The sequence below is a fragment of the Eleutherodactylus coqui genome, chromosome 4, assembly GCF_035609145.1.
Source record: "Eleutherodactylus coqui strain aEleCoq1 chromosome 4, aEleCoq1.hap1, whole genome shotgun sequence".
Lineage (NCBI taxonomy): Eukaryota > Metazoa > Chordata > Amphibia > Anura > Eleutherodactylidae > Eleutherodactylus > Eleutherodactylus coqui.
In genome coordinates, this window is record NC_089840.1 from 238,503,128 (window position 1) to 238,647,306 (window position 144,179).

Consider the following 144,179-nt stretch of genomic DNA (forward strand, 5'->3'; position numbering starts at 1 on the left):
GACAACTACTCATCATACAATGATAGTCTATCCCACTGTCAGCTCATCAGTTCAAAGCCTAGTTTACAGGCTCCTTTATTTAGTGCACCATTGTCTCATAACAGTACCTTTATAAAAGTTGAATTATTGTTATCCCCATAGTTAAACCTACTCATTTATCTTTGAAGATTGAACCCCAACCATAAATCTGCTCAGTTGAGGGAAAAATAAGAATAATAAGTGTATTAATTTTACCTTCCTCTGTCTAGAAGTCTTAAAAAATTATTTAATCAGGCACATTAAATCCTTCTGTACAGAACTGATTTTGTCCCAGTGGATTTGTCCTGCCCTCTGTAATACTGGCTAGGAAATTTCCCAAGTGTCCCTCATGATGTGTGACAGACAAGGTTGCTATGATCATCAATGTAATTAATGTTCTGTACCATAGAGCATTCCATGCACAACAGTGTGGTATAAAATGTCAGTGCAACCTCCAAATATATCAAGAAGGAAAAAACAGTCAATTTCTCTCTACCTCTTACATGAAATGTTGCAATTCCGAACAATGGTCACATTTATTTGTATGTTAGTGTGTCACGGGGTGGATAGTCAGTAGTGTGGAACAACTCTTGAAATAATCAAGTCGGGAGTGACTAATGCGATTTAAAAAAATAATTGTCAATTGGGCTCCCAATTTCGACTTCCATTAAAATCAATAAGAGTAAAGATCGGGGTCTTTAATTTGGCCTCCTTGAACAACAGTGGGGGTATTTGTGGCCCAGTGGTTAGCAGTGCTACCTTGCAGTGGTGGAGTCTCATGTTCTGATTCTCAGCAAGGTTAGATTTAAAGGGGTTGTCTCGTGAAAGCAAGTGGGGTAAGCACTTCTGTATGGCCATATTAATGCACTTTGTAATATACATCGTGCATTAAATATGAGCCATACAAAAGTTATATACTTACCTTCCCTGCGCTGGCGTCCCCATCTCCATGGCTCCGTCTAACTTCACCGTCTAATCGCCCGATTAGACGCGCTTGCGCAGAAGGGTCTTCTGCCTTCGGGTCTGTCCGGCAGCAGCGGAGTTCTGGCTCCACCCCATCACGTGTGCCGATTCCAGCCTCCTGATTGGCTGGAATCGGCACACGTGACGGGGCGGAGCTACGCGGTGACGCGTAGAAGGGGGCGGAGCCAGAACGCCGCTGCTGCCGGACAGACCCGAAGGCAGAAGACCCTTCTACGCAAGCGCGTCTAATCGGGCGATTAGACGCTGAAGTTAGACGGAGCCATGGAGACGGGGACGCCAGCGCAGGGAAGGTAAGTGTATAACTTCTGTAGGGCTCATATTTAATGCACGATGTATATTACAAAGTGCATTAATATGGCCATACAGAAGTGCTTAACCCCACTTGCTTTCGCGAGACAACCCCTTTAAAGCTAGAGCTAGAGCACTGCAAGGCGGCTGTGCTAAGCTAACACACCTGACCTTTCTGCTCAAAGCAGAGAGCCAAACATTTAGCTATTTTTGCTAAAAATCAGATCAGGATGATCCTATCCATTTTAACAAAAATTGGCCCAATTTCATTGCCTGGCCGATCACAATGAGCAATACTAATAGTTGGTGACACAGGGTCAGGATACGAGACAGACTCGGGGTGTAAAAAAAAATAATTCTTTATCATAACCAATAATGAAAAAAGAATATGCTTAAGAAATAGGTAACGACGAACAATTCAGTAAATGTTACATACTTTAACATTTTGTCAAACAGGTCTGATTACACTAAATATTAACCACAGCACTGAGAATTCACGTTAGGCAATTTACAGATAATGATAACAATTACAATCAAGTAATCTGTGCGACGAGTGAACTGAATTTCTTCAGAAAATACCAATCCAGGGATGGCGTATTACCGCACTGTTTTAACAAAGGAGCCATCTGTGGGTTTTGTTTGTAACAGGCGACCAGATACGTTTTTAATGCACAAGTTGCAACAAAGTTCTGACTTGTCTCTGATTGTGTAACTGCACTCTCAATATGTGTACAAACCAATAGATATGCTAATGTCTGGCTGTATAAAGTGGGGTGTCCCTGTCAATGTCTCTGTCTAGCAGGCCTGTTTACTGTTCGACACTAAAGACCCATGTGTGCACACTTAGTTTTAATTGAAGTCTGTCCTCACTTACGACCTCCGGCATTCTCAGTGCTGTGTCAGTGGTAAACATACTCCCAAAGTCTGTAGGTAGTTTCTGATCTGGAAAGCTGTGGAATAATGTGTCCCTCTCTGTAGTAGTTCTAGCAGTGATGACTATAGCTATAGTTTCTGTGATTCAGCAACATCCTCCCTTATACAGCTCCCACGCTAACTCTCCACTTCTTCTTCCCCAGACCCAGAGTGCCATGCGACCCCTGCTGCCAATGAGAAAGTTTGTAATAAAGGCAACTGCAAAGTCTGCATGCCTCAATATGGCCAAGAGATGGCACCACAGGATTATATATAGAGAACATTCATTTGTTATATTATTCCTTCTGGCTTCATTAAGACATGAACCAAGCATTCCCTCGATCAATCGCAAATAAACATAAACAGCTCATAACAACGTACTACCCCTTCACAAGTCTTTAAGCTTTTATATCTAGTATAGAGCTTTAAATCCACTGAAAGGCAGTATGATACAACTTTGGTTGCCTACAGCCACCACTAGGGGGAGCCTAGGTGCTTATTGCATACTGTTTATACATCCAGCCCAATAAGAAAGCAATATGCAGTAAGCTCCATCTATTTGTGGCTGTAGGCAACCAGAGTTATATCATTTAATGCTAAGAGCAGGCTTAGATGAGCATATTGCACAGAGAATAGAACCCATGGTTTTCAATTGGTTCATTCTCACTTTCGCTTTTGCGCACGCATTTTGCCCAGGCAAAAAAAAGCAACACGCTCTATTTTAGTGTGCAGTTGCACACCAAAGGCACCATAGGAGTCTATGGGGGTGCACAAATGCACACTTGATCTCCGTGCAATTGCACAATGAACCGCTCAATTTCACTGGAAAATTGAAAACACCTAATTAGGCTGCACGGCCTTTTAAATCACAGTGCGGGTGTGTCCTGCACCGATGTGAACGGTCCCCAGCAGAGCAGAAAGTGCAGTAAAAAGCGCAGAAAAATGAGCCTTAGCATGACCTTCATAGTGCAAAAAGGCGTGCTATCGTGAGCGTTTCTGAGCCTACACTCGTCTGAAGGAGTCCTAAATCTGAAGAAAATCCATTGTTCAGTATCTGTAACAAAGAGTGTTATAATGCTAATTGTTAGAGATACAGAGGTTTACATTACCAAATGGCAGAATAGGCAGAAACTAATCTCATCAAGGACTCCACATGGTGATTCTCTGATTACTTCTGTAAATGACAGTGCCACTTTTGCTATATTGCTCTTTTAATGAAAAATTAAACTACTTGTTCATTTTAATAAATATGTTTATTTATATAAGAATATAAGCCAAAGTCAAACTCTTCTCCAGAAGAAAAAGAGAAGCATGTACAAACAGACTGTGATGGGATTGTTGGCCTTCATGTGAGAAGGTGCGCAATGCAGGTTTCATGATGTGATGGAGCCACGGAGTTATCAAAAATATACAAGGTTTTAATTAAGAATACAGAAATGATGATTACACCGGTATGAGTGTAAGGAGCAACAAGAGTAACAGGCAATAAACTAACTATCTGAGGTTCCCTCTATGGTTACTTAACGCCGTGCAGACTAACGCAGTTCTGTGTCTGTTACTTACTACTAGTGATAAATCAAAACATAATAATGACATTTGTAATACAGACTGGTAACAGGGGGACGCAGACATGGGAAGCGGAACACAGTTGTATTTGAACAGGGTTGATACTGGACTATTATGGATGGGCTATAACTAAATCCAGTGCCTGTACTACCAAGACACACAATGGGGTATTGCATTGTCTCTGTTTTTTAACCAGGGAGCACCGTCTCTTAAACTAGCCATTGCTGCCATGGTTCCCTAAGAGAGATGAGCGAGCACCAAAATGCTCGGGTGCTCATTACTTGAGCTGAGCATTTCTTAATGCTCGAGACCTCGATTCGAGTAACGAACCCCATTTAAGTCTTTCTCTCTCTCTCTCTCTCTCTCATGCTCGCTCATCTCTATTCCCTAGACTCCCTGAGTCTATACTAGGATGCACACTTATGACCTGAGTTGGAGTGGAGATCACTTACAGTTTATCACTAAAGAGTACACTTGTGGCGATCCGGATCAGACTTAGAAGGGGGAACAGTAGAGAAGATGATGGTAGTCACGGTGGTGCCGCTGCACCTCTCCAATGGAAAATGTGGCCTGACGCAGTGCTACACAGTGGTAAATGGCAGTTCTTATTTAAGGTGCTACCCATGAATAGGGTAGGGTAAGGTGGTGATTCTCAATAGGGTGCTACCCTCGGAATCAGGTAGGGTAAGATCTTGTTTTGTCATTACGCCAGTCTATGTACGAGTAGGGACCCATTCCGAACAAAATAATAATTATAAAAAGTGGGAGAAATAAATATAACTGGGGGTAGAAGTCCTTACCTCTGGAGAATGTAGTGTGGTACCTCAGTGCAGGTGTTAAGTTGCTGGGAAGGGACTCCAGGATTTATTTTCAGAGAGAAAGAGGGAGACATCAAATTGACTTGCTTCATACAGTTTGCCTTTTGCGACTTTAGAATAGATGCTTACAATTGCATACAATGATCATTTTCAGACATTTCCCAAGAAATAAGTACAAGAGACTACATTTGTATTGCTTGCTTTTTCTTCCAGTTTTTTTCCCTGGCTTTGACTAATAATTGCTGACTTAGTTTCATCTCTTAAATTATTTTCTTCCCCTTTTGCTTAGATCTCCTTCTTATTCTCATTCTGTCCTTTTCCCTTAACTATGCAATTCTTGATTTTGCGTACTCACACTATGCTGTTCCTCCTTCCCACCGCACTGGGTGCTCTGAGAACTTCTGGCAGAGGCTTTCTCCTCTCTCAGACTTGACTCGACCCCACCTCCTCTCTCCTTTTATACCTTCACTCTAGCCCAAAACGTAAAGGGGATTTATTCTATCAATCACAGGCCCTCTTTCCTTCTGAACCTGGCTAACCACTCCCCTTGCTAGGTGACCTGAACTCAATAGGGTCTGGATAACCTTGTCAGTACACATCATACAGTGAGGAGTGTAAAAACACCACAAAAGCATGAAACTTCACATTTATCACATGCAACAATAACCATGATTAAAAAATGAAATTACCACAGAAGTGCTGTAGTGACCCTAATCCAGGTCACTACGCAAGCCTCTATGTTCTGGTATGCCCTTAACCGGTTTCCAATTACACAAGCTGTAGCATGTGGGCTTTATAAAAGCAGCACCAGCAATTGATCTCCCTCTCTGCAGATCATGGCTCTATTGTCCCCTCGGGTGGAGACTATTGTCCCCTGGTGGGTTCAGGGAAGCTCCCAGTGTCTCTCTTTGCAGATACTGTGCTCCCCTTCCACTCAGGCATGTGTTCTACAATGTCGCCTTCTTTTCTCAGGCCTGCCAACTCACACTGTCTCCCTTTTCATGGGGCTTTAACAGTCCCCCACTGTCCTGTATCTGTGTATACTCTTCTATAATACACATGCTTGTATCAACTGCTGAAAGATTTTCTGTATCGACTGATGGGGGGATCACTTCTTTCCAGTATCCGGACAATGATCTGGTCCACTTCTCGCAAGATATTCATGCCTGGGATTACAGGAATGTCTTCTCTGTAGGGTTCACAAACAATAATCATGCTTTTCTTGCAGATGTCTTGGCGACATATTTGCACTTTCTTCCAGGCAACTCCTGAGATGGGAACTGGCAAATGACTTGCTGCCATCAACTTGATGACTGTTTCTGTTTCAGGTTTCATCTTTGGTTGAAGAAAGCTTCAGGCATCGTTGTCAATCACAAACCTGTATCAGCAAGGCAATCGACCCCCTTTCCTTCAAATTCAGCCTGAATCATCAGACGTTCAGCAACGAGGTGTTCAGTGCATTGCTTCATGGGTTCTCTCCACAACTCCTCCATGTTATGCCCTATTATTGCTGGGGCTTTTAATTTAATGGCTCTTCTGGGTGGTGTATCACCCCACTCTGGTGCTCATGGGCAAAGTTGCCTCTCTCCTCACATTGCCAACACTGGAATCTCCTTCTGGCATCACGTCTGCCCGACCCCCAAGTTGGAGGAGTGTTTTGGCTTCCCACAACAGGTGATTATCTGAATGGGTACTATGGTGCTTCATAAAGGGATCTTTCAGCTGGGGTTTGCCCCAGTCAGACCTTCACTTGCATTATCACCTGTTGGATGGAACTCAATGTGGTCTGCAGATCTTATACCTGTCAGGGAGCTGGGATCCGGTAGAGTGAAAGTCCCTGATAACTACCCGCAACCCCTGTCCCTACCTACTTGACCCCACGGGCTAGGCCTCAGGGTGACAAATGGGCGACAGTCCCTAGTCTCACTAGGGATGCGGGGCAGGGTGTCAGACTAACAGACAGATATGAGACACAAACAAACACAAAAGCAGGTCAGGCAATACGGGTCAGCAACGCGGTACAGTGGGTCATGCAAAAGAGAAGTCAGGTCCAAGGAGAAGTCAAAACAGAGCAGCAGATACAGGATACGCGGATGTAGCAGGAAGACTATATATACACTGGCAGGGTCTACAGCAAAGTGAACATTTTAAATGCTGTCAGAACTCCCAGCAGCTGATTGAGGTGGAGAGTCTGACAGCAGCAGGACCTAATCAAAGGGCGCTGGGAGAACCAGCCCCCAGATCCTGCTACAGACAAACGGAGCAGCGTGGCTGGGCGTCATGGCAACGGGGACGCAATGTGGAACAGACCCGCCACGTCCCTAACAACCCAGCTACCTAGGCGCATGCCACCTGGGCACAGGAGCATGCAGCCGGAGTTGGCGGCCAGGGAAAGCCACCAAGACCGGGGTTCCCCTGCGCCATAGCCCCACAGCCTGAGTGATTGAACCGGCGGTGCGGGCACGCAGACCTCGAGATCTGCCAGTCCTGACAATACCATCTTTTCCCAAGTTTTTCTTTTGCAGGGAGCACTGCAGGGTTGGGCAGTTTTGGATTGTATAACTCTTATCATAGCTTTGAGCAATGGCTTCCGTTTCCAACAGGTGGAATCTGAGGTTCGCTCTATAGTTACTTAATGCTCTGTGCACTAACTTAGTTCTGTGTCCGTTACCCACTATAAGCACTAAATCAAATCAATAGCAATGACATTGGCAAGTTTTTGATTGGTAACAGTGGAACGCAGACACAAAAGTGGTTCAAACCAGGTTTCACACCTATTATGAAGAAATAAATGAACTTAAAGGGGTTGTTCAGCTGTAAACTATTGATGGCCTATTCTCAGGATAGGTCATCAATAGATCAGTAGGGTTCTGTCACCTTGGGCCACCACCGATGAGCCGCTCACCAGGCCCATATGCTTGTATACTGAGATGATTCCTGCAGGAGACAGTTTCATTCTCACTGCAATGGCCAGCCTTGGTATTGCAGACACATTTCCTATTCACTGCAATGGGAACTTAGCCTGTAATACCAAGCTTGGCCACTGCAGTGAGAAGAGAGCTGTCTCCTTCCTGCAGATATCAGTTCAGTGTACAGGCACACTACTGGGCGAACAGCTCATTGGTGGGGGGCACTTGCAATGGGCTTCTATTGATGATCTATCCTGAGGACAGACCATCAGTAGTTTACAAATGGACAGGCCCTTTAATGCAGGGGGTAGTTAGACAAAACACTGGTAGTTATTTAATATGCACCACAATTCTTGGGTCCAAAACTCACAGTTTTGATGCACGTACCAAAACTGCATCTTTTGGTGCTGTACACTGCACTCAGCCATTTTTATAAAAAGGGAGCTGGCGTTAGGGGGTGTTGGCATGTGTGGCCTATCATGCTTACTATAATTTACACCAGAAACTGGCGAAGATTACACCAAAAGTCTACTCTAGCTGGAATAGGTTTTTCATCGGACGCACAGATAAAACAAATGTAATAAGAGGCTTGTCACTCATAGATGGGTACAGGCTTTACTTAGAGCGACATGTGAAACACCAGGTTAACTCTTTCCAATCCAATTTATATCCTGGTTTTCCTAGGGGGCTTACTCTTTTTCTGCCGTTATACAACGGCGCTATCTGCTGGCTAAAGCCAGTACTGCATAAAGTGACATGTTGGATAGGCTCCAACAGCAGAGAGGCTGGCAATATACAGTAAGAGAACCCCGACGGACGTCTTCCAACATCGGAGCTGTACAGCCTTAAATCATAATGTCTTCAGAGGTCAGACAGTGAATTGGAAAGGGTTAAGGCCGCCTGCACATGAACGGATTTACATTGTGGATTGGCGGATCCACGGCAAATACCATTTGTTACATGCTATGGAAAAGTGCTTCTTTCTGCACACTTGCGGAATCGAATTGTAATTTCCACGAGCCGGAGGAAAAATCATAGCATGTTCTATTGTAATGCACTTACCGCACGGACAGCTTCTATTGAAGTCATTGGAAGCTGCCCGACCCTTCCTCAATTAACATTGTGAAAAGATCGCAGAATTCTCGTCATCACCTAGCGGCGGCGCAGGAAAAAAAAAAAGATTGAAAAAAATTCTGTACTGCGTATGTCTGACGATGAGGCGTCCAGACCATCTGCAGTAAAGATAAATACAGGTACGCGCAGAGGCCTGCCGGGCACAGGGTCGGAGTCTGCTGCGGGCTCCGGCATGCGGAATCCGATCCATTCATGTGCAGCTGGCCTTTGTAATTAAGCCCCACTGTGCTTTGATATGTTATGTATAACAAAGGCTGCACTCATCCAAAAACCAGTTTAAAAACATACAAGACGATTTATTATTGAAAATCTGCCTAGCTTTTTTTTTAACATAAATTGCTCCAGAAAACATGATTTTCAAGACATTTATCACATTTTAGACACCTTAGCTGTATTTAAAAAGGGGAGTGGCTTCTCTTCGGGGGGGGTGGCTCGGGGAAGCGAGGGGGAGCAGGGAGGAGAGTGAGAGAGATCTCTCTCTCTCTCCCTCCCGATCCCCTCTGCAACCCCCTGCTTACCCCCGCCCCCCCCCCCCCCTGAATCTTCAGGGACGAGCCAGCAGGTACTCGAAAAAGGCGATGTTCTTTCGAGTATATCGCCTTACCCAGTATGCTCGCTCATCTCTACTTTCTACACTAAACATATGCCCAAATTTTGGTCCAAAACTAGCATACGATTAACAATTACTAAGTGGTAGACTAGGCACTCTAAGGCTGCGGTCACACCGGGCGAAAATCCCGCAAAAATCTTGTGGAATGTCTGCAGCGGGACCGCATGGAAATTCTGCGAGATTTTTACAGCTTGAAGTCCCACGGGTTTTGGTACGGCTTTTCAAGTGGTTCATTACGCTTCGGCCAACTCTTCCCCATAGACAGGAGAGATGGCCGCAGCGGAAACGGCAATAAAATTGACATGCTGAGACTTTGAATTCCGCGCGGCTTGGCCACAGCAGACTGTCCGCAGCGTGTGGATGAGATTTTTGCAAATCTCGTTCACTTTACTGCTTTATCCTGGGATAAAAATCCTGGATGGAAATTGCGCAGCATTTCCGCACCGTGTGAACCCAGCCTAAAAATGAGCAAGATTTATCAGCCAGTAGGAGAATTTTGAGAAATCTGATACATTTTAAGACTAGTCTAAATTTGCACGGTCCAATAGGCCAGTTTCACACACGAGCATTCCTGCGTATTTATGCACCCAAAACTGTCCCAGTCCAACCACATAGTACTGATCCGAATTTAGAGAACCATAATTCAGATGATTCGGATGCTATGAGTTCAGGTCAGTAGACCGGCGGTCAGACTAGGACATTGGATCATATTACAGGTGCATAAATGTGCCGTGATACTCTCGTGCGAAACTAGCCCAATGGACAATGTTAGTAATTATGCCCCATTCTGTTTTCTTTGTTTGCCACATATATGAGCGTGTGGCGTTGCATCAGTAACACCTGACCCACATTCCTTTTGCATTACAGCAAAAAATAAATTGTAATATAGGTTTAATAGAACCTGACATGACAGCAAGATCGCAATTATCAGTGCAAAGTTAAAGAGGAAAGCTGGCTCAGCTTTTGGCTGCCCTGACATAACCTTCCCCTTCCTGGCTGGAGGAAGACCCGGTGATATCAGCATATTCCTATTACAACTCTCTATGCATAAATACAGTTGACACACTGGGGGCATAGGTCCTGATATTGAATAATATGTTTATTAAAGTCAAGTGCCTGAGTCAAATAAGTCCTAGGAACATTATAACCGTCTCTGATGGTCTTGAACAAAATACAAAAGAACCAATCAATTGTAACCGTTGTGCTACATAGTAAAAAGTCCTCTCTCTAAAATAATAAAAACATCGCCTGGGATATAAGACCCTCAGATCATGTGTGCAGAATCCTTTAAAGGGGTTTCCTGGATTGGGCATCTGATTTGAATGAGGATAAACTGCAATACCAGACATCGCCAAAGGATGAGAGTGTCGCTGTTTCTGGGGAAAAAAACAATTCTAGTTGTTTCATTCTGTAATGAATTTCCTATAGTATAGTTGCTACAGGGGAAATATGATACATCTGAGCAAGACACAAAACACCTCATCTTGATTGGACGTAATAGTTGTCCAAAGAGGGCGGATATACATACAATTTGAAGATGTGGGGAACAAAAATATTTGTAACGGAACTAAGCAATGAAAATAGGAAAATCTCACCCTATCATATTGATATGAGGAAAACCATACCTAAAAACAGGGCAATTGCCCTGACAAGGGTGCCCCACTTCTGGAATCTGGAGAATACCTAGACTGTCTCTAGATAGTAACAAAGGGGTGACAATTGTCAGATGTAATAAATAATAGTCACAACAGTACTGGGATGCAGATGTTAACACTAGTAAAAGTATAATACAAGGGAGTTATCTGAAGCTAAGACAACACCAAGGGGACATGGACCAAACCAGATCTTCCACCATGCAGAGAAATAACTGATGCCCTCTGAGAGGAGGGGCCAGAATAAATGTCCAGCAATTGCAGTTGATTAGCTGGCTGGGGTGGGGACCACCTCTTTGCCAACCAATCCAGCCCCACACTGGCTGATGATATGAACATGTTGACATCCAGCTCCAAATGACAGGGTGGCTGCGCAGATGCAGCTACCACATGGGCTGATACTGATGCCATGATGTCACCCCGGACCCATGTCTTGGCTGTGGCCAGCATTCCACAACAAAATGTAGTATTTCTTAATTCCCATTCAAATCAGTAGTCAACCATATAATATGTGGACGATCAAAGCAGGGGACTCTTTTACTCTGCTTTGGCTAGGGTAATTCTCATGAGAGGGACCACTCTATGACATCTTCATAATTCAACTTGATTAAGAGAAATTGGGCTCTCATGAACCTTTTCTTTTTGTTTGCTGTATAATAGTGTATAATATAGTAAGGGTCCTGATGATCAGTGAGGTTTAAAAGGGTTATCTATTTTCGAAAATCCATTTTCATATACCATATGTAGGGTATTCTGAATTAATAGATGGTTGTCCTCTTCAGAGTCTTCATCTCTTGCCTGTAGTGGAGAGTGGTTACAAAAGAGCGTCTCTAAGGGTGGACACCCACTGGCGGTTTTTGTCCACTGCGCTGCGAGAGTAAAGGTAAAGTCTCGCAGTGCAGTGCGAGAAAAAAAATGGCATCACGCCGGGATATCGCCAGTCTTTTCAATGGGGCCAGCGGCAGCAGGGCTATGTGTCATTGGCTGAGTGCTCAGCCAATAGCTAAGCACTAGCTGCTATTGGCTGAGCCCTCAGCCAATCAGCACAGCCCTTTCAGGAGGCAGGGATTTTTAAATCCCCGCCTGCTGAAAGAGCTTAACAGCAGTGCAGGGGAGCCAGCCGGAGGACGCGTCTGAGCGCCGGAGAGGTGAGTAATTTTTTTTTTTAACACTTATTGCTGATTATCGGGGAAGGGCTTATATTTCAAGGGGATAAAGGAAACTCCTGCCACAGCTGTCACAGCTGTCACATCTGTGGCAGAAGTCCGCGGCATTCTCCCTATGTTTTCAATGGGGCTAGCGCTGCTGCTGCTGGCCCCATTGATAGCACTAGCGATATGTCGGTTCTTTACCAGCGTCTTTATTGCGCTGCGAGGCAAGAGTTTTCTCGTGCTCTCGCAGCGCAAGAAAGTCAAAAATATCCCTTGTGAGTGTCCACCCTTATTCTGGAGAAGCTGTCCTACCCTATATCACTCAGACAAACCATGTATTTGAATGGGCATTGTGTAATGCCTAATTTCCCCTGTGGTGGCACTATAGAGAAACTGAACACTTACAGCATATAGTCAACCATATAATATGTGGATCATCCGAGGCCATCAATGCAGGTGACTCTTTTACTCCGCTCTGGTAATAGACGGAATTCTCACGAGAGGGACCACTCTATGACGTCTTCATATTACATCTTCTTTGAGAGAAATTGGGCTCTCATTAACCTTTTCTTTTTATCTGCTGTATAAATAGTGTATAGTAAGGGTCCTGATGATCAGTATGGTTTAAAGGGGTTATCCACTTTAGAAAACCCATTTTCATATACCATATTTAGGGTATTCTGAGTTAATAGATGGTAGTCCTCTTCAGGGTCTTCATCTTTTGGCCGGATAGGAAAGCAGTTACAAAATAGTGTCTCTCACTCTGGAGGACCTGTCCTGTATCACTGAGACAAAACATTTATTTGAATGGGTAATGCGTAATGCCTAATTTCCCCTGTGGTGGCACTATAGAGAAACTGAACATTTAATTCATGATATCCCTATAGATTACAACTGATCATTTGGCATCCCAGCAAGGGGACACTTTGTGATTTGCTTTGGGCCTTTTTACATGAATGATTATCATTCAAAAAAATCATTAGATCTTGCAAAACTGAATGATAATTCTTCAGTGTAAACACAGACAACAATTGAATTATGAAAGATAATTCATTCACTTAACATTTGTACCTCATATTATGCAGACATAAAAATCATTGTTCAGTCATTCCCATTCCCTGGCACAGTCGACGAAAGACCAAACGATCAAGTTAGCGAATGATTGACATCTACCGATGTGCAGTGCACATTTCAGGAGAAGGTTGGGCTCATTTATCAAAACAGTAAGACTATCCTTGCTCCTGGTTCCGACCGAAGTGTTTGGAGGTCAGTGGTGGTCACTTCAACATCTTCTGTGACAACTCTGAGCTCACCAAGACCCAAAGTAGGTGTTATTATTCAGTCTTGTGAGATATCATTGTCCTGATTACAGATATGACAAAATTACTGGGTTGCGCTTCCAGTGAAGCATCCTGTATATTTAGCATTGTGAACGCAGTATAAGCTAACGGTGGACAAATTTAGCACCACCACCACACTTATTAGTCAATTAGAGTTGGAGGTCCCTTACAACTCTACCATTCTATGATTCTATTAGTGATGAGTGAATATTTGAACATAGCGGTTAGACCTTTTCACTAGAGATGAGCGAGCACGCTCGGATAAGGCAGTTACTCCAGCGAGCATCGCTCTTCTCAAGTAACTGCATTCTCGTCCGAGCAGGCTCGGGGAGGCCGCAGGGTTGAGCAGGGGGCGGCGGGGGGGGGGGGGGTAGCGGGGAGGGGAGAGAGATCTGTCCAACAAAGAGGCATCTCTTTAAAAAAAACAAACTGTGGCCTAAATTGTTCAAGAATTGCACCAAATTGCGACAAATTGCACAAAATGTTAGCCACAATTATTTGTGTAAATTAAGGCAATTAATATGTGGTCTAAACTAAGACTAGACGGTCTTAAAATTTGACAGATTTATCACTGACCAGAGCTACGGCAATAAATCTGGTGCATTTTAAAACTCTATAGTCTATGTTTGCACTGTCTAACTTTTAGACAGAATTAGTAAGTCTGCCCCATTATGTTACTGTTACGGTATCCTACCCGATGATACACCAGCCCGGGTTGCCCTAGAACTTACCTGCAACCCCTGTCCCTGCCTACTTGTCTCCACTCCTGGCTAACCCCAGGGACCGAGGAGGGACGCTGGCGTACCAAGATGGAACAGGGTGGAATACCAACAGGAAGGGCAGATGAATAAACCAACAGAAAATAAAGCAGACCAAGGCAGATGGATAACCTGGCAGATAAAGCACACAAGCTGAACACAGGAGACCGACAGAGGCAGGAAGCTAGCACACTGAACAGAAACCAATAACTGGCAGTGAATGGACCTCACTGCCAGCCTTATAAACAGAAACCTCCGCCCAGGGGCGGAGAGGGGGAGGCGACGCCTTCTAGCAGAATCTCATAAGAGGGACTCGTGCATAGAGCTGCACTCACCAACCACCAACCACCCGTGGCCCCAGCAGCCGCCGCATGATAACATTACCCCCTGTCTGACGGGGGACCTCCGGGACACCGCCACCATATGCAGGCCTATCTGGAAACAGACGGTGGAAATGCTGCACCAAAACTGGAGCATGAACATCATGTGCGACCACCCAGGAATGATCTTCTGGTCCAAAGCCCTTCCAGGCCACCAAATATTGTAAGGTTCCCCGACACAGGCGAGAATCAAGGATCTCCTGAACCTAGTATTCAACTTCATCCCGGACCAGGGTGGGCGGAGGGGACCGGAGGTGGGCATCACCGAAGGGACAAAAGGTTTCAATAAAGACTTATGGAACACCCTGTGAACCCTCCATGTAGCTGGCAAACCCAGTTCGTAGGCGAGCGGATTCACCACACGTGTGATGACAAAGGGACCCACTTAACACGGCACCAGCTTCAAAGATGGGACCCTTAATTTGAGATTTTTAGAAGACAGGTCAACTTTCTGTCCCACCCTGTAAGGTTCAGATACAGACAGACTCTTCCCACTACGCAACTGCATACGAGCCCCCGCTGCTTCCAGGTTTTTCTGTACTTCTTTCCATACTCCCTGCAGCAGTATCTGTGGCGACATCAGCTGCAGGACAGACAGATGGAGTAGGAATCGCTGTAAGGAAGCGAGGATGCTGACTGTATACACAAAAGAATGGAGATACCCCAGTGGAAGAACAAGTGCGGTTGTTTAGTGCAAACTCTGCCAACGGCAGGAACTCTGCCCACTGATGAGCCTTTTCGCTAGCAAACAACCGTAAATATTGCACTAAATCTTGGTTCTTCCACTCAGTCTGACCATTAGTTTGTTGGTGGAATGCTGAGGAGAAGGAAAGCGACGTTCCCAGGTTTCTGCAGAAGGCATGCCAAAACTGCGACACAAACTGAACCCCGCGATCAGATACAATGTTTTGGGGAACCCCATGTAGGCGAATTATTTCTTTTACGAAAATCTTGGCAAATTCTTTTGCCGACGGTAGCTTCTTTAATGCCACAAAATATGCCATCTTTGAGAACCGGTCGACAACCACTAAGATAGTGGTGCACTTCTGGGATTCCGGTAGATCAGTGATAAAATCTACCGATAACTGCGACCACGGACTAGAAGGTACCGGTAACGGTCTCAGAGGACCCTCCGGAGGACGCCGCTGACTCTTATTGCGTGCACAGACAGAGCATCCCTTAACAAAGTTGCGGATCTCCTGAGACATGCCTGACCACCAGAAGTGTCTAGAACAAAGATCCAGGGTTCCCTGAAACCCCAGATGACCTGTGAGAACCGACGAGTGAGATTCATCCATGACTCTAAGACGTAAGGTCTCTGGCACAAACCATCTGCCCTCTGACACCCCCAAAGGAGCATCCTGCTGAGCATTCTGTAGTTGGGGAACGAAGTTAGATTCTATAGCTGCCACCACCACACCAGGTGCCAAGATATTCTCAGGAGTCATGGTCTTACTTTCCGGCACCCCGAAACTCCGTGACAGGGCGTCCGCGTTTACGTTTTTCTCTCCTGGGATATATGTCACGACGAAATTAAACCTGGCGAAAAACAACGCCCACCTGGTTTGACGAGCTGTGAGTCTTTTAGCATTGGCGAGATATACCAAATTCTTGTGATCAGTATACACGGTAATTGGGTGTCTAGCACCATCAAGATGGTGTCGCCACTCTTCTAAAGCCCATTTGATCGCCAGTAACTCACGGTTGCCCACGTCGCAGTTGCGTTCTGCTGAACTAAAGTTCCATGAAAAGAACGCACATGGGCTATACCCAGATCTCCCACTGACTTCCTGCGACAATACTGCTCCTGTGCCCACATCAGACGCATCTACCTCAATGAAAAAGGGTAGGCACGCGTCCGGCTGTATTAGCAGCGGGGCAGTCGTAAATGCCTTTTTTAGATGACTAAAGGCCTCTAGGGCTGCAGGCGACCATTTTACCAAGTCGGCCCCCTTCTTAGTCAGATCGGTCAAGGGTTGAGCAATAACCGAGTAATTCTTAATGAATTTGCGGTAAAAATTTGCGAAACCCAAGAACCGCTGGAGAGCCTTAAGGTTGTCTGGTCTGACCCATTGGGAGATTGCTGCTACTTTATCAGACTCCATCTGAATATCCGTGAGTGAAATCACATAACCAAGGAAGGATACTTGTTTAGAACCAAATGTACATTTCTCCAACTTGACAAAAAGTTGATACTCACGCAAACGTGTTAGAACCAACCTCAGGTGCCGCACATGTGAATCCCAGTCAGGAGAATACACCAGAATGTCATCAAGATATATGACCAGAAATACTCCCAGGAAGTCGTGAAAGACCGCGTTCATAAAACCCTGAAACACAGCAGGGGCGTTACAGAGTCCGAAAGGCATGACCAGACATTCAAAATGTCCTAACGGGGTGTTGAAAGCCGTCTTCCATTCATCTCCCTCTCGAATGCGAATTAAATTGTAAGCCCCCCTTAAGTCCAGTTTGGAGAACCAGTGGGCCCCTACCACCTGATTCAGCAAGTCTGGAATCAGGGGGCAAGGAGCCCTGGTTCTTCACTGTGATTTTATTCAAGGCCCGATAATCCACACAAGGCCTCAATGTCCCATCTTTCTTCTCAACAAAGAAGAGACTTGCCCCGGCAGGGGACCTGGACGGCCGAATATGTCGTTTGGCCAGAGACTCCGAGATATAGGACTTAAGGGCTTCTTGCTCACGCCCTGACAAATTGAAAATGGCTCCCTTAGGGATGGGACTATCGGGAATGAGATCAATACCACAGTCCCACTCCCTATGGGGAGGCAAGGCCTCAGACAGTCTTTTGGAGAATACGTCCTGAAAATCCGACAAATATTCCGGAATAAGCACAGTATCTGTGGACCACATGGCTATAGTAGTTAGGTGATTATGACAGGATGACTCCCAATGAGTCAATTCCAGGGTGGACCAATCAAATTGGGGATTGTGCAGTGCCAACCAGGGCATACCAAGCACCACATCAACAGACATCTTTTCCATAACCAGAAAAGACAGATTCTCAGAATGGAGAACACCCACAGTGAACTGCAGTATGGGAGTCCTCTATTTAACAACACTTGCGGAGAGAGGGGTCGAATCAATACCAATGAAGCGCATGGGGGGCTTCAGCATGGAAAATTTGGTTATCAGAGGTCTGACAAAATTTTAATTATTCAGATTGACGGCAGCACCCGAATCAATATAGGCTTGACCAGACCGAATGAAATTCCGGAAGCCAACCTGACAAGGCACCAACAACCTAGGGAGTACCTGTGATCCTAGGCGACCCTTTCGAGAATCGCCTAGGATCGGTAGTTTTTCCGCCGCTTCAGACTGATGTTGCCGTTGCTTCTGTGGACAGGTTGCTACTCGATGTCCGGCTTCCCCACAGTAGAGGCAAAGATGGTGAGTCATCCAGAACCGTCGCCGTTCCCCGGGACTTAGCTGGTCCACTTCCATAGGCTTGTCCCCAGGAGCTGGCATGGGAGAAATGGGAATGGATCTACAGGACTCCCTAGTTTTACATGCCTGGCATTCCTTTTCTCTTGATCTCAGTCTCCTGTCAGCCTTTACTGCCAATACCATCGCCTCATTAAGTGTTATGGGAGCGGGATGGGAAATAATTAGATCCTTGACAGCATCAGAAAGACCCAACAAAAACACATCTTTGAGGGCGCCATCATTCCAGGAGGTTTCACCGGCATACTGTCTAAACCTAGAGCAATAGTCTTCAGCACACTGCTGCCCCTGACGCAAAGCCATGAGGTGAGATACGGCTAACCCCACCCGGTCCGGCTTATCAAAAATACCTCCTAGTTCCTGAAAAAATGCATCAACAGACTGCAGGCAAGCAGAACTCTCGGGTAAGGAGTAGGCCCATGTCTGGGGGGACCCCGCAGCAAGGACAGAATCAATCCTACCTTCTGGGACTCAGAGCCAGAGGATCCAGGCTGCATCCGGAAATATAGTCTACATGCCTGCTGAAAAACGAAATACTTGCTTCTCTCCCCAGAAAACACCTCAGGGAGAGGAAACTTGGGCTCAGGAATAGATGGGGCGTCAGGAACCTGCGCCAACATCCGCTGCTCCTGGGCCACCATACGACCGGACAGGTCTTGGATCACGCCCACTAGCTCCTGCAACTGATTAGCTAGAACGCTCAAAGTCTCCATTGGAGAGCAAACCAAAACCCGTAGGTAAATTTTTAGGGCCAGTTATTATGTTACGGTATCCTACCCGATGATATGCCAGCCCGGGTTGCCCTAGAACTTACCCGCAACCCCTGTCCCTGCCTACTTGCCTCCACTCCTGGCTAACCCCAGGCAGGCAACTGGGCGGTGGTCCCTACACTCGCTAGGGACCGAGGAGGGACGCTGGCGTACCAAGATGGAACAGGGTGGAATACCGACAGAAAGGGCAGATGAATAAACCAACATAAAATAAAGCAGACCAAGGCAGATGGATAACCTGGCAGATAAAGCACACAAGCTGAAACACAGGAGACTGACAGAGGCAGGAAGCTAGCACACTGAACAGAAACCAATAACTGGCAGTGAATGGATCTCACTGCCAGCCTTATAAACAGAAATCTCCGCCCAGGGGCAGAGAGGGGGAGGCGATGCCCACTAGCAGAATTTCATAAGAGGGACTCGTGCATAGAGCTGCACTCACAGACGCCTGCGCGCACACCGCCGCCCGAACCCATGAGCAAGCGCACCGCGCCGACCAACCACCCGCGGCCCCAGCAGCCACCGCATGGTAACAGTTACTTTATACTACAGCCTTATCCTAAAATGATTTTTTTTTTATTAATCTATACAGAATTCATCCATCTCAGATTTGCAGAAAAAAAAACAAATTATCAATTTATCTTAGAAGAATTGTCCCACTCCCATGTAAGAAGGCACCAGTATAGTAAATTACATTTTGTATGTTGGGATCAGATTTTCAGTGGGTGTCCAGGAGCTTTAACCCCTTTAGTGGCACACCCAGAAAATCTCCAGGGCTTGCTGCACTGACCATGCTGTTAAACCCCGGAAGATTTCCGTGGACAGTTCTAGTGCTGAAATGTACAGAGCACTGAGCTGTCATCTGAAATCTTCTGGAGTTTTAATTGTATTGTTGACTCATTTAAAAAACCTGCCCTGTGAGGCATGACATGGTAATAATAAACCTGCCACTGAAAGGGGTTAAAGGTAATGAACGCCCTTGGAGGCATTTTTTAATTAAATGTGTCTAATTCTGATGAAAAACATTGTAACAATAGGGCTTTATTTTAAATGTTGTACTGTTTGGCTTCTGCAGCTTCTATAAATCACAGTATACAGCAACCTGTGAAAGGATTTCACTAGCAAATCTGAAAATGGACTCATCTGATGGCTCAGTCTACAGTTCCTTTCTCTCCTTTCCTGAACTAACTTCTAAGCTGATTTATGACCAAAACAAAGTTTATCTGAGAGGATTGGGGTTAAACTCCCCATTTTGTATTTCCTTTTTACGTTTAGTACTATCTGCATTTATACCTTGAGTTTATATTTTCATCCTTTTAGTATGCAACCAATAAGCCCGGGTCGGATGTGATAACTTAAAATGATATTTTGACATAACCATACAATAAAGCGGCTCACATATTAATCATTTTAAGACAAAAACACATTTCAAAATATGTTTATCCAAATATGTGTCCTGTTTTCCAATGTACTGGTCTATTTTTCCTATTAGGATTTATGCACCTTTGGGCTCAGTCACACGGGCGCCGATCCACCCGTGTTTCTGCAAGATAAGACATCCGCACCACGTGCGGACGACTCTGTGCATGACCGGCTCCATTGCCGGCCATGTGTTCTTTCTTCCGGCGGTGCGGAGAGTCGTTCGCCTCTGCAGTGCTGAAACACAGGAGACTGACAGAGGCAGGAAGCTAGCACACTGAACAGAAACCAATAACTGGCAGTGAATGGATCTCACTGCCAGCGTTATAAACAGAAATCTCCGCCCAGGGGCAGAGAGGGGGAGGCGACGCCTACTAGCAGAATTTCATAAGAGGGACTCGTGCATAGAGCTGCACTCACAGACGCCTGCGCGCACACCGCCGCCCGAACCCATGAGCACGCGCATCGCGCCGACCAACCACCCGCGGCCCCAGCAGCCGCCGCATGGTAACAATTACTTTATACTACAGCCTTATCCTAAAATGATTTTTTTTTTTATTAACCTCTACAGAATTCATCCATCTCAGATTTGCAGAAAAAAAACAAATTATCAATTTATCTTAGAAGAATTGTCCCACTCCCATGTAAGAAGGCACCAGTATAGTAAATTACATTTTGTATGTTGGGATCAGATTTTCAGTGGGTGTCCAGGAGCTTTAACCCCTTTAGTGGCACACCCAGAAAATCTCCAGGGCTTGCTGCACTGACCATGCTGTTAAACCCCGGAAGATTTCCGTGGACAGTTCTAGTGCTGAAATGTACAGAGCACTGAGCTGTCATCTGAAATCTTCTGGAGTTTTAATTGTATTGTTGACTCATTTAAAAAACCTGCTCTGTGAGGCATGACATGGTAATAATAAACCTGCCACTGAAAGGGGTTAAAGGTAATGAACGCCCTTGGAGGCATTTTTTTAATTAAATGTGTCTAATTCTGATGAAAAACATTGTAACAATAGGGCTTTATTTTAAATGTTGTACTGTTTGGCTTCTGCAACTTCTATAAATCACAGTATACAGCAACCTGTGAAAGGATTTCACTAGCAAATCTGAAAATGGACTCATCTGATGGCTCAGTCTACAGTTCCTTTCTCTCCTTTCCTGAACTAACTTCTAAGCTGATTTATGACCAAAACAAAGTTTATCTGAGAGGATTGGGGTTAAACTCCCCATTTTGTATTTCCTTTAGTACTATCTGCATTTATACCTTGAGTTTATATTTTCATCCTTTTAGTATGCAACCAATAAGCCCGGGTCGGATGTGATAACTTAAAATGATATTTTGACATAACCATACAATAAAGCGGCTCACATATTAATCATTTTAAGACAAAAACACATTTCAAAATATGTTTATCCAAATATGTGTCCTGTTTTCCAATGTACTGGTCTATTTTTCCTATTAGGATTTATGCACCTTTGGGCTCAGTCACACGGGCGCCGATCCACCCGTGTTTCTGCAGGATAAGACATCCGCACCACGTGCGGACGACTCTATGCATGACCGGCTCCATTGCCGGCCATGTGTTCTTTCTTCCGGCGGTGCGGAGAGTCGTTCGCCTCTGCAGTGCAGCGGTCTTACTCGTACAGAAACACTGGCAGATCGGCGCCCGTGTGACTAAGCCCTTTGTCAGACAAGGAATCTAAGTATTCTGCCTGCGTGCAATGGACAAATATGTGGTGCCATTTGGATCAGTTGGGCCATCAGTCAACCTACTACAACTTCCACATAAAAAAATAGTAGAACTGAGCCCGACATCTGAAAATTTGTGAACACACCCTAAAACACTCAGATAAAACCTACCTTGTTTTGTAAACGTATGTTCAGTGGCCAAGACCATGTCCATACAACTTATTTTTGTTTGTTTTTTTAACCCCTCAGTGATGAGCCCATTTTGCTCCTTAAGGACCAAGGAATTGCAAGAGGTATAACTTGTTGACTCACCCCGATGAGGGCTTGTTTTTTAGGACAAGTTTCATTGTAGAACTTTTCTTCAATTTTTGGAGCTAGAGTTTGAACTCCCACCTCCACCCTCCTAGAAATTCCACTATTGTTTCATGGATTTTTTTTTCAACATTTAGTAAAAATAACATAAAATTTTTTTCTTGTCCGGATCAGTACAATTACTGCAATACATCATTTATATAGATTTTTTATTTCTTTAACACTTTTTTACAATATAAACACATTCTTAAAGAAAAACAATTGACTCGGTATTGCTGCATTCTAAAACCTATAGCATTTTAAATTTTTCTAGCAATGCAGCTATGTGAGGTCTTGTTTTTTAGTGCAAAGAGTTGTAGTTTTTATTGGTACCATTATGTGTGACTTTTGCTTTGCTTTTTATTGTGGTTTTTGGAAGATGAACGATAGAAAAACAGCAATTACGGCGTTACTTTTTAAAATAATTTTTATGGTATTCAGCATGTGAGAGAAATAACCAAATATTTCCATTGTTTGGTTCAGTCTAAACGTGGTAATACCTGAATTCAATGAATGGCTGAGCGCTGCCTCTGATTGGCTTAGCGCTGTGATCAATCTAAGACAGCACTCAGTTGTCATTCAATGAATAACTGAACGCTGCCTATGATTGGCTAAGTGCTTAGCCAATCAGACCCAGCACTTTCAGTAGGCAGGGATTTTTAAATCCTCGGCCAGGAGAAAGTGCTTCAGAACAGTGCCGGGGGGCCAGCGAGAAGATATGCCAGAGCCCCAACAGCGGTGGAGAGGTGATGTGTATAAATATTTTTTTCATTTTTTTTACAGCAGCTAGGGATGATTTTTAGGGAAGGGCTTATATTTCAAGCCCTTCCTCCAAAATCACTGAAGGGTTGCCTGCATCCTATTGCTTTCAATGGGGCGGCAGTAGCTACAGCCCCATTGAAAGCAATGGGCACGGAGCTTCGGTCATGCTCATTTTGAACAAGCGTGAAGAGCATTTTTTATGTGCGCACAAAAAAACGCTCATCTGACTGAGCCCTAAAGATGCTAAAAATTCTGCATCGGGCTTTGGAGAAGAATCTGAAGCAGCATATTAAGCTGCGCCTTTAAGACAGCCTTAGGGCTCCTGCACACTTGTGCATTTTTTTCACGCAATATCGCTGCAGGTTTTTTTACGCGATTGTCAATGGGATTTTCTAATGTTAAAAACGCATCACAAGTTGGTGCTTTGCAATTTTTGTGCGATGCGTTTTTAACATTAGAAAGTCCCATTGACAATCGCATAAAAAAAACGCAGCGATATCGCGCAAAAAAAGCGCAAGAAAAACGCAAGTGTGCAGGAGCCCTCAGACAACCATATGTGCACACGGAAAATATAGAATACAAACCATTGATATCGATAGGTATGTTCCCATGAACATGTTTTTTTTTTTACGTTTTGTGCAGCAAAAGCCCCCATAGAAGTCTATGGGAGGTGTGCAAATACACACTCAATGTGCGCATAAAAGGTGCAATATGCTGCGCAATTTCATGAAAAAGAAAACACATCCAGATCTCATTAGGCTAAATAGCCTTTTAAATCAGGTTGGGGGTGTTTTGCGCATGCATGTGAACATGCCCTGAGTGTACAAAACGTATAGTACTATGCACCAATATGCAAGCTACCTCATTCACTGCGCAAATGCATTGCAGTGTGCACAAATGTGCATATAATCCTCTGAAGGTGTGTCATGTGTGTCTTGCAGAAATATTCAAGATGTGTGAAAGGTACCTCATGAAGAAAGTCCCACCTATACGTCAGTGCACATGAAGACAACACAAAGGCATCCAGTTCGGAAGTAATATTATATTTGTACTATTATGTTGCAAAAATGTATCAAAGAAGCAAAATAAACCATTGCTACAAACGCAGCTACTAAAGTGAGACTTTGTTGCTGATTATGTTGTTGTCTGCTTCCTTTCTGCATACTGTAAGCCCCAGTGAGGATGTTTCAGGTACACACAGTCCTCCAAGCAGTGAATGTAGAGGAACTTTGCTGAAAGAATATAGAAAACACTATTGATCCAGACCAAGCGGTATAAGTATAAGCTGCTTCAGACAAGGATGAAGAAGCAAGCAGTCTGTGTTCCCATATACTGTATAATGCTGTTGTGCTTTTCCTCATTATTTTTTTAACACAACAGCTGGGTATATATATATATATATATATATATATATATATATATATATATATATATTCTCCATTTACCAGTACTACAAAAAAATTACATACAAAGACATATATTAACTATATTTACTTCTAGTTTTACCAGAGGAGTGGCAATATTTTGTTTCGAACTAATACAGTTGAGGCTGATCCAGAGTTGTCAGTCCATGCAAACATCTTCAAAATTCTTTAAAGCTCCTGTTTTTAGCTATATCTGCTTTTCCATGCCAACAAGTCAATTAAAGGAGATGTCTCGAGGAAGCAGTGAATTTTTTTTTTTGCCCAGTCCCCCTAATTAAACATACATTACTAATTACCCCTGTAAATTACTTTCCTAGCTGGTTTCTACTTACCGTTCCAGCGTTTCAGCAACTTATAAAACTTTTTCCCAAGATGGCCGCCAGCTCTTTTCCCGTCGCTTGCTGTAGCCCGACGTGCGCGCTCCCGAGACGCTACCAGCTGTGTCTCCATGGCAACCAGACGCCCCGCAGCCGCCGACCGGACCCCTGGAGTGAACACCGCCGACCTGTCACCCACCGCCAGGCACAAGGTAACCGGCGCAGTCCCCCCCCCCATCACAGCCCCCCCGGCCCAGCGACAGCCCCCCCCCCCCCCCCCCCGGCCCAGCGCTAGTTCCCCCATCACAGCGGCAGCCCCCCCGGCCCAGCGCTAGTTCCCCCGTCGCAGCGGCAGCCCCCCCGGCCTAGCGACAGCCCCCCCCCATCGCAGAGGCAGCCCCCCCCGGCCTAGCGCTAGTTCCCCCGGCGCAGCGGCAGCCCCCCCGGCCTAGCGACAGCCTCCCCCATCGCAGCGGCAGCCCCCCCGGCCTAGCGCTAGTTCCCCCGGCGCAGCGGCAGCCCCCCCGGCCTAGCGACAGCCTCCCCCATTGCAGCGGCAGCCCCCCCGGCCTAGCGCTAGTTCCCCCGGCGCAGCGGCAGCCCCCCTGGCCTAGCGACAGCCTCCCCCATCGCAGCGGCAGCCCCCCCGGCCTAGCGACAGCCTCCACCATCGCAGCGGCAGCCCCCCCGGCCTAGCGACAGCCCCCCCCCCATCACAGCGGCAGCCCCCCCGGCCCAGCGCTAGTTCCCCCGGCGCAGCGGCAGCCCCCCCGGCCTAGCGACAGCCCCCCCCATCGCAGCGGCAGCCCCCCCGGCCTAGCGACAGCCCCCCCCATCGCAGCGGCAGCCCCCCCGGCGCAGCCCGGCGCAGCGGCAGCCCCCCCCGGCCCATCACTTACCAGGACAGCTGGACGGCGGGACAGCTGGGCGGCTTCTCCGGACAGCTCGGCAGCTCTGCACCTTCCTCTAACAGAGGAAGGTACAGAATGGCCGCTCCAGCGCGCTCCCGAGCAGTGACAGCTCGTCTGCGCATGCGCAGAAGAGCTGTAGCGGGGAGCACACTGAAGCGGCTCGTGCTGAATGGAGAAGACCGGACTGCGCAAGCGCGTCTAAAAAAGCAAGCTGCCGGCGAATTTAGACGGAACCATGGAGACGAGGACGCTAGCAACGGAGCAGGTAAGTGGAATAACTTCTGTATGGCTCATATTTAATGCACGATGTATATTACAAAGTGCATTAATATGGCCATACGGAAGTGTATAGACCCACTTGCTGCCGCGAGACAACCCCTTTATATATAAGTTCTCTGTTTGTTGGAGGAGAGTCTTGTTTCCATTTCTGAGCCACCAATTTTCATGCTAAGTATAATAGTCTGGCCACTGCCAATCGTATACATACTGACGAGGGCAAATCTACCACATAGCAAAGTATACATACATAAGGTATTAAAGGGAGAGTTATATTATTAACAGCATTTATGATTAGTTAACAATGAGTTAGCAATGAGTGCCTTCCAGCATCTGCTTAACCCAGGGCATGTCCACATCATATGAAGAGGCATTACAATGACTACAAATAGGTGATTCTCTGAGGCCAAGGTTATATAGGAGGAGTCTTGTACTGTATGCTCGATATATCTATATATATAAAGGTGAAAACCCTCACTCACTGACTTACTGACTCACTGACTGACTCACACTAATTCTCTACCTTCCCGATGTCGTACAAACATGAAATTTGGCAGGAGCTTTCTTTAGGTCCTAAATAGAAAAAGTAAATGGGTCACAACTCAATTATTGAATGCTAAGAGCAAACGTATTGGCACCCCTGTGTAATGTACCTGATCTAATTCTCTAACTTCCCACTGTCGTACAAACATTAAAATTTTGGGATGATCATTCTTTAGGTCCTAAATAGAAAAAGTAAAGGGGTCACAACTTGAAAATTCAATACTAAGTTCAAAAGTATTGGTGCCCCTGTGTAATGTACCTAATCTAATTCTCTAACTTCCCGATGTCCTAGAAACATGAAATTTGGCAGGAGCATTCTTTACGTCCTAAATAGGAAAAGTAAAGGGGTCACAACTCAATTATTGAATGATAAGAGCAAAAGTATTGGCACCCCTGTGTAATGTACCTGATCTAATTCTCTAACTTCCCGCTGAATTACAAACATAAAATTTGGGAGGAACATTCTTTAGGTCCTAACTAGGAAAAGAAATGGGGTCGGTCACAGCTCAAAAAATTCAATGTTAAGTCCAAAAGTATTGGCGGCCCTGTGTAATGTACCAAATCTAATTCTCTAACTCACTGATGTCGTACAAACATGAAATTTGAGATGATCATTCTTTAGGTCCTCAATAGGAAAAGTAAAGGGGTCACAACTCGAAAATTCAATGCTAAGTGCAAAAGTATTGGTGCCCCTGTGTAATGTACCTAATCTAATTCTCTAACTTGCCAACATCATACAAACATTACATTTTAGATAATCATTCTTTAGGTCCTAAATAAAAAAAGTAAAGGGGTCACAACTTGAAAATTCAATACTAAGTGCAAAAGTATTGGGGCCCCTGTGTAATGTATCTAATTTAATTCTCTAACTTCCTGATGTCATAGAAACATGAAATTTGACAGGAGCATTCTTTACGCCCTAAATAGGAAAAGTAAAGGGGTGACAACTCGAAAATTCAATGCTAAGTGCAAAAGTATTAGCACCCCTGTGTAATGTACCAAATCTAATTTTCTAACTTACTGATGTCGTACAAACATGAAATTTGGGATGATCATTCTTTAGGTCCTAAAGAGGAAAAGTATAGATGTCACAACTAGAAAATTCTATGCTAAGTGTAAAAGTATTGGCGTCTCTGTGTAATGAACTAAATTTAATTCTCTAACTTCCCGATGACATACAAACATGAAATTTGGCAGGAGCATTCTTTAAGGTCCTATATAGGAAAAGTAAAGGAGTCACAACTCAATTATTGAATGCTAAGAGCAAAAGTATTGGCGTACCTGTAATGTACCAAATATAATTCTCTAACTTCCCAATGTGGCACAGACATACATTTTGGCAGAAGTAAGGGGTCACAACTCGAAAATTCAATACTAAGTGCGAATGTATTGGTGCCCCTGTGTAATGTACCTAATCTAATTCTCTAACTTCCTGATGTCATAAAAGCATGAAATTTGGCAGGAGCATTCTTTAAGTCCTAACTAGGAAAAGTAAAGGGGTCACAACTCAATAGTTCACTGCTAAGTGCAAAAGTATTAGCACCCCTCTGTAATGTATCTAATCTAATTCTCTAACTTGTCGTACAAGCATGAAATTTGGCAGAAGCATTCTTTAGGTCCTTTATAGGAAAAGTAATGGGGTCACAACTTGAAAATTCAATGCTAAGTGCAAAAGTGTTGGTGCCCCTGTGTAAGGTACCTAATCTAATTCTCTAACTTCCAGGTGTCATACAAACATAAAATTTGGCAGGAGCATTCTTTAGGTCCAAAATAGGAAAAGTAAAGGGGTTACAACTCGAAAATACAATGCTAAGTGTAAAAGTATTGGCAACCCTGGTGTAATGTACCAAATCTAATTCTCTAACTTCCAGGTGTCGCACAAACATGAATTTTGGCAGGAGCAATCTTTAGGTCCTAAACAGAAAAATCAAAGGAGTCACAACTCGATTATTCAATGCTAATTGCAAAAGTATGTGCACCCCTATGTAATGTAACTTCTCTGTGTCGTACAAACATGAAATTTGGCACAACCATTGTTTAGGTCTTAAGTAGGAAAAGTAAAGGGGTCACAATTTGATTTTTCCATGCTAAGTGCAAAAGTATTAGCGCCCCTGTGTAATGTAGCTAATCTAATTTTCTAACTTCCCAATGTCATACAAACCTGAAATTTGGCATGACCATTCTTTAGGTCCTAAATAGGAAAATCACAACTCGATTATTCAGAGCTAATTGCAATAGTGCACCCCTCTGTAATGTAACTTCTCGGTGTCGTACAAGCGTGAAATTTGGCACGAGCATTCTTTAGTTCCTAAATGAGGAGGGTGGGAGGGGTGGCACATTCAGGAGAGGGACATCGGTACATGCAGCCTAAGAAGAATCTAATGCTCATCTATGTGTATACATACTTTATTGCTCGATAACTCTAAAGTAGCCTTGACTTCATAAGATTATCCGTGCAAATAAAACGTACACACCTGTATCAAATTAACTCGAACAAGGCCGGGCATATCAGCTAGTCAAATATAAGTGTGAAATCCTACAAGCTTCACTGTATGAAAGCTGAGGAAATCATTACAGTATCTCCCACCATTGCTCATCTTCCAATGAATAAAGTTATTTTTCCCGTTTTGCTTTGACCCCCAAAGTTACTGCACCATGGAACTCAGACAGCTAGTATTGGTATATTCTTGATATAAGACCCTTTGATCTTTCTGCCTCTCCCACTGTAGCTATAATTTGATAATTGGTCGCTCGCAATGATCCCTCAGCATTAAGCACATTAAGAAGCTGCGGATACTTATAAAATTGGGTGTGTGGTAAATCAAACTCTTCCCATAAAGCTGAGAATGGTTTAAGATGACCTTCTATCAATATTAGTCATAAATGTCTTATACCCTTATATTCCCATCTGTGAAAACCTTCTAATTTTGATAACCATGGTGTGTCCCGAATTGATGTTACCTGTGTACAGCATTGGATACCAAATATGGCCGGCTTCACACGAGCGTGACGGGCTCCGCCGCGGAATATTCCGCGCCGAAGCCCGTCACGGCGCCCCCCAGAGACCCCATACTTACCTCAAGATAGCGTGAAGATGCTTCTCCGCCCACCGCCGCCGCGTCAAGTGACACGGCCGTCCGCATCATATGACGCGGCGGCGGTAGGCGGGGAAGCGTTTTCACGCTATCTTCCGCTGTGTTACAGCGGGAGATAGCGTGAACGAACGGCTTTCATTGACTGCAATGGAAGCCGTCAGCGCGTACACCCGCGGCAAATAGAGCATGCCGCGGGTGAGGACGGGAGATTTCACGGTGCGGAATTCCGCGGTGGAATTCCGCATCGTGAGCATTGTGCTATTAGATTCAATAGAACCTAATAGCAGCGGGCAACGCAGCGGATTTTTGCCGCGAATTACGCGGCGTAAATCCGTTCGTGGGAAGGAGGCCTATATCTCTTACTTTCCACCATATCTTATGTATCACATCCAGTGTAGGTAGTCTTTTGGAGTGTATCTTACATTTATTTGCTTCTAAAGCTTTATAAAACAGCTCTGTAGACAGAAAGTGTTCCATTATAGCCTTAGAGATAAATCCCATCCTCGTAAATGTTGTAGTTGGCCTGCCATATAAGACATTTTTGGATGTGGTACTGCCAACTCCCTTTCCGGTTTATTCCATTGCAGGGTCTACAATTTAATCTTTGTGCTATTGTTACATCATATCAAATCATGAAACACACAATCAAACTTGATATAAAATACCTTGTTGCATCCATACAGGAGAGTTGTGTAATACATATAACAATTGGGGCATCCAGACTATTTTGATAAGATGAACACACTTCACCACTGAGATTGGAAGTTTACACCAGGCTACTCATTTTTTCTTAAATTTAAGTAAGAGTAGTTCTATATTTAATGGCTGATAGTCAAACAAGGTTGTGGACATATGCCTAAGTATTTGATAATATCAGTGCATCTCAATGGGATATTCCATTGATCTTGTTCTGTATCCTCTTTCTCTACCGCTAACAATTCTGACTTTGTGATTTTAGACGAAACGATTATCGTTCACTCACTCTATTCGCTTATACAGCGAATGTGAAAGACTGAATGATTCTGAACGATTTCTCATTTGAACAAGCCAACGATGTATGCACCTGTCTAAACAGGTGAATGAGCTAGAGATAACATCACCCACTCATTCGCTTGTTTGAACAATTAATTGGCTCGCTTAAAAGAACCCTATGACCAATTCATAGACAACCCGAAATATTGCCCAACTTCTGCATATATTCAATAAAATTGTTGAGACAAGATTGTGTATCCACCAAAAACAAAAGTATATCAACAGCATACAGAGCAATTCTATCCTCCACAACACCACAACAGAAGTCCCTAATGCCACATTATGCCTGTATGTATACCGCTAGAGACTCTATGGCAATCACGAAAAGCAGGGGAGACAGGGGACTTCTGTTGTGGTGTTGTGGAGGGGCAACCTGTTGTGGAGGGGCTTAACGTGAATACTTCCGACAGTTCATTATTATTCCATATTCTAGCCATCGGTCTAGCATATAATAATCTTACATGTAACATTTCCATGATAATTTAATACTAGAAAACCTTTAATATGAAGCAATGCTAACAGATTTCAGTTATGGCCTTAAATTAAAAATATTCTACAATGTCCATTAGTGTGCAATACATATTATATATACCTTATACTGGGTGTTGTCAAAAAAGACAGGTCCAGCGCTACATCTCAATACTGATAGAAAGGCATGGATGTGTTACACAATGGTATGGTACACAGGTCCCTGGGGGTCCGAAATAACAGTAATGTATAGAAAGGCATTGGTTGCTATGTGTGCTATGGCATATGGGCCCCTAGAGTCTCTGGAACATGGATTTCAATTTAGTGCTGTGGCCCCTGTAAGAGATCGAGAGTAAAATCCAAGTAAAACGTTAAAGAGTAGCATGGGAAAAACAGAAATCTGCTTTCTGCATCTCTCTAACTCCCGCGAGACCGCTGCTTTGATGGAAGTACGGAAGTGTACTTGAAGTAGCCTCCTTTTGCTATGATAGGGGCAGATCATCCAGAAAGTCATCCGCCATCATCTGCGGGAGATTCAGGTACCAATCCAAGTTGAGATTCCCTGGAATGAACACAGATCCAACGAGGCGAATGCACCAAATCCCAACCCACAAGTTCATGCTGAAATTTGCATTGTCTTTTGATTGGGTTGTGCTCTTACTAGTAATTAGCATTGCATTTGCCCTGAAGTAGCATCTTGCTGTCCAATAACAAGGTCCCACAATGATAGCTTCGGCCCTGGACTGGACTGTTGAACTTCTCCATGCATGTATCATAGCAGAGAGAGGCCACTTTGAATATGCTTTACTTACTTCAGTCATTACACGGGACTTAGAAAGATGTAGAAAGCGAATTTCTGCTACTTTTCAACTGGATTTTAAGCTCTATCTTTTACAAGGGCCATAACATAAAATCGAAATCCATGTTCCAGAGACCCTAGCGGCCCATATGCCATAGCATACATAGCAACCCATGCCTTCCTATTCAAGTCCATTCAAGTGCATTACTGTTATTTCAATATAGGACACCAGTATTGAGATATAGTGCTGGGTCAGTCTTTTTGGCCACACCATACTCAAGTGTGACTGTAAAGATGAAGATGTGAGTTTCTGTTGACTAGAATAGTATACAATACCAAAAAAAAAAATAGTATATTTTAGAGATAAGCCCATTAGTGTAATAATACTCTTTATTAGTTTATGTCTCCTTTTGTGTGTCTCTATATATATGTGTAGCTTTTCTTGATTTACAGATCTGACCTAAATTCTCCAGATATTTTGTGCAATATGGAGATTGCAAGGCTGATGATAATAATAACTTGACTACTCCTACTGTGACAAATCTGTCCAATTCCGATGAATCAGCAACTGCAGCATGTCTGGGGGGAGACATATTTTTAAGCAATTAGTCCCCACCAGTGTCTTGTTATACAATACAGATAGTACCACAACACAGTATAAATATTTACATATAAAAGGATGCCTTTTGATTTATACTAGCAGATGCAACAGTGACATCACCTAACCCTAACATCTGCTTTAATACGCCAACCATATCGGTCCATGATGTCACCTTTAAGAGAGTGTTGGTAAAAAGGGGGGCCCTGAATATGCAGTAGGGCTGAGTGATTGGATGTGTAGGGAAGGGATATAGAGATGTAATGTGATGTGATCATTTCCAGCCCCATCCAGAACAGAGAAGAGAACTCCCCTTCCAGCAGGGACTCATGCATCAAACTTCAATTTTCCGGACGATTGAATTAGTGATTTTTTTTCTCCTGAACTAAAATACACTTAAGTCTTTGGGATTAATTACTACGTTCTGGTCCCTCAGACTGTAGTATTACTTATCGTTGCCACGTTTGACATCCTCCCTGACACCTCATAAAATAAGGAACTGAATCCCAGTGACTCAACCTGCAGTTGGATCACTCAGGGGACCCTACTTTTTGGCAGGGTTTAAGTCACCCTAACCAGGTGGTCCATCCTTCCAGGTATAAGGAGCAGCATATATCCTTTAAGGTGTAGGAAAGATACAAGAATCCATACTTCAGTTTTTCCATAAGGGTATATTCACGATTGATGTTTCTGTCCTATTTTCTGTCCATAGAAATCAGGCAGAAATAAAGCCTATTATTATATATAGTTATATTCACATGCGCAGTTCTTTTAATCGGATGAACAGTCTGAGCCAAAAAAAATTGTAGCATGTACTATTTTGGTGCAAATTTGTTGCAATTTGTGGACAAAAATCACCCATTCAAGTCTATGGGTGCACTAAAAAAAAAAATTGCACTTATTTGATGCGATTGCAATCCATTTTTATCACATGTAACCATGGTAACCTTAGGGGGAAAAAAGTGTGCAGAGCCCACCATGCGTTTTTTTAATGCAGTAAAAATTGGTTGCAAATCGGCTGAAAATTGCGCGTAAAAATTGCAAACACACATATAAATCGTGAGAAACGCACCAAAAATTCAGTCCATTTTTTGCAAACATGGCGGAGCGTAAAAGAGCAAAATGAGCAAGTATCAGCAGAGATGGTACCTGGAATGACTTCTAGGGTTTCAACACAAGAGCATTTGTGTTTGAGGTATGATGCCATCAACACCAAAGAGGAGACTTGGCAACGCTCTTCAGACATCCTGGAAAAATCTTATATACATTTATGAGTCTCAAATCCCAATGCAAATGCTGAACATGCTACGCACCAGGGATGAGTTAAGATGTGAAACAGAGATCTATTCACATCACTGAGCTAAACACCTGCTTGTTACATACGCTGCACGTTTATCTGTGCGCTAAAACTTATAGTCCCTGCCCACAGCCCCATAGACCTCCGTTACTGCACCAGACAGGCAGAAATTTAATTACTAGTGCACTCTTGGGTCGTCCACATGGGTAGACATTATGATCCACAAGAATAAATGCATGCTTGGCGCATTAACCGTACTGACATTGCAATCTGATCGATACCAGGAAATCTTCAGATGTCTGGACACTCCGCTTTCGTTCTTCCATCTTGATCTTTTCAACAGCAATCGATAGGATATCAAGTGAAGAGAGTTGTACCTGGAACATTATGTGCATCCTGCATCCACTGTATGCTCAAATCCCAGCCAGATATTTGGGTCTACTTGCATCTCCAATCTGTGGCTGGACAAATAACATAAATCCTATATTCATATATCTATTCTACATTGGCAATATCATCTGTGCTCTATCTCTATATACTCTGTGTATATATGCAGTCTACACAGAGGGAGCAGAGATGATATTGTCAATTTACAAGAGATATATAGTCCTGTGTAAAAGTTTTAGGCAGGTGTGGTAAAAATGCTGCAAAGTAAGAATGTTTTTTCAAAAATAGAAGACATCTGATTGATTCCAAATATATTCTGTATCAGGACAATGACCCCAAACATAAAGTCAATGTCATTAAGAAGCATCTTCAGCGTAAAGAACAAGGGGGTCCTGGAAGTGATGATATGGCCCCCACAGAGCCCTGATTTCATCATCATCCAGTCTGTTTAGGATTACAAGGATGTGAGCAGGCCGACATCTGTGGTTAGTTCTGTTTGGAACAATCTCCCTGTCGAGTTCCTTCAAAAACTATGTGCAAGTGCACCTAGAAGAATCCATGCAATTTTGAAGGCAAAGGCCGGTCACACCAAATATTGATTTGATTTAGGTTTCTCTTTTGTTCAGTCACTTTGCATTTTGTTATTCCCCCCCCCCCCCCCAAAAAAAAAAAAACTATTAGCACTTCTATTTTTTTAAAGCATTCTTACTTTCCAGCATTTTTCCAAATCTGCCTAGAACTTTTATACAGCACTATATTTGGCAGAACTTATATGTTTATTCATTTTTGTGGTTTTGACAAATTCAACTCTGCTATATTTTTATGCACCCAATATATGTCATGTGTAGATTTCACACTGGATGTTTAAAGCGCAGGCTTAAAAATTAATATATTTCAGTGCTACAAATATGGTTTGCAGATCATTGTCGGGAATATGTGCAGTCAAATATGAGACCAGCATCATTATGTACATACAACATATATACTGCAGCAAGCACACAGTAAGTACATTGAATATATTAAATCTGTGCAACCCTATGATAAACTTTTGTTTATAAACTTAACTACACCATGTCTGTTAGATGCAAAACATGAGAATAAAAACTGTCATAAAGTAAATAAATAAAATAGCAACAATGTAGCTAGATAGATAGCTAGATAGATAAATAGGAGATGGATACATAGATAGATAGATAGATAGATAGATAGATAGATAGATAGATAGATAGATAGATAGATAAATAGGAGATGGATAGATAGATAGATAGATAGATAGATAGATAGATAGATAGATAGATAGATAGATAGATAGATAGATAGGTAGATAAATAGGAGATGGATAGATAGATAGATAGATAGATAGATAGATAGATAGATAGATAGATAGATAGATAGATAGATACCATGTTACTGTTATTTTATTCCTTTATTTTATTACTTTTTTTAATTTTAATTTTTTTGCATTTTCTGTGTGGGGTATATATAACACCAGGCTTTTGCCACGTGTGGCAAAACTTCACTGCCCTTCATGTATATAATTCACTCCGCCATTCATCTCCCAGTACATTTCAGACAAAAGCTCTAACCCAAATTAACTCTACTCCTTTCTCTCTTTCTACTCTTTCACACCATTGAATTGTAGTATTTTCAGCCTCATTAAACCCCTCTAAAACAAAGGGATAAAAGATAAAAAGAAGGGGAGAAAATAAAAGAAAACAAATAAAAAGCCTTTAACTAGATCCTGGCATAAATGTCACAGGAGCATTTACCATTTGCCTACTTAGCATAAAACACTTAAGTTGAAGATTGAAGGCTGCAAAGGAGGGGAAAAAACACTGATATCTGGACAAAAGTCAAACCTATCATTCCCAGCCCAAAAAACAGGGGAGAGCAGTAGAGAGAAAGGGGTGAAGAGGGTTTCATTGTAATTCATGGGCTTGCTCAGAATGCCAGAAAACACATGGAATTGCACAGATGCCCCTCATGAAGAGAGAGCCATGTATTCATGATTGCCTTTGTAGAGTGGAGTTAAACAGTCTCAAGGAGGGTTAACCCAATCCATCAAATTGTCTAAAAATTGTGAAGAAAATTCAGAAACCATATGGCCTCCAAACGCTTCTTCTGAAGGGCCACGCTTGTCTCAGCATTGAGAACTGCAGGAGGCTCTGCACGGGCCATTGTCACTTGTCACATCAGGGAAGGCGACTCATTTGTCCCCAGTTTTCATGCTTTACGCTAAAATTATAGCCCCATCCATTTTCAAAGAGAGAGAGAGATTTATATAGCCCCGGAGAAACTGGCCCAAAACTCCACCAGATTGGAGCTTCTCACATAAATTTTGCAAAGAAAAAGCAAAACATTGCATTGCTGGGTCAAAAAGGCAAGGAGGCAGGAAATCAGGAAGGCACACTTTAGAAATCAAGTCCCCATTATACTCTGTAGGGCTAATAAACATACAGAGGTGTGCAAAAAAAATTGCATCACATGCTGCATTCGGTGTTTGGTACTAATATAATTAATTAGCTGTATAAAACCTCTGTGAACTGTTCTAAATGTTTTTGAAATAAATGTAAAAAATGTTTTTTCTATTATTTACAACAGCTCACAGGGGTTTTATGCAGCTTACTTACTGTTTTCAGTACCAAACACAGAATGGAGCATGTGATGCAATTTTTGTATACCTCTGTATATACAGAGGCAGAATTACCTCTGCAAGAAGCTGGACTGAGGACACAAATAACTACTGGATATAAAGGAATGTAGTCATGCACATGTGGAACAGACTGAAGCTGCTATAAAAATACATAAAATCTATCTATCTCTCCCATATCTATCCATCTATCTATCCATCCCTTGCTCTATCTAGATTTGTATCTATCTATTACTCTATCTATCTGTCTGTCTGTTATCTGTCAATCCACATATCTAATATCTGTCGAAATAGATAAATATATATATATGCATAGCATACATTTTCAATTAGTATTAAAATGTGATTTATTTTATTTCATTTGAAAAAAAATCTGTACAATCTCAAAATAAGGTAACCAAAACCAGAATTTCTTAAATAGCAGGCCTTTACAATGTTTTTTTTTTCCTTTGTACAATCCTAACAAATCTTTTGCCTGTACATTTAGTAGGTATAGAACTTTTTTTCTGTAGTATTTAATTGATTGTATTTAATTGTATCATGCAAACTTCTAGAAACAAGTTAAAAATAAGTGTTTCAACTTCCTTTGTATTAATAATAATATTTTATGAAAGGTAGGATTATTTTTTATTTTTTTTTCCAAAAACATACAGTCACATAAAAGTGATTAAAAGATGTACTCTCATGGTAGTGCCGTATGGAAATTATTTAAATGAAAAATGTATAAAAGAGTGGCATCTGATATGGGAAAAAAATGGGAAAAAAAGTGAGAAAAATAAAATATATAAAGCAAGCCAAAAAAAAGTTCAAATAAAAAAAGACTAATAATAAAAAAATCAAATAAAAAAATCGTGCACTTCTTAGTTTTTATTTCTTTACATGCAGATGTATAATGTCAGATACTACTGAATAAACTGAAAATACTTCTGTCGCCAAATAATGATTCTGTTTTTCCCCCCGCCCCCCCCCCCCCCCCCAAAAAAAGCTAGGTGATGTGTAAATTATATTTAGATTAAAAATCAAAGCTTAAAAAAATATGCTTAAATATATATTTTACAGACGCCATACACAATTGCACCATTCCAAAAAAAAATTATAATAATTATAATAATAATAGTTATAAACAAAAAAAAAATTAAACTACCTGATTGGGCAGCCGGAGTAATTTCAGTCTTTTTTTTTAAATATTACTTATTGCTTTAATTGCAAAAAAACAATTCTGTCTTGGGTGTAAATTATGATTTGGAGATAGGATACAAGTGCAGCATTATTACTGTCCATTCTTGCTATTTAGTCCAATGTTTTTGTGTCTTTTAATAAAAAAAATAATAAATAAAAAATAAAATCAGTCATCAACATCTATTTCCACGTCCTCCTCATCTTCTGAGCACTCTTTGCTAGTGTGCTGGTCTGTGAGGGGGGATGAAGGGGACATCTGAAGGTGGCTGGACAGGACACCGTGGGGTGATCTGTCCCTGGCCTCACTGGTCAAAGACTCTGTTTCCTCAAGTTCTGAGATTGTGAGCACAGCTTCCACTGAGGTGGGACTCATTTTTTTGGCTGACTCAACATCTGCTTTCATCTCTTCTAGGTCTCTTTTGAGCTTTGCTCTTCGGTTTTGAAACCAGGTGATGACCTGAGCATTGGTCAGTCCCAATTGCTGTGCGATTTGGTCTCTGTCTGCAGGGGATAAATATTTCTGGTATAAAAATCGTTTTTCGAGCTCATATATTTGATGGTTTGTAAAAGCTGTTCTGGATTTTCTCCTCTTTTTTGGAGTCTGTCTCTGTCCAAATATTGTCATCCCATCTCGTCCTGGAAGGAGAACATTATTTTATTAGTATTTTATTAATACATCTATTTGAAAGGGACAATTTAATTACATTACTTACAAATTAACCATTATTTGCAAAAATTTACAAATAGTATACTTTGGTCCTCCTCCAACATTTTATAATATTACACATCATCGTTTGTCCATACTAGTAATATTAAATACTCTTGTAAGAAAAAGACAAAAGTGTTATAGAAGTGATACCTTTATTAGTCAACCAGAAAAAAAATATATATGCAAGCTTTCTAGGCTGCTTAATGGCACTTCATCAGGTTATAGTCAGATCATAGAGTTATAATGTGACTATTCCTGATGAAGGGGCATTAAGTAGCCTCCAAAGCTTGTATATATAATTTTTCTGGATAGGCAATAATAGTATCATCTCAATAATACTTTTGTCTTTTTTAATGCAAGAGTATTTAATGTTACAAGAATGTTTTGGTCCAACACGGTGCCACACTATTTTGCTCTACACTTTGTCCATAATATATGGACAATGGGCAAGGTTATATATGAAAATTATTAAAAGCATAGGGGAAGCAAAATTCATGCAAACTTTGCAAAATCATATAGTTTTATTCTATCCATCTTATGATCTAAATGATGTATTATCTATCTCTAAATGATCTATTTAGCTATTTATCTACAGCATTCGAGAAGAACTTGCTTCTTACCTTCAGCAGCTTGCAGGACACTGACTTCCAGACCTTTGAACGTCTTGCTGGCCAGTTCCTCCAGGGCACATAGAGGTGAGGTCTGGGAGAGAAGTGTTCTGCTGGACAGAGGTAACCCTGCAGAAGGGGGCTTCTCAGAAGTGGACAGTAGATGAGCTGTCCCACAGATGGTATAACTTCTCCTTACTGAGGGCTTATTCAGGATGTCCTCAATGCTGAAGGGAGTCAGGGGTTTGTTAGAATTTGCAGGAGGTGGTAAGTGGTCCAAAGCATTTCTCCTACTTCTTTCCTCCACAGAAGATGATTTGGCTTCTTCCTTGGATGTCATTATTTAGGAGAACTTCACCAAGACGAGAGCGTCTACAAAAAGTTCTCTCTCCAGTAAGTCCAATGTCTTTTCTCCTTGCTGTCTTCTTAAAGGCTTTGCAAGGCAAGGTTAAAATGAATTTAAAAAGGAGGAGGGGGGAAGGAGGGAGGTGTGAAGGAGCAGATAAGGATTCCACAATCGTGATGATGACTTTTTCCACTATTGTCCAAGAACCTCAGTTGCTAGCTTCTTATAATCTTGCAGCTTCCCTCAGAGTGAATTCAGACTACTTCCAACTAAATTCATCCTTCAACCAGAGAGAGAGGAGAAAACAGAGAGACTGATACATTGACTAAGGCTAACAAGTTATTGTTGATTGGGATGTAATCAATTATCTCCAATGGCATGTCTCTCGCTTTCTCTTTGCCTCTCCCTACCTAATGCAGGCGTCTTCAGGCTGGGAGCTCCATTAATTACCAGGCAAGGCTGGTAGGTGGAGCCCAGTTGAATTATAATGCCTAATGCACTTGTCACTTTCTTCCCCCCTCACCCCCACCCCTATCATTTTGTTTGGCCATATATATTTTTAAATTACATTACACACACTACACCCAGCCTTTATTGAATCAGGATAATACTATCCCAACGAAAAAGAAAAAAAAAGACAAAAAAAAAAACAAAATTCTTTATCTATTTCTTTCTTCTTTTAGTATAAGGGAGCAATTATTTTACGGCTCAAAACAAAGAAAATGATAACCGATGACAGGTAAGACGAAGTTTTATTCCATCTATGATGTGTACTGTGTTTTGGAACGTTACAGAATGCTTTGTATGTTTTTATCAGCATTCTGTTATTTAGTATTATTTTCCTTATATTCGATCTCGCGTCTAGATATCTGCATATGAGCCGCCTTTAAAACTGAAAGGCTTGAGTATATGTTTGGCTGTAGACAAAAATGCCAAAAATATAACAAATAAATTAATTCACCTCCGATGTGCTGATGTACTGAGTCCTCGATGTTTGTGATTTACATATATATATATATATATATATATATATATATATATATATATATATATGTATATATATTTTTTTATTTATTTATTTATTTATTTATACATAAATACATATATATTTGGGCATGTACTAGTTACTGATTACTATAATTATTTCCCTTCTTGTTGCTGTGTTATTTTCACAAATTTTCTGTGTTATTTGTTATTTATTCGCCCAATGTGTTAGGGCTGCAAAGCAAACAGTAAATTACTAAACACCAGTTATATTAGGCTTCGAGAGAATTCAGCTGCATGGATACTAAAAATCTAGCTAAATACTCGTTGTTTTTTTTTACTTGGGAGACAGAAATAGATGCACACAGTGATGTAGATCTGCTCTGAGAACAGGGAGACTCGTAATTTCAGCTCACATCCAGGGTCGGCAAAATAATCCTGATCTGAAAATATGGGATCTTATGGACGCCATCATATATCTTTATAGCATAAGATGCCGGATATTATGTATGTACTTGAGGCCTGGGAATTTGAAATGCATAAAATATGTCAGAAGTTCAATGTCATCCTGTTTACATGTATATATAACGCATAAATATATATATATATATATATATATATATATATATATATATATATATGAAAGAAGCTAATATATATATGTGTATATATATACATACACATTTATATATATATATATATTAGCTTCTTTCATATATGTATATATATATATATATATATATATATATATATATATATATATATATATATACGTATTTGCGTCCTTCACATATATAATTAGCCTCTTTGCTATCAGATATTAGAGGTGATAATCTCCGTGTAATAGTGTGAAAATATAGTCAGAATATAGGTGGGGATTTCTTTAATGTGTCAGTGGGGAATCTGGTGTTCTCATTACATCTGACCATATTGACATCTCATTATCTATCTATTTATCTATCTGTTTCTCTATCCATTCAGCCGACAATAGATGCATATCTAACTATCTATAGCTAGCCAGCAAAATAAATACATATAATCTATCTATTTATCTATCTAGCTATCTATCTATTTATCTATCTATCTATCTATCTATCTATCTATCTATCTATCTATCTATCTATCTATCTATATTCATTAGTCTTCTATGATCTATGTGGCTGAGAGATGCCCTGCTAGTCTCTGCCTCCATCTCTTAAAGGGCCTGTCCCCTCTTTTCTCCGGGTAGTTGTTTGTGATGTGCTTTTAGAGCACAGCGCTGGTTTTAGCCTTTTTATTTTCCTCCTGAGAATGTAATGCAGCTTATGGGCATAGTGGATGAGTTACCCATGCTAGTAGAGCTGCTGTGTGATATATACAAGGTTTACCATATATTGTATTGCTGATGTGTTTGATATCAGTAATAAATTACATATTTCCCTCCATTCATCACAAGGCATAAACATTATGTATGCGCAGTTTGGTGTACACAAGCACTACACAGCAGGAACAATAAAAGCCTCCGTTGTTATTTGGGGCCAAAAAGTAGTTTTATTTTGAAGGTTTCATAGAACTTGTATAATTGTGTGTCAATTAGAAAGCACTATCTATCTATCTATCTATTTATCTATCTATCCCATATCTATTTATCTATATCCATTTCTTATTTATTAATCTGTGGTATGTATCTATCTTGTATCTATTAATCTATTTCTTATTTATTCTGTTTATTTATCTATCCCATATCTATTTATTAATTTCACCTATCAGCATTCCTTATCTATCAATCTCTATTTTCCATGTATCTATCTTTTTCCTATCTATCTATCTATCTATCTATCTATCTATCTATCTATCTATCTATCTATCTATCTATCTATCTATCTATCTATCTATCCATCTATTTATCTATCCATCCATCCATCTATGATATGCATATCTGGTAGTGCTGTAGTCTCAAGCTACACAGTTTACACTATAATAAGGGATCATTACTGCTTTATCACCATTGAGAATTCATCAGTGGAAAGACTCCTAGTCATGTGAGATGATCTAACCAATGAGTTGCCTGCATTTCTCTTCAGTATTAAAGATTGAGACAAACAAAGTTTGTACCTAAAAGCCAGCCTTGCACACACGATGCTAGCTCAGAGCTTTGGACATTATGAATATCACTGTAATTATTAATGTGTGTTTCTTATTACACAGATACAGAGTAGCACAGAGAAGAAGAGCCTGGGACATGAGCAGGAGCATATAAGCTAATGATAATATTACAGGTATCATTACTAGTCCAGACCTGGTCAGCTCTAGAAATAAGTGCAACCCCTCTAATAACTAATTAACTATTCGTAGAGGTTTTACTTCTCTTATGGCATGAACAATAAGGTAATAATTGCAAATAATTATTGTATCATCTTCACTCCTAACTATTTGATTCACTGGGAACATTTTTAACAATCTAAGCATAGAAAGTGATCATTCAATTTACATTGGAAAATAGCTCATATAGGAAAAATATCCCTAATGATCATGTTATAATTTTCAGGTTTAGTTTAGGAAAAGTAAAAGCTAAACTTTTATCAGTATAAACTTTTCTACTGAGACAGTTTTTCATACATGAACATTTTTTATCTATCTATCTTTCATCTATCTATCTATCTATCTATCTATCTATCTATCTATCTATCTATCTCATATGTATCTGTTCTTTCTTATATCTATCTATCTATCTCATATCCATCTTTCTTCTATCTATCTATCACATATCTATCTATCTATCTCCTATCTATCTTTTATATATCTATCTCATATTTATCTATTCTTTCTTATCTCTATCTATTTATCTATCTCATATCCATCTATCTTTCTTCTATCTATCTATCTATCTATCTATCTATCTATCTATCTCCTATCTATCTTTTATATATCTATCTCATATTTATCTATTCTTTCTTATCTCTATCTATTTATCTATCTCATATCCATCTATCTTTCTTCTATCTATCTATCTATCTATCTATCTATCTATCTATCTATCTATCTCATATCTATCTATCCATCTCATATCTATCTATCTATCTATCTATCTATCTATCTATCTATCTATCTATCTTTCATATATCTATCTATCTATCTCATATTTATCTATTCTTTCTTATATCTATCTATTTATCTATCTCATATCTATCTATCTTTCTTCTATCTATCTATCTATCTATCTATCTATCCATCTCATATCTATCTATCGAACCATCTATTTATTATTTATGCCATATCTATGATCTACATCTACAAGACAGGTACATTTGCTTATATAAAATCATATGGGGGCAAATACACTGCATAGATCTCTTGGTTAGAAAAACACAGTCTGAGAACAATGGGTGATTTTCTCCTGAATATATGTTATCCATTCAATCCAAAATGTAAGGTTCCTTTATATCTCACTGCACATATGAATGGATTTTTTTACACAACACAATTCTCATGCAAATAATTGCTGGGCTGAGGGGTTTGCAGAATAATATTTAGGGGTAAATACATGCAGCGAGCAAACAATCCCATATCTATCTATCTATCTATCTATCTATCTATCTATCTATCTATCTATCTATCTATCTATCTATCTATCTATCTATCTATCATCTTGTATCTATCTATCTATCTATCTATCTATCTATTTCATATCTATCTATCTATGTATCTCCTATCTATCTCATATCTATCTATCTATGTATCTCCTATCTATCTCATATCTATCTATCTATCTATCTATCTATCTATCTATCTATCTATCTATCTATCTCATATCTATCTATCTATGTATCTCCTATCTATCTCATATCTATCTATCTATCTATCTATCTATCTATCTATCTATCTATCTATCTATCTATCTATCTATCTATCTATCCATCTCATCTCTATCTATAATAAATGTCATATCTGGGATCTATGTAGTTTTTAGCACATGTTTTCTGGCAAAACCCCTATAATGCAAAAAGTCTGCTACTTCTGGGCTTGGGAGTCCAGTGGGCGGTCCTATCAGTGATTGACTGCTTTCCATATATGAATGTGCACAGGGAGATAGCTGTCAATCACTGATATGACCACCCACTGGACTCTTAGACCCAGAATTAGCAGAATTGTAGCTCAATAAATGTCAAGTTATATTGAATCTTTCCCCATAAAACCATGTCAGTCTGCTCAGCTCCTGCCATATAACATGCTGCCTGTAGTTCAGATTGCATTTTCAGCCTGACAGATTCCCTTTGAAGCTGTATTCACATATAGCAATTTTTAAAATGTTTACTTTATTTTTGCTCATACGCCATTATTTTTACAGGTTACTTTGATTGTAGAAACATATATATTGTAATTATTAGTGCTGGATGAACAATATTTACATGTATCTGATACAGGTAACAATAACACTGATGATTAGGTATATGGAAATAGTTCTCATGCACAATAATTGTTTATTATTGGTCTTTCTGTAGTTAGATTGGATAATAATTGTTCTGGTTGTGGAGAAATAAACTGATTATAAACCAGCTGTATCTTATCATCATTCTACAGTACGTACACCTCATAGTAATAACTCCCAATCTTATCTAGGCCTTGATAATTGTCATTCAGTATGCTCAGAGAATTCTTTAATGAAACATTGGTACTTTCTGTAGTTATTATTAAATCTTGTCTGTCTCAAGAAACATCTATCTATCTATCTATCTCACATCTATCTATCTATCTATCTATCTCACATCTATCTATCTCCTATCTATCTATCTATCTATCTATCTATCTATCTATCTATCTATCTATCTCCTATGTATCTATCTATCTATCTATCTATCTCATATCTATCTGTCTATCTCATATCTATCTATCTATCTCATATCTATCTATCTATCTATCTATCTATCTATACCACATCTATCTATCTTTCTATCTCATATCTATCTATATATCTCATATCTATCTATCTATCTCATATCTATCTGTTTCATATCTAACTATCTCATATCTATCTATCTATCTCATATCTATCTATCTCATATCTATCTATCTATCTATCTATCTATCTATCTATCTATCTATCTATACCACATCTATCTATCTTTCTATCTCATATCTATCTATCTCATATCTATCTATCTATCTATCTATCTATCTATACCACATCTATCTATCTTTCTATCTCATATCTATCTATATATCTCATATCTATCTATCTATCTATCTATCTATCTATCTCATATCTATCTATCTATCTATCTATCTATCTATCTATCTATCTATCTATCTATACCACATCTATCTATCTTTCTATCTCATATCTATCTATATATCTCATATCTATCTATCTATCTATCTATCTATCTATCTATCTCATATCTATCTGTTTCATATCTAACTATCTCATATCTATCTATCTATCTATCTATCTATCTATCTATCTATCTATCTATCTCATATCTATCTCATATCGTATCTATCTATCTCATATCTATCTATCTATCTATCTATCTATCTATCTATCTATCTATCTATACCACATCTATCTATCTATCTTTCTATCTCATATCTATCTATATATCTCATATCTATCTATCTATCTATCTATCTCATATCTATCTATCTATCTATACCACATCTATCTATCTTTCTATCTCATATCTATCTATATATCTCATATCTATCTATCTATCTATCTCATATCTATCTGTTTCATATCTAACTATCTCATATCTATCTATCTATCTATCTATCTATCTATCTATCTATCTATCTATCTCATATCTATCTGTTTCATATCTAACTATCTCATATCTATCTGTCTTGGAACCTCTCTATTTGTATCAAGCCATATTTTTTCATGCATTAAACAATAACTGTTATGGTCGTTTGGTTTGTCCCAATAAGGATGGCCCCACGTCTCGAACCAAAGGAGCCTAGTTTGTCCTTAGATGACATATAGGGGAGGATAAATAGTAGATGGAAATGCTAACAGAGCTAGGCAAAGGCACGTACTGTAGCAGGCAGGATTCCATAGCCTCACCATTCTCAATAAACAGGACATAGTTCAGGCATCCACAATACGGACAGATTGGGGACTAAGGCGTCAGACATCACCCATGTGATGGGGTAGGGGCTATGGCATCAGATATCACCCATCTGATGAAGTAAAGGTACAGACAGGACTTGCCTTGACTCAAGCAACAAAGTTGCAGCCAGCATTCATGCAGACACCAGCAACCATATGTAGAGACAGGAGACTATTAACAGACAACACCTAAAGGACCTTCTGCAGTGAATGGAAACCCTAAGGGATTATTAAATGACGACGCCTAGGGGATCCTCTACAGTAATATGATTATGGCCTGCAAGTATCAATAATACCAATATATTCCAATTTTATTAAGTAATGTAAAATATTGGCATTTGTGAAAAAAACAGAGTGATAAATGCAAAACTATATATATATACACAGAATAAATAGACAGGAGATTGCTGCCCAGATGTAGATAGATAGATAAAAAGCATGGGCAAATAAAAGGAAGATAGATAGTTGTGAGACAAATATAATAGATAGATATGAGATAGATAGAGAGATATGATAGATAGATAGATAGATAGATAGATAGATAGATAGATAGTTGTGAGACAAATATAATAGATAGATATGTGATAGATAGAGAGATATGATATGAGATAGATAGAAAGATATGATATGAGATAGATAGATAGATAGATAGATAGATAGATAGATAGATAGATAGATAGATAGATAGATAGATATGAGGCAGATGGATGGATAGATAGATATCGGATAGATAAATGTATATGAGGTGGATAGATAGATAGATAGATAGGATTTAATCCCAATTAGGTTAATATTGATGAATGTAAGGAAGAGGAAAACACAACGGCCATAGCAGTACAATATGTCAGTACCTCCCATAGACTGAGAGTACTGCCATATGACATGAAATCTTATACCCTCTGCATGACATGTCATGGACTCTATACCCCCCAATCCAGAAGTGCCCCTACTGCCTAAATCCCCAATCCGATCTGTCACCCCTATCCCACTACTTCTATTTTCTAATCACTTTCGCAATACTGATGTCTATTTAGTCCTACCAATAAGGCATCTTTGAATCTTGAGAGATAGAAAGATCTGGTATAGATAGATTGATAGATAGATGATTTTCAACTATGAGTAATATTGTTAAACTTAGTTCATACCCTTGACTCACCAAAGGATCCACCTGTAGGAATAGTCCAATTCTGCTAGTAAGATCCATGTGACCACCATATTTTGCCATTTGAAAACCAATTAACCTAGTCAAAACACATTTTTCTTCACTGTAATTTTTAATTATAAAGATTAGACATCACAGAATTTCCCAAATGCTTAATTGACAATCTGCATAGCAACCTATCTATCTATCTATCTATCTATCTATCTATCTATCTATCTATCTATCTATCTATCTATTCCATATCTATGTATCCATCTATCTCATATCTATCTATCTATCTATCTATCTATCTATCTATCTATCTATCCATCTATCTATCTATCTCATATCTATCTATCTATCTATTCCATATCTATGTATCCATCTATCTCATATCTATCTATCTATCTCCTATCTATCTATCTATCTATCTATCTATCTATCTATCTATCTATCTATCTATCTATCAATCTATCTATCTCCTATCTATCTATCTATCTCATATCTATCTATCTATCTATCTATTCCATATCTATGTATCCATCTATCTCATATCTATCTATCTATCTATCTATCTATCTATCTATCTATCTATCTATCTATCTATCTCCTATCTATCTATCTCATATCTATCTATCTATCTATCTATCTTTCTGTCTATTGATATGTTGCATATTATGAGCACTGACATATTTATAAGACAGTATATGAGCACACGGGCAGTTCTGCTGTAGTGATATGTCACTGCTGATATGATCATCACATAATAATGTACTCCGTAGTATATACAGCTTTAGGTGTCATGCGCATGGCATATGCCGTCTGGTGCTCTGTACAGCGCAGTGCCACGAGGGGTTCTTTTGTAGAAGCATTGCTTGTAGAGGAGAATACCTCTGTAAGACTCTGTTCACATCTCATTACTTGAATATGTTCGGCTTATGCACCAGCACATATGCCGAACATATCCATAGGGCCCCTGTCACCTGACATATCTCGAAAGACATACGCTGGGCTGGTATGCATTGCATTATTCCTTTATGGGAAAGTATAGTCAGCTGCTCTTTCCTCTGAAGAAAGCTACAGTAAAAAACATATTTTTAATATGGTAGTGAATGGGAGATGTGTGCCTATATAGTGACATACATTGTAATCTTCCATATACATTTGGAAATATCCCTGTTGTTCACCTCCGACAGGGGGAAAATAAGATGGGAACAGAATTTGCCTGAAAAAGCCTTCTGCTTTAATTGAAGTTGGAGGACTATTGAGGTACAGAGACTAAAGCTTCCTACAGATGTTACAAAGTTTTACTTAATTGTGATGACTTTCTGCAACCAATTATCCTATCTTTAAGGGGTTGTACCAAGATCACAAGTTATCCCGTATCCACAGGACAGGGGATACTGGCTGATTGGTGGGGGTCCCAACAGGGGTACCATGTCTCTGCCTGTCACCTTAGGGTAGCTTCACATTAACACATTGACATCAAAATGAATAGAACGCCGGTCAATCATGAGCAATCTATACTTCATTCATTTCAAAAGGGTGACGGAAATACCTGAGGACTTGCCGCTATCACTGGAGATAGCATTGTGCTTCCGTGGCTGTCTCTCCATTCAGTCTCCTCCTCACTGGGTGCAGAAAGCCAGCAGTGAGAAGAAAGGGGGACACAGGACCACATTCTTGGAATATGTGGAGGTCTCAACGGCAAGACCCGATTGATCTGCAACTTATGCCTCATCCTGTGGATATGGGTTAACTTGTGATCTTAGTACAATCCCTTAATGCAGTGATGGCGAACCTTTTAGAGACCGAGCGCCCAAACTGCAACCCAAAACCCACTTATTTACCACAAAGTGCCAACATCTCAGGGGGCGGGGCTTATCACGATGTATGATTTCACCCCCGTCGTTCTAAAAAGGACAGGGCTGCTTCAAAATAGAAAACGTGCAGATTTTAACTGCTTTTTGGATGCGGAGATACTGCAGAACGTCCTCAGCAAAAATTTCTGTGGAAAATTCTGCAGCTTTTCGACATCCAAAAAGCAGTCAAAATCTGCACGCCGTCTATTTAGTAACAGCCCTGCCCATTTCCGCCATGTGCAAACATACCCCAGCGATAAGAGTGACCCCCTCCAGCGGCCCCAGCGATAATAGTGACCCTCCAGCGAAATAGTGACATCCCACAGCGGCCCCCAGTATAATAGTGACCCCCCCAGCGGCCCCCCAGCAGTAATAATGCCTCCCCCTTCCCCAGCGGTCCATCAGCAGTAATAATGAGCCCCCTCCCCTTCCCCAGCGGTCCCCCAGCAATAATAACGTCAGTGTGCTGCCGGATGCTCTCGCGGAACCAAGTAGGAGACGTTGGGGGAGGAGACCACTGCCTTAATGCCATTGAAAATCTATTGTCCTCTTAACACAGCAACAGCCATTTAAATACTATTGAAAGTGCAAATCAACGGTGGCACAGAAAGTTGTCTTAATGTGTTGAGAATCAAGTTAAACTTTGCCACATCCATACATCTTTACAGGATCCATGACCATTTGTGGGAGGGGTCAATCTTAACATGGTTCTATGTAAAGATCCATGTGTAAAGTTCTAAGCAGACCTGCTCACGTAGGAGAATATAGCCTGACCTTTTGTGGATGATTTTGGTGTCATTAGATTTGTAACATCCCTCACCTGCACCGTAAAATCATAAAATTTGAGTTAGTTAGGTACATTGAATGTAAGGCCAGGTCAAAGTTGCAATGTTAAGTCTTGTGGTGCTAGGGAGAGTGAAGTGTTGCTAAGCGAGTGCAAGATATGAGCAAGTTCTACTACATGCAGGTAAATACACTCTGCTCTGCTGCACACAGCTATATACACTCTGCTCTGCTGCACGCAGCTATATACACTCTGCTCTGCTGCACGCAGCTATATACACTCTGCTCTGCTGCACACAGCTATATACACTCTGCTCTGCTGCACGCAGCTATATACACTCTGCTCTGCTACACACAGCTATATACACTCTGCTCTGCTGCACGCAGCTATATACACTCTGCTCTGCTGCACGCAGCTATATACAATCTGCTCTGCTGCACGCAGCTATATACACTCTGCTCTGCTGCATGCAGCTATATACACTCTGCTCTGCTACACACAGGTAAACACACTCTGCTCTGCTACAGACAGGTAAATACACTCAGCTCTGCTGCACACATGTATATAGTGGTCTGCAGCTCAGTGGCTGTATTCTCTCCCTGTAGTAGATCCAATCTGTAGAGTATACCAGAGATACAAGATATTCCTTCAGGATACACTGAATATACTGAAGGCTTCACAATAACATATAATATACCAAGTGGGGGAATATACCGACATGCAATATACACTAATTGACTATTGCCATGTCCCCAAAACGTGGAAGACCAACCTGCGGATGGTGAACAGTTAAAACCGAATCCTTGACTCGACAGTTCTTAAAGCAATGTGTATGGCTATCTCTTATCCTTTTAGATTGTAAGTTGTGACAGTCTAGAGGAATATGTGGACACTGCATAAATGGCAATTATAGTAGTGGCCATGAGTGTAAGACTGATACTGATCATCTGTAAGGGCTCTTTCACATGAGTGTATATCGGTCCACCATTTTTACGGTCGACCAATATACACTGTGATCTGATGCATTGGATCCCAATGCATCAGATCCCATGGCCGTATTTCCGCGACGTAAAAGCATCCGGCCGGCCAATATAGCGTCGGGCGCTTTTATGTCGGACCCAAAAGAATGCCCTGGAACTATCTTTTGGGCCGGAATACGTCGGCCGCTGCATGGGCTCCTATGGGAGCCAATGACAGTGGCCGGAGAAGAGAGGGAGATTAGCAGCGTGACTGCTAAACTCCTTCCCTCTTCTCTCCTCCCCTCCGGCTGATTCCAATCGAGGGGGTGGAGCTAAGCATCTCCCCAACCTGCTTCCTCCCATTGCTGGCTGCAGACAAGGGGCGAAACATTGGCGGAGCTAAGCTTTTCTCCTCCCCTTGTTTGCAGCCAGCAATGGAAGGAGGCGGGAAGGGGCGGTGTTTAGCTCCACCCCGATACTATCCCCTCCCGTTGCATTCAGCCGATGGGGAGGAGAGAGGAGGTGAGCCAGCGAGGAGGAGGGAAGGCTCAACGTCATGGCAGCCTTGGCATATATGCTCCAGAACCCATGCCATCTGAACGGGCGCTCAAACTTTAGATTGGTTCACAATTAGACAACAGTATTTAAAGGGAACCTGTCTCACCTTTGAGCCTCAAACTACATAATGGGGCTCAAAGTTGATGGTATGAGGAGTGCAGGGAGCTGTGTTTATACTCACGGGTTGTCCCGTTCCAAAGCTGTATTCTTGCGAAGTTAGTGAGCGCACATAGCGAAACTCTTTTCTGCTGGCTCTATGCGTATGCTTTCCAATTCATCAATATGGGAGAAAGGAGTCACGCTGCTGGCACGCCAACTTTGCAGTAACAGCCGGTGAGTATAAGCAGCACTCCCTGGAATCTTCGTCCCATCACACTTGAGCCCCATAACATTGTTTATGTCACTCAAAGGTGATGACAGGTTCCCTTTAAAGATATGCCAAAATTATCATCCAAAATTACCCAACGTTGGTGCATTTTTAGTTTGTCTGATCTAAAGGCCCATTTACACACAACGTTCATCGGTCAAAATTTGATGTCTTTTGAGTGATAATTGTTGCGTGTAAATGCTACCATCGTTAGCTTTTCGGCCGAATGATGATTTTTAGTTCAGCATAAAAACCATCCTTCGGACGGCCAGCTGGTTGCAGGAACCGCACGCTGTGATTCTCAGTGGGAGCGCTTATAACATTATTTTCAGCTGCTGCCCCATGGGAGAACAATGAAGCTGCATGCAGATATCAGACCACCAACTGTTATCTGCATACAGCTAAGGGAGCTTCATTTACATGCAAATGAAGCTAATAAGCTACTAATGGGCATTATGCAAAATTATCGTTCAAATTGTCATTCAAGCTATCTTTTGAACGAATTTTGAGCGACCATCTTTGCGTGTAAACAGGGCTTAAGTCTACATTTTCCAAATATTAGACAGGATAAGTAAATCTGCCCCAATGGGTCCACTGCACCAATAAATTCCAATTAAATGAACTGAAAATGTATTGAATGTGTTTTAAAACTTATCATAGTTTGCGATTATTCTGTAAACATCACATGCATTGTATTAAAGGGAACGAGACATCAGGAAATAGTCATAGGCAGATCATAAAGCCTAATAATAGGCTGATACTTTCTGTTCTGCAGAGAAAACTTTTCAGCAGTCATTAGTATCATAGGCAAAATTACAATAAGAGGTAAACACTTAGAAATAGGTTGCAGAGGATCCATCATTTACAATAGATGATGGCCACTCCATTCCCCTCTCTGTACAATAACCTTTACACAGGTCACAAAACATGCCTGGAGCAGTCTCCCATAGAAGTCAATGAGTCACCTTCTGTCCATTGTGGCTATGGCCCATGAGGTTGCTGTACAGCTTATCTACAATTCTGTTAACTGCAGCTCAGGCAATTAGTCCATCCCCAAAGTCATGTACAGGAGATGGAATATAAATATCGACAACCAGAAAACAAAAATAGATTAGAAAAATGGGAAATGTTTCACTATCTGCTTTAGTAAAAAAAAAATATAGGAGATACATTACCTTTAACCCCTTAATGTTTACACACTGGCTGCGGGGTACTTAATGCAACAGGACGTAAACTTACATCATGTGGATAGCATGGGATCAGAAGCTGAGCCCATGGTGTCCCGCAGCGGGAACCAGCTGTTACCGATAATTGGCCTTCCGCTACAACTCGGGGTACATAAGGACAGCAATCCCCGCTCCTAACCCCCTATATTCTGCAATATATGTAGATTGCGGCATGTAAAGGATTCATAGAGTGAGGGCGCTCTCTCTGTGATGTCATCGGACCTCCGTGATGTAATTGCCATTGTTTATTATCGCTATTGCAAGTGATAAGGCATTGAAATATAGAGGTCCTGCGATGCATTATCATAGCAATCATAGCTCTTATGACTCATGTTCCCTACAGGGATATAAAAAAGTGTAAAAAAAAAAAAAGTAAACAAATAACAAAAGAACCCTATTTTGCGCTTTCCCCCCTTTTTGTATTAAAAAAACAATTAAAAGACAAACAACAAAACACATATTTTGGATCATTGTGTCCATAATGACCTGTACAATAAATTCAACGCACTATTTATCCTGCACTGTAAAAAACTTAAAAATACCCCCTAAAAAAGGGAAGCAAAAATGCTTATTTTATTCGTATTGCCTCCCAAAAACGCAATAAAAGTGATGAAAAAAGCTGTATGTACCCCAAAATGGTACAAATGAAAACTATAGTTTGTCACGCAAAAATCAATCCCTCACACAGCTTCAACCATGGAAAAATAAAAAAGTTATGGTACTTTGAATGCAGCGATGTAAAAACTATAATAAGTTTCCATAAAGGGGTTTTATTGTGAAAAAGTAGAAAAACCTAAAAACATTATACTTTTGGTACTGTTATAATCGTACAGAGCTGCAGAAAAAATGTATCATGCCATTTATACTGTATGGTTTAGGGCTTATTCACAGGAGTATATATCGGCTGCCGTTTTCACAGCTGGCTGATATACGCTACCATCTTAGCTGTCTTCCCCTTCCCTTCCCCCTTCCCTTCCCCTCACTCGCTCTCTCTGCCTCTCTCCTCCCCTCCAACTGTTTGCAATAGAAAGGGCGGGGTCAGGCTGAGCTTAGCTCCACCCCTGCCATGCCCCCTCCCATTGTAAACAACCGGAGGGGAGAAGAGAGACAGAGAGAGCGAGTGAGGGGAAGGGAAGGGGGAAGGGAAGGGGGAAGACAGCTAAGATGGTAGCGTATATCCGCCGGCGGTGAAAAAAAAAACAAATGGCAGAATTAATGTGTTTTCTCTTCCTGCTCTCAAAAAGAAAAAAGTTTTACAATACATATATGTACCCAAAAATGGTACAAATAAAAACTATAGTTCACCTTGCAGAAAGCAAGCCCTCATATGGTCATGTCGACAAAAAACTAGAAACATTATGGCTTTCGTAGAGTGGAGATGAAAATCCCCCAAAAATCATTGCGTTCTCATGGCCAAAATAGGCCATGTCCTTAAGGGGATAAAGAATAAACAATTTTAGGACTCCAAACAACGAAAAAACAGTCGGTTAAAGGCGCAAATCTAGAGAAGAATTCTTATAAATAACAAAGGGATATAAAGATTTTTGCTCCTTTCACCTGAAATAGTTGTGCTTGTCTGGGAATAACTCTAAAGACTGCCTGATGCTAAGAGCTCTTTTACACGGGATGTGTAAACCCAAACACCAAGTAGGTGAACAACAACAATGGCGCTTCTATATGAAGAACCAACATTGGAAGCTTCCAATACCGTCCAATTATGTCCAATAAAAATGTATTGGACTGTCAAGGCAAATGACACGTTTCAACCTTCACAGGGGTCTTCATCAGGTTTAATTGGTGTTCTACTCATTTTACTCTTATGAAAGATGTGATTGAGGGGCAGATTTACCTAATCTACCTGGTTTATGAATATAAAGCAAGAATCAATATTAGGTGATGGAATTATACAGAGATATAAAACCACCCGCGTGGATAATCACGTGCTTACAAATTGAATATAATTACATGACGGATAGTTCCATTTACATGATACTTAGTTATTTTCCAAACATTAAATAAAAATTTAAAAATTTCCAAACAGTAGCATCAAATTGTCTACGATGAAATGCATATTGATAGATGTTTAATTATCAATCTTGTGTAAACTGCTGTTCCACCCAAATCGATGCTCACAGCTCTACACTTTCCACTCCTAGTGATAATTGCACATTTCACAGACCATTGAGGGATTGTCCCCTGATAATTTACTTTGATTTGTTGACTTGTACCTTACCTTCACAACACAGTGCTTTGATCTTCTTGGGATTCCTTGGTTTTAGACATGGCTATAAATATTAGTTGTCCGACTTTGTCCGTATATTGCGACAATGACTGAATTTGCATTTAAACGCCAATAATCATTTGTTGGTGGTTCCTGAACTTGTGGCATGTAAAAAGGCATTACTACAATTTTCCAATACATTTTCTGTATCATTCTCTCATAGATTTCACGACCTCAGCTTGCAGTTGTAGGCCAGCTGCAGGCTCACCAGATAGAATGGGACTGGCTACAGGTGACCAGGACTTCTTGGAGTCACACCGGTCGTATGTTGTGTCTCGCAGGGTTAACTGGGATGGCATTGTAGAAAAGAGATAGTGCCACATCGTATACTTTATTGGTTCTTCACTAAAGAAACTTTCAAGGAGCAGAAGTAACAGTGGGTCTCTTTCGGTGTATGCCAATGGCACTCCATACTGGATTGACTCCCTTCAAGGGCTAGCATTTATGTTCTCCAGGCAATACACATGCAGTAAAACTTGGGCTCTCTTTCTGGCAATGGCTCGGCACACCATAGGACTATTACAACTAGTGTTTAGCAAACCGAAACAGTCAATCCCTGTTTCAGGTCAAAACTTTGCTACAACAATCTATCTATTATCTTTCTATCTGTCACATATCTATTTATCTAATATCTATCTATGTATCTCATATCTATCTATCTATCTATCTATCTATCTATCTATCTATCTATCTATATCAGATCTTTCTATCTTGCAAGATTCAAAGACGCTTTATTGGCCAGACTAAATAGACATCAGTATTGCCAAAGTGATTAGAAAATAGAAGTAGTGGGATAGGGGTGACAGATCGGATTGGGGATTTAGACACTTCTGGGTTGGGGGGTATAGAGTCCATGACATGTCATGCAGAGGGTATAAGATTTCATGTCATATTGCAGTCTTCTCAGTCTACAGAAGGTACTGACATATTGTGCTGCTATGGCCACTGTGTCTTCCTCTTCCCCTAGCAGGATATGGAGTTTATCCTCCTCCTCCATTGAGCTGAAATCTGGATGGAGATCAGAGAATCTCCTGAAGTGAGAATCCCTCATAGCTAAGTATCACAGGAGGAAGTGGGCATCATCCTCCATGGCGTCCTGGTTGCACAGTTGGCACAGTCTGCTCTCCCTGGGCTTGTAGTTCTGCCTGTGCCAACCTGATTTGATGGCCAGGTTATGGGTGCTCAGTCTGTAGTGGCTCAGGATCTGGTGCTCTCTGGGGTCTGGTAGCGTTTCCAGATATGGGGCCAGTTTATAGTCCCTCTGTAGCCACTGGTATAGTGTTAGTCTCTGAGATGTTCTTATGTCATTCCACCAGTCACTGATATACTCCTCTTGACTCTCTTTTATCATTTTCTTTATTTCGGCTTTTGTGAGCGCATGCTTGGTGATGATTTGGTCTGGCTGGATAAGGTTCGGGATGTCTGGTTGGTTGTAGACCCTTTAGTGTAGCATTGCTTTGTGATGGTAGGAGCTTGGAATGCTACTTAGTAGATAGGTCTGGAATGATAGTACCCTTTTTTGGAGTGTAAGGTGTGGAGGGAGTTTCCAAAAGTTCTGTTTGAATTACTCAGATGGACTTGGGGAAGGTACTTGCAAAATCCCAGGTGGAATACTTCAGTTAGGCTGGCATCCCACTTTGACCGGTCTGGATATGTGTACAGGCCCTAGACTTTGCTGTCATATAGGAGGATTGGGGCAATGATGCTGTCAAAGATTTTGAGTCAGACCATCACTGGTGGTTTGAGGTGGTAGAGTCATCTTCTGACAGCATAGAAGGTTCTGCATGCCTTATCTTTTAGTCTCTATGGCTAATTTGAGACTTCCTGACTGGTTTATTCCTAGGCCCAGATAGGTGTACTTGTTGGTTGCTGGAAGTGGGCAGTTGTTCAGCTTGAAGGTAGGTTGCCTGGATGATTTTGTGCTTCTCTTCTGGAACACCATTTTGTTGGTCTTCGGGTTGCTTAGCAGAGCTCATGTGGTGCTGATTGCACAATATCCTGGAGGCCTTTCTCCGTCAGTGATAGTAGCAGAAGGTTATCTACAAATAGCAAAAATTTCACCTCTGTATCATGGAGGGTGACGCTTGGTGCTGAGGAGAACTCCAGGGTTGTGGCCAACTCATTGATGTAGATGTTGAAGAGCCTTGGTTTGAGGTTGCAGCCCTGTCTAACTCCTCAACTTCATTGGAAATAAGCTATTTTCCTCTTATTCATCTTCACGCTGCACCTATCCTCAATGTAGTAGCTCTTGGTGACATTCTTTCACTCCTATTCCACTCTCCAGTAGTTTCAGGAACAGGCACAGGTGCCATATGAAGTCAAAAGCCCTTTTAAAATCCAGAAAACAGACATAGATCTTTCCCTGTTTTGCTGTGGACGGGGTTCTTGATGAAGTTGTGCAGGGTCTGAATGTGGTTCTTCGTGTGGTAGTTTGGCATAAACCCTGCTTGGCTTTTGTTGAGGATGTTGTGCTGGGCAAGGAAACTGAAAATCCTCTTTTTCAGGATATTGTTGAAAAATGTCCCCAGGTTTCTGCTGACACATATCTCTTGGTAGTTGGCTCGGTCAAACCTGTCTCAGCTCTTGTGTATGGGTGTTATGATGCCTTGGTTCCAGGTTTTGGAGAAGTACTCAGCATGATATTGGACAGTTTAGTTATTTCAGCCTGTACTTCTGGTGGGCTGTATTTGATCATTTCTGGTAGGATCCTATCTGGGTCCTGAGCTGTTTTGCACCTTATGGATGAAAGTCTCTCCATTACTTCCTGCAGTGCTATTGGAAGATCTAGAGGGTTTTAGAGGTCTTTAAGTACTTACCCCATATTCTTTAGTTTTACTGTTATTTCTTCCTGTTCAGGACTTTGCTCTTCCTTTGGGATATCCTTATAAAGGTCCTTGAAGTAATGAAACCAGATAATACTCTTTGGGATGTGGAGGTGGTTTTGACCACGTGGTTCCAGAGTTCCCAGAAGGAGTTCTCTAGAAGGCCATCTTGGAGTTGGTTAAGTTTTTGTGTTTTTTTCTGAGGATGGTTTTGTATTGTCGCTGTATGGTGTCATAGACTTTCCTCAAACTGCATAGTTTGGGTCTCTGTACTTCTTATTGAAGGCTATTCTCAGGTTCTTCCATACAGTTTTTAACTCTTAATTAAACTACTCATGGGGAGGACTTTCTTTTGTCCTCTTGTAGTTGTGTTTTTTCTGCCATGGTATAAAATATTTTATTGAGGTCTTTTACGCCTTGATTTACCCGTTCTGGGTTTACCTCATACACATTAGTGTAGAACTTGTGGAGCACCTCACTGATTTCTAATCTGTTGGAGACTTTATATTCTGTAGCCAACGTCTTGGACCATTTAAAAGATGAGGACAGGTTAGAAAGGCTGCTGTGGTTTTTGTATGGATGATTTAATTGTGGATTTTATATATAGCAGTAGTTGAGTGGGCTCTTTTCAGATCTGTTTGTTGGGTGATTATGAATGCACCCACATTTGTAGTGTCTATGTCTGTAATGGTGTAATCTACCACACTGCTGCCTACATGAGAGTTCATTGTATGACTTCCTAGAGAGCCCACCTTTGTTCAGCCATTAAGTATGTGAAGACCCAGTCTTCGACATAGGTTCAGCTGTTTTTTGCCGCTCTTGTTGACTGTGCTAGCATAGCTGTTTCTCTCGGTGTGTACTGGGCTATGGCAGTCAGTCTCTGCTCCGAATATGTAGATGTTTCCATTGGAGGTCATGTAGTCCTTTTCTTTCCCTGTTCTTGCATTGAGATCTCCATAGATGAAGGCTTTGACAGTGGGTTTTGATAGTGGGTAGCTTCCCTCTGCAAGATCTCAAAGCTGTCGGGATTGTAGTACAGTGACTCTGCTGGTGTTATATATGTCGCATATCTATCTATCCATCTATCTATCTATCTATCTATCTATCTATCTATCTATCTATCTATCTGATATCTATCTATCTATCTATCTATCTATCTATCTATCTATCTGATATCTATCTATCTATCTATCTATCTATCCATCTATCTTATAATATACAGGCCTGCAGACATAAAATCTATATTCATACTCTTACATTGTTCATGTGAGTTCCTTGAGATTTTTAATTTTTCCGATTGAAAATACATGCAATTTTCATGCACATTAAAAACGTGCGTCCTTGTCACATGTTCAGTGATGCGATTTTCTCGTAAATCTCAAGGCACTCACAGTAAACATGGCAATTTTACAAGTGTTTCTCGGACCGATATCGTGCTCGCCAGTGTGAATGCATCCTCGGGATGGATAATAGCGCCGCTCTTCCATACCTGGAATAACCATGTTCACTCATATAGAAAATAGACCCACTTAAAACAATGTTTCTCCCTTTTACCATTGTGTAGCACAAAAGGGAAGTCACAAAAATGCACAGTGATTTATGGCTGTGTTTTATGTTCTGTGCTGTATGACGCCTTCCCTGCCAAATTCAGGGCACTTAGATCTAGCAGCTGTTTAATTGCCTCTGATTCTGTCTTTGAGCTCATTGACTAAAATGTCAGTTTTCATACGGTTTTGCTACACCACTTTACAGCTTTTTTTTAACCTACTGTTTGCTGATAAGTAATGAGTGTTTAATCTATAAATGCCAGAATTTGATATCCATCGTGTGAACAAACAAGATACTGTAGATATGCTTATAAACTGCGAGCAGTAGCTTACAGGGGTTTTACACCTCCAGCAACATGGCAATATTTAACATGGTTGTCCAGGAATTTTCTCATAAAACCATTGTTGAAATTCTATACCCAAGCACTAATTTTGGGGGATGTAAAGCACCTGGGGGTTTGCACAGCGCTGGGGTCCTGGGTTCCAATGCCACTAAGGGCAACATCTGCATGGAGTTTATATGTTCTTCCCATGTTTGTTTGAGTTTCTTCTGGGTTTGTAATCAAACTTCATAAAACATACACAAAGGTTATTTGGCTTCCTTTGAAAATTTGCCCCTGTGTGTATCTGAGATCTGGAAATGGAATTTCGAGCCCAATTGGGGGCATAGACTATTGTGAATGGTGACAAGTCCTGTACAGTATTACAACATATGTTTGTGTTACATAACCAATACGAAATAGTAATACCTTTACTAATGGGTGTTTAATGTTACTAACATTTCAACACATTTGTGCTTATGTGATTATTAACAAAGACAAAGACTAATAAAAAGAAGTGTGCGTCGGGGTCTTTGATTGCTGTTGTCGTATCATGCTTCCCAAGGAAGTCTATAGAGAGAAGAAGGGGAGCTGCTGAAGTGATACAGAAGCAAAGAGACTCACACAGATGTTGCTGCAACCAACAGTGAGTGATTTACTGTCTCACAGCTACTGAAATCACGTCTACACTGCTCAGTACTGCTGTATAATGTCCTTCATGATGCAATTACTCATGAGGGTGTGCTACAGAGATATCCTGCTTTCCTATGTATACAGTGTTTGGGAGACATCTCAGCAGCTAGTCTCCTTCTACCAGCTCAAGGAAAATTGAGAATTACAGATACAGCCTGCACTGGGGAAGGCTGAGGATAAATGCAATATGCAAGTCATAATGGCCAAAAATAGTCAATCCTCATGTACACACGGCACTTTATGCTAAAAAGTCACCTAAAAAACTAGGTACACTTTACGTACTCACAGAGAGCTGTTTAGATATATCTATGGATTTGTGTATGAATTAGGGTGGTTTCACACATAGGGGCACATCTATCTAGGACTGGTGTTCAGATAAGTTATGATGGAGTAAGATGATGCAAAATGTAATAAGAGGCACAAGTCTCTTATTACATTTGTCACATCATGATCTTGAATCACCCATGCATCACCTGCTATCATTTACACATCAGTTTGAGGCATAGGTTACAGGAAATTTCATGGGCCACAGATAGCCTCACCGACTTCCTGCTGAGCTCTGCCTACTTTTTAGAAAAGTGTCAAGGGAAGAGGAAAATGCATAAAAGTCACGACATTTTTGCACAAGTGGGACTTGTGCAAAAATGTGCAACTTTTTAAATCTAGGATATGACAGATATGGTTTATGAATTTTCCCTTTTAGGCCTTAGTCAGACGGGCGTTTTTTTTGCGCGATTTGCGCATGCGCATGCGTCCGGCGATTTTTTAAAACCATTGCTTTGCAATGGTATCGGACACATGAGCGCTTTCTATGCGCTCGTCCGATAAATTATAGAACAGAAATCGCAGATCGCACCTATCTACGATCTGCGATTCCTGTTCTCTTCTCTATATGCGCTCAATGGGGCCGGCGGCAGCAGCGCCAACCCCATTGAGAACATATAGAAAACAAATCATTCTTCTCTGCCACAGCTGTAACAGCTGTGGTAGAGAAGAACGATGTTCGCCCATTGAATTCAATGGAGCCAGCAATACAGCCGGCTCCATTGAAAGCAATGGGCTGCCGGCGTGCGCGGGGTGAATTGTCGGGAAGGGGTTAAATATATAAGCCCTTCCCTGCAATTCATCCAGAAAAGTGTTAAAATAAAAAAAATATACATACTCACCTGCTCCCGGCAGCTTGAGTTCCTCGCGGCCGGCCTGCAGTGGGTGTGAAGGGGGTGTGAGTCAGACCTGCCCCCTGATTGGCTCACTATTAGGGCGCCTACCCACTTGCGATTTTTTTTCCTTTGCGTTTTGCGTTTTTTCTGAAGAGCAATTAGAATTGAATGTGTTCCTGTCCACTTGCGTTTTTTTTTTCGGTCCGTTGCAATTTTTAACATAGGAACTGTCAGTTGCATATGTGTCCTTATTTTTCTCTTAATGCACCCATGAATGTCAATGGAAATTAACGGAAAAGCCGCGAAAAAGCCGCGAAAAACGCGCGGAAAACGCGCCAAAAACACTGCGTTTTTCACGCACGAAAATCGCAAACACCAGTGGGTAGGCGCCCTTAGAGATGAGCAAACGTACTCGGTTCGGGTGTTTTTGGACCTGAGCATCGTTTTACCCGAGTAACTGACTACTCAGACGAAAAGATTCGGGGGGCGCCGGGGGGCAGGGGGCGGCGTGGTGGAGCGGGGGGTAGCAGTGGGGAACAGGGGGGAGCTCTCTCTCTCTCTTATATAGATAGATAGATGGAGAGATACCTATATATATATATATATATATATATGCCCAATTTTTTGCTGGAGCATCATCCTTACTTGTCTTAGAATCAGAGAATGGTGGAGTTGGAATTCTTTGGGTTCTTGCATTCTTTGGGTTCATGGCATCGTATACCAAACGCAGTGTGCTCACAAGTTGGTGTTTTTCCAAGGAAGATTCTGCCAAACTTTTCTATAGGGACATAAAGTATGAGCGTGTATGAAAAAAAAAACAGTGACACAAAAATGCATAAACTGCATATATTTTTTTAGAAAACTTTATGGAAAACTGTATTTGAAGGAAGCCTCCAAATGTTCAGTAAAGAGCTAATGATATATTCCCTTATAGTCCATTCGCGATCTCACATAGAGCACCTGCCATATCTTTTACATTGGGACTATTATTAGGGTATTCCTTGGCATTACCTTCTTTCATAAAAAGTCTTTAAACATTTGTTATGATGGGATTCACTTTTTATTACTCTTCTGTTCTTGGCTTAGACTTCAGTGGGTTCTGTAAAACATAGCGTTTCCCCACTGACATACTAGTGGATGGATAAACGTTAGTGACTTTTAACCGAAAATAATTAAAAAAGGGTAGCCCACAAAACTGGGATGCCAGTATGGAGTTTTTGACAAATCCTCTCAAATAAATCTGTCAAAAGGGTAAAGACCCAAACTGTTCAAACCTCAGCAAGCGCACAATTATTGGATTTAGTATGCATACAGCGCCATATGTCTGCGACACAGATTTGTCGTCACTTTCAACTTCTTCAGAACTCGGAAGCCAAATGTAAACTGGAAGAAAAAAAAAGCACAAATCTGATTTATTTTATGCAAATGAGGTATTTTCCTTGTTTAGTTACAGCGCCACTTTCGTATTTTAATCCCCTGACAGGACTATTCATATATTGACTATAGTTCCCTTTCCATGGAATCAATTGGCTATTAAAGCCTACTAAGGGTCCAGCTGTTTTCTTTTCCTGCATTTTACGTAGTGGCACACCCTTCCGCTTGCGTAATTTCACCCCTGCCACAGACTTCTATGGTAGTCTCGCTCTGCAAAATGCGGGAAAATAGAGCAGGTCCTATTTTTTTTGCAGAAGCAAATTCTGCATAAGACAAATGTGCCTATGAGCGCAAACCCATTGAAATCAATGGTTTCTGTGTGTTGCGCATGCCCAAAAACGTGTGCAAACACGCCTGTTTGTATGTGCCCCAAGGGTGTAAATACACTAATGGGTTCACATGGCCACATAACGGGATGACATGAAACCATTGATTTCAATGGTTTCGTTTTAACTACTGGTATTCTTCACACTTAATTAGCGGTTGTCTTAATTAGCGGTATTCTTAAGACTGTTAACACTGTGTGCAGGAAAGATTGGGCAGGACCTATCTTCTCTGTGTTTTTTTTCAAATTCCTACACTATGGCATGGAGTATGAATAGATCGAGAAAAATGAAACCCCGCTTGATGCGCAACTACACTCCATAGTGGCAAGCGTAGTTGCGCATACAGCCGCGTGTTTTTGACCTAAGCTTTCGTAATATATAGATAAATATTGAGCTTCACCTTCCCTTTTTGGACGGATCCAACCAACTTATGGATCAAAGAAAACGGAAACATTAGTTTCTGTTTGTTTTTCACTTTTAAAAGAACTTAATTACAAATTGTTACAAGAAGTAGTCCCAATCCGGGATATTAAAGGTTACCTGTCGCCTCTGAACAGCACCATAAACTAAGTGCCCTTGCAGGAGCTATCAGGGATGTGTTTTTTATACTCAGCCGCTCCTCTGTTCTGGCAATGTTCCCAACGAAAGTTTGTGCATGGCACAAAAATCTGCCTGTTTTCAGAGTGCCATGCATATACTCCTATAGAAGTCTATAGGAGAGGCACTTGCACAGCAGTCTGAAAAAAGTCCGATTTTCAGACTATGCACAATCTTCTCCGGTGGATACCATGCGATTGGGAGAACAGGTAAGTAAAAAAAACAAAACCATCCCCGGGCATCACTTCCCGGAGGTGACAGGTCGCCCTTTAATTCAGTACCACAAAGCATCAAGCTGAAATAGCTCATAGACTGATCGATTGGGTTTTTCACCCGGCAATGAGAGGCTCCTTCCCAATTAAAACACACCCCATAAATAAATATGGCAGTGCCATGGTAGCCGCGGGCCACTTTAACATAGCTGGAATGTAAGCCTCTTTTAGTACCCAAGTTATGGTTGAGGACCCCCAGGTGCCTGTACTCACCTGAGTAAGAATTATTATAAAACCTTATGGTGATTGCGGTTTCTTTAGTAAAATCACAGTGGATTTGGGCGTTGAGACTTAGGGCGGCTTTCCACAGATGTATTTTGAGATTTGTGTACGCAATACTCAGAGAATAGGACACATTGATTTGCAATGGGTATATTCTCACTTTCGTTTTTGCATGCACATACATGCTCTATTTTCGTGTGCATTTGTGCACCAAAGGCCCTGTAGGAGGCCCATAGGGGTGTTATGCTGCGCAATTTCACAGAAAAAGAACACATCTGGAACTAATCAGGCTATATGGCCTTCTAATTCCTGGTGTCCCATGCCCATGTGTCAGAGCAAAAAGTACAGTAAAATGTGCAAAAACACGCGCAAGAGCGCAACGTTAACGGTGAAAATATGTTGCACTAACGCATGTGTTTTTGCGCCATGGGAAGCCTTAGGGTAATCATATACATTAACTATCTGTCTGCCAAATGGTCACTCATGCTTGGTTCGGTAGAGCATGCATGTATTTTGAATGTGGAGGGGGAGATGGCCGCTGCTGGACACTTCTAGAAGAGACTTAGTTCACCGAGGAAAAAACAGATACAGTTGTTGAAATCCAAGCGCTTGATCCTTATCTTCCCGATATCTGCATTGGAGTAGAGTCAGGTCCCCCCCCCCATACACATTAGATAACCGACCGGACCAGACAATTTTTGCTGGTTCAGCCAATGTACATATAAAGTGCTTGGCCACCATTAGCCTGACATTGCTGGAACCACTGCACATGCCGGAGCCGAACAGCACCAATTGGACTCCATTGACTATAATGGGATCCGTTCAGCTTCTGCTTTTCCAACTTGCATTTTCCTGTGCTATTTCATCAGGGATTTTAATCCGAATCTGCGCCGTAGGGTCCAAATTGAACTTTCGGTGCAGATGTGAACCCAGCCTTAGCTATGAGTGAATAGGAAAATATGACCTCCCATTAACAACAGTTATCGTAACAGTGGTCAACCCAAGAACTTTTCTTCTCTCTCACATCCAAGCCCTCCCTCTAAAGAGAATTACTGCACCAGCCCTGGCAAATGTCTTCTATATAAAAGTGATTGCCGGCAGCTTCAGAATTTAATATGCGCCTTCTATAAAACTGGGTGCACACGGATGAGCAGGAGATGAAGTGGTCGGCGCTCGGACAACCTGTTGCCATTCAGAGGATTAGTACATGGAGGACAGCACATAATATTTTGGTTCACAGATTTTCCGCATATCCATGTACAGGCAAGTGTGAAGTGGCCGGGGCTGGGCCTACAGCCAACCCCATCATCTAAATGTTAACAAGCGGACAGAGTGGTGTTGTGACGCCTTTCACTAACCAATGCAAAAAGATTGCAGAGTCAAACTAAGTTCACTCCTCTCACTAATTTATCCTGACAGGGATTTCTAAATAAATGGGATAGTGTGATGAACACGGGGCCGGCCGATAGCAATCCCGCTTCTGCATACTGTATATTCAATGGTCTTACAAACAAGGGGCTTCTACTTCTGGGGATTCTATTAACATTAGAGGCTGTGAGTGAGTATGTGAGTGCTATATGGGCTCTTCTAGGAGGTCCCTGCAGCCATACATATATACTGTATAACCGTGTGGATCCGATTGATCCTAGGCTACCTGATTCAAGAACAGAATTGCAGAAGTGCATTGAAGCTTTAGGCCACCTTCACACATACTGTAGCGTATTCGCTGCGGGCATTCAGCTATGGAAAACCCGCAGTAACTGCTCACCAAATCCACAGTGGTCAAACATAGACCTAAATGGTGCAAACTTGGCTGCCTTTTTAATTGCAGGATGGCTGTAGGGTTTAATCCTTGTATTTCAAGGGTTTACTCGCACTAGTGGGTTTGCATGTGCAATGCACAGAGAATAGAGCCCGTTATTTTCAATGGTCATTGCGCAACATTATACCCGCAGCGATTACACTGGAAAACTCCACTAGCCAAATCCGCGCCTAAATGGTGTGAATTTACGTCTGTTTTTTTTCCAAAAGTGGATCTGTTAGGGGATTTAACCCTTGTATTGCAAGGTTTGAATTCTGCAGCACAAATCTGCAGCAGAAATACACATTCTGTGAATTTAGGATCCGCACCGTTTTTTAAAAACACGGTGGATTTGCTGTGAAATATTTGGATATTTCTGAAATCTCCTCCATAGGGCTTGTACTGTGAACGCTGCAGCAGTTCTGTCAGCGGAAATTCTGCAGCGCTCACAGCCTATGTGTAGACGGCCTTAAAGTTACACAGGCAAGGCATGTGGAGCGAGCAGAGCAACCAAGCAATAGCATGCATAGAAGAAAGAGGACCCCTTAGCAAGGATCGAGCTGCCCTCCCCTCCATTACAATGTACAGTGTTTTTTTCCACCCTGGACCAAAGGGGCTGAGTTTGTTTCCACACCCCTGTCTGTGTACTTTCAGCCAGTTTCCCACCCCCTTGTTTGCAGTTCTTCTGTATGCATAAGAACCCCAAAGGGGTTAGAAACATGCCCCCTCCCTCCCAGGGTCATATAGCAGCTGCATGGTCTGCCTCTATGGTATATATGTCCTTGCATTGAGGGTCTGCAGAAAGCCTGGTGAGCTCTCCTATGGGCACTGTACTGCCTGCCACAATTTGCTACTTTGCAGAATACAGAGATAACTGAGAAGCAGTAGAATATATAAATATTTATAAATATCACGACTGCTATTTATTTATATATTCAACAGATATATATTTATATTATTTCCAGGGGACTCTATATTGGTTTTGTTATAATCAAAAAAAAAAGACAACTATGAACCCAAACTTAAAAGTGCCACCAATAATTCACAAACAGTGCATCTAGCCTGCGGGCACATGCCCATGGCTGAACCACATCTACTAAGCTGTAAGGTGGCACTTATACAAGTGTATGAGCCCTTATGGTACCTCTGTGTGCCTCCGATTTAACTCATACAGAATCTAACATGACACGCTTCACCGGATGCTGTAGGCGCTGTGGAAGGACATCTCCGCACTTGATGGAGGCTTGGTACCATGGAGCCATGTAGCCTCCATGCTCTGACTTCCAGACTCCATGCATGAGACCTAAGGGTCTCAACTTCCCCTGAACGCTTCTGTCTGGCCATAGTTTGAGCGCAGTTTCAGGACAACTGGTCTAGTCTCTAATTAGTCCTGCTCACTTAGATCTTCATGGACTACAACTGAACAAGCATTTACAGTGGGCAAACTTATGTCATTAACACCATAGCGTTCTGCTTGTAGTTATTTGCTTAAAGATGTCTAGACATAAAAACTTCATTAATTAAGTAATTAAGAGCCTCTGGGAACCCCTGGACCTTTCCTTGCTCACTCACTATGCAAATTGCTTCACTGCACTTGGATAAGGCAGTGGAAAAGGTCTGTTTTTCTGTACAATAGCAGGAATCAGTCAAGAGGGTCTACGTAAGTGGTCTGGGTGAGCTACTGAGCATGTGTGACCACCGACACTTACCTTTGTTTGTCCTTTATTGCCCTATGCATAACATTAAAGGGGTTTTCCAGGGAAAAAATATTGATAATGTGTCCTCAGGATAAGTCTTCATCTGGGGTCCTCCGCTCCGGACCCCGGCCTATCAGGTGATCAGACACCTACTTTCACTCCTGCAATTATGGACGCCAGTTGCTACACGGAGGTTGGAGCTACTGTTACAGCGGCACCCCTGTGTATTGTGGTGTCTGATCAGCTTATTGGCTGGAGGAGGACCCCAACCGATCAACTATTGATGACCTACCCTAACGATATGTCATCAATAGTATTCACCCACAAATAGTATTCAATTGCACAAATGTGTTAATTAAAATGATTACAGACCCATCATATTAAAGGAAGCACAAAATAATTAAAGGGGTTTTCTGGAACTTTGGGTACTTTTTCTATTGATGACCTATCACCGATGATCAGCTGATTCCTGTTGCAGCTGTCACAACAAATAGTGTCGGATTGCGCTGTCTGCAGTGCTTGGGTTGGTGTTGCAAGCACAGCTCCCATTGAATTCAAAGGGAGCTGTGCCTGCAGTACCCAATCGGGCCACTACAGTGTTGTCAGTGCTATCTACTTCCAGCGCTGGCCACATCAACAGTGGTGCTGGGAAATTAGATGAATAGTGGGGATCCTGAGCAGCGGATCCCTGATGATCATCTATTGATAACCTATGTTGAAGATAAGTCATCGATAAAAAAAAAAAACAAAGTCCCTGAAACTCCTTCAATATGTATCAGGTAAAGACAGCAATCAGTATAAAGCAGTTGTCTGATATCTCTGGCTGTTCATGATATATCACCCAGCATCACCTGACAAAGAATATTGGGAGATATACTCTCACAATTGTTGGGTGCCATAAGATGGAAACAAAAAAAGCTGTATGGCACAGCTGGGACTTCCGCACCGGCTACAGAAGATTCTTTTCTGGTTCATTGGATGGAATATTCCACAAGATGCTGCAAAATATTCATCCGACTAGAAAAATCTGCACCAAAATCCGCATGTCTAACTGTAGATTTTGATGCAGAACTGAAAATTGCAGAATTCTGCCAGCAATTCTCTGTCGAAATCTGAATTTGGAGCTGTGGATTTTGGTGCAGATTTTGAGGACAGAATGTCCCGCAGCATCCTGTGGAATATTCTATTCCATGTGACAGCACCCTTATTGAAAAGACTCCTTTAGGGCTTCTTCAGGCGATCATATGTGCAAATACGCTCCTCTCAGCCCAACGTATTTCCCCGTTGAACAAGGTAGATTTGCGCCCATATTGGCGCATGGAATATACTTTTTATACATGCAGGGGCTCTTTCTTTCTGCATGCTATGCAAAACCATGGGGGGAGAAAACACCTCTGGACCTCTTTACGCAAAACACCCCACCCGGATTTAAAGGCTATTTTGTGTAATGAGGTCCAGAGGTGTTTTCTCCCCCCATGGTTTTGCATAGCATGCAGAAAGAAAGAGCAGGTCTTATTTTTTTGCACACGCACAAAACACGTTCATGACAACGAACTTATTGACGTCAGTCGGTGCTATTAACTGCGCGTTGTCATGCAGTGAAATTGAATTTTTTCCTATCCACACAATAGTATCTGGTGGTAGTCTGACCACTGAAAGTGCCATCAATCAGAAGAATGGTGGTCCCGAATGTACCTGAATGAATAGAATGGTGGCCATGCAAGCACCCTACTACTCCTTTCATCTATATGTGGCTGTTCGAGATTACCAAGACAGCTGGTAGCGCACATTTGGTGTGACCACTCCTATTCCCATCTGTGGGGGTCCCAGCCTGTTTAAGGTAAACAGAATTTTTTGCTCAAATAGACCCATCTTAGGGCTTCTGCACACGAGCTTATGCATTTTTACGTTCGCTCAGGCGCGCCTTGAATTCGCATGAATGGACGATTTTCCGTGATCAAGTCCTGAGTGTAATTAGCGTTTTCTTGTCCATTCCCACGGCTTGGTGCGATGTTTAAGCGAAAAAATACGTCGCAGCCCGGAAATCCCTTGCTAGGTATAAATCCTCAGAATGACTTCCAATGCCTAAATAGAGGCACCTGTAAGCTTTTCACAGCATTGGACACTGCTAAACTGCTTCCCCCTCCTTTTTTTCCCAGCTCCCATAGGAGTCTATGGGAGACACCAATGTATATCAGTCAAAAGATAGATCCAGAATTACCTTTTTACCCAGCGTATAATAGCAGGAGCGGATTCTGCTTGCATATGTTCTATATTTTACTGTGTTTGAATGAATGCATTGGAATCCAATGCCTCAGATGGTTGGGTATATCGCCCGTGCGTGAAAACACAGCAACATAGGCGTGTATATACGCTCGTGTGAATAAAGCCTTATGATGGAACTGAATGGCACCAAACTAACCACATTGACTATAATGACTATAAGGGGGTTCATCCGGCTTCCGTCATCTTGTCTGACACTCTCTAAGACAAAGCACCACAACAAGTTGCGCTATTCTGTCTTGGATTTTTAGACATATTTGCACTAAATGCTTGAAACGCTTTTGCCTAGCTCAGGGCATTTCATATATATATAATTCAGAAATATCCTCACTTTCCTGTTTTTGTTTTCTGCTCTTTTTGCTGTATTTCAGTTTGTCTCCGTTGTTTTTAGTTATTTTGCATCCGTTTGCCTCCCATAAAATAATTGGGATCCCTTAAGATGTATTTACACAATATAGGCAAATGAAAATTGGACCCATATTACACTTGTAAACCTGCTATTCTCAGGTTTCTGTAACGTGTTTCTGTAATGTGATTCACTTCACTGCATCTTAGTTTTTCACATGCGTGAAAAAAATTGCATGTGCCTTCAGTAGTAGAAGTAGAAAAAACGTTGCACTTGTATGACAGTCGCATTTACATACGAGTGCGATGCGCTTTTTTTGCTCCCATACAGGATGATGGGCGATTCGCACAGCGGAATTACCCAGAAATGGGACATGCTTGCACTATTAGTGCAAGAGAAATATCACTCATGTTATAAAACAACCCATTGAAAATAATGTTTTTTTGGTTTTTTTTTTAAATAAGCAGGTTCCATGCTTCACCCAAGCACATATAACATGTGGCTATTTTTGCCCATGTAAATACAGCCTTAATGGATCATTTCTTTGATTTTTTTTATTACAATACATACCATATATAGTCACAGACAAACAAAAAAATGTGATTGTGAACCGAAGGGGTTCAATTGTAGAACAATGGGGGAGGGGGAAGACTACTATGGCAACTATATGGTCATTAAAATACAACTGTATGGCAGCCTTATGACTTCAGCCTAGAAAGTAAGTCCCATATATTGCTAAGATTACTGAGAGCTTTAACACAGACCCAGTGGCTGTATGGTTGAGGCTCTGTATATACAGAAGGCATGAGTTCTGTTTTTATAGGAGCTATGCTGGACATGTTTTGCAAAAGAGCCTAAACAAATCTTGCTGGAATTTATTGACTGATAACTTCATCAAGATTCTGTATTTTCAGTAATAAATGCAACAGATTACCCTATCCAGATCATCAAAGAGAAAACTAAACCTGATGGAAATAGTGAAATGTGCACGGAGCCTAAAAGACTATATTCACACTAACAGTCCTCCTATATTTTGACAGTAAATATATAGGAAATAATTTTTGGATGGACCCCATTAAGTTCTATAGGCTGCAAAGGGATGAAAAATACCCTTCTATCCGAGTAATTTGTATATGATACAAAAACGTGTTGTACAGAAGGCTGAGGTACAACAGGAGGAGAATAGAGTAACATGTTTCAGAAACTGTTGCAAACTTTTATGTATCAGTTTCTCATCACTTTATACAGTTGCTTCCAAATTATTTCTTAAAACCAAAACTTCTATATTATCTTCAGCAAGTCCTGTACTATAGAAGCAAAATAGTGTTCACATCGTACTCACTGTTATCTCTACTGGAGCAAAGCAAATAAAGAGCGAAGTAATAATGGACCTGCTGGCAGAATGTAGCGTACGCTTCACATGGAGATGTGTATTATATATGAAATAGCAGCTTCTGAAGTATCCATATCTATCTATCTATCTATCTATCTATCTATCTATCTATCTATCTATCTATCTATCTATATCATATCTATCTATCTATCTCTCATATCTATCTATATCATATCATATCATATCATATCTATCTATCTATCTATCTATATCTCATATCTATCTCATATCTATCTATCTCATGTCTATCTTTCTATCTGTTATTTAAGGTCATTAAATGTTTTTACATTAAATTTTAAAACTCATTTATCGTTACAAATTAACAAGCGGAACCTTACCTTCATATATCTGCTATTATTTCATTTAATGCTATTTTTTTACTACTGCGATTATTTGATACCATGTTTTTGTTATTCCATATTATTATTTGCAGTAATGTATTTGATATTAGTTTATGTATTTGATGTTATTTTATGTTTTTCCTATTTGCTTAATGTACTCCATATTATTATTATTATTATTATTATATTGTTCCTTTTATTGATATTTAATCTGTTAAATATTATTATATTCATTTTATACTAATTGAAATGAACTTCTGAAAGTCAGTTCAGTACTTATAGTCCATATGTCCTGTAAAAAGTACATAGTCGTTATATGTATACCATGGCTTACCCTAGGTTACAAAATCCCTTGATAAAGTCCAGCAGAGCACTACTCGGCTGTTAAAACTCCCCAGGTAATTTCCAGATTTGTAGTTTAGATAGGTAGATAGATAGGTAGATAGATAGATATGAAATAGATAGATAGATAGATAGATAGATAGATAGATAGATAGATAGATAGGAGATAGATGAGAGATAGATAGATAGATAGATAGATAGATAGGAGATAGATGAGAGAGAGATAGATAGATAGATCGATAGATAGATAGATAGATAGATAGATAGATAGATAGATAGATAGATAGGAGATAGATATATAGTTTAAAAGTATGAAACTATTTAAAAAGTCACGATGTTCAAACTTTTTTTTTTTTTTTTTTTACTAAGAAATGTAATTTTCATTTTTTTATTTCTTTTAATATTCCAGAATTCGGTTCTGATAACTATCAAACACCCCTAATTTCACTGAGTTAAGTAAAACCCTCCCACACATGAGAGTTTCCTTCTGAGCATGACCGCAATATCAGAATTTCTTTTAGTTCAACTTTTATTTAGTTCATGTTTTCTTTATATACACATATTTTTTTATTTATAAGTTTGCTGAAAGTTGAAGCTTAGAATGAAACTAAGAAAAAGTTCCACAAAAGTCAAAAATAAATAATAACATGAAAAGAAATGAATTGTTCAAGTCACAACTGCAGCCTCAGCCATTTTCTCCGGGATCAGACCGAATGTTCAGTGCAATTTTGGATGATGGAATCGAGTTAATGTAAAATTTCAGTGTGAAAGCTTTAATATCGCTCTGGAGGTATTAATAATGGATCTAGTATTAGTGACAGGAGCCACACATCACATAACACTGAGGGCTCATTTTGCAGTGTTAATGAGATCGATGGAAAGTTAATAAACATGGGGTGGGGGAACCTGGAAAAGTAAGCAGGACTCTTCTTATTATGAGCTGAGCCTGTTAATAATTCACACTGCAGGGATGGGATCATTGCATTACACCGGAACACACAATTGATGCATTTCGATGGGAATCAAGACAGACAAGCAAATAATACATTGCCTCAAATATATTATAGTAGCAAAACTTCGGTCCAAGCTAAGAATGTTCAGCACAGAAGATTTTCTTTTCTGATTTAATTTGTGCAGAAGCTGCAGAACAATAATTAAACTTTAATATTTTTTTCTTTTTTTTTTTCCAATAAAGCTTCCAGCGAGGAAAGTGCAAATGAAGAGCTGTCAGGATGTTCTGCAATGTAATAATCATGTTTATTCTGGTCCAGGACAGGTAAATATTGGGGCATAAACATAATGGAACAATGAGTAGATTATGTTTAGACGGAAAAGAATCGGTTTTGTGGTGTGATACATTTGTTCTATTCTTTTTGTATACATTTTATATCATGTTTAAGTTAGTTATGGTAAACAAACATATAGGGGTCATTATGTAACGTCGCAAACACAGATAAAACTATAGTGAATATATCAGGGAAACTCAATCAAGAAAATAAAACGAGCATAAATAAAATAATATTATTATAGCCAATAACAGCAGCAACCAAAATGAGAATACATGACCATAGAATAATATTATTATTAATGGTAGCAGTTATAAATCTATGACTTGTATAATGAGTTACACAATACTTGCCTTTCGTACAGAGAACTGGCCAGTTTCCTGCTTTGTTGCAAAAAATACATAAAGTCGCGTTTTTTCCCCAGATAAGTCCACTTATAAACACAAACAACAATAATCTTATTAATATACATTTGTATGTAGTAATAGTAACTATGATTATTGTTGTTGTCGTTGTTGTTATTACTACTGGTAATAGCAGTTGCAGTAGTAGAAATAATACCATTAGTAGTATCATTAAACAACAATAAGGAATGACTACTACTGCCACCACTATTTAAACTGTTATAAGTATTTTTGTATTGCCCATTAGTATTATAGCATGGGATGAGACCGATAAAACGGCTAAACTAGTTTTAAATAAACTCTTCATCCAGAGGACATTTTTTTGTAATGGGAAAAAGTTATATAAAACACAGCAGTTCAGCACCTATTGTAGGACATATAGATTTCGGGTGTGTGTAGCCTACATCAATCTGGACACGAATTTGTGCAATAAGAGCCAAGTGCGCGAGAATGTATGAAACTAGGCATTCCCACCAGCTGGACCCCCAACCCCCACCCCTGTTCAATCAAACAGCCTCTACCTATCTATCTATCTGTCTATCTATCTATCTATCTATCTATCTACTATCTATCTAATATCTATCTATCTAATATCTATCTCATATCTATCTATCCAATATCTATCTATTTATTTATCATCTATCTACCTATTTATTTCATTTCTATCTATTTCCTATCTATCTCATATCTATCTATCTATCTATCTATCTATCTATCTATCTATCTATCTATCTATCTATCTCCTATCTATCTCTCGCCTATCTATCTATCTATCTGATATCTGATATCTCTCTATCTCTCTCATCTATCTATGTATCTATGTATCTATCTATCTATCTATCTCTCTCCTATCTATCTATCTATCTATCTATCTATCTATCTATCTATCTCCTATCTATCTAGTATCTATCTATCTATCTATCTCCTATCTATCTATCTATTTATCTATCTATCTATCTCCTATCTATCTATCTATCTATCTATCTATCTAGTATCTATCTATCTATCTAGTATCTATCTATCTATCTATCTATCTATCTATCTATCTATCTATCTATCGTTAGTGTTAGCAGGGCAGATATACTGCAGTTGCTTTGTATCAGTTTATCATCAGCTATCTTGGTATGAAAATCTGAACAAAACAGGGAATTCCAAAATGGAACTAGATCCAGAAAACTGACTAAACTGATATCATTTTATGCATCAGTTGTCAGTCAGTTCAGGTCAGATATTCAAAAAATACTTAGAAAGACAGCAAAAAGTGTAAAAGCTCCCAAAAGTTTGCACAGTTTTTATTTTTGTTCATTTTTTGGCTTTTTCTGTATGTTAATGTGTTATTAAGCCAAATATTTCTATGACAGGGTTCTTTCTGACAATTTTAACATTTAAGATTCAGGGACAAATTCCCTAAGGCTGTATAATATAGACAGCATGCAGACTGTGAGGCTGGTTGTCCAAAGTTGCACCACATCTTTTACAGTGTCACACAGTGCTTGATACATTTGGCACGTCTTTGTTGCACATTTCAATTAGCTTCCTACTTTCTATCACCTGTTGGGTGGTATTCTTTAGAAAATATTTTCAAAACTAAAAATGGCGCACACCAGTACAAAAACAGACCATTTTACAACTTTACAAACATTTGTCTCCTTTGCTGGAGTTATGGTGCATCAGGAATAGTAAACCCGCCCCATGGAGTTACAATGTATTCCTTTTCTGTAGAAAAACATGTTTTTAAGGCTTTTTTCAGGTACAGTTTTTTTGGCATTTTTTATTTTTTTGAGGCTGGTAAAAAATGTCATGAATTTCATGCATTTTATATTAGTTATATGTTTTATGTATACAGAAGTCTATGGGAAAGTGCCCAACCAAAACATTAATCCTAGAACATGCTGTTTTTAAAAAAAATAAGGAAAAATTGGCAAAAAAAAATGTGTAGTGTGTATTTCTGTTTACCTGCAGCTAATATTGGTTTGTAGCAATTTTTTATGCAAAATATGCAGCAAAAAATGTCTTTTTAATGTAAAATGCTGTGTGTGAAAGCTCCTGAAAATTCATATTTTTCCCCTTTTAATAAGTTCTATCCTTTTTTTTTTTTTTTTAATTTTTTGCTCACCCTCAGGTTATTTGTTTGCCATTTCACTCCTATAGAAACAGCTGAAAAAAGCCATTCCCAAAGTATTTTTGTATTTTCTGGCATTTTTCTTTGCAGCTTGTTTTGCTACAAACTTACCCAATTATTAAATTTGCTGAATTTTATAATGCAGATAATGTATCGTTAACGGTTACATTCTGTTACTTACCTGTATCAATAAATTGCTGATGACATGCAGATGTAACTTTTTTGTAACCTTTGAAAAAGGTCTTGTTTGATAAGTGTGGCTATAACATAACTCTGCCCGTCACCGGGGCCCCCTGAATCACAAATAACGTACAAGCAGTCATCCTCTTAACACAAATACTTAGTACGTGTATTGACGCGTAGCACTGTAGTTTTTGCGCACGCAGGGCATGTTCACATGTATGTGCGACATCCCCCTGCCATGACTTAAAAGGCAATTTAGCCTAATGAGTTCCAGATGTTTTCTTTTTCTCCCTTAATTGCGCAGCATACTGCGCGTTTGCGAGTATATTGAGTGTGCAGCTCCCATAGGCTTCTATGTGACTCATGATGCTCAAATGTGTCCTAATTTTTTCTGCGAGGGCAAATTACGCACAAAGCACATTAATGAGAATGAACCCATAAACATCAATGGACTCTATTTTCTGCTCATTGCGTGCGTATATTTTACAGACGCACAAGCGCACACAAATACTGTTGTTTGAAGGAGCCCTATAAATACCACAAGTTTTTGGCTTTTTTAAGGGACCTTTCACAGCGGCGGAGTATTTCTGCAACATCACAGCAGAATTTGCCACCATGAGGAAGATTCTAGAACAAAATATACATTTCTAATGTGGATTTTCATGCAAAATTGAAAATGACAGAATTCTGCAAAATATTTCGCAATGTCTTGAAGAATATTCTGGTGCTTGAAAACGCTATAACAATGGTGCTATAACAAAATTTAAAACCCCCTTTATTTGTTGCAAGAAGGACTGGGGGGAGTGGAGGAGGGGGGGGGGGGGTACAAAAGCTCCAGCTTGTTTGTGTAGGATAAAGGAAGCCATGTCTGGAAAGAGGTCTGTCATTTCTTTGGGATGTAAAATCAGTTTTGATCAGTTCAATCAGGATCCATTTATTTTATGGGATCCATAAATCTTGTCCCGATTCTGTATGCATGGAAATTTTTGTCTACAGGTTTTAAAAATATTTGCTAAAACAAGGAATTCATGGATGAACAAATCCCATATTTTTTTGGATTTATTCACAAAATCTTGTTTTCTGGTGTTGTTGGGTATTTTCACGTGTGGAATTTTTCACATGTTGCGCTGCGTGTTGAAAATGCAGAACAAAAACACAGTTAAATACACCATGAAAGACACGTCATTTTCGAGAAAAAAAAACAAACAGTCAAAGGGACCTTTTACACGGGCGGAATTATTCCGCCAGAACACATCATTAGATACAGCTTATGCTTAATTCACATGACCGCATATATCGGCCGCTGTTTTCACGGCCGGACGATATACGCTACCATCTGATACATTGGATTCCAATGCATCAGATCACACAGGTGATTTTCCGCCACCTAAAAGTGCCCAGCCGGCCAGAAAGAAGTTTAGCAGCGTGTTTGCTAAACTCCCTCCCCCTTCTCTCCACCTCTCTGCTCCTTGCTGGCTGTTTGCAATGGGAGGAAGAGGGAGCTAGTTGCTAAGCTCCCGCCCCGTCCCTCCTATTGCTGGCAGCCAACAAGGGGTGGAGAGGGGACGGGAGCTTAGCACACTAGCTCCCACCCTGTCCTGCCTCCTTCCCTAGGCGAGAGCCGCTGAGGGGGAGGGAAGGGGAAGACAGTTTAGCCGAGCTGTCTGCCCCCACCCAACGGCATTGCGGGCTTGGCGTATATGCGCCAGACCTGGGCCATCTGAATGGCTGCACAAATGTTAGATTTGTGCGCCTGTTCATGCCTTTTTACGACGCCGGTGGGCAAACATAAAAACGCTGACACCTGTGTGAATAAAACCCTTGGGGTGGTTTCAGCATCCGTGTGCGCAACTACACTCAGCACTATAGAACGTAGTTGCGTATAAATAAGGGTTTTTTTACCTTCTCAGGCTTTTCCAATTCCGCGCCATAGCACAGGAGTTTGAAAAAAACAGCAGGATGACGGGCCCTGCCTCTCTTTCCCGCACGTAGTATTAACTATCTTTTGTTAATTAGTATTCACGCCCAAAAAAAGAGCTAGTGAAAACTAAACCACTGAAATCAATGGTTTCGTTTTGTCACGCCCGCATTACGAGACTTAAACACACCCATGTGGTCGGGCCCCAACAGTGCTTTCACATGGGGTAGAACTTGTCCACTCTGAGGTTTACACATCACAATGTTAGGGCTTCCTCAGATAGGGGGGATTTAGTCCCATTATGCGACTGTGAAAATCATGGCCGCGTAACGGGTCAAAACCAAACCATTGATGTCATGCCTGTTATTCTCACACATTAACCCTTTCCAATCCACTGTCTGACCTCTGAAGACATTACAATTTAAGGCTGTACAGCTCTGATGTTAGAAGACGTCCGTCGGGGTTCTCTTACTGTATATTGCCAGCCTCTCTGCTGTTGGAGCCTATCCAATGTGTCACCTCATGCAGTACCGGCTTTAGCCAGCAGAGAGCACTGTTGTATAACGGCAGAAAAAGAGTAAGCCCCCTAGGAAAACCAGGATCCAAATTGGATTGGAAAGGGTTAATACTACATGCGAGGAAGGTAGGATAGGACTTATCTTCCCATAGTTTTATTTCCACTCGCAAGCTATGGCGCAGAGTTTGAATGCCCTGAAAAAAAAACAAACAGTGCATGCGCAACTACGTTCCATAGCGGTGAGCATAGTTGCTCATACTCCCATGTGTTTTTGCCCTTAGTGCGGCTTCAGACAACCTTATGTGCGATTGCGCACACTTCAGTGCAATGTATTTGCGCAGTGAGCGAGGCTGATGAGGTAGATTTGCATACATGTCAGCGCATAGTACTGTACTTTTTGCATGCGCAAAATCTCCCGCCCTGATTTAAAAGGCTATTTAGCCTAATGAGGTCCAGTTGTATACTCTTCTTCACAGAATTGCATAGCGTATCACACTTTTGCGCAAGCATTGAGCGTGCGTTTTATGCATCTCCCATAGATATCTATGGGGGCCTTGGCTGCGTAATACGCAGAAAAATAGAGCAAGTCCTATGGGTTCAATGAACATTCAAAGACATCAATGGGTTGTATTCTCTGTGGATTGCGCATGTATATTTTACACGCAAAAACGGTCATTGGGCTTGAGTTCCACCTCTGTTAATATCTGAACATCTTTACTTCAAGTTCAGATTTTGCTGCAGAAAAGTTTTCTACTGCAGAATGAAGAACATTTTGCAGGATTGTTGCCAATTTCTAACATAAAGGAGATATAATTCTGCAATTAAAGTTTGCAGAAAAAAACGTAAGAAACTCCACAAAATGTTCCACAAAATGTATAATGCAGTAAAAAAGGCAAAAAAATATAAATCTTGTACTATTTGACAAAATCCGTAAAAGCACTTTATTCTGTGAATTATACTGTGCCGAGTGAAAGAGCCCTTAGGGTCTTAGGATGCGATCCCACTAGTGTTTATATAAGATCCTAACTGATTGAACTGGTATAAAAATTATATCAAGGGCAGCTTCCGACAAACGTATGAGCACAAAGCCTCAGCGCCATGTATCTGTGCGTGGAACTGTACTATTTTGCGCATGCTGGGCCAGTTCATATGAACACGTGACCCCTCCACCTTGATTTAAAAGGCTATTTAGCATAATGAGGCTTTAGCTGCGTTCTCTTCCCCGCAGTTTTGCGCAGCATTTTGTGCATGTTCTTGCTCATTGAGTACACATTTGCGCACCTCCCATAGACTTCTATGGGTTCTTTGGTGTGCAAATACGCAGGAAAATAGAGCAGGTTCAATTTTTTGCGTGCAAATAAAGGAAATGAGAATGAAACCATTGAAATCAATGTTTGGCGCACGTAATTTTTGTGTGCGCAAAAATATGCGCAAATACGTCCATGTGAAGCCGTCTGAAGATACAACAATTTTCAAGTTATTCTCTTTGATTTGGTTCCACTTCCAAGACACGGAGATTTATCAGCGGCCTTATCTAAACTCGAGGAGTATTTTTTTTCATTTTGCTAAAAATAACTAATGTTTCTGTCAACGCATTTCATTCACACGGAGGGTTCTTAAATTGATGAAAATGTCTATAAAAGCTGAATGCAAACACCACAGGTGGACGGAGTCGGCGATGATTACTCTAAGTTCCCATACAACAACAATTATTAGCTACATTTGTCAAAAATCATCCGTCAAACGACCCGTCCCTTTAATTGTTCTTACAGAAAACGGAAAAGCACCTGGGCGAACGCAAAAAATGATTGAAGAACTGATGTAACCGGCCGCTACTGGTATGAATGTTACTGTATGTGTCTGGCAGCTTAGAATACATACAGCATTTACTTCATCTTCGTGGGTGATGGGCGGGCAATACTAGTGCCAACAAGAAGAGTTACTGTTGCAAAGAGAACCTCAGATCACTGATAGGTCTGACTGCTCCCCCGTGGTCATTAGATTGGGGGATTCGCTTGCTACACACCGTTTATTAGATAAAAGTAAAGTTGTTAGTGAATTGATACATATGCCACATTTTCTGCACCCCATATTTACAGACACCATGTTTGTAATGAACCCTGGCAGGTTACATAATATAGCTGATAGGCAAAAGAAGAAGGTGATAACTGGGAGCAAAAGCTGAGACTGAAATGCTAGTGTACATAGTAAAATGAAAAGAATGAGAAGATAACGGTTATCAGAAGATATCTGCCATGTGCGCATATCATCCTCCAGTGTATTAGGAGTTAGCTTTATGGGCATAAAAGTCTGTATAAGTGATTACATAAAAGGTTCAACTGATCTGTGATATTTACCATCTAGTTTAGGGAATTTTTAGTGACATTTTTTTATTTTCAAAAAGACTTTTGAAATACAAAAAGGAAGAACGAAGGAAAGGAGGAAGCAAAAAGAAGATGAGAGAAAGAAATATAAAGAAGGAAGGGAAGGAGGGAGGAAGGAAGGAAGGAAAGAAGGAAAGAATGTAAAAAAAGAGGTAGAAAAGAATAAAGGAAGGAATAGACAGAAGGAAAGAAGAACAAGAAGAAAAAAGGAAGGCTGGACAGGAAGGAAAAAAGGAAAAAATATAGAAGGAAGCAATGGAAAGGACAAAAGAAAGAAGGAAGAGAAAAAGAACATAAGGAAGGAAAGAAGAATAAGAAAGGAAGGATGGATAGAACAGAAGAAATGAACAAAAAAATGGGGAGGAAGAGAAAAAAAGAAGGAATAGAAGAATGGGTAGTAGAAAGGAAGAACTGCTAGGGAGTAAGGAAGAAGGAAAGAAAGAAAGAAGGAAAGAAAGAAGGAAAGAAAGAAAGAAGGAAAGAAAGAAAGAAAGAAAGAAAGAAAGAAAGAAAGAAAGAAAGAAAGAAAGAAGGAAAGAAAGAAAGGAAGAAAGAAAGAAAGCTAAAGAAAGAACGAGAGAAAAAGAAAGAAAGGAAGAATGAGAAAAAGAAAGGAAGGATAGATAGAACTTAAGGGAGGGAGAAAGGACTAAAGTAAGGAAAGGAAAGAAAGAACAAAAAAAATAAGGAAGAAGAAAGCAAGAAATAGAACAAAGAAAAGAAGACTGAGAAGAAGGAAGGAAGGAAGGGAGGGAGAGAGGGAGGGAGGAACATAGAGAGGGAAGGAGGGAGGAACATAGTGACAGCAGACATCTGAATATTAAAGGGGTTTTTAGCTCTTTGATCAGCCGTTTGAAGCGGCCGGTGGCTTCAGTGCATACCAGGTCCAGCATCATGCATTGTATAGCAGCTCACTCCCATTCACTTGAAATAGGAAACACCTTCCTATCACCCAATCAGTCCATTCACCACAGGAGATGTGTAGTGGGGTTGTGAAGAAGGGTACCCTATCACCGAGCCCACTGAGAGTTTTCCAACAGACAACACCTAAATGACGTTCTGCAGTGACAGGAAGAAGGCAGCACAAATTCCTGACGGTCACATGGACCAGGGGCTGATGTTGTGACGTCACCCCGCCCTGTCTCCTGAATGTAACCGGCATGCCGCAACCGATACATTATCCACATGGTGTTTCTGTAAAATGCATATTTGATAAGCCCCCATCAAACGACTTCCCTTCCAGGGTAGTTATGAAGACACAATGCTTTGCATACAGATGTAACAAAGTGTAACTTGTGTGTGATAACTAGTTATTTTACCCTAAACTATTACAAAATATCTTTTCTTAACCCAACAAACCCATAGAAAAGCAACTAAAAGGGTAAAGAAACAGCTATATCTATAGATTCACAAATTCTAGCAGGAACCACAATCTAACTCGGACCTTAACTTGTCTATCTGTGCCAACGATTCCTTCAGCTGCCCTAAATACCATGACCAAAACAGAGTTGCTTGTTGCCCCCTCCCCTGGCACTCAAAGTGCAAGCCCCGCTAATTCCTCCTTCTCTGAACTACACCGCTGGTGGGGTAACATTTCCATCCACTTCCCAATATCTTCATATCGCTGTATATTATCATATATTTTGGACTTTGCAAGAAATCTAAAAGAGTTAAGTGGAAATGAGGACTTTGTGGCCAGCGGTCCTTCGGGGTCATCATGCCATCCCATTTGGTATCACGCTGCCGGACAGTTATGCAGAACTGATACAGGAATTAGAATCTAAACATATGATGGGAACCGAAAAATATGTTAACAAGCGGGCATGCCAAGGCCCCTATTTTCTCTCCTTGAAGGCTGCCATCCTGCAAGGTCAGTGTGATGAAAGGCTAAGATAAATTTGGGAAGATGGGTTATAATTAAGCCATGTGGTGTGGATGGTTGTAAGTCGTGATTAATGAGCTGCTGCCATATGATCTAGGCACACAAGCTGAGCTGTTTAAGCTTTACCTCGGAGCGCAGAAAAGGTAATGCTCTGTTCTTATTAAGGCAGAACAAACATTCCGCTCCCAGATTATTCTTTTTTACATTTTCCCTGAATGTGTTCTGGGAGAAGCCAAATAGCCATTCTAATATATGTATATAGATCATGGGACATCACGTCTCTCAAGAGGGGTAGCTCTATTAGGTTGAAGGCTTCTTTCAGACATAGTATCATTGTGGTGTGTTGCTGGTTTGTAAATTACGCGCTTTTTTTTAACAAACTTTTCTTGGTGCCATGTTTTTTTCTATAGACAGGTATTTTTAGGTCCTTTTGGCCCTCATAGAAATCTATGGGAAAACCCCTTACATAGAGCATGCTGCATGTTGCACAAAAAATGCCATTGACCCAAAAATGCATCAGAAGTGTGGAAAAAGGCAAATAAAAAATGCAGTGTTTGCAGTACATTTCATATTTTCGGATCGGCTTATAGTTAATACCTAGTTATGGTGTTTTTTAGCTCAAAAAACCCCACCAAAATCCATTGGGAAAACTATGCAAAAAAAAAAATAGCATTTTTGCTAAAAAATGCTATCTAGGCATTGTTAAAGACTTTTACGCCAGTTTCTGGTGTAAAAAAGTTCAATTTTGTGTGAGGTCTGATTCCGCTAAAATTTTGTGACTTTTACACTATTTTCCCCAAAAAGGAGTGTGGCTTGTCAGAGGGAGCGTGGCTGCTGCGGACCGACATGTTTATGTATAATTTATAACAGATAGCGGCATAAATTATACTAAAATTTTACGTCAGACCGGTTTTGGCATACATGGGGAAGCCGAGACGCACCTAATATACGAAGAGTTGTGAGCATCTTCATATATTAGGTGCATGCAGAGATTATATTAAGGGCTCCTGCAGACGAGCATTGGCGTACATACACTCGTAATAGCGTGCAAATAACACCGTAAAGGGAGCGCTATAGTGGGCTATTGCACGCGGATCTATGCATTTTACTGTACTTTTCTGCGCTTTTCTGTCACATCAGTGCAGAATACACCCATACCATGATTGAACTGGCTGTGCAACCTAATTAGTCCCGGTGTTATCGATTAACACTGTGAAATCGCACAATTCAGTGCGCGATCTCGTGTGGACGGGGTGCGCATTTACACTCCTATGGTACCTTGGGTGCAAAATGCACACAAAAATTTCAGCGCAAAAATGCAGAATTTGAGGGAACCCATTGAAATCAATGAGCAAAATTGCCCATCTGCAGGAGTCCTATGAGTGGTGTTCGAAATACCGGTCTTAATAAATTTCCCCCTATATGTGTAACCAACATGAAAGGGTTGTCTGGTTTGGCAAACCCATTTTCAAGTTATGGACCAAAAAACGTTTAGTAGGGAAATATTTAACAGTTTGGGTTTTTAGTGGTGTTTTTTTTAACCTGCTTGTGTTTTTGGGGTCAGCGGCATTTTCTTCCAATTGCAATAGGCTGTGGGTTTACTAGCTTTTTCTGCCACTTCGCATAAGCTTCTCTGTAGGACATAAGAAGCGGCATAAAAAAATGCATACTAGAGACGTGTCCATAAAGCTAGGGCTACATAGTGATTTTGGTCATTAATGGATGATGCAAATGAAGATTGCTGTGTAGCCCTGAGATCCCCTAATCTACTAGAATTCCATATGGTCACATTGCGACTCACAAATTTTTGCGACTGTAGCCCACAGATCACAAAAAATCGAATGTAGCTGGATTTTTTGCAATCTAGGGGTTACAATTTCAGCGAGTTGCAATCATAACACAACCACATCGACGTTTAATACACTAGGAGATCGCAGGGCTACATAAAGATCTTTGGTCGTGCCAGGTAGCCTAGCCTAAAAAGAAGCCACTCAACACCTGTAAAAATATACATAGTAACATAGTTTGTAAGGCCGAATGAAGACAATGTCCATCTAGTTCAGCCTGTTTATCCTCCTATGTTGTTGATCCAGAGGAAGGCAAAAAAACCTCAGAGGCAAGAGCCAATTAGCCCTTTTGGGGGTAAAATTCCTTCCCGACTCTCTTATGGCAATCAGACTAATCCCTGGATCAACCCCTAATAGTTCCTACCTGCCTGTATAGCCGGATCAACAACCCGCTGGTCACCTAATATTTATATCCTGTAATATCCTTCCACTCTAGAAAGACATCAAGTCCCCTTTTAAACTCCTCCATGGATTTTGCCATCACCACTTCCTCAGGCAGAGAGTTCCACACGGACCAGTTTCATAAGTTTTCTTAGGTGTGTTAAGGGAGCTATTGGAAATTTTTCGAGTAAGTAACTAGGGAGTTGCTGTAAACATAGTTTCTTGCACTTGGGAACCTGACACAATCGTGTACGGTATTACATGTAGTGCAGTGAATATTAAAACGGTCCCCCGTCCCCTCTCTAGTGTGACCCCATCCCCTTTCTGTCCCCAACTTATTTTGTGGCAACCCATCACCCCCCCTTCCCCATACTCATGTTTGCCTAACCGGGCTGCAGGCTTTCCCTCGGTCTTGGTTCACCTCTGGTCCATCAGTCATGTGCCCATTTAAGCACATGACCACTGTTGCCAATCACTGACCTCAATGGATACTAAGACTGTGATTGGCCGATGTGGCCACAAGTTTCCACAGGCACGTGACTGCTGGAGCCACAAGTGAGTGGAGACCAGAGATGCAGAGACACACAGTAAGTGAGTATAGCTTTTATTATTTTTAACCTCCTCATTACCTTTGACCTGTGTCTGCGTCCTTAGGAAACGGACACAGTTGAGATTGGTGCCTCTTCCATGGGGCCCGATGTTAACAGAGGCCCCATTGAAGGTGCACTGTTCGACCTATGGTTAAAGCAGCCCTGATTACATGGACACATATTGATTTCTAAGCTTACCATGTAATGCTTAATTTTCCTTATGGTGGCGCTGCAGAGGAATGACTGCAGATTACAGCTGATTGTGGATGTCCAAGAAAGTGGTGTGAGGCTCGAGAACGAGATCATCCAGCATGAACACTATTCTGCTCAGTGTTATTATTGTATACCGCATAGCTGGCAAACTGACTTGATATATTTTCCCCTCTATATCCACTCTACATGTGACATCTCTAACTGATCATGTGATGATTGTAGACTATATTAATGCAAATATACTGTTTCGCTGAATTTTGGCAAAACGTTTGGTTCAATCCCAATTAGTTTGAATGAAGCTGAAACTTCACCAATACCCCTAAAACTGGTGCATAACACTGTCTGAGAGACGTAAAAGCCCTGTATTATACTCTTAGGTCACCTAGGAATGTATTCAAGTACTTTTGAGCTGTTTTAAGGCAACATTAATGAGGAAAAAGAATAAGAAGGTAAAAAGAGGAAAGAAGGAGAAAGATTTTTCCTTCTTGTTCTTCTTTTTCTTCATCTTCTTCCTTCTTTTTTCCTTCTTTTCCCTTTCTACTATTCCTTCTTCTTTTTCCTCCTCCTCCTTCTTTTTTCATCACCTTCTTTTAGTGGGTTTGGTTGGGACAAACCACCCGAAGTTTGTGTTTACGCTGAATCAAACTTTTAGCAAAGTTTGACCCAAAACTTGGTTCAACTGTTTCAGTTCACTCATCTCTAGTACTTCACATAAGCTGGCAAGTGGAAATAGAAGGGCTACTGAAAAGTGCACGGGGCATATTCCTGCCCCAGGTTTGTAGTTCACACCACATGCAGGGTATCATGCAGAACGTTTGGTTCATGTCTTTTAGGGAATGTTATATGGAAAATATTATTGATGATCTGTCTTCAGAATAGCCGTTCAATAGTTGATCAGCTAGGGTTCCCACTGACGGTGCTGCAAATACATAATGATCAAAGCAGAAGCCGCTGTTCCAACTCCAATGCAGTGTCCGGCACTTGTAACTGCAGGCGCAGCTCTCATTGTAATCAATATATGCAGTATATATTCTGTGACTGTTTAAACACACAAGTCCTAATAAAGCAACTAATACAGATCAATGCTGCTTTGCCCACAGCAAACTGAAGACACATATAATGCTTACAATATAAAGATAAGTGTACATGCCAGGTTAGGAGAGGCAGAGATAGTTTACACACTGTCTGCAGGTCTGAGAGCAGTGTAAATGCAGGAAAACTGAGCCTGTGAAGACAGCCCCTCCGCATAGCTAAGAAAACATCCCAGTAGCTAAAGAAGCTAAATGCCTAACAAAAAGCAGTGGCTTACAGAGGGGCTGCATTTCAGCTTTGATTTACAGTGCTAAAACAAAAACATTTTAATGAGTGTTAATTACAAGATTGATGAGAAACAAATACACTATTAGGCCTTAGTCACGCGGGCGTTTTTTGCCGCGATTTGCGGATCACATGACGGATGCGCATCCGCAAATCGCGTGATATAAATTATAGAACAAATTATATTCATGAATGGGTGTGAGTGAGAGCTGCCCCTGATTGGTCCCTGCGCGGAGCCAATCAGAGGCAGCTCTCACTCACACCCATTCATGAATTCATGAATGGGTGTGAGTGAGAGCTGCCTCTGATTGGCTCAGCGCTGAGCCAATCAGGGGCAGCTCTTACTCACACCCACTGCCGGCCGGCAGCGCTGAACTCCGTCTGCCGGGACAAGGTGAGTATATATATTTTTTTTATTTTTACACATTTCTGGATGAATTGCAGGGAAGGGCTTATATATTTAAGCCCTTCCCAACAATTCATCCTGCGATCGCCGGCAGCCCATTGCTTTCAATGGAGCCGGCTGTATTGCCGGCTCCATTGAATTCAATGGGCAAACATCGTTCTTCTCTGCCACAGCTGTTACAGCTGTGGCAGAGAAGAATGATTTGTCTAGTATATGCTCTCAATGGGGTCGGCGCTGCTGCCGCCGGCCCCATTGAGCGCATATAGAGAAGAGAACAGGAATCGCAGATCGCAGATAGGTGCGATCTGCGATTTCTGTTCTATAATTTATCGGACGAGCGCATAAAAAGCGCTCATGTGTCCGATACCATTGCAAAGCAATGGTTTTATAAAATCGCCGGACGCATGCGCAAATCGCGCGAAAAAACGCCCGTCTGACTAAGGCCTTAAATGAGTATAAGTTGTAAAAAGCAAACAAATATTTTTAATGTATATATTAAAGGGAATCTGTCTTCAGAAAACCACTTAGGCCTCCTTCCCACGAGCGTGACGGGGTCCGCCGCGTAATATTACGCAGTGAAGCCCGTCACGGCGCCCCCCAGAGCCCCTATACTTACCTGCGGGAGATAGCGTGAAATCGCTTCCCCGCCCACCACCGCCGCGTCACCGCCCGTCACCGCCCACCACCGCCGCGTCACCGGCCGTGTCACGTGCACGGCCGGCCGTGTCACGTGACGCGGCCGGCCGCGTCATTTGGCGTCATATGACGCGCGGCGGTGGGCGGGAAAGCGTTTTTTCACGCTATCTCCCGCTGGTTACAGCGGGAGATAGCGTGAACGGACGGCTTCCATTGACTGCAATGGAAGCCGTCAGTGCGTACAGCCCGTCCTCACCCGCAGAAAATAGAGCATGCTGCGGGTGAGGAACGGGAGAAATCGCGGTGCGTAATTCCGCGCTGGAATTACGCATCGTGAGCATTGTGCTATTAGGTTCAATAGAACCTAATAGCTGCGGGCAACGCAGCGGATTTTCGCCGCGAATTACGCGGCGGAAATCCGTTCGTGGGAAGGAGGCCTTAAAGTTTAAATCAAGTTTGTGTGTTAAACACATATTTATGTTTGGTATTTTTTTAAATTTTGCATGTCGCTATGTACATTCTAAAAAATCCTAATATCCTGCCATTTGCACTCTGGCCCTTAGGCCTAATAATAGTCTGAACCACTGGCGTAACTATAGGGGATGCGGTTGCACTTGGGCCCAGGAACCTTAGGGGGCCCATAAGGTCTCTCTTCTCCATATAGGAACCCAGTACTATGAATAAAGCATTATAGTTGTGGGCCCTGTTACAGGTTTTGCATTGGTGCCCTGAAGCTTCAAGTTACACCTCTGGTCTGAACTTTTCTGTTCTGTACAGCAGTCTCATGAACATTAGAAACAATAGATTGAAAAGGACTCTTTGACTTTTATGAAAGAGTGTTGTGGGCATACTCTGTGACCTTAGAGGTCATTATGCAGGGAGGAGGAGGAGGAAAGCTGTGACCACCACCTATTGTGAAGGGTGGATCCTGTGTTATCTATAACTCTCTTTGTAATCCTGCTTGTGATAATAATGAGATGACTGCTGAGAAGTGATTCTAAACAGGAAGTATCAGACTATTATTAGGCTTTTAGTCGGTGTGAAAACTGCAAGACTTAAGGATTTTTTTTTTAATATTGCTAAATCAAAAATTTTAAAGTCTCCAAAAAAAAAATAATGTTTTAACATAAAAACGTGACTCAAACAGACTCTGATGCATATTCCCTTTAAGAAAATTGCCATGTTGTCATTCATTGCTGCTCCTCAGGCTGTAGATTATCCTGGTTTCTTGCCACTAACAGCATTCTTCTTTGTGATTAGTGCTTATCTAGAGGATTGCCACCTATCCTATATAAAAATCACCAGTAAGACTGACATGTCTGCCTGCCCGGCGGGTGCTGTGTGAGCCATCTCCGTACTCAAGATTACAAGGAACAGCTGTAGCTGGCTCGGTTTTGATTTCCCAACATCCTGCGCTGTAACATTCGGAGCTCTCGCTTTTCTCAATAGGTAATGCAGGAAGTGGAAAGAAAACCCAGACTGATTTGTGTTCTGAAGCTGTAACCATGGATATGTTTCATGGAAAGAAGTGAGATTGATGGCTGCAGATGGGAACTGGGAGGCTGAATTATAGATGCCGAGTCCCACATGGTAAATCTCAACAAGAAGAAAAGCCATTGAAGATCCGAGGAGGTGGCTGCGATGTATTTGTGCGCTATTCGCTACATTACCCTGAGTATCTCTCATGCAGTAATACAGAATGTATGCTTCGAATGTACATTGTGAATAAATAAAAATTAATAAATCTTGTTATTTGTATAGCGCCAACTTATTTCGCAGCAGTTTCAGGTAATTTATTTATTACCCCCCACCAAGCTGGGTACTCATTTTACCGACCTCAGAAAAATGGAAGGCTGAGTCAACCTTGAGCCGGCTACCTGAACCACGCGGGGTTTGAACTCACAACCTTCAGGTCGTGAGCAAGAGCTTAGGACTGCATTTCTGTTGCCTTAGCACTCTATGTTACAATTATGCATTTGGCACATGAGGAATATCTGTTCCGTTAAGGAAAAATACAATATTTTATTTTCACCCAAGTTCATTCCATGGGCTGTCATTAAATATTTGTATCATGCCTTGAATGTTAAGATTTACTTTATACATACATTTCTGATTAAAGGGAATGTGTTATCAGAAAATGACATATTATTTAAAGAAAATTTTAAGGTAAACATATTTTAAAGATTTAGATTTCTTAAAATTTTTTAATCTCACCGTGTACATTTTTTTACATTTTACATTTTTTTTTACATTTTTCAGTCTTGCCACTAAGCCTAATAATAGTCTGACACTTCCTGTTGTCCAGCAGCCACATAGACCATAGAAAACAATAGATAGGAGATGTTCATTGACGTCTCTGGGTATATTTTGTAATTGGCGCAGTGATCATGCTGGAGGGAGGGGGGAGGGGAGTGACATGGAATTTTTTTCTTTAAATTACTGAAATAAAAAAAAAAGTTAACATAATTTGATTTGAACAGTAGATCATTCACTTTAAGCCCTTCCTGACCCCTGATGTACATCATCAGGGTAAGGATGTTGGCACAAAATGCCATACATGTTATGATATATACGGACACAGAATCTGAGGCTGGTGACAGCTGCAAATGACTGTCAGGATCCCACTGCAATGTCTGGGATTGGAGATAACTCTGATCCCGGCCATTAACACCTTAGATGCTGTGGTCAGTGTTGACCACAGTGTGTAAGTGGTTGATAGAGGGACAATCGGCCCTCCACAAACCCTCTCTTTTTGCTCACTTTTCCTTTTTTTGTAGAAAATTTTTTTTTGTAAAACAAAATATATATTTGGTATTGTTACAGCCATAACAACCTAAACAAAAAAACAATACATTATATGTACATCAAAATGTTACCTCAATAAACTACAGCTCACCCCACAATGAACAGACCCTCATGATGCTATGTTGTTGGAAAAAGCAAAAAGTTATAGCTTTTGAAAAGTGGAAATGAAAAATACAAAAAATCACCCAGTCATTACGTACCAAACTAGGCACTGGCGTACGTATAGGGGTGCAGACGGTGCGGTCACACCTGGGCCCAGGGGGAAAATTCAGCATAAGGCTTCTTGCACATGCGTTAATTTAAAATAGCGCCCGATAGTTTGGGGTGCAACTCACATTGGACAGCACACAGACATCCTGTTTTGAGATGAGCGAGCATGCTCAGTTATGGAAATTACTCGAGCGAGCATCGGCATTTTCGAGTAACTGCCTACTCGTCCGAAAAGATTCGGGGGGCGGCGGGGGTGAGTGGGGGATTCCGGGGGGGAGAGATCTCCCCCCCGCTCTCCCATGCCGCCCCCAGAATCTTTTCAGACCAGTAGGCAGTTACTCGAAAATGCCAATGCTCGCTCGAGTAATTTTCTTAACCGAGCATGCTTGCTCATCTCTAATCCTGTTCGTGACCCCGTGAGAATCAGAAGAAAATAGGCCATGCTGCAATTTTTTGTGGGGACTTTAAATCTACAGGGCTTTGATGGCTCTTAGACAGTGTTATATACTAATGTTACATACTAACTTGTGTTGAGGGCACTGAATTAGTAGAATGTTGTTTTGCATAAAACTTTGCTTAAAGCTCAGTTCAACTTTGTGCCAAACCAAACTTTCAGCAAAGTTCGACCGAAACAGGATTCTACTGGTTCAGTTCACTCAACACTAGTAGCCATGAAAATTTTAAAAAAAATCGATTTAATCCTCATCTTTCTCAGTCTTCTTTTTTTCATAAACATCCTGAATGCGTTACTTTCTTCTGCTTATAACATTGTATACTATAAAGTGATAATCACAGGAAATAAAAAGTTTATAGGGATACATGTACAGTAGAGATGAGCGAACGTGCTCGTTCAGAGAAATTACTTGAACGGGCATCGCTTTTTTCAAGTAACTGCCTACTCAGGCGAAAAGATTTGGGGGGCGCCGGGGGTGGAGCAGGCGGTAGCGGAGGGGAACAGGGGGAGCTTTCTCTCTCACCCCCGGCACCCCCCGAATCTTTTCGCCCAATTAGGCAGTTACTTGAAAAAAGCGATGCTCGTTCGAGTAATTGCTCTAAATGAGGATGTTCGCTCATGTCTAATGTACAGTATACGTTAATAGTTGTAAAGGTGATGCAGCTTCAATAAACTTTATCTGATGTACAAATATGTGTTCTTTTTTATTATAACAGTTGATTTATTTCTAACTTTACATTTTAAAGTGGTATTCCCAACTAAATATACCTTTACATAAGACGATTATTGTCTGAATTAATGCTGGAAACAGCAAATTTGGGCAATAGTTGCCCCGTGTAGAAATGGCTGCCGATGGGGCATTGTTAGACTTAGCAGAACAAAAAACAAGGCCATGTCAGCCCGTATAAACCGGAGCTACTCAAACTTTGAGCAACTCCTTTTTACTGTGAATGGAGGCAGGTGGGCTGGATATCATTCACCTGCAGAGCCACCCGCCTCCATTCACTTGAACAAACACAGGAGGGATAGTTGCTGGTACGTGCCAATGCACCCGACAGTCATACTGTGTAGAGGTACCTAAAGTTTAGACATTTATGGCATATTCTTGGTGCACCAAGTGCTGCGTCTGCTGTTTCCATAAATCCCATAGCAGTCAATGGCAATAGCTGTGCACGTGTGTGGCCACCTCTCATTTCATTCTCCGCCTTGGTAAGGGGGCCGGAAAGGGTCGTGGACTAGGGACCAACATGTATCAGACATTTATGGCATATGCTGTGGATATGTCATAAAAGCCTAAATTGGGAATACCCCTTTAATTCATTACTAAGCTACTCTTATAATATGTAGCAAAATATAACCCAACACTGATAACTTGTTGCAACAAGTTATCTTAAAACAACAAGAGCCACTGAAAAGCTATTGAAAAGCAAGAAAATGTTCTGTGTCGTAGTTCAATACATTAAGTGTCAAGTTAAACTTTGCTAATTCTGTATAATGGTACATTTTTTCATTAACCTTTTCTGAATTATTATGCCAAATGGCACAAAAATATGTTACAAGCACTTGCGTAACTATAGGGGATGCAGTTGCACCCAGGTCCAGGACCCTTAGGGGGCCCATAAGGCCTCTCTTCTCCATATAGGGAGCCCAGTACTATGACTAAAGCATTGTAGTTGGGGGGCCTGTTACAGATTTTGCATTCAGGCCCAGGAGCTTCAAGTTACGCCTCTGCTTTAGGGGGTTAATAGAAGTTGGGGGCTCCAAAATAAACTTTTGCACCCGGGCCCATGAGCCTTTAGCTACACCCGTGGTTACAGCATTTGTTTGATTGCTGCAAAGAAAGAATATAGTTATCTCATAGTTATGCATCTACCTGTCTCTCCCTGCCCCCTCACTGGGAAATGGAAGCTGGTGATGTACCTGCCTGTATACACAGTGGCCATCAAACGTTGGTGAGGAGGAGAAGAGACGTGCGGGACCGCTGGGCTCATGCAAACAGCAGACTCCTAACTATGAATACACTGAATACTTTCTTATTGGCTCTTGTAAAGCATGATATAATAGCTCAATAGAGTTGTAATAATAATATATTGCCTTTAATGCCGTTGTCCAGTTGTGAAATATTGATGCTCTATTCTCAGAATAGGCCATCAATAGTAGATCGTCTGGGTCTGTTGCTTGAGACCCCCGCTAATCAACTGTTCACTGGGCCGGTGCGCTAGTGCACTGAGCTGATTTCTACAGGAAGCAGACAGCTCTGTTCCGACTGCAGTGGCCCAGATTGCTTTTGCAGGCAAAATTCTGATTGAAGTGAATGTCTTGTAATACCAAGATTAGCCACTGCAGTGGGAACAGAGCTGTCTGCTTCCTATAGATATCAGCTCAGTGCATGAGCACATTGGTCTAATGATGAAGAGTTAAGTAGGAGTCCCAGGAAGTGGACCCCTGACGATCTACTATTGATATCTAGAAATATGTTGATAGGATAATTGCTTTCTTGTGATATTGCCATTTTGTTGAAGAGTTAGGGACATTATACTGGAAGCTCTACTTGAGGCATAGACTAATATAAGATAATTTATTCTCTACTTTCCCACCAAAAGAAGAAGTCATTCTTTGTGCACAAGATAGGGGATAAATAGCTAATCAGTGGAGAGCCAACCACTAGGCTCCCCACTAATCCCAAGAATGAAGGTCTCAAAGCTCCCTTAATGAATGGAGTGGTGGTAGTGCTTGCACACCACTGTTCAATTCATTACAATTCATTACTGTTGGACTTAATTGATATGAATAGAGCGGTGGTGCTTATGGGAGCCCCGATTCTCATGATCAGTAGGGATACCAGCAGTTAGACTCCAACTGATTAGCCCATTGTCCCTTATCCACAGAATAGGTTATAACTTCTTTTGGTGATTCACTCCCTTTATAGGGATTTTCCAGGGAAATGCTCAGGGTAGATCCTAAATAGTTGATTGTCTGGGGTCTGCTGGGATCAGCTGATCGGGTGCCCACTGTCAGTACTGCAATACACAGGGGAACACAGCAGAGGTTGCTGCTCTGACCCCTGTGTAGTGGCCGACATTTATAACTGCTGGTACCCCTCCCATTGATTTTCACGAGAGTTTGCTGCAATTACGAGTGCTGGCCACTACACAGAAGTTAGAGCCATCTGCTTTCACTTTGACCCCTGTGTATTGTAGCGCTGACAGTGGGTGCCCAATCAAATGATCATCTGGAGACCCAAGTTGCAGGCCATGCTGATCAACTATTGATGACCTAACCTGAGGATAGGTCAACAACAGTAGGGCCTCCTCTCCATGGGCGATATTTCATTGCGTTATCTGTGGCGATAATCTGCCCGTGAGTAATGCATGAAAAGCTTTCCATAGGATAACTATGGAAAGCGCAGTCTGATATACACAAGCGGAAATCCGTTGCAATTTTCCGTTTGTGTATTAATGATAGGTTCATAACCTATCATAATGATAGGTTCATCGCAGAAAATCGTGATGACTTTAATGTTCTCCCACGGTGGAAATCCACTGTGGTAAAATGCAACGTCCATGGACAGGCAGCCTATTTGTCTGGAAAACCCCTTTAATTATCTGGAGTAAACTGTAGATACAGAACCTTCGAACAGTACTCAACCCCCCTTACAATAGTCAACAGTTTTCCTGATTTACAAATGACACTCACTCAGATTGTTGCAGGCAATGCTTATTTTATTGCTCTGAAGGTAAACTTTCACCCCCCCAATACATTAAAAATAAATAATGTTTAAAAAAATAATTAAAGAATTAAAAATAAAATGAAACCTGAAAAATGCAGAAGTATTCAAACCCTTCGGAATACAACTCGGTAGAATTAACGTTTTCTGTTTCCACTATCTTTACACACTTGGGGTGTTTTTTGAGCATTCTCCCGGCAGATTTACTCCAGGTTGTTCAGGTTGGTTGAATAACACTTGTGTTCAATTTTCAACTAGACCCACGGATATTTAATTTAATTGGATTGGTTATCTGGATTTGTCAAGTGAAGAATATTCCCCTTTATTGTTGCTCAGCCACTCCTGTGATACTTTGTCCTTGTGTTGGGTCATTCGTCAAAAGCTGAACTTTCTCCCAAGCTTTACTATCTTCTAGCAGTGTCTGTATTTTATTAGTACCTGTATTTTGCACCATCCATCTTTCCTCTTGGTACGTAAGGAGTAGGTAGTTTCTTACTGGTGTGCTTTAAGCCAATCAAATATGTCCTCTCTGATGAGAATCTGCAGTTGCACTTCCCTCCCCTCATCCCAATTACCGCTTTTCCCTGCCTTCTATTCACTGTTTTACACATCATTATTTTATTGGTGACTGAAGTATTTACAGTAGACTCTGTTAGGCTTCAGTTCCACCATATATTATGCATACCGGCTATCTTCAATTTTGTGGTCATCTTCTCAGTGGGCCCAGGTGTCTAGCTCAGGTCTTTCCTAGTGATCCGGACAAATGAACGTTTTCCGAGTGTCGGGCAGACTGGCCTCCGGGGCCGAGAGTGTTAGACCTAGCTCCTTCAGGGTGACCATTGTGTTCTTCTCATAGGTAGACAGAAGCATCAGTGAGGATTCATATTTTGGCTCCGGTCATACCTGTTCAGGAAAGGGCTGAGTCTAAACATAGGCCTTGTTGGTGGCCATGGCATGGAGACTCTACAGATAGTTAAAATAAGGTTTAGGAGCCAATATATTGATGAAGATAACCAGAAACTGTAATAAACAAAAAAGCAGGTCAACGTATAACTCAGTTCCTCTCCACTTTAGGAGTTTGGCACACTCCAGTTTAACTATACTAGTGAGATTTACTTGCAGTCAGTACCCATATATCTGGTTTGCAAGTCCTTACCCAGTTAATGAGATCAAGAGCTCTTTTCGCAAAGCAGTCCAATGTGGTCCGGAAGGAGGGAACAAGGAAGGGATAGACTCTGAGCTCCTTCTGTGCTTTTTTTTCTGTCACCACGCTCCGAATGACATCGTACCGTAGGGAACTTTACTACGTCACTGCCAAATTTTGGAGAGACTCCTCAATCCATCCTCCTACCTGCAGCATAGCTGTGTACTCTCTTTACACCCTGCACTACGTTTCTCACTCAGAGTCCCTCTTCCTAACTCCCACTTCTCTCTTAAAGCCATTGTACTGTAGAGTGACACAAAAAAGGGCAAGAATAGAAAATGCAGAAAAATTACAGAAAAACATGTATACTCCCTCACAATCTCAAAGAGGTTTCACTGTATATAGAAAATATTAGGCAGATTTTACAACAGCACTTAAACTGGGAGCCAGGGCTTTGGTCAATTAATAAGGCAACACTGTAAGAACTCTGTATTGGCTCTATCCCAGGTTTCTCTTCCAAGTCTTCCCAAGTTTCATTCTCAAAGAAACCGGCTATAACAATTCTGATTACTTTGCCATTTTCCAAATTTCGTAAATATCCTGAACCTCTGTAATTTTTTGAGCAGATTTGAGAAATGCAGGCTTTGCTTATTTCTGGGCATATATTGTATGAAATGAAAAATGCATGTAATATTGTGTTGATCCCGGGTTAAACTGGGCATAAAGGGTAAGTAGACATTAGGGTCATGACCACCCTGGGGTGTTTGATGGGAAAGTATTTCGGGCAAATGCACATCATTGTATGAAGCCTATTACTGTATAGTGTAATTTTATATAGCATATGTAATATTTTAGGTTATGCTCCAAACAGTGAAAAACCAATCCCTAGATATTTTGGTTTAGTATAGCATTACACATGAGATCATAAAGCCTGGGAGGTGTGATAGAGAGAACATTTCTGAGCCTCGGAAATGTGAAAGTTCTGCAACCAGTCACCGCGTAAAACGATAAAATATTTAATTCCATCTGCTGGTAAAGAGTTGAAATGTAAAATAAATATGTTATCTATTTACGTAGGGCTCTGGTTTCTGTTTTCTCTTATTGGCCCTACCATGACGTGGTCTCCTGCCAAGTGAGACAGAGCAATGTTTAGTATATGGAGTATCAGGGGTGGTATTGTCTATATGAAATGCTCAACTTTATGTTCTTTTAACTAGAGGTGTAACAGATGGTTCCATTTGCGTCCAAGTAGCAGAGAGCAGTGCCCAATCCGAGTGTAGCCAATCAATCCAGCTACTCTGGGGGAAGCTACAAGCTGGGTTCAGACACAATCTGCCAGCAATCCAGTGAAGACTTCAACTGGATAACGTTGGTGTGCAATCTGTATGTATAGCAAAGTGCGGTTGTGTTATAGCAGATCTTTGTGTATGCTACTTAACATACAATTATAGAGGTCTAATGACATGTTTCTTCTATGCGGTCTACATTACTACATTACGAGAGACATGCAGAAATACTTAATTAAATATTTCAATTACTTTTGATTTAAGATAGGAGGAACTTATATTGTGACCCAGGATTTCATACCACATGGGAGTACATGCAAAAACAGAAATCCACATAAAACCATGTAAACTGCACCCCAAAAATATACTTGTTACCATGCAGGGCGGCGCAGGGTCCCACGGTCGTCGCGCGCCGATCCGGTGTCGGTTCCGGCGTCCTGGAGCTCTGGAGTCGGGGCTCTCCCGGCGGTGTGGGGCAGCCGGCGTGGGGCAGCCAGTGAGCGGCGGCATGGGCGTGTCCGCCCGCACTCCTCCACCTTTCTTATGCAGCAGTGGGAGAGTCGGCTCCTCCCACTCTCCGCCCCTGGGCGGAGGCTTGGAGTCATAAGGCTGGCAGTGACCTGAGCTCACTGCCTGTTATTGGTTCGGTCAGCGTCTAGTAGGTCCTGTCTGCAGCTAGCCTCAGTTCAGCCTCTAGTTTGCCTGTCAGCTTCCATCTCCAGCTTTGCTTTGCTCTGTATGTTCTGTTGGTCATTTCCATCTGCCTTCTCTGTCGGCACTCTGTCCCCCCATTTAGTTAGTCACATCTTGTCAGTCGCCAGGTCCCTAGCCAGTGCAGGGACTGCCGTCCAGTTGTCCGCCTGGGGTTAGCCAGGGCCGAGGCAAGTAGGCATGGACAGTGGGGTGCGGGAAGTTCAGGGCACCCCACCTGGCGCTCGGGGGTCAGAGTGCCGTAACATAATAACTGTCCCTTTAAACCGTTTTCATGGAGGCGATCAGCACCCTTGCAAACCAGCTGCAAGCCCTGGTACCGGTGGTCCAGGATTTATCCGCCCGTATGGCAGCCCAAGAGCAGTAGGGGTCGTCGCAGGGTCCGGACGCCTCAACCAGCCCAGAACCTAAGTGCCCTCTTTCCGAGGTGTTCTCTGGGGAGAGGAACAATTTTTTTTTTTTCCAGCAGGCGTGTCGCTTATTTTTTCGGATGTGCCCCCGTTCTTCCGGGTCGGAAGCCCAGAGGGCCGGACTTATAATATCCCTGCTGTGGGGCTCTGCCCAGACCTGGGCTTTTTCCATCCCTAGGGTTCCTCCTGCCTGCAGTCTGTGGACTCCTTTTTCCAGGAACTCGGGGGTATCTTTGACGAACCGGACCGAGCGGGGTTGGCGATTTCGCGGTTGTTGGCGCTGCATCAGGGGTCATTTTGTGTGGAGGATTATTACTCCAACTTCAGACGCTATGCGGAGGATACGGTATGGAACGATAGCGCCCTGAAAGACGTTTTTCTGCAGGGCCTCTCGGATGCAGTTAAAGATCTGTTAATTTCCCATCCCGTTCCCGGGTCTTTAAGGGAGGCTATGGAGCTAGCGGTGAAGGCAGATAGGAGGCTCAGGGCTAGGAAGCAAGACAGGCAGGCCCGTAGAGTCAGGGAGGTCGTTTGCCCTGGTCCCTCTTCTTCCTTACCCATCTCTGTTCCCCAGCCGATGGAGGTGGATCTGCTGGACCCCAAAGAGCGACGCAGGATCCGATTGTTGCATCGTCTCTGCCTCTACTGCGGGAAAGCTGGACATCGGGTGATAACCTGCCCACTGAGGTCTCAACGCTCGCAGCCGGAACTGGCGGAAAACTCAGAGTCCTAGGCGATTGTAGGGAGGATCGCCTAGGACTTCAGGTACTTCCTAAGCTTTTGGTAGCGTGTCAGGTCAGATTCCGGGATTTTTCCCGATCAGGACAGGCGTTTATTGATTCCGGAGCTGCCGCTAACTTGATAAGCCTGTGTTTTGTCCGAAACCTGAGGGCTGAATTTGTGGTGCTGAAGACACCAATTCATTTTACCAGTATTGATGCTACCCCTCTCTCTACAGGCCTGGTACGATGGAGGACCCCAGGATTACAGTTCACGGTGGGGATTCTCCATTCTGAAGAACTGTCTTTCCTGGTTATGGGAAAAATGTCGGTTGATGTGGTGCTTGGTATGCCCTGGTTGGCACTGCACAACCCTCAATTTGATTGGTGCACCCGGGAATTGACTCATTGGGGATCATCCTGTCATAATCACCTGTCTACTATAGCTGTGTGCTCCGCAGATACTGTGCTCATTCTGGAGTATTTGTCAGACTTTCAGGATGTATTCTCCAAAAAACTGTCTGAGGTTCTGCCTCCTCATAGGGAGTGGGACTGTGGTATTGATTTGATTCCCGACAGTCCCATCCCTAAGGGAGCCATTTTCAATTTGTCAGGCCGTGAGCATGAGGCCCTCAAGTCCTATATCTCGAAGGCTCTGGCCAACCGACATATCCGGCCGTCCAGGTCCCCTGCCGGGGCAGGTCTCTTCTTTGTAGAGAAGAAGGACGGGACACTAAGGCCTTGTGTGGATTATCGGGCCTTGAATAAAATCACAGTTGAAGAACCAGTGCTCCTTGCCCCTAATTCCTGACTTGTTGAATCAGGTGGTAGGGGCCCGCTGGTTCTCCAAACTGGACTTGCGGGGGGGCTTACAATTTAATTCGCATTAGAGAGGGAGACGAATGGAAGACGGTGTTCAACACCCCGTTAGGACATTTTGAATGTCTGGTCATGCCTTTTGGACTCTGTAACGCCCCCGCTGTGTTTCAGGGTTTTATGAACGCGGTCTTTCACGACTTCCTGGGGGTATTTCTGGTCATCTATCTGGATGACATTCTGGTGTACTCGCCTGACTGGGATTCACATGGTCGGCACCTGCGGTTGGTCCTGACCCGTTTGTGCGAGTATCAACTTTTTGTCAAGTTAGAGAAATGCACATTTGGTTCTAAACAAGTGTCTTTCCTTGGTTATGTAATTTCACCCACAGAGATTCAGATGGAGTCTGATAAAGTAGCAGCAATCTCCCAATGGGTCAGACCAGACAACCTCAAGGCTCTCCAGCGGTTCTTAGGTTTTGCAAATTTTTACCGCAAATTCATTAGGAATTACTCGGTTATTGCTCAACCCCTGACCGACCTGACCAAGAAGGGGGCCGACTTGGTAAAATGGTCACCTGCAGCCCTTGAGGCCTTTAGTCATCTAAAGAGGGCATTTACGACTGCCCCGGTGCAAATACAGCCGGACGCACGACTACCCTTTTTAATTGAGGTAGATGCGTCTGAAGTGGGGACAGGAGCAGTATTGTCGCAGGAAGTCAGTGGGAGATCTGGGTATAGCCCATGTGCGTTCTTTTCGCGGAAGTTTAATTCAGCAGAACGCAACTACGATGTGGGTAACTGTGAATTATTGGCTATCAAATGGGCTCTGGAAGAGTGGCGACACCATCTTGAGGGTGCTAGACACCCAATTACCGTGTATACTGATCACAAGAATCTGGTATATCTCGCCAACGCTAAAAGACTCACAGCTCGTCAAGCCAGGTGGGCGTTGTTCTTTGCCAGGTTTAATTTCGTCGTAACATATATCCCAGGAGAGAAGAACGTGAAGGCGGACGCCCTGTCACGAAGTTTCGGGGTGCCGGATAGTAAGACTATGACCCCCGAGAATATCTTAGCCCCTGGCGTGGTGGTGGCAGCTGTAGAGTCTAACTTCGTCCCTCAACTACAGGATGCTCAGCAGGACGCTCCTTCAGGGGTCCCGGAGGGCAGATGGTTTGTGCCAGAGACCCTACGTCCTAGAGTCATGGATGAATCTCACTCATCGGTTCTCGCAGGGCATCCAGGGTCTCAGGGGACCCTGGATCTTTGTTCCAGACACTTCTGGTGGCCAGGTATGTCTCAGGAGATCCGCAAGCTTGTTAGGGGATGCTCGGTCTGTGCTCGCAATAAGAGTCAGCGGCATCCTCCGGAGGGCCCTCTGAGACCGCTTCCTTCCAGCCCATGGTCGCACTTATCGGTAGATTTCATCACTGATCTACCAGAATCCCAGAAGTGCACCACTATCTTAGTGGTGGTCGACGGTTCTCTAAGATGGCACATTTTGTGGCGTTAAGAAGCTACCTTCGGCAAAAGAATTTGCCATGATTTTTGTAAAAGAAATAATTCGCCTACATGGGGTTCCCCAAAATATTGTATCTGTTCGTGGGGTTCAGTTTGTGTCGCAGTTTTGGCGTGCCTTCTGCAGAAACCTGGGAACGACGCTTTCCTTCTCTTCAGCATTCCACCCGCAAACTAATGGTCAGACTGAGCGGAAGAACCAAGATTTAGTGCAATATTTACAGTTGTTTGCTAGCGAAAAGGCTCATCAGTGGGCAGAGTTCCTGCCGTTGGCAGAGTTTGCGCTAAACAACCGCCCTTGTTCTTCCACTGGGGTATCTCCATTTTTTGTGTGTATACGGTCAGCATCCTCGCTTCCTTACAGCAATCCCCACTCCTTCGGTCTGTCCTGCAGCTGATGTCACCACAGATACTCTTCGGGAGTATGGAAAGAGGTACAGAAAAACTTGGAAGCAGCGGGGACTCGTATGCAGTTGCGTAGTGGGAAGAGTCTGTCTGTATCTGAACCTTACAAGGTGGGACAAAGGGTATACCTGTCTTCTAAAAATCTTAAGTTAAGGGTCCCATCCCTGAAGCTGGCGCCACGTTACGTGGGTCCGTTTGTTATCACGCGTGTGGTGAACCCGCTCGCCTACGAACTAGGTTTGCCAGCTACATGGAGGGTTCACAAGGTGTTCCATAAGTCGTTATTGAAACCATTTGTCCCTTCGGGGGGTCAGAGTGCCGTAACAATACTGTGTCCTAGGGAGTTATATTGACACTAATACAGTACCCCAGATATATACTGTAGGCTAGAGTGTTATAGTCTTAACAGTATAGCATTCAAATATATACTGTACGTTTGAACAGGGGCGTAACTGTAGGGGATGCAGTTGCTCCTGGGCCCTTGACCCATAAGGGCCCATATGGCCCGTATTCTCCATATAGTATGTCTAGTAGTATGAATAAAGCATTATAGTTGGGGGGCCTTTTACAGATTTTGCATTGGGGCCCAGAAACTTCAAGTTACGCTTACGCTTTAGAAAGTTATAGTTCAATAATACTGTGCCCTAATGATAATACCGTACCTTAGTGAGTTATATTTCCCCCAATACTGCGACCTGAGAAATGCTGTCCCCTCAAAAGTTGTAGTCCCACCAATACTGCGCCCCAGAGATATACCGTACCTTAAAGAGTTAACGTCTCACCAACATTGTGCCCCAGAGATATACTGCATCCTAGAGAGTTATAGACACACCAGTACTGTGCCTCAAGAAATATTTGTGTCAGGAAGGATATTGTTTTTCCTTAGGGAGAGCACCTAGAAAGTGGGAGGAGACTTATAAGGCCATCCATGCTCCTCTGGGAAATATGCAAATGAAAAGACGAAACAATACCTCTACAGCGCCACCTATTGAAAGGCAGCATTGTACCTCTCACTAGCCAAGCCGGAAACCTGTTGCATAGTGATAGTTGTCGCTGTAGAGGTATTGTTCCATCTTCAAATTTTCAAGAACTACTGTACCCTCAAGAGTTATAGTTCCACCAGAGATATACCATAGCTTAGAGTGTTGCAGTGTAAGGGTCTTATGATAGGTCCGGTGTAAGTGGTCCCGAGTCAGGGTGCTCCGTAACCCTGAAGACTGGGATGATAATAGCTTGCAGAATGTTGCTGGTGAACGCCCTGAAAGTAGGGATTCCAGATGGTGTGGTGTAGAGGTGTTGTCAGAGGTCGCAACCACATTGTAGATCTCTGACTGCTGGCAAAGAAAATGTATTCCAACTTCAGTACTGCACTTGTTATTGGTGATAGAATATCCCCAACTGGTGTATGATACCAGGCTTCCGCAGCAGAGGGCAGGCTGTCACGGGTCTACTCATTAACCCTCCTTTCTGGATCGTTTGGCAAAACTTTGGTTTCTCACATTGCAACTCAGTTCAGACACTAAGCGTTCTTGCAGGCCAGTCATTTTTGTCATCGCATCAGCCACAGCAGTCTCCACAAACTGCCTGATTACTCCAATTGTTGCTGCACTGCTACTCACTCAAGTTCCCATGCAAGAGGTTTGTATGTCTCTCCCCTGCCAAAATATCATGAGAAGGCCTGAGTCTTTTGTCTTCTTCTTCATCTGCCTAGCACCAGTGTCCCTTAAAGACACAGTAATAATAAAGAACATAAAAAGGCAAAAAGAAGCCCACAATGTTATAATAAAAACTAAAATAGCAGATATTATCTATTTTCCTTTGTGGTATTAAGTCTGGGGAATAAAGAACCCTGTACAACAGTCCCACCAATACTGCGCCCTAGAGAGTTAAAGGGGTTGTCCCGAGGCAGCAAGTGGGTCTATACACTTCTGCATGGCCATAATAATGCACTTTGTAATGTACATTGTGCATTAATTATGAGCCATACAGAAGTTATAAAAAGTTTTATACTTACCTGCTCCGTTGCTGGCGTCCTCGTCTCCATGGTGCCGACTAATTTTCGCCCTCCGATGGCCAAATTAGCCGCGCTTGCGCAGTCCGGGTCTTCTCCTCTTCTCTATGGCGCTCCGTGTAGCTCCGCCCCGTCACGTGCCGATTCCAGCCAATCAGGAGGCTGGAATCGGCAATGGACCGCACAGAAGCCCTGCGGTCCATGAAGACAGAGGATCCCGGCGGCCATCTTCAGCAGGTGAGTATGAAGACGCCGGACCGCCGGGATTCAGGTAAGCGCTGTGCGGGTGGGTTTTTTAACCCCTGCATCGGGGTTGTCTCGCGCCGAACGGGGGGGGGGGGGGTTGAAAAAAAAAAAAAACCCGTTTCGGCGCGGGACATCTCCTTTAAAGTTCCACTGGACCCTGGAGAGTTATACATTCACCAATAGTGCACCCCAAGAAATACTGTACCTTAGAGCAGGGATTCCCAAAGTATGCTCCATGGAGCCCATGGGGCTCTGCAAGTGATTTACAAGTGCTCTGATGGAGGGTCTATGTTCTCACTCTACTCACCGCTGTAGCCGTGTAAGAACAGCCTGTACTGAGGAAATGAACGTTCAGGACCTGTGGTCGGCATAGCAATGCAGATCACATAAGCTGGCTCCGGTCATGTGATCCACGTTGCTATGCCGACTGCAGGTCCTGGATGTTCATTTCCTCAGTACAAGGATGTCCCGACATCGCTACAGTGAGTGGGAACCAGTGGCAGATTATAATAGGGGTGATTGGGATGACCACCCTCGTCCCCTAGATTCCAAGAGGGCCCATGGCTATCTCAATTGCTCCTATTGTAATCCGCACTGCTAAACCTACTGGGGTGGCAGTGAAGGACTCTGATACTACTGGGGTAGCAATGTGGGGCGCTATCACTACTGGGGCAACAATGGGGGGAGCCTATTACTACTGGGGCCACAATAGGGGGTCACTATTACTACTGGGGCCGCAATTTCTGAATACTGTAGAATTCACAGTAGCCGTAGCAGCAAAGTGGATGAGATTTTGAAAATCATCCACACGCTGAGGCCAGCCCAGCCAGCGCTCCAGCGTTCCACCCTGTTTCTTTTTAAACGGCCCTGTCCTTTTTATAACGACAGAGGTAAGCCACAGCCCTAACTCCTCCCCTGACTCCACCCTCTGTCCCGATTTCTTTTGCTCCAAAAAAGGCTCCATGGCTGAAACCATTTTGGAACCACAGCCTTAGAGAATTATTGTCACACCAATATAATGCTCCAGAGATATACTGTATCCTAGAGAATTATAGTCCCACCAATACTGTGCCCTAAGCTTTACTCCTCCATCAAAAGTTATGGTGCCATCTGTCAGGAGATATATACTGTGCCTCAGAGGGTAATTTTTCCACCAATACAGTGCCCCATAAATATACTGTAGAGAGTATATAGTCTCACCAATGCACCAATACTGTGTCCCAAGAAATACTATACCATCAAGACTTATATCTCCACCACAACAACTCTCTGGAGCACAATACTGAGAGTTACAGTGCCACCAATACTGAGCCCCAGATTTTTTTTTGTGGTGTGGTTTGCCATTGCCTTCCCCAGTCATCAGTCAACAGACTGTTGTAAAACGAAGAGAGGATGCTACACAATGGTAAATGAGTTAATTGTTTTTTTTTTTTTCACTTTCAATTTTTGTATTTTAGTTTAGCATTGTGCTCATAAGTGTTTAGCAATCGCATTACAATATAATCATAGTATGACCTAATACAAGTGCCAAACAAAGCATTTTTTAAAAATTCAACAGTTTGTTAACGAATAACAGATCCCCATTTGGTCATTGTCTGTTAGAATGATACTTCTATGCGTGATAGGGGATTTCTGGATATGTAGTGGTCTGGCCAGGGCCTTTTCCATATCCTTATTGGGAAATGGGAGTGAGGAGAGAGGTAGAGAGGAGGTAAAGGGGGGTGGGGGTCCCACCTCTCACGGGGTCACCATCCAAAACACATCATGCAGAGTAGTAAAGAAATATTTCATATCAAGATTTATAAGGAAATTAAGGATCTGTCATATTGAGAGGACGGAATATAGTTCACCCATGGATTCCAGACTCCCTGAAAAGCCTCATGGCAGTCTAAGTTAGTTTTTCATTAATGAGATACCAATTTAATCTTCGTTTTACCTTAAAAAGAAGCCTTTCGCCAGGATTGAGCAATGGTCTGTTTGGTGGCTAAAAAAAGTGATTAGTCTCTGGGAATTTATACTTATAGTTCTCATGCATTTATTTAGTAGAGCTTCCCAAGGATTTCTTCAAATGTTACATCCGGTCACTGAAAAAATTAATTGGTAAACTCTGATCTATAACCTTTTGACTCTGGGGCATGACCACCAAATGTGAATCATGTCTCCAGGAACTTGAAGCCTCGAAAACAATGTGATGGTCAATCTGAAAACATATGGGCTATTCAGTTGGGAACCAGATACCATCTGAATAATACCTTGTAGGACGTTTCTAGCATTAGAATGTTTTGATCGCTTTTGTTGGTTGACTCCCAAATCTGTGTCCACTCATCTTCAGTAAGAGTATTGCCTATGTCCATTTCCCATCTAGATACATAGCTTAGTTGGGTGCGGTAGGAGGCGTGGACTAATTTAGAATAAATCTTCGAGATGATGCCTCTAGTGTGAGGATATTTGAAACAAAAAGTCTCAAAGGGAGGTAGGAATAATGGGCAGGTTTTTCAGAAGGGTTGAAATAAAGTGTTTTATTTGCAGATATGTGAATTTTTCTGAGGGGGGTAATTTATATTTTTTCTGCAGAGTAGCGTATGGGGTGATTCCTTCCTTTGAGAGGTAGAATTTAGTGATACCCTTGTCTGTGCAAACCTGAAAAGCCTAGGGGATGGGAAAAGGTGGGGTTTGTTGCCAGAAGGATAAAGGGGGTTCTGCAAAAGTGGTAGGAGGGGCAGGGGAGGTGAAATCAGGCATCCTGAGTACTTTAGGGAGTTCCAAATTTTAAGAGCATATTTCATGATAGGGTTTGTAAGGATGGGTCTATTTGCTGGAGGGGTCCAAAAAATGGATTGGATTTTAAGAGGTTGCAGTTCAGGGGCCTCTAGGGATAGCCAGAGGGGGATATTTTCTTGTGAGTGAAGTAGGGCTAATTGGGCTATTTGGGCCGCCTGATAGTATTTTAGAACATTAGGAACACCTAACCCTCCTTGCTGCCTATGTTTGTAAAGAGTAGACTGCGAAACTCTTGGAATTAAGTCCTGCCATGCAAAATGGAGCCATATCTGTTGGAATATTTTTAAAATATGTCTTGGAACAAGAGCCCTAAATAAATTAAAAAGTTTAGGGAGAAGAGTCATTTTCAAGGAATTCACCCTTCCAATCCAGGATATTTGATATTGTTTCCAGTAGAGATGAGCGAACGTACTCGCTAAGGCCAATTTCGCAATCGAGCACCGCGATTTTTGAGTACTTCACTACTCGAGTGAAAAGTACTCGGGGGCGCTGTGGTGAGTGGGGGGTTGCAGAGGAGAGTGGGGGGGAGAGGGAGAGAGCGAGAGCTCCCACCTGTTCCGTGCTGCTACCCCCCGCTCCGCCACGCCCTGCCCCACAGCGCCCCCGAGTACTTTTCACCCGAGTAGTGAAGTACTCGAAAATCGCGGTGCTCGATTGCGAAATCGGCCTTACCGAGTACGTTCGCTCATCTCTAGTTTCCAGGTTTCCAGGAGTAGTTGAAGTCTCCTAAGGTGAGAGGGGTGGTTTTGTGCAGAAAATGTGGAGTAATTATTAGTAGGTCGCAATCCTAGGTAGTCAAATGATTCCGAAACGCCTTGGAATGGTAGGTTTCATTGGAGTTGCAAGACTAAATGTGGAGGTAATGTGAGGTTGAAGGCTCTGGATTTGGCGTTGTTAATTTTTAATCCAGTTATGGACCCAAACCTGAACAGTTCTGCCATTAAATTAGGGATACTGATGTGAGGGGAGGATATTAACAATAGAATATCATCAGGGAATAGGCTGATTTTATGTTGTACTGAGGCAATTTCGATCCCTGTGATATTTGGATTGTTTTGAATCCTTGTCTTGTGCCTCTCAGGATTGAGATGGTGTCTGAGCAAATGCCTTTGTACCTGATAAATACCTTTGGAGAAGAGTATAGTATTCGTAACCACGTTAAAAATTCTTTTGGGAATTTCCATTTGTCGACAACTGAGAATAAGTATTGCCAGTTTATGGTATCAAAGGCTTTGTATATATCTAATGAAAGTAACATGTCTGGGATGTTTCGGGAATGGCATAAGTGTATGAGTTGTGCAACTCGGCATATACTATCAGGAGCCTGGCGACCTGGTACAAATAAATGAGTTAATTTTTTAAAAAAGGGAAAAAAAATGTCTCCCTTTCACCTTCTGAACAAACAAGACAGGACTGAGAAGTCTGAGCACCATTGGAAGAGTGGCTGAATAGGACAGGACTAAGACCAGACAAACAGCCTCGTACAGCATTCATGCTCATAGGAGAATAACCGGTACCCATGTGAGGATGGGCCTGGAATAAATACACACCAGTTATAGCTGATTGGCCGGCTAACAGAAATACCTTTCTGTCAGCCAATCAGTCCACACACCAAAGGTCAGAATATCTGCAGTACCAGGAAACAGACATTCCTTGGTGAACACATGGATGGGGAATGACGGCACAATTATACCCTAGCTCCACCTCCAAATTGCATTCGGCAAGCCGCAACAAATGTGATATGAAATGGAATGTTTATCCTTGGTAATCTGCTTTCCCCCACAAGGCAGAAAGATGGAAAAGTGTCCTCATAGCCACAAAGCATCCAAATCCATCAAAGTCTCTCTGGCTCTTGGAGAGTCACACTTTTAGTGAATAAAACCCTTTTAAATCCCCCTTTAATATCTAAACACTTGGCAAATATGAGCATTATTACTTTTGTCCTAACTAAACTACTTTCTATTGGATGCAGGAAACTAATAATATAATCCATCTGGCACATAATCTACAAAACACTTCCAAATTCACTGTGAAAAAGCAAAATAGTTCCTAGAAAAATGCCGAGGTTAGCCAATCTGACTTCCTCCTGTTCATAATAGGCATAGACTTCAGAGAAAAACCAAAGCAAATTTCAATGTGATTCTATGCAGAGCTGGGTTAACAACAGCATGCCGGGCTCCAGGCACAAAGGTACATTTAGGCTCCTCAGGGCCGAATATACGCAAAAACTACCCATAAATAAGTACCAGGTCACAATTACAATTGCTTTTACTTTAATCTAAGTGAGAATGACATCAGGAAATCGGAATTCAGAAAATGCTTTTTTGAGTTTTTCTACAGGAAAACTCTGTTACCGCTTCATCAAATGAAACCTTTTTGGTTAATGCAGCCTCGATAGACAGTACTCCAAATGAACTTAAGCGAGTCTGTCCCATTATCCTCCATGCTGATGTTATTTCTTTGTGTCTGCTATAGGTACTGAGAGAAGAAGAAATCCTGTTTTCTCTACATGCAGTTTATAAAAGATATGTAACAGCAGGCTCCTCCAAGCAGCTCAAAGAGAACTGAAAATTAGAGATACAGCCTGCAGAGGGGAAAACTAGTGAAAAATGCAGGATAGAAGTCATATGATGGCCATGTATAGTATTATTCCTAATGTACACACGTGGCAGCTTGTTCTGAAAAGTCATCTGAAAGTGCAAGTACACTTTAAAGGGTAACCGCATTTTTTAAAAAGGATTAGAAATTTTAAAGTGTCATGTCAAAAGTTTTTACCAGTGGGGGTCCAGGTGCTAAGACCCCACTGATTGCTCACATGAGGGTGTAGCAGAACTCACCTGATTGCTGTGCCCTTTCAGTTGTCATTGCTGCCTGTCAGCTTCTCTCAGCAGCTGAAGATACACACATAGACTTCTATAGACATCTATGTGTCTTTCTTCACCTGCTGAGAGGAGCTGACAGGCAGGGAAGATAGCCAAAAGGGCATAGCACACGGGGTAGTTCATTTCAGCAATCAGCAGCAGGACCCCCACTGATTGAGACTTTTGAAATATCACTCTGACATGTCAAAAGTTATTAAAAAGTACAATTACTCTTTAACTCTATGCTTACTGAACTGATTTATTTTGTCTATTTGATACAAATTTCCTTCCCTTGTTCCCTGTTCCACAGACTCACACACAGATATACGAACACACAGCACAACTCTGCAGTCTAGGCACAAGTAATGTGTGGGAAGCCGCGAAATATGGATACACAAAAGTGAAAGTTGATGTGATTAGACTTGTTCTAACCATCTCAATTTTCAAAGATTTAATGCATTTTGCTAAACATGTGTAAAGCAGTTGTCCCAAATGGGTAGTGCCGCGACTCAGATACAGGCTATGATGCAGCAGAAGGAGTTTCAAAAATATGCAGTGTTTAGTCAAGAACAAAGAAATTGAGAGAATAGTATTATAATAACAAGTGAGTAGTTTAACTGTTACTGTGGGTTTACCTAATACTTACAATGGCTAATTAAATCCTAGAAATAATATTACTTGGTGTACAATGCAGAATAACTGTAATACCTTTAAGAACCATGTCAATAACGTTTGGAAAGAATCAGTCCAGTTGCAAAGAAATACAGAAGACTTGACACAGCATACAGTTCTTCTTTGAAGGGTTAATACTTCACTACTATCAATACCGTCTGTAGAAAAAGTCAGATCGAGGTTGGCCACACTTACAGTATGCTGCGTGGAAATACTCACTTCAAACGACCAACCCAGTTTAGCCTAGGGTCAGGGGTGCTCTTCCATTATATTTTCCAGGAATCCTTGTTGCTGTCCAAATATTCTACTGGGTTAGGGATGCAACACTACCTCTCTCTTTTAGTTCTAGGTGAAAACACAGTCTTCCGTCACTGCCCTTAATCAGCAGCTTCTCTCCTCTTTTCGTAGCCACTGCAGGCTATCGTAACTGGTGGCACTCCTAGCTGCACTTCAGCTCACAGTGACAGTCCTTGTGTTCTGCTTCAGCTGTGGCGCAGCAATAAATCCTTTTATATTGGCGCCTGTTACTCCAAAATATTCAGGCTCCTCCTCCTGTACTACACGTACACAGTGCTGACAAGCGCTATTACTCTCTGGTGCTTCATGTACCTGAATGCTTCTGGTGTGAATGTGCATGATTTTGGTGCATGGTCAGCCTCTTCTCACTCCGCCCCCTGTCTGTCTGACAGGGGGTGGAGCCTAGCAAAGCTAATGTGGCTGCTCATCAGGGTGACTGGGATTCACTATGGAAAGATTGGAGAGTGGAATATCGCTCTGCCTCTTACACAGAATTAGTCTTTTTCACTTTTTTTTTACATCCTCCTGGCCCTTTTCTGTTTCTGGCCCCTAGGCACATGTCTAGTTGCCCTAATAGTTAAAATGGCCCTGATTTTAACCCATTGCCGGTGTGAAGCTTGATGCCATATTACATCCTGTTTACAGGGTATACAGGTACGTGTTAAATGTTTTTGCTCCATCTTGTAAACACTGTACCTTGGCCCACCATCTCATCATCAATGATTACTGGTATAATCCATTGCCATTTGATGACATCACTTTGTATAAGATATACTATATGGGCAATATTGTCAATTTTAGGAATATCCGTAGAGTTCAAAGTTCACATAAAAGAACAAGCTTTCAGTTTAACATGAGTAGGTGGATTATTACAGTGCCAGCTATGAGTGGCATGTTCCATAAAGGTAACATAGGACGCAATGCACTAGAAGTCCGGTAATCATAGGCAGGTGTCTTTGGTGCTTTTACATACCGACTTATATATCAATCCATAGAAATAAGCAAATGCAGAAAAAATTATCCCCTCTGTTGCGTTTACAAAAATGTGAATCGCTCTAATTTGTTATAGATCTCAAACTTGGCGAATTGATTCTACCATCTGGCCTGTCTCATTCAGATCTTGAGCTCAAGGCTAAGTTGGCAATGAGATGAGGGCAGAAAAGGGGCATGGGCACTTGGCAGGACTCCCTTTTTCTCTCTTTAACTATTATAGTAATTATTTTTTAATATAGGATATTAGGATACAAATTTGTTCCGCTTTTTTAAATATCATATTGCTTAGATTGTTTCAACGTATCTTGTAGTGCTTTACACAGATCATCTACTCACAGATCTCTTTATTCACATCCGCCCTGTCTGCAATGCAGATCACAAGGATAGGATACTAGAGCCTCCCTTCAAGTGGGCAATTCTCCTTTTGCTCTGATATTGTAATCACTTATATCAACGTTACAATCACACAGAGAAAGTTTCATTCCATTCCGCCATTAGTATTTGGTGTGTACAACCATTCTCTTAGGACAACAAATTACGTCCTATCAAGGCGAGGTGTTTTGTGTGCAGCTCGGAAATAACAACGGATTTCAAAAATCTACTTAGTATGAACTACGAGGTGGATTTGCAGTGCCCCAGATCTAGGAGGGTGAAAGCAGTGAGGGGAGATTAAGATGGTAGTCATGGTGGCTCTGCTGCTCCTTCTGACAAGATGGTCAATGAGATCTAGGACTGGTATAACTGCAGTTGTAAAATTATTGGCAGTTTTTATTGTGTACTACCTGCGGAGTCGGATAGGGGAAGATGTTAGTTTGTCGTGATGCCAGCTCGTGTATGGGTAGGGACCCGTTTTGAGCAAAATACTAAATACAAAAATTTGGAGAACTAAACAAAAATGGGGATAGTTTTCCTGGCTGACCTGTGGTTGTGGAGTGGTACCTCAGTGTAGCTATTAAGGATGGTGGGAAGCGCTCCAGGAAGCAGACTGGCATGATGAAAACAGTTTTAGGCCTCATGAACATGGGGAAAAATGAGCAGCAGATTCCGTGTTTGTCAGCAGGTGCGGGCGATCCTCTGCTAAACAAGCCTATTGATGTGTGTGGAGATTCCTCTCTCCCTGCACAACAGTGGATTTTATTTGCATCTGCTCCGTGCCAAAATAAAATCGCAGCATGTTCTATTTTCCTGCTACCACTGAAGTCAATGGAAGCCGTCCCTGCCACGGCACATCCGCAGCTGTCATTAAGGACATGCCACGGATCCGCAGGAAAGCAGGAGATTAAAAAAAAAGGCACTGCTGGCGTGCCCAGGCGCATCCGCCGTGCTGAGGAAAGATGATCCGGCCACGACGGAGGAGACCCGCGCTGGATCCGGAGAGGTAAGAACCTGTCTTTTAATGCCCATGTCTGCGGACACAGGAGGATTCCGCTGCGGGATTTAGCAGTAGAATCTGTGCGTGGCTGTGTGCGTGAGGCCCTGGGCACGTGTTTGGTTGCCCTAATAGTTAAAATGGCCCTGATTTTAAGCCATTGCCAGCGTGAAGCTTGATGCCATATTACATCCTGCTTACAGGGTATACAGGTACGTGTTAAATTTTTTTGGTCCCTCTTGTAAACACTGTACCTTGGCCCACCATATCATCATCAATAATTACTAGTATAATCCATTGCCATTTGATGGTATCACTTTGTATAAGATCTATATATACTATATGGGATAATATTCTCAATTCTAGGAATATCCATAGAGTTCAAAGTTCACATAAAAGAACAAGCCTTCAGTTTAACATGAGCAGAAATTATAAATCATTTTCAGTAGTATGTGGATTATTGCAGTGCCAGCTATGAGTGGCATGTTCCATAGAGGTAATAGACAACGCAATGCACTAGATGTCCCGTAATCATAGGTGGGTGCCTTTGGTGCTATTACAAACTGACTTATATATCAATCCGTAGAAATAAGCAAATTTCTGGCCCCATGAGGTATAACAGTTTTATTGAGTAAGAGTTCTTTTCTTGGTAGCAGTTACACTGATTGCAGTTGCATTAAATTGGAGTCGATCATAACAGACATTATCTGGATACAAACTCCACGAGCATCATTCACTATAGTTTGGACTAGCAAGGGTTAACTTGTTGCTGGCTTGCTCCTGTAAGCTGACTCTGGTTTCTGTCTCTTTTCCCTCTGAGCTTTCTTTCTCCCAAGTTTATAATGACTTAGCTTTGAGTACTCACACTTTAGATGTCCCAGGTTCCCACTGCACTGGCTGTTCTTCTTGTTCCTCCACAGCCTCTCTCAAGTTGCCGCTTAGCTCTGCACTTGGATGACTCTTGGATCCAGTCACAGAGTCAGACCCTGATAAAAGACCTCTAACTCCACCTACTACTTTCCTTTTTACCCTCTCTCTCACCAAATCCTGAGCTAGGGAAAAGCTGACTATCCGATCCCAGCACTAGCTAGGGGTGATTGACAGGAACCAAAGCAGGTGAGAGTGAATTCTGCAGAGTTAGATTGTAGGAACACTTTCTATTAACCCATTATTAACCATTTAAAATCACACACACCCAATTAGAATGGAGGAATATGAACAATAACATCATAATATTTCACAATTATTAAACATCACCATAAGACCTAATCGCAAGAATAAAATGGGCACAGAACATGCTGGAGTACCCACCTCTGGGGTACTACAGATTTAATACAATGCTGAAATAGAGTGGGATCCAAACCCAAATCTGCAGCAAAATTCCGCTGTGTGAATGGGTTGTGCCAGATTAGAAAAACAGGATCTGAGGGCTCCCCCCTCAGATTTAAAAGGCTATTTAGCCTAATGAGATTCAGATGTAAACAAAATAAAATAAATCTTGTTATTTGTATAGCGCCAACTTATTCCGCAGCGCTTTCAGGTAATTTATTCATTACCCCCCACCAAGCTGGGTACTTATTTTACCGACCTCGGAAGGATGGAAGGCTGAGTCAACCTTGAGCCGGCTACCTGAACCAAGCGGGGATTGAGCTTGCTGTCTTAAGACTCTGCGCCACACAAGATGTTCTTTTTTTTACAGAATTATGCAGCGTATTGCGCATTGAGCACGCATTTGCGCACTACCAAAGACTTCTATGAGGACCGTTGATGCGTAAATGCGCACAAAAATAAAGCAGGGCCTATTCATTTTTTTGCGTACATGCAAAAAAGAGAAATGAGAGCGAACCCATTAAAATCAAATACATCTGCATGAAGCACTCCAGTAAGTTGTCCTTCACACGGGCATGTGTGCCTATGCGACTCAACGCAACATATTTGCGCCATGAACAAGTCTTTTTTGCCCGCATATCACCGTATTTTACCATACTTTTTGTGCTCACAGGGCATGTTCATTTGCGCACGGCAGTTCTCCTTGCACATCCCCTATAGACATCTATGGGGACCTTTGGTGCGCACATGCACACAAAAGTAGAGCATGTTGTATCTTTTCTTGCTTGCGTAAAAAAGCAAATGTGAACGAACCCATTGAAATAAATACATTCTATTCACTGCATATTGCACGTACAAAATTTGCATGCACCAAAACATACAATGTGAAGGAGCCTAACAGCGCCACTCCCGACTATTGGTTTTGTCTGGTATTGCAGCTCAGCTCCATTCATTTGCTGCAATGCCAGATGAAGGCCTTTTCCTTTCCGTAATCCTGTAAAGTGAGCATTGTGGTAAATCTATATTTTTTTGTTGCTTCCTCTTTGCACTTTCAGATCGGAGGCAGGAGACATTACATTTAAGAATCATCACGTCTCTTCGGTTTCATCATCAAACCCATGCTAAGAACTTCAAATGTGTGATTTCTGGTTAGGCCACACAAAATAACCAAGGTCAATGAACAACATTCATATTAATTATTGCCTCTGGAAAGATTTGGGGGCTGTGAGTAAGGGCACACAGCAAGAGGAATGTGCTGGCAGACCCTGAAGTATGGTTCACAAGCTGACGGCTATCTCCCATGTTGATAATCCTATTTCCATCTTTTCAACGGTGCCATTAAACCCAATGATAACAGCTGCAGGAGCCGCGTCTTCCTCCTCCCGTTACACGTTGGTGACACATTTTATTTTCTTTAAAAAGGGCTCAGTTTATTGACAAAAGCCGAAAGCTACCGATTTCTATTTCCTTTTAGGCAAACGGAGAGTTAAAAAGGTACAACTGTCCACTTTGCAGTCACTTGGCCGGGCTTCACTGTATTTGGCAGAGTTGGATTTGCACACTGTGAAATCTCATCATTTTCCAATTAGTGAATCTCTTCTATCAGCCTTCCCTGCGGACTGGAGATGTGCAATGTGTGGACAAAGCCCATATTTTATCCTCCATGCTCTATGCGAGGAAGGTGTATTGGACTTTACAACGTGCTTAAATTCAATGATGTGTAGATTTAATTCTCGTAAACCTGTTTGAGGAGAAATATAAATTTTACCGGCATGATTTGCATTATTCAGTTTAAGTAATGTAGCCTGTTGTCAACTTGATGATTAGGAGAGTAAAAAAAAAGTGCTTTTAAAGGAAAACTGTAGACAGAATTGCTACATTGTGTTATCCCTAGAGTCTGAGGGGCGGAGCGGGACACAAGGATTTCAAAAATAACCAATGAGGGAATCCTTCTGTTATTCTTCACCCTTCAGATTTTGAAGAATGGCTGTTAAAGGGGTTCTCCTGATTGCTGGAATCGGCACACGTGACGGGGCGGAGCTACGCGATGACGCGTAGAAGGGGGCGGAGCCAGAACGCCGCTGCTGCCGAACCGAGCCGAAGGCAGAAGACCCTTCTGCGCAAGCTCATCTAAACGGGCGATTAGACGCTGAAGTTAGACGGAGCCATGGAGACGGGGACGCCAGCGCAGGGAAGGTAAGTGAATAACTTCTGTATGGCTCATATTTAATGCACGATGTACATTACAAAGTGCATTAATATGGCCATACAGAAGTGCTGAACCCCACTTGCTTTCGCGAGACAACCCCTTTAAGCCTACCAATGCACATACCCATCTTTCTCATCCCCAGCCCTGGGTTATTTAAGGCAGGAGTCCCCAACTCCAGTCCTCAGGGACCACCAACAGGTCCTGTTTTCAGGATATCCTATGGTAAGAACACCTGTGGCAATGTCTGAGGACTGACGATAATTACATCACCGGTGCAATACTGAGGAAATCCTGAAAACATGACCTGTTGGTGGTCCCTGAGGACTGGAGTTGGGGAACACTTATTTAAGGCATCCTCGCCCACTGGAGGGTGTCTGAGCAATACACTATACTACCAAAAGTAATTGAACACCTGAGCAAGAATAGAAAGTAGTATTTAATTCATATGTTAATACTTAGTGGAACTTCTTTGGCCCTCATCACATCAGATACTCTCCGTGGCATACTTTCTACTAATGTCTGATACATTTCAGCTGAGATTTCCCTCCATTCATCCTATAAATGTATGGCCATTTCTCTCAAAGAAGATGGACACTGTTCATATTTCTTGATCCAATGTTTTAGTTTGGCCCAAAGACATGCAGTAGGGCTCAGGATGTGACTCTGTGCAGCCAGTCCAATCGTGGAACATCCATATCCTCAATCCAATGTAAAACAGTGTTAGGTTTGTGACAAGGCGTGTTGTCTTGTTGGAAGTATGGCGGACCATTCCCAGAGTATTGTCACACTGTCATCAGCAAATTATGGTCTAGGATGTCAAGATATGCTTCCATGTTCGTCGTTCTTGCCATTACAACTAATGGACCAAGACCATGCTGTGTAAAAGGTCATGCTCAAAGTGTATCAGATGTTAGTGGATAGTATGTCACAGAGAGTATTCAATGTCATTAGGGCCAAGGGACGCCGCACTAGATATTAACATATATAAATACAAACTACTTTTGATTCTTGCTCAGGTATCCAATTACCTTTGGTAGGATAGTGTATGTTCTTGTGTGAAACTATATCCTGTTTGATTTTCAATTTTGACCCTCTGTGTGAATATCAATTTTTTTCTTATTTTTGCCTGCCCTAATCGTGGCCTGTTTTCTAACTGTATCTTCCTTGATCACCACCTGCCCTGACCTCCAGTCTGCATCTACTCAGTTTTCCCCAACTTCAGCCTGTTATACTGACTATGTCCTTTTCTGTCCCTTCAATACCACAATTCGATGCCTTGTAGCCCATCTCTGTCAGCTTCCACTGAACTGAGACTACATCTGGGGAACGACCTGGAGGTTTTCTGAAGGACAGATTTTTTAAAAAAAAGGGGGTTAAAGAGTGAAGACCAGGGGCCTTTTAGAGCAACCTGCAGTAGTAGCCCATGGTCAAATGAATCAGTGGCACAGTGGGCCTAGCTGTAATACTACTGTCGGGGAAACCGCCTGTTCTCTAACAGCGCATCCCCAACCAGACTGGGCTCTAACTACTCTGGTTAACAGATCCTGGCTATTTCAAGTCTTCATACTTTTAACCCCTGATTAAGGGATCTGGTGTCTGCTGCTTCAAATCGCCAGGTTGCACCCATAGAGTAGCCACTGATTGGTGGAGCAAAGAAGTGACAGTGTCAAACAATCCAAGAGTCAATACCAGGAAGTCAGAGTACCTTAGAGCCAGAAAGCTGCTAGTTACAGTCACCAGCACAAAGCCTGATTTTGGACGCTCTGTTGCTGGAAGGTAGTTCCTCTTATTAACAGCAACATCACACTAATTGCGACATTGTGTTCCTGGGATCTGTTGTTCTATGGGACTCGTGAAGCACACTGCTGCAGGTGTGGTTGATTTGGCTGGCTGATGGTGTTGATTTCTCCATTCAGCCGATCACCATATATATATATATATATATATATATATATATATATATATATATATATATATATATATATATATATATATATATATATATATATATATATATATATATATATGTATATAAACATATATATATACATACATATATGTTTATATATATATACACATATATATATATATATATATATATATATATATAGTGATTGGCTAAATGGAGAAATCAACACCATCAGCCAGCCAAATCAACCGTACATATATATATATATATATATATATATATATTAGAGATGAGCGAACGTAGTCGTCCGAACTTGATACTCGTTCGAGTATTAGCGTGTTCGAGATGCTCGTTACTCGAGACGAGTACCACGCGATGTTCGAGTTACTTTCACTTTCATCTCTGAGACGTTAGCGCGCTTTTCTGGCCAATAGAAAGACAGGGAAGGCATTACAACTTCCCCCTGCGACGTTCAAGCCCTATACCACCCCCCTGCAGTGAGTGGCTGGCGAGATCAGGTGTCACCCGAGTATATAAATCGGCCCCTTCCGCGGCTCGCCACAGATGCATTCTGACAGAGTTCAGGGACAGTGCTGCTGGTGCCGGAGCTGCTATAGGGAGAGCATTAGGAGTTATTTTAGGCTTCAAGAACCCCAATAGTCCTTCTTAGGGCCACATCTAACCGTGTGCAGTAGTGTGGAGGCTGCTTTTTGCAGTGTTGCACTTTTTTTTTTTTTTTGTATATCGGCCGTGCAGAGCATTGCGTCCTGCAGTAATTTTACATTGTCCAGGGCCAGTAGTGGTGAGGCAGGGACAGAAGACATATTTAGTGTATATAGGCAGTGGACCTTTCCAAAAACATTTTGGAAAAAAAATCTATTTGGGCTGCCTGTGACCGTCCTCAGTGTACTGGGTCTGTGCTGGGGGTAGTTGTCCTAATTCATACGCAGCCAGCTAAGTGTTACAGCAGGCTTGCGCAAAATTCTTTCCTGCCTCTGTGTTGCCTCTTACATCACCGCTGTATTCCTGTCCACAAGTGTACTGGGTCTCTGCTGGGGGTAGTTGTCCTAATTCATACGCAGCCAGCTAAGTGTTACAGCAGGCTTGCGCAAAATTCTTTCCTGCCTCTGTGTTGCCTCTTACATCACCGCTGTATTCCTGTCCACAAGTGTACTGGGACTCTGCTGGGGGTAGTTGTCCTAATTCATACGCAGCCAGCTAAGTGTTACAGCAGGCTTGCGCAAAATTCTTTCCTGCCTCTGTGTTGCCTCTTACATCACCGCTGTATTCCTGTCCACAAGTGTACTGGGTCTCTGCTGGGGTAGTTGTCCTAATTCATATGCAGCCAGCTAAGTGTTACAGCAGGCTTGCGCAAAATTCTTTCCTGCCTCTGTGTTGCCTCTTACATCACCGCTGTATTCCTGTCCACAAGTGTACTGGGTCTCTGCTGGGGGTAGTTGTCCTAATTCATACGCAGCCAGCTAAGTGTTACAGCAGGCTTGCGCAAAATTCTTTCCTGCCTCTGTGTTGCCTCTTACATCACCGCTGTATTCCTGTCCACAAGTGTACTGGGTCTCTGCTGGGGGTAGTTGTCCTAATTCATACGCAGCCAGCTAAGTGTTACAGCAGGGTTGCGCAAAATTCTTTCCAGCCTCTGTGTTGCCTCTTACATCACCGCTGTATTCCTGTCCACAAGTGTACTGGGTCTCTGCTGGGGGTGGTTGTCCTAATTCATACGCAGCCAGCTAAGTGTTACAGCAGGCTTGCGCAAAATTCTTTCCTGCCTCTGCTGTGCGTTCCGTAAGCGAAGTCAGCCTCCAACCACAGGCCAATAAGCGGCACATTTAATTACAGCGTTCTGTTTCTGCACTACTGGTAATACAGCATGCTGAGGGGTAGGGGTAGGCCTAGAGGACGTGGACGCGGGCGAGGACGCGGAGGCCCAAGTCAGGGTGTGGGCACAAGCCGAGTCAGTGCGGTGGCCAGGGGTAGAGGCAGGGCCAGACCGAATAATCCAGCAACTGTTTCCCAAAGCGCCCCCTCGCGCCATGCCACCCTGCAGAGGCCAAGGTGCTCTAAGGTGTGGCAGTTTTTCACAGAGACGCCTGACGACCGACGAACAGGGGTGTGCAACCTTTGTCGCGCCAAGATCAGCTGGGGAGCTACCACCACCAGCATGCGCAGGCATATGATGGCCAAGCACCCCGCAAGGTGGGACGAAGGCCGTTCACCACCTCCGGTTTGCACCACTGCCTCTCCCCCTGTGCCCCAACCTGCCACTGAGATCCAACCCCCCTCTGAGGACACAGGCACGAGTGCCTACTGGCCTGCACCCACACCCTCACCTCCGCTGTCCTCGGCCCCATCCAGCAATGTCTCTCAGCGCAGCGTCCAGACGTCGCTAGCGCAACTGTTTGAGCGCAAGCGCAAGTACGCCACCACGCACCCGCACGCTCAAGCGTTAAACGTGCACATAGCCAAATTGATCAGCCTGGAGATGCTGCCATATAGGCTTGTGGAAACGGAGGCTTTCAAAAGCATGATGGCGGCGGCGACCCCGCGCTACTCGGTTCCCAGTCGCCACAACTTTTCCCGATGTGCCGTCCCAGCCCTGCACGACCACGTCTCCCGCAACATTGTACGCGCCCTCACCAACGCGGTTACTGCCAAGGTCCACTTAACAACGGACACGTGGACAAGCACAGGCGGGCAGGGCCACTATATCTCCCTGACGGCACATTGGGTGAATTTAGTGGAGGCTGGGACAGAGTCAGAGCCTGGGACCGCTCACGTCCTACCCACCCCCAGAATTGCGGGCCCCAGCTCGGTGCTGGTATCTGCGGCGGTGTATGCTTCCTCCACTAAAACACCCTCCTCCTCCTCCTCCACGCAACCTCTGTCTCGCAATCAAGATGTGTCAGCAGCAGCAGCACGTCGCCAGCAGTCGGTGTCGCGCGGCGTGGCAGCACAGCGGTGGGCAAGCGTCAGCAGGCCGTGCTGAAACTACTCAGCTTAGGAGAGAAGAGGCACACGGCCCATGAACTGCTGCAGGGTCTGACAGAGCAGACCGACCGCTGGCTTGTGCCGCTGAGCCTCCAACCGGGCATGGTCGTGTGTGACAACGGCCGTAACCTGGTGGCGGCTCTGCAGCTCGGCAGCCTCACGCACGTGCCATGCCTGGCCCACGTCTTTAATTTGGTGGTTCAGCGCTTTCTGAAAAGCTACCCACACTTGTCATACCTGCTCGGTAAGGTGCGCTGGGTCAGCGCACATTTCCGCAAGTCCAAGACGGACGCTGCCACCCTGTGGACCCTGCAACATCGGTTTAATCTGCCAGTGCACCGACTGCTGTGCGACGTGCCCACACGGTGGAACTCTACGCTCCACATGTTGGCCAGACTGTATGAGCAGCGTAGAGCTATAGTGGAATACCAACTCCAACATGGGCGGCGTAGTGGGAGTCAGCCTCCTCAATTCTTTACAGAAGAGTGGGCCTGGTTGGCAGCCATCTGCCAGGTCCTTGGAAACTTTGAGGAGTCTACTCAGATGGTGAGCGGGGATGCTGCAATCATTAGCGTCACCATTCCTCTGCTATGCCTCTTGAGAAGTTCCCTGCAAAGCATAAAGGCAGACGCTTTGCGCTTGGAAACGGAGGCGGGGGAAAACAGTATGTCGCTGGATAGTCAGAGCACCCTCATGTCTATATCTCAGCGCGTTGAGGAGGAGGGGGAGGGGGAGGAGCATGAGGAGGAGGGGGAAGAGACAGCTTGGCCCACTGCTGAGGGTACCCATGCTGCTTGCCTGTCATCCTTTCAGCGTGTATGGCCGGAGGAGGAGGAGGATCCTGAAAGTGATCTTCCTAGTGAGGACAGCCATGTGTTGCGTACAGGTACCCTGGCACACATGGCTGACTTCATGTTTGGATGCCTTTCTCGAGACCCTCGCGTTACACGCATTCTGGCCACTACGGATTACTGGGTGTACACACTGCTCGACCCACGGTATAAGGAGAACCTTTCCACTCTCATACCCGAAGAGGAAAGGGGTTCGAGAGTGATGCTATACCACAGGACCCTAGCGGACAAACTGATGGTAACATTCCCTCACGACAGCGCTAGTGGCAAAAGGTGCAGTTCCGAGGGCCAGGTAGCAGGGGAGGCGCAGAGATCAGGCAGCATGTACAGCGGAGGCAGGGGAACATTCTCCAAGGCCTTTGCCAGCTTTCTGGCTCCCCAGCAAGACTGTGTCACCGCTCCCCAGTCAAGGCTGAGTTGGCGGGAGCACTGTAAAAGTATGGTGAGGGAGTACGTAGCCGATCGCACGACCGTCCTCGGTGACGCCTCTGCCCCCTACAACTACTGGGTGTCGAAGCTGGACACGTGGCCTGAACTCGCGCTGTATGCCCTGGAGGTGCTTGCTTGTCCTGCGGCTAGCGTCTTGTCAGAGAGGGTGTTTAGTGCGGCTGGGGGAATCATCACAGATAAGCGTACCCGCCTGTCAACCGACAGTGCCGACAGGCTTACACTCATCAAGATGAACAAAGCCTGGATTTCCCCAGACTTCTCTTCTCCACCAGCGGACAGCAGCGATACCTAAGCAATACGTAGGCTGCACCCGCGGATGGAAGCATCGTTCTCTATCACCATCAAAAACGGGGACCTTTTTGCTTCATCAATCTGTGTATTCTATTCATCCTCCTCCTCCTGCTCCTCCTCCTGAAACCTCACGTAATCACGCCGAATGGGCAATTTTTCTTAGGCCCACAAGGCTCAGTCATATAATTTTTCTAAACAATTTTTATACGTTTCAATGCTCATTAAAGCGTTGAAACTTTCACCTGAACCAATTTTTATTTTAACTGGGCTGCCTCCAGGCCTAGGTACCAATTAAGCCACATTAACCAAAGCGATTAATGGGTTTCACCTGCCCTCTTGGTTGGGCATGGGCAATTTTTCTGAGGTACATTAGTACTGTTGGTACACCAATTTTTTGGGGCCCTCGCCTACAGTGTAATCCAATTAATTTTTTGCCCACCTGTATTAAAGCTGACGTTACATCAGCTGTGATGGGCAATGCAATGGGATATATTTATGTACCGCCGGTGGCTTCCTGGCACCCACCCATGCTGTGGGTCCACAGGGAGTTGTAACTGCATGTGTCCACTTCTAAAGAAGCCCAGTCTGACTGGGGCATGCAGTGTGGGCCGAAGCCCACCTGCATTTAATCGGACGTTACCTCAGCTGTGATGGGCACTGCAATGGGATACATTTATGTACAGCCGGTGGGTTCCAGGGAGCCACCCATGCTGTGGGTGCACACGGAATTTCCATTGCGGAGTTGTACCTGCCTGTGACTATTTATAAAAAACCGCGGTCTGACTGGGGCATGCAGACACCTTGACAGAATGAATAGTGTGTGGCACATAGGTTCCCCATTGCTATGCCCACGTGTGCAGCTCCTGATGGCGGTGGCACAGGATTATATTTCTCATGGCTTCTGTACAGCATTGTGGGCTATCGCCCCGCCCCTTTTAAAGAGGGTCGCTGCCTAGCCTTGCCAACCCTCTGCAGTGTGTGCCTGCGGTTCCTCCTCATGGCAGACGCACTTATAAATAGACATGAGAGTGGTGTGGCATGAGTGCAGCTGAAGGCTGCGCAGGGACACTTGGTGTGCGCTGTGGACACTGGGTCGTGCGGGGGGGTTGGGCAGCATGTAACCCAGGAGAAGTGGCAGCGGAGTGTCATGCAGGCAGTGATTGTGCTTTGTTGGAGGTAGTGTGGTGCTTAGCTAAGGTATGCCATGCTAATGAGGGCTTTTCAGAAGTAAAAATTGTTGGGAGGGGGGGGGGCCACTCTTGCCGCTATTGTGGCTTAATAGTGGGACCTGGGAACTTGAGATGCAGCCCAACATGTAGCCCCTTGCCTGCCCTATCCGTTGCTGTGTCGTTCCCATCACTTTCTTGAATTGCCCAGATTTTCACAAATGAAAACTTTAGCGAGCATCGGCGATATACAAAAATGCTCGATCGCCCATTGACTTCAATGGGGTTCGTTACTCGAAACGAACCCTCGAGCATCGCGATAATTTCGTCCCGAGTAACGAGCACCCGAGCATTTTGGTGCTCGCTCATCTCTAATATATATATATATATATATATATATATATATATACCAGCCCCTCATACTGGCCACTAACCAATCCTCATCCTTTCCTGTCAGAACACTGGTGTTTGGAGTCATGCATGCTGCCTTGCTATTTAAATTGAGGTAGGTTTGAGTTACATAATATGCTAGGCCGAAAAAAGATAAGCACCCATCCAGTTCAGCCTGTTTCAGATATACGTGATCAATAGACTCTCCCAGGTCCAGCCTAGAACTTACTTCGTTGCAGAAGCTGATCATGTTGTTCTGACATGATCAACCCTTCATGAACCCGTGCTGATGAGGAGTTATACCATTATTTTCCTTGAGGTATTCCAGCATGGTGTCTCTCAGAAACCCTCAAATATTTTTCCAATTATTGAAGTGAGACTTACTGGCCGGTAGTTACCAGACTCACTTCTTGGCCCCTTTTTGTATATTGGAACCACATCGGCAATACGCCAATCCAGTGGTACAACCCTGTGTCCCTCAATATAAGAAATAGCGGTCTATCTATCACGTCACTTAGTTCCCTTAGAACCCTTGGGTGTATTCCATTTGGGCCCGGTGATTTATTAATATTTTTTAGCTGTCTCTGGGCTTCCTCCTGTGTTAGGCAGGTGATATTTATTCCCTGCATCTTATGAGACATTTCTTTTTCTTCTGTGAATGCACTTGAGAAAAAAACTATTTAATAGGTTCACCTTCCCCCCATCATCTTCTATGGTTTTTCCTGCATTATTTGTTAAAGGGCCAGTACTTTCAGTGCAAATCCTTTTACCGTTTATATAATTGAAAAATAGTTCAGGGTTATTTTTGTTTTCTTTGGCAATCAGTCTCTCTGCCTCCTCTTTTGCAGCTTTTATCATTTTCTTGCATAATGAATTTTTTCCCTGTATGTTTTTAGCGCTTTTTCACAGCCTTCTTGTTTTAGTAATTCAAACACTTTTTTTCACTTATTGCCCCCCTTACAGTCTTATTGAGCCACATTGGGGAGGTCTTATACTTACCTAGCAGGCTCGGTCCAGGTTCCTCCTGCTGCTTTTCAGAGCTCCGGCGTGGGTTTTTGCAGTCCTCGGCCGCCCATACAAGATCACTTTATGGTTACGGGATTCCTAAATCTCACCTTCAGGAAGCAATGGCTCTGATTGGTTCTTCCAGCACTGCTCAGCCAATCAATACAGCACTCAATGAACTAATGCGATGGCTGTGATCGGCTCTTCGAGCGCTGCATTGATTGGCTGAGCAGCGCTCAAAGAACCAATGACAGCCATCACATTGTAGGGATTTATGAATTGGCTGAGCCATGGCCAATGAGATGGCCGCGGCTCAGCCAATTCATAAATTCCACCTCCACAATGCGATAGCTCTTGATTGGTTTTTCGACCGCTGCTTAGCCAATCAATGCAGGGCTGGATGAACCAATGTGACGGCTATAATTGGTTAATCGTGCGCTGCATTAATTGGCTGAGCAGCGGTCCAATAACCAATCACAGCCATTGCTTCCTGGAGGCGGGATTTCTAAATCCCTGTAACCAGGAAGTGCTGTTGTATGAGCAGTAGAGGACTGCGGAACTCCGGAGAGCAGCTGGAGGGACCTGGACCGTGCCTGTTTGGTAATGTTTTTTTTTGTTTATGAGGTGTAACTAGGGCTTATTTTCTGGGTAGGGCTTATATTTCGAGCCTCCCCAAAAATCCTGAAAAATCAGACTAGGACTTATTTTTGGGATGGGTCTTATTTTTGGGGAAACACAGCATTCGTTATTCTTTTTTTGAAGAGTTATTCTCCCTTACAATCCGTGAAGATGGTCTGGACACCTATTTGTGTGATTTGTAGGCCCCCGTATCATTCTGTCAGGTGTGGTTCCAGACATTGGATGTCCTTTATACCGTCAAATCAGTGATGTCTGACACCTACTCTGTCAATTGGGTAATGTCTGATACTGTGCCCCTTACATGTGTGGGTGTGGATGTTTAAACTATGTACTGTTTCTGTGTATGTATGCATGCATGAGGTTGTGGATGGGATTCACCTGTGTCTGTAGGTGTGCAGACACCTGGTCTGAACAGTGTCTTGTTCAGTGTATGTTGTAGGTGTGCAGGCACCTGGTGTGTACAATGTCTTGTTCAGTGTCTGTCTGTCCTATTTTCCCTAGCGCAATATTTTTACGCGCCCAAAAATCGCTCATTTGAATGAGTACATTGGAATCCAATGCTTCAGATGGTCGCAATTTTTTGGTGCAGCTACAATAGTGGCGTATACGGTTGTGTGAATAAGGCCTTAAAGACACCATTCCAGGACTTTTTCATCCATATGACTATGCAGTATATTCTTATTTATACGTTTACATCGCCATATTATTTTGACTTTTAACAACCACAGATTTTTTATTAATGCAGTTAAATTCTACAGACACCAATCACTATGAACAAAAAATTCTTCAGCATACAAAATTAAAGGGGGTTTCCAGGACTTAGAAAGAAAAAAATCATAGGCTCAGAGCATGAAAAGTAAAGAAAAGTACTAAACAAACTCACCTGCCCCAGAGCTTCCCCACCCAGCACTGTAGCCTTGGTGCTTGACCCCAGGAGAAGTCGTCGGACGGTCACATGCTATACATTGTGCACATGACCACTCAGCCAATCACAAGCTTCCAAATTTGTCCTGCTGTATCAAGACCTAAAAGTAAATTGTATCGCAATTACAGTAATTTTGCAAAAATGCCTCTAACATGATTCCAATCATAGCTGCTAAAGGTGAGGCTGTTGGTTATTACATTTAAAGGGGCAGTTACTTTTTACACATTAGTGACATGGGAGTCGGACAACTATACAGTTTGAATACATGTTATATTCCAATGGCCGTGCTATGTGATATGTCTCTAATATTGGTGCTATGCACTTAATACTACATCAGATCTTGTTGATTGTGTGCACCAGCCTCGCTGACAGTACTTGATTTACTTCTTTAGTATAGCAGAGGTGGTCTCAATGTTGTATGACAAGGTGTTGAAGGACACTCAGTTGACACTTAAATGTGACCAGAGTGTTAATAGAGCTATTAACATCTTCAAGGTGAAAAGCATTTCAGCATGTAGTTTATAGGCTCACTCAGTGCTCATTCCTCACGTCTGTCTGAGGCCTTCAGTAAACTCATAGCACATATTTGAGCATCAACAATGAAAAAATTGCTGTGATGCCATTTTTAGTGTGTCATCTTTTGTGAGACTTTAGTTAGGCCATGGAAGGCAATAAACCATTCTCCGCTTTTTTGATGCAATAGATCCATATTTAGTCCTATACTGTGCTACTCATCCTACACAATAAGGATGCAGATCCATTTATAATGAATGCCAAAATGCTGTCCTAAAATTCATATGTCTATGGGAGTGCAGGCACATGGGCCAAGAGCTGTTGATGGCTCTGCAGGCCCAGGCTGACACATGGCTGACTCTGCTCAATCTGAAGCAACACAAGGTCTTGTGTGACATTGGGGCTAAACTGCTGGAATCTCACACACATACCTTGCCTGGCCCATGTGATGAACCTGGTAATGCAGTGCTTCCTAAACAATTATACGAGTTTGGAGCAGGCCCGTGCTTGAGTGTTCTGTTCATCTGGAAGAACTTCTCCTTGTAAAATTTATGACATTGCTTTAAAACAAACAGACCACCTGCTGTCTTCCTTGGCACAGTTTTTGATCTGGGAGGCCCAATGTGGGAGTTTTTTTGTTTTCAGTGACACCCGTGTGCTACAATTGACCCCTACACCACTGTATACTATTTTGACCAATTTTTTGGAGGAGCACATTGCTTCTCAGATATGTGATTGTATTCCCGTGCCACTTGGGGGGCTTTGGCATCACTAGGAAGCTTCTAGAGGGAAAATTAGTGAACTTGATTTTTACTCTCATTGACTTTAGTGGGATTTGATTATTGTGAAATCGACCCGATACAGACAAGAACCAATTATTCCATTAATACCTCATCATTGATTTATGTATAGTCTATGGTTGTCCACAAGGAAATGGAAAATGCAATGCCAAAAGGTCCCCAATCAGATAGATCTAAAAGATCAGCAGTACAATAACATAAGAAACAAGTGAACACATGAGCAACAAAAGAGGGGCGCAGACTACAACAGTATTTCGATATGATGTGCATACATGTCATAGCCTCGGGGAATTCAGTCTTCAGCTCACTATATTCAGGACATAACTATGTCATAATCTATAGTAATTCCAGCCTACAAAGCTGTCACATGCCACCGAGCTACTGTCCCAAGTTATTTAATTATTAGAGTATTATCACGCTCAAGTTAGATTGACACAAGAGGTCAGAAGAAGGAAATGGATCCTCGAGAAGACAATGTAATTGCATTAAATAGGAAACAAACCATCAGCTGTGCTTATTTTACAGCTAGTACTGGGAATTTGATCTGGAAGGATAAATCTATATAAATGGACTCTCTAAAGAACCTAGCAGCCAAAATGATGTGTCTTAGTAAGGGTCTACACTGTTACTGTTATCATATATATTGGGGAACAACCATTCTTTACGTTCGGTTCACTAAATTGTAATGTTCACATGCATATGACTGACAGTCTGGTGTAAAAGAATTGCACCGCCTGGGCTAGAAATCCCTGTGAATCAGCAAAAAAGGAAGAGTCCAAAATATTGTAAACAGATAAAAGAAGAAATGATAGTAGGGCATGTGGAGTAGTAGTAAGTGACGTGAAGTGCGTGAGACGGCGTGACTCGTCAAATACCGAAGGTAAGGGTACTTTTGCACTGGCCAAATTCTTGGTCCTATATACGTAATTACAATCATTCATCCCCATAGATAGATACTTCTCCCAATAATAGAAGAGCTGGGGGCTCAGGAGTCACCGACTGGAGATTCAGAGGCCAAAAGGTGTCAAGCCCCAGGGATTCACTTCCAGTGCAATTAACCATACATGTCCTGGGTCTGGTGACACTGGCTCTGTGGACGGCCATTCCTGAGACAACCGCAATCAACTTTATTAACCACAACAACAATGGACCTCCTCTTTTCCGCTATTGTGGATACAAAGCCTCTCTGCGATTTAACTAAGTATAAAGTCCTCTCCACAAAATGGGTTTTAAATACAAGTCTACTCGAGAAGCACATGCAAGGGACTGTGTAAAGAGGCAGATTTTTTAGTGCCGAACGATCTTCAGAGGGTGACAGAGCTGAATTGTGGGCGCAAGTGAGTATAAAAATACATCACCTGGCTCTTTGTCACGTTTCCTAACAGCATCAAAACTTAGTTTATGGTGATGTGGGGATGTGACAAGTTGTCTTTAAAAAGAAAAGTCAAAAATGCAATAGGATGTTTACAGGATGAAAATGGTGAATTGGTTAAAAATTATGTTGAGAAGGCCAAATGTTTACATTCCTATTTTGTATCTGTTTTCTCTCAGTAAGTAGATGTAACATTAATTGATCTTCCTTGTGCAATTGAAGGAATATAATAATGCAGGTTATCTGTAAGCAGGGAGATGGTGAGGGAACACTTAGCTAACTTACATGAATTCAAGTCTACAGGTCCAGAAGAATTACATCCTAGGATACTGAAGGAAGCAGTGGAGGTAAATGCTGAACCAACCTTTGAAAATTTCTGAAGAACAGGAGAAGAAGTCCCAGAAGATTGGAGAAGGGTAAATGTTGTGCTTATCTTCAAAAAAGGGAAAAAGGTGGACACAGGAAACTACAGGCCTGTGAGCCTGACTTCTATATCGGAAAAGATTTTTGAACAAATTATTAAACAGCATGTATGCAAGTACTTGGATGAAAAGGGAGTAATTAACCAGAGTCAGCATGGATTTACAACAACAATTCATGATAGACAAATCTAATTTCCTTCTATGACAGAATCACTGACTGGGTTGATCAGGAAAATGTGGTAGATATTGTATATTTTGACTTCAGTAAAGCATTTGACAAACTATCTCATACCATACTTATTGAAAAAATGACCAAATATGGGATTGACAAGGCAACTGTTAGGTGGATTCAATTCGCTCAAAGAGTGGTCATAAATGGCTGCGTTGCGAGACGCAGAAATCTTGCACAAATATGAACCCCATTCTTTTGAATGGAGTCATATACATGAGTGACTCTTTTTCCACGTTCCTTGGGCCGCATCATCCATTGCTTTAAATGGGAGAGGAAAACATATTGCACACACTTGCCAATCCTCCGACGCAGCTGAAAGCTGCACCGGTGGATCGCTACTTCCTAGAAGTGATGGGAGGCATTTTGCAGACCATGTCCTATGAGGAACGGTTAAAGGATCTGGGAATGTTTAGCTTGCAAAAAAGAAGGCTGAGAGGAGACTTAATAGTGGTCTACAAATATCTGAAGGGCTGTCACAGTGCAGAGGGATCAGCCCTATTCTCATTTGCACAAGGAAAGACTAAAAGCAATGGGATGAAACTGAAAGGGAGGAGACACAAATTAGATATTAGAAAAAAACTTTCTGACAGTGAGGGTGATCAATGAGTGGAACAGGTTACCACAGGAGGTGGTGAGTTCTTCTTCAATGGGAGTGTTCAAACAAAGGCTGGACAGACATCTGTCTGGGATGATTTAGTGAATCCTGCATTGAGCAGTGGGTTGGACCAGATGATCCTGGAGGTCCCTCCCATTCTATGATTCTATGTTTCTATTGATAGGACTGTGGCATACTCTGCAGATGGGATGATGGACCAATGACTCTACAGCGCCACCTATTAGAAAGCAGCATTCCTGTAAGTCATTGTCAGGCTTTTTAACAAGCCTTGTAACAATGACTGGGAAGTATAAGCCAAAGCCAGGGTCTTCTCCAGAAGGGAAAATATAACCATGCAGAGGCAGATTGTTTCGGCATTGTTTCATCTTCCATTTGCAGATTTCCCAGAAGAGCATGAATGACCTTATAAGTCTCCTCACACCTTATAGGTGCTTTCCCTAGGACTGGTTTCACCCAGCCAATAAAATTGTGCAAGATTTTTGTGTTGCGAGACGCACAAATCTCGCTCGAATATGAACCGCATTCTTTTGAATGGAGTCTATACATGACCGATGTTTTTCCACGCCGGCGCAAGAGAAAAATCATAGCATGCTCTAACTTTAATAGGAGCTTTAATGCTTTGCATGCGTGTGATGTGCATGCGAGTGTGATGCAAGATTTCCCATTGAAACCAATGGGAAACATTTCCGGTTCTCTATCACACATGAAACTCATATAAGAGGATTGGAATTTCACAGATGCAATGCATTTTCGCCTGAAAAATGCCTTGCGTCTGAGGGTAAATCGCACGCAAGTTTGAAAAAAAAAAAGCGGGAAGATAGGTCCTGCCCTATCTTTCTCGCAAGTAGAAAAACTATGTGCAAGAAAGATAGGGCAAGCCCTGTCTTTTCTCACGCATAGTATTAATACGCAAGAATCCTGATAGAGAAAAGGAATAGAGATGAGCGAGTATACTCGCTAAGGCACATTACTCGAGCGAGTAGCGCCTTAGCCGAGTATCTCCCCGCTCGTCTCTAAAGATTCGGGGGCCGGCGGGGGGCAGGGAGATCTCTCTCTCCCTCTCTCCCCCTCCCGCAACTCACCTGTCACCCGCGCCGGCCCCCGAATCTTTACAGACGAGCGGGGAGATCCTCGGCTAAGGCACTACTCGCTCGAGTAATGTGCCTTAGCGAGTATACTCGCTCATCTCTAAAAAGGAAGCCATGGAAATCCATGGGCTCATTTCCTCCTGTTTTGCGGCCATGAAATTGGCTGCAAAACGGGACAAAATTCTTCCATTTGTTTAAGTCCTCGGGCTGCGGATTTTCACTGCAGGTTTCACTCCTTCAAAAAAATGTTAAGCCAAAGTCAGAAATTGATTAAAAATTGAGAAATACAAAGAAAGGACTTATATTTCTCCTTCCGGATGGATTTGGCTCAGAAAATCGCATTAAAAACTGCTGTAGTGTTTTTCCAAAAAGCATTGCGTGTGTCATGGCCGCATAACGGGACGAAATGAAATGCTTTCAATGTTTCGTTTTCAATAACAGGATTAATTATTCAGAAAAAAGGTAGGACTTGCCCTATCTTACTCACACGTAGTTTTTCTACATGCCTCCGTGCAACAGAGTGGAGTTTGGATAGTGAAAAAAAAACAGTTCATGCGTTAGTACGCTCCATAGCGGCGAGCATATTAGCACATGCGCCAATCTGTTTTTGCCCTGATTCATATTCTTATAGTGGCTCAGTGGTCAGCACTGGGGTCCTGGGTTTAAATCTAACTTGTGAATGAAGTTTGTATGCACACCCCATGTTCACATGGGTTTCTTTCCACGTGTAAACATACAAAGGGATCCTTCAGACGTGGGAGGGCGCAAAAACACAATAGCGTGACTTTTGCTCATTGCTATTCCTATATTTTATGCGTTGCTGGGGGGCCGTTCACATTGGCGCAGGACACATCTGCACCGTGATTCTAAAGGCTATGCAGCCTTAGTTAGTCCCTGTTGTGTTGATTTTCCCACAAAATTGCGCAATTCATTGTGCAATTTTGCAGGGATTTGGTGTGCATTTTCGTACCCACAGCAATGCACACCACAATAGAGCATGATGCGATTTTACTTGCGCGCGCAAAAGCGGAATTGAGAGTAAGCCCATTGAAAATAATGCAAGTGCGCACGTGAGTAAGCCCTAATAGGTAAACTGTCTTTCTTTGCACATGATCCCAGAGCGATGCCAGACGTAGGCCTGTGTTTCACAAGCGTATGTGTATTTGTGCTGCATTTTGTGCGTGTGCAAGTCGTACACAATTGCGCGCACAAGAAACACGCAATGATGCTCTTAGGCATTGAAATGGGTAATGAGTTCAAGAGGTGTTCTTTCCCTGTGCGAATATGCAGGAAAAAAGAGCATGCTGCATATTTTTTGGCGCGATCAAACTCCGCATGCCAAATCCGTGCATTGAAATCAACGGGTTCTATTTTCTGCGTATTGCGCATGCAAATCTTGTACACACAAATACGTGCACAAAAACATTTGTGTGACACAGCCTTTAGGTGAAATGTCCTCCAAATAGGGAAAAAAATAAATAAAATAAGTAAATATTAGAGATGAGCGAGTATACTCGCTAAAGGCAATTGCTCGAGTGAACATTGCCTTTAGCGAGTACCTGCCGCTCGATACAAAAGGTTCGGGCGCCGGTGGCGGGCAGGGAGCTGCGGTGGAGAGCTGGGAGGAACGGAGGGGAGATCTCTCTCTCCCTCTCTCCCCCCCGCCTCCCTCCTGCTGACTGCCGCTACTCACCGCTCCCCTGCGCCGGCACCCGAACCTTTTGTCTCGAGCGGGCAGGTACTCGCTAAAGGCAATGCTCGCTCGAGCAATTGCCTTTAGCGAGTATACTCGCTCATCTCTAATAAATATATATATTGCACTGATAGGCAAGCTGCCTGTATTCAGCGTGTGCAGATAGCATCAAGATAGCAGCATACCCACACCAGAACAGCTCATATATACTGTGCCAGAACTAAGCTCATAACATAAATACAGCACCAGAATCAACTCCAGTACATAGATGCAATACCAGAACCAACCTCCTAGCATAAATACAGTCTCAGAACCAAGCTCATAACACAAATACAGTCTCAGAACCAAGCTCATAACACAAATACAGTCTCAGAACCAAGCTCATAACACAAATACAGTCTCAGAACCAAGCTCATAACATAAAAACAGTAGCAAAATTAAGCAATTGTGTTGCAGGGACGCCGGTGGGCTGACAGCGGCACCTCGAAACATCAGAGGGAAGGAGGCAGAATCAGACGGAGGATGATTCATGTACTTCCATAAGATGCTGCCGTACGGAGGAAGAAGATCATCTGCCTCCCCCCCCCCCCCTCCACTAAGAGCAGAGTGACCTGCACCCTGTGGGTTGCATATAGCTAAGGCTTGCCATGCCCTAAAGTCTCGATGCAACATTGTATACAATGGTGGATACAGGGACTACTCTGATGACAATCTCTGTACAGCGTTACATAATATACCGGAGCTATATAAATAATGGAGAATAAATACATTTATCAGTGAGATGATTTATTGGACAAGAAGAACAAGTTTGACCCCAACCGATTCATCTAATATCCATCCCTAATATCTTTGTCCTTTAGACTGCACAATATTGCGTCTCTCCAAGGACATTTCGGTTGCTTTTAGGCTTTTCAGCCCATCCTGACTTGCTATTATCAGGCTACGGCATGCATGTGAAGCAGCAGCAGTTTAGCCATTGATTTTTAAATAGAGCCTCAATTGAACAACGGGGGGGATATGCGGCGTAATACACTGGCATCTCGGGCTGTTCATAAATCAACTTCACAGCGTGTGGCAGAGCAATGGCGGATGTTTCAATGTAGAAATGAAACGTCAGGCGCATGTTACTTAAAAATGCATCAGCCACTGACACAAGACAGCAGAGTCCTCTTTTGATCAAACTGAGCTCCTGAATGATTTAATTTGTAGATTTGACAGTAAGTGTAAGCAGTATTGAATTGAACAGGGAAGACAAATAGACAAGGAGAGACCAAGGGGACACGAAATGATGGCTGAATAGAATATATAATGATGGGAGAGGTGAAGTGATATTGTAAACTAAATTATTTGGGGACAGCAACCAGCTTGACTTTATCTAATTATTTATCCGATTTTGTCGCAGGGAGAGGAGTATGACACAAAACAGAAATCTATATGCTAAAGTCATTTTGCTGGAGAATAACGTTAAGTGGAGATCATAGATTAATGTGTTTGCTATTGTATTGTCTTAGACGAAGAGGGAGCTCGCAAGAACGGAGACATAAAATAGAGAGACAGAGACGGAAAGATATATTACGTAGAGACAAAGGATGCCGGAAACAAATATTACACAATGCAGTCTGTTCTTCATTTCTGTATTCGAGAAGAATTGGTTAGAAAATACAAAAAATTATAGTGTGTGTGTGTGTGTGTGTGTGGGGGGGGGGGGGCAGGCTAGATGAGGACTAATGCCGAGGGATGTCTATAATGGAACACCACATTTCAAGTCATGTAGCTTTCTTGGTTTGTAAGATTTGATAGGGTGGGATCACTTACGTAACTATAGGGGATGCGGTTGCACCCGGGCCCAGGAGCCTTAGGGGGCCCATAAGGCCTCTCTTCTCCATATAGGGAGCCCAGTACTATGAATAAAGCATTATAGTTGGTGGCCCTGTTACAGGTTTTGCATTGGGGTCCAGGAGCTTCAAATTACGCCTCTGGGTGGGATTATTTTGTAACGATCTAGAAGGCAAATTGCATGGGTTGGTATGGAGTGAGGTATCTTTAGGATTGGTTCTTATGTGGACAGTTTTATTCAAGAGAGTGAGTCAGGAATGCTATCTTTTCTCCTTAGGGAGAGCACCTAGAAGGTGAGTGAGGAGACTTATAAGGCCATTCATGCTGCTCTGGGTAATATGCAAATAAGGGAGATGGAGCTCTGCTAACGAAACTAGACTGCGCACCCCTCTAATTTGAACTTCTCACTCCCACCTCCAAGACTTCTCCAGAGCAGCACCTGTCCTCTGGAACGCACTACCAAAGGCTACCCAGGCATGCTCTAAAAATGCACCTTTTCAGGGAGGCATACCGCATTCCCTAAGCAAACTCCTCTGTATGCCGCCTGATAACATGCTCCCTGACCTACTGACTGCAAGCCCTGCTAGCTGTCATAAACCATTCCTGCAGTCATAACAATTTTGCCGTCACACGGCCAAATGTCTGACCATTGTCTATGTATATAGAATCCCTCACACTCTACCTCGCCATACCGTGCACATCTCCAGCCCTTTACCTTCTGTATCACCCCATTACTTGTAGCATGTAAGCTCGTTGGAGCAGGACCCTCACCCCTATTGTTTCCATCAATTGATTACTATGTAACTGTGGTTCTGTAATGTTTGTACTTTTGTCTTTCTGTATCCCCCTGTCTATGTAAGCACTGCGGAATATGTTGGCGCTATACAGATAAAGATTATTATTATTATTATATAGGGAGCCTAGTACTATGAATAAAGCATTATAGTCGGGGGCCCTGTTACAGGTTTCACATTAGGAACAATGCTACTATGTTATTAGGTTAGTAGTAATGAGTTATACATATAGGATATGTACACATAAGAAGATATAATTAATATCCAAAAAGTTACAAAAAGTGCACAACTTGTCAATGACATCAACAAGTCGTATAATGTATATGGGTGTCTTTATACATACTGTTATGATGATGTCATTACATATTATTGTCAGTATAAACGAATATATACTATGACATCGTTATATATGTATTAGAGTTATATATGTTATCCTACAGGAAATATCACCTTTACTCGGAACAGTCGAGTCCCTTTCTTCTATTTCTGTTCATCACCAATTCTTTAAGAGCATTTAGAGATGAGCATCTATGCTGAAGATTTAGGGTCTGATGGTAAACACATTAGTCTTTGAAGTGACTGATACTCTGTTTATTCTCCCATCACAATCTACACGTCTCGCAGAAAGTCGTCTCCTCAGTGAGAGAGACATATCCGTAACCACATTTACTTGCCTATGTCAATAACAATAAAATACAATGTCATTTTAAAGTCCAGTTGACTTATGAATATACATGAAAAGAGATGCGTAAATAATAACACAGGCTGTATAACAAGATAAGAAAAGGCCCAAGAACATTAGCCAAACTTTTATTCTATGGACTCTCTACTATAATATATTACCCGCTTTATCTTAAAGGGGTTGTCCAGTTATAAACTATTGATGGCCTATCCTCAGGGTAGGCTACCAAAAGTAGATTGATGGTGCACTGTCATTTGGGACCCCTGTCAGGGCTGGTGCATTCATGTATTGAGCTGCTTTCTGCAGGGAGCAGTTAGCTCTATTCTTACTGCAGTGGACAGACTTGGTATTGCAGGCCAAGTTCTCAATGAAATGAATGAAGAACTGATGTCTCTAAAAATCTTTTTTTTTAAGTTGCCTGTGCTTTCCTCTTTTTTTAGATAGATGCCATCTGGCATTGCTATAGTTAGAGACAATGAGGACCCTTGGCATGGGTTTTGCGTTTAAAATTATTTTGCAATAGCAATACAAGTTTGTATTTCTGAAAATCCACATTTGCCTTTGCTGCCCACTTTAATATGTTCTTTTTTTGCAAAATGATTTAACAAACCCTCATTTAGGCCTCAGTCACACGGGCGTTTTTTCGCGCGATTTGCAGATTGCACCTAGCAGCGTTTTCAGCGAAACGGCCACGCTATCCTCTGCCACAGCTGTGGCAGAGGAGAACGATGTTCGCCCATTGAATTCAATGGAGCCGGCAATACAGCCGGCTCCATTGAAAGCAATGGGCTGCCGGCAAGCGCTGGATGAATTTTCGGGGAAGGACTTAAAATATAAGCCCTTCCCTGAAAACCATCCTGAAAATGTGTAAAAATTAAAAAAAAAAAGTATACTCACCTTTTTCCTGCAGCCGGAGTTCAGCCGTGTCTGGCCGGCAGTTCTCCTGAACTGCTCTCTGTAGTATTCAGCAGGCGGGGATTTAAAATCCCCGCCTGCTGAATGGGCTGTCTCTGATTGGTCACAGCCCTCACCAATCGGAGGCAGCTCTCACTCACCCATTCATGAATTCATGAATGAATGAGTGAGTGCTGCCTCTAATTGGCTAAACGCTGGGACCAATTAGAGGCAGCTCTCAGCTATTGAATGACAGCTGAGAGCGGACATGTGACCCATCCCATTGGGATGCATTGGGTCTATAGATCTGCAGATCACAAGCGTGTCTGCAGATTGGACCAAAAAACGCTCGTGTGACCGAGCCCTTAAGGCTTGTCTTAACAATGGCCCATATAACTTTGTATTGAAACTGCTTTGCATGACCATTATGATGCCAATCCAAGTGTTGAGTGGGAGAAAATTGGCTTAGCAGTGTTTTTGAAAGCCCATGATTGCAAAGCGCTAGGAATACTATTTCTACGAGCTCTATTGCTTTCAGACATTGTGGGAACCGAGATGGGAGCATACTCTCTGCAAGCAATGTCATACCCATAAACAACCATGTGTTGGTTTGTCTTTTTGCCAGTAAGCATGCAGTAGCTCATAAGCGGGACAATGTATGACTACTGGAGAACTACTAAAGGAAAACTTTCTTATTTGGCAAACAGTATAGATGTAGCAGTTCGCTAGTTGGATGAATGAGCTACTACCACCCATTTTTCAATGCCAAAAATGTATAGATAATTTGAAAGAACCAAAAAGATTAACATTTTCTTCATGTGTACACAAAATAGACAAATTAAATTGTGGCTACTTGTCATACTTTACATGTCCCTCCTTTAGGGCTCACTGCCCTGTGGCTCTGGAGGTTCCTGCCACTGGCTTTTAGCCTGAAAGCTAGGGCCAGCCTGGGGGGGAGCAGGGTAGGAGGGGAGATATAATATGGTTCAGGCTTCTGAAACTGGCCATAGGCTCTATCGTAGTAACTCTGAGACCCATGGCTAGTTTAACATGCCCATGTATCTAGGGTAATGGGGTTGGGGATGGTATCAACTTTGTGCGGTGGCAGCAGGCACAATGAATAGGCCATTGCATGGCCGTAGACATCTGCCAAGTCCTCCTTTCACCAGGATTGCAGGTGAATAGTCCAGGACGTTCTCGTCAACCTGCAATCCCAGGCCTGGGCAGCATGGCCACACCGCCTTGAACGAGGCAGACTGGGAATGGCTCCCGATTTCTATAGCTGCATCCTCAGCTTCCTCCTGTGCTTCCTCAGAGAAGCTATCTGAAGACCTATGGGAAGAAAAAACAGACTGTAAAGGCATAACATTTTTACAGTGGCTATGGTCTAGACAAAGTGAAACACAGGTGACACATACACTTCTATTATGTCATGAAGCACAGGTACGTATTGGTCAGCTCTTAGTGGAGCCTACATTGTGTATGTTAAGCGGCCATAGTGTATTGATTGCCCGACATTTATGAGGCCTTTGTCAACATTGCACAGTGGTAATTAATAGAAGATATGAAAGACCATCATGGCCCTGCATACTTGCCTTTGGCCACACTAAGAAATCATAGAAACTAATGAAAACGAAACCAGCCTAAACAATTGGACCTTTGTGTTATGTCTGTCAGCACATGGTTAAATATTTGCCAGCACACCTAGTTTCTGTAGATTCTATCCAGACTTGCCAGGGTTAACAGCTCCTGTGTTTCCTAGTCTAGGTTAATTATCCTGCTAGTGTCTGAGAGGTGTGGCTGGTGATTGTCAGGTCTGTCAGCCAATCAGCTTCTCCCGCCTCCCTATAAGATCCAGCTCTTGCTGCCTGAGAGTTGCCGATTATTTTCCAGTCATCCCTGAGCAGTCCTCCTGCTCAGACCTGCTGTGTGTTTGGCTCCGGTACTATGGTTCCATTCCCTATGTGTCTGACTTCGGTCCTGCTCCAGTGAAAGTTACCTTGTCTCGATCCAGCTGTGCCTGTGTTCAGTGGTTTCCCTGTCGTGTTGGTTTTTGCTATCGGCCTAGTCTGTCAGTACTACCCTGTTTCCCCGAAAATAAGACGCGTCTTATATTAATTTTTGCTCCCAAATATGCGCTACGTCTTATTTTCAGGGGGTGTCTTATTTCGCCGCGTCAAATCCGTCTGTGGCCGCTAATCCCTCAATTGGCCAGCTTGGTGGACGAAATTTCTCTGAAATCTCGTCCACATGGGACAGCAAATCTGTCACGGCAAAGCTGGGAGAAGCCGGTGTTGTGGTGCGGATTCACCGGCCACAGAAACGGAAACGCATGCAGCCAGGTCGCTTCAAAACAAGCGGCTGAGTGCCATGGGTTTTGAAGCAGCGCTTTCCCGGCAGAAATCTCTCTGTTTATCGCTGTGGCCAAACTGCGAGATTTCCGCTGGAAATACTCTCTGTGAGAGCCCAGCCTTAAGAATCACACACAGGTTGCCTGACTCACACACAGAGCCATAAAAAAATAAGGGCTGTAAAGTAACGTACCTGTCTGCAGACAGAAGTTCCTGTACCACTTGTAAGCAGGAATGGTATTGCAGCTTCTGGCCACCAGGGGGAGCTCATCACAGCAGACATGTACAGCAGGAACAGAACGTACAGTATGGACTTTTCCAGCCAGCAAGGGGAGCTCACAACAGCACACTCGTACAGCACAGCAGGGACAGGATAACAGCAGACTGTCTGCAGATCTACCTATACATCTGGAGGTAGGAGACAACGGGGATGGCAGCAGGGGACAGGCCTCTTGACTTGCCTGCACACTTTACTATGCCTTACTATCGGGGGGTGCCTTATATTTGGGACTTCTGCAAATTTCAGGAGGTGTCTTATTTTCAGGGGTGCCTTATTTTCGGGGAAACACGGTAGTAGGTTGTAATTTGCATAGGTACGGCGGTTCCTCCCTGTCCTGCCACTAGGCAGCGTAGGGACAGTATTGGCGGCCTGGACCTGTCCACCTTTGGGGCTACCTCCAGGAAGGGACATTGGCGTGGGTGAGGGTCAAGGAGTCCCGCGCCGGGTGTACCTGGGCACACTTCTAGTACTGTAACACTTTGACAATTGGTACAATATATAACTATGCGGATAAGAACGCCTTTTTGGTCAAACAATAAATAATAACACATAGAGCTGAATCTATGAAGCGCTGTATTCAATTGCCAAATCAAACACACACAAAAAAAACACTTACTGGCTCATCTCTACAACACATTTCATAAAATGTAGGAGATACTGATATTTATGAGGCCCTTTTTTTAGGGTTCGTGGAGCCGATCTGCCAGTGTGCGCCTGCCTCTCGGCGGTATTGGTCGTGGGAGGTCCACCAGCTTGTCTTGACTTGAGCCACTATATGGTTACATACAATATAGGACTCGGTATATACAATAGACAAATAAGGCATGCTAGCTAGCCCCCTTTAACCGCCATGCATAATACTAACGTCTTCTTGTTTGTCCGTATGGCTGTTGGGTACCCCATGGCACAAGATCATGGTTACAACTGTTGCCTCTGTTCAGCATTGCTGGAATAGATGGGTTCAGTCAATCTGAATCTAATATGCATGACCTCCATAAGAAGCAATGGTATAACGGGATATCAACCTGTAGACTTCCTTTCAACACAAGAGATTAGGGGACATTAGGATTCGGCATTTGGATTTCCATTGGGCAATCCTTTTGTCCTTGAGAGAAAAGACACCTCTGGCAGTGGTTATCTCCTGTCTCTGCATTCAGAACCCATGCACACTCGGCCAAGCAAAAGTGCACTAAAACGCAGATGTTGCCTATATGACCTACACAGAGTGCTTGTCCAAGAAAGGATTTTGTTTTCTGTCCATTGGCTAGGTGTGCCATCATTTCGGGATTTATTGGACATATTTACGAGGTTCTCTCAGCGGATAATCAGTATCATTATGCTTCCTGCAGTAAGAAATACTAGTATATTGTTCATGGATTAAGTGCAACTCTACACCCCTGTGTAAGGTGGAACTAAATCTGCCGGTCTAACCTTAGGTATAAATCTTTTTTATCTGT

General features: G+C 42.4%; 1 protein-coding gene and 1 long non-coding RNA gene across 4 annotated transcripts; one reads left to right on the top strand and one right to left on the bottom strand.

Moving 5' to 3' along the window:
• Positions 1 to 37,944: 37,944 nt before the first annotated feature.
• On the bottom strand, positions 37,945 to 40,037 carry LBX1 (ladybird homeobox 1). The gene is made up of 2 exons (XM_066598820.1): positions 39,280 to 40,037; positions 37,945 to 38,586 (listed from the first exon to the last, which is right to left on the bottom strand). Exons 1-2 carry the CDS (start codon positions 39,605 to 39,607, stop codon positions 38,117 to 38,119), a joined length of 798 nt encoding a protein of 265 aa, XP_066454917.1. The 5' UTR covers positions 39,608 to 40,037; the 3' UTR covers positions 37,945 to 38,116.
• On the top strand, positions 39,842 to 91,303 carry LOC136624907 (uncharacterized). 3 transcript variants are annotated; one of them, XR_010792489.1, is made up of 6 exons: positions 39,842 to 40,075; positions 40,297 to 40,352; positions 42,785 to 42,855; positions 74,655 to 74,735; positions 81,662 to 81,727; positions 90,995 to 91,303. It is a non-coding gene; the product is annotated as an uncharacterized lncRNA (long non-coding RNA). The 3 variants fall into 3 exon arrangements; XR_010792490.1 differs by lacking the exon at positions 81,662 to 81,727 and having other exon boundaries at positions 90,806 to 91,303; XR_010792488.1 differs by lacking the exon at positions 81,662 to 81,727.
• Positions 91,304 to 144,179: the final 52,876 nt, after the last annotated feature.

Coding starts and splice junctions, on each gene's coding strand:
- LBX1 (XM_066598820.1), bottom strand. CDS start 39,607: ATGACATCCAAGGAAGAAGCCAAATCATCTTCTGTGGAGGAAAGAAGT. Junction 38,587..39,279: donor TGTCCTGCAAGCTGCTGAAG/GTAAGAAGCAAG, acceptor TTCTCCTTCCAG/GACGAGATGGGATGACAATA.